The following is a 144,179-nucleotide window of genomic DNA, read 5'->3' as shown; positions in this document are numbered from 1 at the left end:
CCTGCGGTACCTCACGGATGGCAAACATCAAATAGGGTAACAAAACATCCCAGTCTTTTCCATCCTTGCTTACCACCAATTGTTATACCGTTCTACTAACCCATCTGTCTGGGGATGGTAAACAAATGTACGCAACTGTTTGATATTAAAAAGTTTACACAATTCCCTGGTGACTTTAGACATGAACGGGGTACCCTGATCTGTGAGGCTCTCTTTGGGTAGTCCCACTTGGCAAAACATGGCGAACAACTCTTTGGCTATCGATTTTGCTGACGTGTGCCGTAGAGGGATTGCTTCAGGATATTGGGTAGCATAGTACATGACTACCAGAATATGCTGATGCCCTCGAGCGGACTTAACTAAAAAACCTACCAAGTCCATGGCAATCCTTTCAAAGGGCACACCAATAATGGGCAGAGGTACCAGGAGGCTTCGAAAATGTGCCATGGGGGCATGCAACTGACACTCTGGACATGTTTCACAAAACACTTTAACCTCATGATATACCCCCGGCCAAAAAAAAAACACTGCAATATGCGGTCCAGCATTTTTGTGGCACCTAGGTGACCCCCCCCCCCCCAAGCACATGTTTATGTGCCAACTCCAGCACCATCTGGCGATAAGGCTTGGGGTACCAGTAATTGCTCTAAGGTCTCGTTGAATCCTCTGACCCTTGCTTTCCCTGCCACAGAGTCCAAAATAGGGGAAAGTCCCATCCCAGAATGAGGTCATGGGGCAATTTCTTAACCACCCCTACCTCATGTCTGCTCTCTCCATAGGAGGTCTGGATGGAGACAATCATGGTTGGGTAGTCCCTTATATCTCCATGTATGCACAGGACCCAGATTGTGCATCCAGTGACAGTACTGTGGTCAACACAGTTCCCATTAACAAGGGTCACCCGACTGTCAGAATCCAGTAGTGCCACCACTAAGCACCCAGCCAAGGTCACCTGGCACAGGTGGCGCTCATCAACAGTGTCTGGGGTGGCAGCAGTGTATACAGGTGCAGCATAGAGGGACACCCTCCGACCCAGGCTGCAGTCCATGGGTTCAGTGGCACGGGGACAATTAGCCACAACATGGCCCGGCTCGTGGCACTCCCAGCAGATGAGTCCTTCTCCCCTGGGTCACTACCTTAGCCTGGGATGCCCGAGATAAATTGGCCCTCTGGGCCATGGGAGTTTGTGGGATTTGGGGGAGCCCCTTCCCAAGGGACTGTGTAGAGCAATATTGCTCCACCAATCCCACCAATGCATTGGCATTTCTTGGGTCACCATGCCTCACCTACCTCTGGATCTTACCCAGTAAAGACCTCAGGTACTGGTCTACGACAACCCGCTCCACAATCTGCGCTGGGGTCAATGTCTCTGGCTGGAGCTACTTCCGGACAAGTTGTACAAGGTGGTGCATTTGTGACCTTGGTGGTAACGCCTCCTGGTATTCCTAATCATGGACTCTTTGAGTTCGGACATTCTAGTCCACACCCAGTCGGGCTAGGATCTCTGCCTTCAAGCACTGGTAATCGCGTGCATCCTGTTCACTCAGGTCAAAATAAGCTTGCTGGTGCTCAGCAACTAAGAAAGGAGCAAACACCTCTGCCCAGAGCTGCGGTGGAAGCCTCTCACGGGTGGCCACTCTCTCAAACCCAGTCAGATAGGCCTCTACGTCGTCCTCTGACGTCATCTTGGTCAGCGCTTTACGGACCTCTTTTCTGGCATCCTGCTCTGGCTTTGCTGGGTCGGCCTTTTGCTGAGCAGCCAGCAACATGGACATCTGCTTGGCCAAAAGACGGTTGGTCTCATGTTGCGCTGCATTAGCTTGCTGCTGCTGACAGGCCTCTGCATGTCTCTGGTGCAACAGCCTATTGGCCTCTTCATGTCTTTGCTGCAACAACCTGTTACTCTTGTTGCACTGCAGTAGCCTGCTGCTTATAGGCCTCTGCTCTAACAGCTTATTGGTCTCTTGCTGATTAGCCAGTATCAGCTGTTTCACAATATCCTCCATAGCTGTGGCTTTCTATTTCAGCTTGCGTATGTCTCACTGCACTTATGCCTGCATCCGAAGCACCATATGAGGGGAATCGCTCAGGTAGATGCTTGTAGCAGTGCAGGAAACAGGGACACAGACACTGGATTGCACACAAGTTCAGGCTTTATTCACATGTAATGCATACACTGCTTTTGCAAAGCCACAGGAAAAACAAAACCCTTCTCGGCTGAGAAAACTAACTTAAACATAAGGAAACTTTTCCCTGACTATACAGGAGACTGACTACCAGTCTCCCACCTTGGCAACAACGAGTGGCACAGTACCTGCTTTGGAGGTCCGGTCTGGACAGTTCAACTGTCAGTGTGGTGCCACCCTGCTAGTCTTCACACACAGACTATTAGGGCCTGATTAGTCAGCTGACCTCCCTGGTGTGAGTCTTTACCAAACGCCCTTTAGCTGCCTGGCTGGGATAATACCTGTCTTCCCAAACCACACCCTTCACTCTCTCACGGTATATATTTTATACAGTATATACTAAGACAGACCAAATTAGATGAATGTGCGCTCCCACTCTTCGGGCTAAGCAATTAGTATATGCTTGGGGTATTGGCAAAAAAATATCCAGGAGCAAGTCAGTTACTCCATCTGGTTTCTTTCCTTCCTGTGTTTCATCCTCACCTGGATTATTTCCTACTGTCAGACTGTATCCTGGGAGGGAAGTCCTCTAGGGGTCGCTGCTTTGGCACTTTACAGCAAGTAGTAAGATGATAAACAATGCTCATTACCTTGAAATCTTGAAGTTTTGCATCTGGTGTGGCCAAAAAGCACCAGACCAATCTGAGCTAGACTTGGAGGCAGATCTTTGACTTTTTAAGGCTGAGTTCATAATTTTTTATTTTTTAAATCTAGTTCAAGGCTTGATTCATTCCTTCCAACTTTAAAAGGACAGAAAGAGGAACAAAATGTGCAGCACGTTATGCACACCATGGCAAATTTAGCTTCACCCACTTCTACGTTGACTCCACCAATTCTTACCCATTTTTGTGTGCCTCCACACAGTATAATGCTCCTACAGTCACCCTAACGTTATATGCCCCCACATTATGTTCCCCTCCGTTTGTCCGACAGTATTAAGTCCCTCTCCTCGTGCCCCAGCTTAAACTGGCAGAAACTAGGGGGATGGGGAGACATTAAACAGTGGGGGGGTAGATGGAGGGGGAACGTTAAACTGGGGACAACTAGGGGCAGACATGTCCCCCTCCAGCTACCCCCCCCCCAAAAGAAAACTGTAAATCCTCCCCCAAGTTTGTCATCCTCCATCCTGCAATTTAATGTCCACTCATCTGTCCCCAGTTTAACCCCTTAATGACCAGCCCATAGTAAAATTGTCAGCACTGACAGGTCCTTCCTGACTGCCCTATAGTAAAATTACGACGGGCATTCAAGATAGGTTTTTACCTATAAGTTATGACATGAGCAGGGTGTTGGGGTGTATGACATCTAACTCCCTGCTCCGTAATCCCCCATTGGAGCTGAGCTCCACTGGAGGGGGTTCTAACCCCTTGGCTGCCACGATCAAACATGATCATGGCATTCAAGGGGTTCTGCATTCTTTTTGTCCCCCTGGCACCCACGGGGGGGGCGCGCACGCGTATCTGTAGTATGTAGACTGGGGTTTGGCCAGTGACCCCAGGCTGCTAAATGCCCCCTGATACCTGGTTGATCCTGCCAGGTCTTCTGGAAGTCAGTCTATGCGTCTGCATAGACTGACTTACTGTTATACACTGTCAGACACTGAATGCTGTGTCTCAGTGTATAATGCATGATCAGGGATGAAACCATCACTGATTGAAGTGTCCTATAGGGACATGTGAAAAAAAAGTTAAAAAAACAACAAAAAAAATTGTTATAAAGCCCCAAAAATTCCCTGTTTGTAAAGAAAATGGATTATATAAAAAAAACTAGAAATGAATGAAAACTGTGCATATTTGGTATTTTTGCATCCGTAAAAATCTGTACAATAAAACTGAACCAATATTTGAAGTACATGTGAATGTCGGGGGGGGGGGGGAAACCCCACTGGAAGGAGTGAGTTTTTGTTTTGTTTTTTTCACCATCTCACCTTACAAAATATGCTATAAAAAGTGATCAAAAAGTCTTATATATATATATACCCCACAACAGTACCAATAAAAGCACAGGTTGTCCCGCAAACAATAAGCCCTCAACCAACACGGTCAACCGAAAAATAAAAATGTTATACCTCTCGGAAGATGGCGATGCAAAACACATTGATTTGTCCCCATGTGTTTTTGTTTTGCAAAATTAGTATTGCATAAAATATAAATGAGGTATCGCCATAATCGTACCGACCCACAGAATAAAGGTCACGTTACTTATACTGTATGCTGCATGGCGAAAAATTTTAAAGGTAAAACGAAATGCCAGAATTTTTTTTTTTTTAATGCAGCAAAAAAGTTAAAATGTATTCAATAAGTTGTAGGCACCCAAAAATGGTGTAATTACAAAATGCATCTCATCCTGCAAACAACAAGCCCTTATATGGCCACGTCACCAGAAGAAAAAAAGAAAATCTAGCATCTAGCAATGTGAAGATAAAAAAAAAAAAAGTCGCCAAATCATTAGAACACCACTGGCTGCGGCAGGAAAAGACTGTATAAGCTGTGCGAAGGTATATCAGGGGACACACCAAATTTAGAGCTTATGAGGGAAAGGAGACCAGAAGTGACCCCCAGAGTGACTCCCCCAATCATAGGAGCTACTAGGACATAGTAGGGAATTTGGTGTCTGCAATGTCCTCCGCACTGCTTATATATTCCCTCTTCACCATCCGCTGTGCAGTCACGTCTGGGATACTAATGCTCACTACACCCCCTGATTAATTTTTTTGAGGGGTGAAGTTTTCTAAATGAGATCACTCCTTTGGGGAATCCACTTTTTTTTGTACCTCACAGGCTCTACAAACATGACATGGCGACCAGATACCAAACATCTGAATCTGTACTCCAAAAGCCACATAGCGCTCCTTCCCGTCTGCGCCCTGCTGTGTGCCCAAGCTGCAGTTTATGCCACATGTATGACACTGGTGTAACCGGGATAATGTACGTAATGTCATATGTGGTATATACTGATATTAGGGCACAGCCGGACACAGAAGGGGGGGAAAAAGGGTTATATGGTTTTTGGAGCACAGACTTAGGTGCTTTGTTTTTTTTATGCCATGACACTTTTCCAGAGCTGAAATGCCAGTAAAGTGAAATCCTCTGATATTTGACCTTGTTTTGGAAACTACACCCCTGAAGGATTCATCCAGGGGTACTGAGCATTTTAACCCCCAAGTGTTGCTATAACTTATCCATAAATGAATACGAAGCTGAACAGTTTTTGGAGTGTGCATCTCTGCTGACATAAGTTGGGCGTAACCTATTGGGCAATGAAATGGTGAATCTCTGGAAAAAGCTCACTTTTAACTTCTAATTATCAGCTGTAATTTCATTTCTAGAAACTAAATAAATGCAACACTCATTGGTTAAAAATGCTCACTACGCCACTTGATAAATTCAATCAGTGGGGTAGTGTCCAAAATGGGATGACGTCTGCGGATTCCACTTTATTGGCAATTCGGGGGCTTTGCAAAAGTGGCATGACATCCAAAAACCAAACTGTGCTCCAAAAACCAAAATAGCGCTCCTTCCCCTCTGTCTGGCTGTGCCCAAACAGAGGTCTCTACCCACATATGGCATTAGTGCGTTATCTGGAGTACACCAGTGTCATACATGTGGGCATATACTGCCATTTGGGTACACAGAAGGGCGCAGATGTGAATGGGGCAATATGTGTTTTTGGTGTTCATATTTAGATTGTTGATTTTTATACACCATGTCACATTTGCAGAGACCATAAAATTGCCCCTACAACATGGGGTCACTTCTTGGGGAATTCCAGTTTACTGGTACCTCCAGAGCTCTGCAAAAACATGGCGTCCAGATAAATCTGCTCCCCAAAAGCTAAAAAGCGCAGTGCACCTTCTCTTCTGAGCCCTGTTGTGTGCCCAAGTATCAGTTTACATACAGTCATGGCCAAAAGTTTTGAGAATGACACAAATATATTTTCACATGATCTGCTGCCCTCTGGTTTTTATGTGTGTTTGTCAGATGTTTTTATCACATACAGAAATATAATTGCAATCATATTATGAGTAACCAAAGCTTATATTGACAGTTAGAATGAGTTAATGCAGCAAGTCAATATTTGCAATGTTGACCCTTCTTCTTCAGGACCTCTGCAATTCTCCCTGGCATGCTCTCAATCAACTTCTGGACCAAATCCTGACTGATAGCAGTCCATTCTTGCACAATCAATGCTTGCATTTTGTCAGAATTTGTAGGTTTTTGTTTGTCCACCCGTCTCTTGATGATTGTCCACAAGTTCTCAATGGGATTAAGATCTGGGGAGTTTCCAGGCCATGGAGCCAAAATCTCTGTTTTGTTCCCTGAGCCATTTAGTTATCACCTTTGCTTTATGGCAAGGTGCTCCATCATGCTGGAAAAGGCATTGTTGATGGCCAAACTGCTCTTGGACGGTTGGGAGAAGTTGATCTTGGAGGACATTCTGGTACCATTCTTTTCATGGCTGTGTTTTTAGGCAAGACTGTGAGAGAGACGATTCCCTGACTGAGAAGCAACCCCACACATGAATGGTTTCAGGATGCTTTACAGTTGGCATGAGACAAGACTGGTGGTAGCGCTCACCTCATCTTCTCCGAATAAGCGGTTTTCCAGATGTACCAAACAATCGAAAAGGGGATTCATCAGAGAAAATGACTTTACCCCAGTCCTCAGCAGTCCATTCCCTGTACCTTTTGCAGAGTATCAGTCTGTCCCTGATGTTTTTTTCTGGAGAGAAGTGGCTTCTTTGCTGCCCTCCTTGAGACCAGGCCTTGCTCCAAGAGTCTCTGCCTCACAGTGCATGCAGATGCACTCACACCTGCCTGCTGCCATTCCTGAGCAAGCTCTGCACTGCTGGTAGTCCGATCCTGCAGCTGAAACACTTTTAAGAGACGGTCCTGGCGCTTGCTGGTCTTTCTTGGGCACCCTGGAGCCTTTTTGCCAACAATGGAACATCTCTCCTTGAAGTTCTTGATGATGCGATAGATTGTTGACTGAGGTGCAATCTTTCTAGCTGCGATACTCTTCCCTGTTAGGCCATTTTTGTGCAGTGCAATGATGACTGCACATGTTTCTTTAGAGATAACCATGGTTAACAGAAGAGAAACAATGATGCCAAACACCAGTCTCCTTTTAAAGTGTCCAGTGGTGTCATTCTTACTTAATCATGACAGATTGATCTCCAGCCCTGTCCTCATCAACACCCACACCTGTGTTAATGGAGCAATCACTGAAACGATGTTAGCTGGTCCTTTTAAGGCAGGGCTGCAATGATGTTGAAATGTGTTTTGGGGGATAAAGTTCATTTTCTAGGCAAATATTGACTTTGCAAGTAATTGCTGTTAAGCTGATCACTCTTTATAACATTATGGAGTATATGCAAATTGCCATTAGAAAAACTGAAGCAGTAGACTTTGTAAAAATTTAATATTTGTATCATTTTCAAAACTTTTGGCCATGACTGTGTGTGTGTGTGTGTGTGTGTATATATATATATATATATATATATATATATATATATATATATATATATATGTGTATATGTACCGTATATACTCGATTAAAATTAAAAAAATAAAAGTTCTAAATCACTCCTTTCCCTAGAATACATACAGAAGTAGAAAATGACTGTGAAACACATACACATTAGGTATCCCTGTGTCTGAAGGTGCCCGGTCTACTGAATATAGGGGATCTGCAGTGCTCCTGTTCCTTCGGAAAGGGGTTAATAGGAGCACTACAGATACCCTATATTTAGCCAGACTGAATTCCAAGTGGGGAAAAAAAACAGTCCCCAAGCTCAGGGAAGGGGCAGACAGACAACCAAAACACCCCCTCCCCTTTCCCAGCACCCAGCATCTACTGCACCCAAAAACCATTTTAATTTTCAAAATTTTCCAGTAGCTGCTGCATTTCCCCCCCTAGGCTTATACTCGAGTCAATAACTTTTCCAAGTTTTGTGTGGTAAAGTTAGGGGGGTCGGCTTATACTCGAGTATATACGGTATATAGAATATATATTATTGTGTGTGTATATATATGTATGTATGTGTGTGTGTGTGTGTGTGTATATATATATATATATATATATATATATATATATATATATATATATTAATTTGTGTGTATATTATATATTTGTCTCTCGGAATGGCCCACTTTATAGTTTTAGGAGTGCAGGTCTCTGACTATACAAAGTGGGTGCAAAGTATTGGGCACCAAAATGGCATATTTCTTTAAAAATTTCAATTTTCATTTTGTACATTAATTTTGGGCTCAAAATAATACCCCGTGATACATTTTTTTTTATTTTTTTTTAAATGTAGATTGTGAGTCCCACATAGAGCTCACAATGTACATTTTTTCCCTATCAGTATGTCCTTGGAATATGGGATGGAAATCCATGCAAACACGGGGAGAACATACAAACTCCTTGCAGATGGTTTTCTGCCCTTGGCGGGATTTGAACACCAGGACTCCAGCGCTGCAAGGCTGCAGTGCTAACCACTGAGCCACCGTGTGGCCCCCCGTGATACATTCTTTGATGGGTGTAGTTTTTAAAATGGGGTCACTTTTGAGAGGTTTCCATTGTATTGATACTTTAGGGGTTCTGCAAATGCGACATGGCACCTGAAAAACTATTCCAGCAAAATCTGCCCTCCAAAACCCAAATAGCGCTCTTTCCGTTCTGAGCCCCACCATGTCCCCATACAGCAGATTATGACCACATATGGTGTATTGCCGTATTCATGAGCAATTGTTTAACAAACTGTGGGGGTCTAGTTTATAAAATGGTGTCCTTTATGGGGGGGCTTCAATTATTTTGGTAACTTTATTGTTTCAATGCGCAGTGGGCCTGAAACATTATGAAGCAAAAATTCTCTTGAAATCTAGTTGATGCTCACTTCTTTTTGGGCCTTACCGTGCCTCCGTACATAGGATTAAGGCCACAAAATGTACATTTTTGAACACTGGAGAAATGGGGCCATATATTTTGGGGTGCAAAAAAAAATTGCCTTTTAAAATGACACTTGTGTAAAAAAATAAAAAATTTTAGTTTGACACAAATTTTTTCTAAACCTATGGGGTCAAAATACTCACTCTACCCCTCATTGAATACATTAAGGGGTCTAGTTTATAAAATGGGGTCGTTTCTGGGGTTTTCAATTGCTTTGCTAACTCAAATCTTGTGCAATGGGCCTAAAATATCTGCAAGCAAAATGTTTTGAAATCGAATTGGCCCTCCCTACCTCTTGGGCCGTACTGTGTGTGTGTACGTAGGACTAAGGCCACAAAGTGTACATTTTTTAACATAGGAAAAGTGGGATTATATATTTTGGGGTGTTTCTTCTTTTTGATGTGTGAAAAAACTGCCTTTAAAATGACACATTTGAAGACGTGTGTTTTTGTTTTTTGTTTTTTTTTTTGTTTGTTTTAAATTCTTGCATAACAATACTTGTTTGATCAAAATGCTCACTATACCCTTCTAAGAATACCTGAAAGGGTCTAGTTTTCCAAATTGGGTAATTTAATGGGAGGTTCTATCATTATGCCACCTATTCCTGTCTGCAAACATAGTTTGGTATAGGAAAAAATTACATACTCAAAATTTCCAAAATTTGCTTATAAACTTGTAAATTGGCTAAATTACTCAAATATGATAAAATGATTTCAAATATGCTTGAAACAAAAAATAATTTGGAAATGTATAACTACAAATTTTTTTTCCCTGTATCACAGCTTAAAATGGAAAAAAATGTAAACATTTTTAGTATTTGCAAGTTTTTTTTAATAAATTTATGCAAGTTGTCAGTCTAATTTTTATCTTTTCAGTAAAGTACATGTCACGAAAAAACATCAGAATCGCTTGGATTTGCTATACTGTTACAGAATTGTTCACTGACTTCCAAAATTTGGTTTGGTCATTAACCCCTTAACGACCGGCCTATAGTAAAATTACGTCGACACTTGCAGGTCCTTCCTGACTGCCCTATAGTACAATTACGTCGGGCAGTCAGGGAAGGATTCCCTGTCAGTGCCGATGTAATTGGAGTGGATCTTAGCTGTATCTGACAGCTAAGACCCTGCTCCATTACCCTCCATCGGAGGGGGCTCCGATCGGAGGGTTTTAACCCCTTCAGTTCCATGATCAAACATGATCACGGAACTAAAGCGGTTCCGTGACGGTGCCGGCCGAATCGGCACCCCCCGCGGCGAGATCGGGGGGTGCCAGTGTCTAACATGGAGCCTGGGGTCTGGCCAGTGACCCCAAGCTCCAAAAGACCCCCAATACCTGGTTGATCCTGCCGCTTTAAGAGGAAGTCAGACGCAGGCAGCCCCTGCGTCTGACTTCCTCCAGACGCTGCAAGACACTGACAGTTGTGTCCTGCAGCATCTAATAGAGAATTAGTGATGCTTTTATCAAAGCATCACTAATCCAAGTTTTCTAAAGTAAAAAGTGTAAAAGTAAAAAAAAAGTGAAAAATAAAGTGTCTGATAAAAATGAATAAACTTATAAAGCCCCAAAATTCCCTTTTTTTCTATAGAAAATGAATTATATAAAAAAAAGCTAAAAGTTAATAAAAACAATACATATTTGGTATCGTCGCGTCCGTAACAATCTGAACAATGAAACTGCAACAATATTTAATGTATACGGTGAACGTCGGAAAAAAAATCCCGGAAAAAACCCGCCGGAAAGTGATTTTTCGCCATATCGCCTTACAAAATATGCTATAAAAAGTGATCAAAAAGTCATATGCACCCCACAACAGTGCCAATAAAATGCACACATTGTCCCGCAAAAAATAAGCCCTCAACCAGCACTGTCAACTGAAAAATAAAAATGTTACGCCTCTCAGTAGATGGCGATGCAAAAAACATTGATTTATGTACCTAAATGTTTTTGTTCTGCAGAATTAGTATCGCATAAAAAAAATATAAATGAGGTATCACTGTAACCGTACCGACCTGCAGAATAAAGGGAACATGTTGCTTATATTGTACGCTACATGACAAAAAATTTAAAAGGTAGAATGCAATGCCAGGATTGATTTTTCTTTAAAAAATCCAGCAAAAAAGGGTTAATAAAATGTATTCAGTAAGTTGTAGGCACCCAATAATGGTGTCATTACAAAATGCATCTCATCCTGCAAACAACAAGCCCTTATATGGCCGCGTCACCAGAAAAATAAAGAAAATATAGCATCTAGTAATGTGAAGACAAACAACCCCAAAATCGCCAAATCATTAGAACACAACTGGCTGCAGCAGGAAAGGAATATATAAACTGTGTGAGCGAATATCAGGGGACACCCCAGATTTACAGTTTACGAGGGAAAAGACACCGGAAGTGACCCCCAGAGTAACTCCCCCAATCATGGGATTTTGGTAGGGAATTTGGTGTTCCCAATGTCCTCCGCACCGCTTACATATTCCCTCTTCGCCATCCCCTCTGCAGTCACATACGGATACTAATACTCACTACACCCCCTGATACATTCTTTGAGGGGTGCAGTTTTCAAAATGGGGTGACTCCTTTGGGGAATCCAGTTTTCTGGTACGTTATAGGCTCTACAAACATGACATGGCGTCCAGATACCAAACATCTGAATCTGTACTCTAAAAGTCGCATAGCGCTCCTTCCCTTCTGCTCCCTGCTGTTTGCCCCAACTGCAGTTTGTGCTACATTAGGGCACAGCCGGACACAGAATGGGAAGAAGGGTTATTGGGTTTTTGGAGCACAGACGGTTTGGTTTTTGGATGCCATGACACTTTTGTAGAGCTGAAACGCCAGTAAAGTGGAATCCCCTGATATGAGACGTTATTTTGGAAACTACACCCCTGAAGGATTTCTCCAGGGGTACAGAGAGCATTTTTAACCCCCAAGTGTTGCTATAACTTATTATCCATAAATGAATACGAGGCTGATTGTGAAAGGTGAAAATGACCATTTTTCCAGGAATACGTCATTTCAGTGCCTAATATGTTGTGCCCGCCTTGTATCAGAGATGAACGCTCTAAAAGCTGTTGTGCCCAGGATACCCGCTTACCAGTTTTTGCAGTGTATCTGCTGACATAAGTTAGACACAACATATCAGATACTGAAATGGCGAATCTCTGGAAAACTTCATTTTTAACTTCTCATTATCAGCCGCAATTTCATTTCTGGAAACCAAATAAATGCAACACTCAAGGGTTAAAAATGCTCGCTACGCCACTTGATAAATCCCATTAGTGCGGTAGTGTCCAAAATGGGGTGACATGTCTGCAGATTCCACTTTATTGGCAATTCAGGGGCTTTGCAAAAGTGGCATGGTGTCCTAAAACCAAACTGTGCTCCAAAAACCAAAATAGCGCTCCTTCCCTTCTGTGCCCAGCTGTGCCCAAACAGCCTTTCTACCCACATATAGCATTAAGTCCGTTATCCGGGGTACACTAGTGTCATACATGTGGGCATACACCGCCATTTGGGTACCCAGCAGGGCGCAGATGTGAAGGAGCAATATGTGCTTTTGGAGTGCAGATTTAGATTCTTCGTTTTTGGCCACCATGTCACATTTGCAGAGACCCTAAAATTGCCCCTGCAAAATGGGGTCACTTCTTGGCGAATTCCAGTTTACTGTCAACTCCAGGGCTCTGCAAAAACAACATGGCGCCCTGAAAGTCCCTCTAACTCTGTACCCCAATAGCTAAAAAGCGCAGTGCACCTTCCCTTCTGAGCCCTGCTGTGTGCCCAAGCAGCAGTTTACACCCACATATATAATTTTTTGCCCCTCGTGATGGCCCCTTATTAGTTTTAGGAGTGCAGGTCTCTGACAACACAAAGTGGGGGCAACGTATTGGGCACCGAAATGGCATATTTCTTTAAAAATTTCAATTTTCATTTTGTACATTAATTTTTGGGAAGCATTTTTAGGCTCAAAATGATAATACCCCTTGATACATTCCTTGATGGGTGTAGTTTTTAAAATGGGGTCACTTTTGAGGGGTTTCCATTGTATTGATACTTTAGGGGCTCAGCAGATGCGACATGGCACCTGAGAACTATTCCAGCAAAATCTGCCCTCCAAAACACAAATAGCGCTCTTTCCATTCTGAGCCCCACCATGTCCCCATACAGCAGATTATGGCTACATATGAGGTATTGCCGTGTTCAGGAGAAATTGTGTAACAAACTGTGGGGGGCTTTCTCTCCTTTAACCCCTTGTGAAAATGAAAACTTTGGGGATAAAGGGACATTTTAGTCATTTTTAACCTACACATCCCTAAGTTAGTAAAATCTGTGAAACTGCTATAGGGTCAAAATGTTCACTATACCCCTCAATGAATACCTTAAGGGGTCTAGTTTATAAAATGGGGTCATTTATGGGGGGTTTCAATTGTTTTGGTAACTCAAATCTTGTTTGAATGAGCAATGGGCCTAAAATATCTGCAAGCAAAATTTGTGTCTTGAAATCCAGTTGGTGCTCCCTTCTTTTTGGGCCCTGCCGTGCGTCCGTACATAGGATTAAGGCCACAAAGTATACATTTTTGAACACGGGAGAAATGGGGCCATCTATTTTGGGGTGTTTTTCTTCATTTTCATGTGTTATGTGCAAAAAAAACTGCCTTTAAAATTACTCTTTTGTGTAAAAAAAATATGAGAATTTTTTGTTTGACGCAAATTCTTTTAAAACCTATGGGGTCAAAATACTCACTATACCCCTCAATGAATACCTCAAGGGGTCTAGTTTATAAAATGGTGTCATTTATTGGGGTTTTCAATTATTTTGGTAACTCAAATCTTGTTTAAATGCACAATGGGCCTGAAACATTTAGAAGCAAAAATTGAAATCCAGTTGGTGCTCCCTTCTTTTTGGGCCCTACTGTGCGTCCGTACATGGGATTAAGGCCACAAAGTGTACATTTTTGACCCAGGGAGAAATGGAGTAATCTATTTTGTGGTGTTTTTTCTTCATTTTCATGTGTTATGTGCAAAAAAAAATGCCTATAAAATGACACTTGTGTAAAAAATATGAATTTTTTTTTTTTGATGCAAATTTTCTCAAAACTTATGGGGTCAAAGTACTCTCTATACCCCTCAATGAATACCCTAAGGGGTCTAGTTTATAAAATGTGGTCATTTATGGGGGCTTTCAATTGTTTTGGTAACTCAAATCTTGTTTGTGCAATGGGCCTAAAATATCTGCAAGCAAAATTTGTGTTTTGAAATCCATTTGGCCCTCCCGACCTCTTGGGCCCTACTGTATGTGTGTACATAGGACTAAGGCCACAAAATGGACATTTTTTAACACAGAAGAAGTGGGGTGATATATTTTGGGGTGTGTTTCTTCTTTTTGATGTGTTGTGTGCAAAAAAACTGGCTTTAAAATGACATATATTTGAAGAAAATGAAAATGTAATTTTTTTCGTCATTTGTAATAAACAATATTTGTTTGATCAAAATGCTCACTATACCCCTCAAAGAATACCTGAAGGGGTCTAGTTTTCCAAATTGGGTCATTTAAAGGGAGGTTCTGTCATTATGCCACCTACCGTATTTTACGGACTATAAGGCGCACTGGACTATAAGGCGCATTGCCCATGAGCGCCTTATAGTCCGTCTCGGTTCATATATAAGGTGCACCAGACTATAAGGCGCAGTCCGGTGCGCATTATATGTTATTGAAAGCGGCGGCACGCAGACTTTGCCAGCGGCCACTTAACCCCCCGCGTGCCAGACGCTTCTATTGGAAGCGCTCGGCAGGCGAGGAGTTAAAGGGGCTCTATCAGCAAAATCATGCTGATAGAGCCCAACCGTAAAAGTTATATTAAACTACCCCCCCGTTTTAAAATAAAACCCTGAAACAGAATGTGAAACTTACCAAACGGTGCAGGGTGGGCGGGCATTCAGGCCTCCTCTTCCTCCGATGTTCCGTCCTCCTCCTCCGGCGCTCACGAACTGATAATGGCCTGGGCGCATGCGCAGTAGCCGTAGTAGAAGCATTATGATATTGCGCATGCGCCCAGGCCATTATCAGTTCGCGAGCGCCGGAGGAAGTGGTCAGGACATCGGAGGAAGAGGAGGCCTGAATGCCCGCCCACCCTGCACCGTTCGGTAAGTTTCACATTCTGTTTCAGGGTTTTATTTTAAACGGGGGGGTAGTTTAATATAACTTTTAAGGGTGCATTCACACTACGGAACGCCAGCGTGTATCACAGCCGTACACGCCGGCGTTACAGCAGGGCTGCCGGACACTTCCCATTCATTTCTATGGGAGCCGGCATGCGAGCGCTCCCCATAGAAATGAATGGACTGCTTTTTTCCATTCATTTCTATGGGGAGCGCTCGCATGCCGGCTCCCATAGAAATGAATGGGAAGTGTCCGGCAGCCCTGCTGTAACGCCGGCGTGTACGGCTGTGATACACGCTGGCGTTCCGTAGTGTGAATGCACCCTTACGGTGCCTTTTATGTATGTATGGAAGCGGCACGCAGACTTTGCCGCCGCTTCTATCCATATATAAGGCACACCGGACTATAAGGCGCACTTACGATTTCTGAGGAAATCATAGGTTTTTATGTGCGCCTTATAGTCCGGAAAATACGGTATTCCTGTCTTCAAACATAGCTTGGTACAGGAAAAAAATCTCACACTCAAAATTTCCAAAATTTGCTTATAAACTTGATAAACTTGTAAATTGTCTAAGTTACTCAAATATGCTAAAATTATTTCAAATATGCTTGAAACACAAAAGGAACATTTGGAAATATATAACTACTAACTTTTTTGCCCTGTATTATTGTGTATATGTGAGAGCTCGCAGCTAAAAATGGAAAACATTGAAAAATTTTCAGCATTTGCGAGTTTTTTAAATAAATTTACGCAAGTTATATCAGTCTAATTTTACCTGCTCAGTAAAGTACAACATGTCACGAAAAAACAATATCAGAATCGCTTGGATGCCTAAAACTGTTACAGAATTATTCACTGATAAAGTCACACAGGGCAAATTTCCAAAATTTGGCTTGGTCATTAAGGTCCAAAACAGGCTGGTTACTAAGGGATTAATTCCCACTTCCATGTGTTCCCATTTTAATGTTCCCTTTTATCTGCCAACAATTTAATGTCCCCCTTCATCTGCCCCCAGTTTAATTGCCCGTCTACATCTACCACCAGTTTAATGTCCCATAGCACAGCTTGAGACATGGCAGCAATTGGGCAGACTTTGAGAGAGAAGACTGAAAAGCATTCCAGGAAACACAAGTGGTAATGCAACAAGATTATTTTTCTAAGCTTTGAGATATTAATTTCTCCATGTGCAACATGGTTGCGATATCCTCAAGCACTGAGATGTAGTAGGTCAGTAGACTGCCATCTTGTATTGCTATTTTTACCACCTACAGGAACTGATTTTAGAGCCTTTATATTATATATTTGGATAGGGTCATATTTAACATGTACAGCGAGGTTGCTTCTAGGTGTTCAGGACCAGACATGTAGGTCTCCCATCCTGTTGTGGATAATGCTGAGTACTGTGGACCAGACAGGGACATGTCATTAAGTATTCTGTATATATCTGTGATCCTAGAGCATATGCTACATGGAAAGCATGTGTTGGGTATGGATGGGTGCCAGAGGGGAAGTAGGGTTTGCACGCAGTATCTTTAAGATCTTGTAACTTTTGTTAGGTTTTGGTTGCAACCACTGACTAATGGGAAGTGGTGAAGCATTTTCCTCTTTGAGCGGCATAGTGACCTTGCTCAATCTCTACAGAACAGAGGGAAATAATGGGGGGCATAATTAAATAGAAGTAGATGGTTTACTGTCAACAAAGTATGAGGTAGAAGGTTAGATGTCTAGCACAGTTGTTCAAATTGTTTCTAGATAAGACCAAGGCCTATCCTACTTTTAAACACCCTGTTATAAAAGTAGATGTGAATATTCAAGATTGCTTGGAGTATGGTTCTGTGCTGGGAGGGTAGAGGTTTGACTACCGGCAAGGACATGTTCAAAGTGGAAGGAAATCATTGTTACCTCCCAACAAGGAAGGACCACTGGAGACTGTTGGAAAAGTTGAGCTTGTGAACTGTGAACTAGAACTCTGCTACATCTGAGATTTGGACCACAATGCAGACTGCTGTGGACTGATCTTAGACTCCGCCTCCTCTGGCAGAACCAGCGTTGATTGGTCAAATGCCATACAGTGTACAGCATTCAGCCAATCAATTCTGGTCAATGCATTCCTATGGGGAAAAAGTCAGCTCCTGCATTAGTAATGTAATACAGTGACTTGGGCGTGTTGGATGCACCCAGACATGCTTCCCCTGTTGTCCCAGTTGCATTCCAGAGGTGGTGTCATAGTGGACTTGGTGACCCTTCCTGAGTCGAATAGTGGTTTCCCCTGAAATGAAGCTTTTTTTCCCCCCCATAGTCTATAATGGAATTTGATATTTGTTCGACTAGTCAAATATTGAGGGGCTATTCGAAACAAAAATCTAATATTTCACTGTTTGCTCATCTCTAGTAATTATCTAAATCCCTGGGGTGGTCATGTGAAATGGAACGCTTCCAAAATATAATGTCACCTCTAACCTCTAACCTCTAACCTCTAACCTCTAACCTCTAACCTCTAACCTCTAACCTCTAACCTCTAACCTCTAACCTCTAACCTCTAACCTCTAACCTCTAACCTCTAACCTCTAACCTCTAACCTCTAACCTCTAACCTCTAACCTCTAACCTCTAACCTCTAACCTCTAACCTCTAACCTCTAACCTCTAACCTCTAACCTCTAACCTCTAACCTCTAACCTCTAACCTCTAACCTCTAACCTCTAACCTCTAACCTCTAACCTCTAACCTCTAACCTCTAACCTCTAACCTCTAACCTCTAACCTCTAACCTCTAACCTCTAACCTCTAACCTCTAACCTCTAACCTCTAACCTCTAACCTCTAACCTCTAACCTCTAACCTCTAACCTCTAACCTCTAACCTCTAACCTCTAACCTCTAACCTCTAACCTCTAACCTCTAACCTCTAACCTCTAACCTCTAACCTCTAACCTCTAACCTCTAACCTCTAACCTCTAACCTCTAACCTCTAACCTCTAACCTCTAACCTCTAACCTCTAACCTCTAACCTCTAACCTCTAACCTCTAACCTCTAACCTCTAACCTCTAACCTCTAACCTCTAACCTCTAACCTCTAACCTCTAACCTCTAACCTCTAACCTCTAACCTCTAACCTCTAACCTCTAACCTCTAACCTCTAACCTCTAACCTCTAACCTCTAACCTCTAACCTCTAACCTCTAACCTCTAACCTCTAACCTCTAACCTCTAACCTCTAACCTCTAACCTCTAACCTCTAACCTCTAACCTCTAACCTCTAACCTCTAACCTCTAACCTCTAACCTCTAACCTCTAACCTCTAACCTCTAACCTCTAACCTCTAACCTCTAACCTCTAACCTCTAACCTCTAACCTCTAACCTCTAACCTCTAACCTCTAACCTCTAACCTCTAACCTCTAACCTCTAACCTCTAACCTCTAACCTCTAACCTCTAACCTCTAACCTCTAACCTCTAACCTCTAACCTCTAACCTCTAACCTCTAACCTCTAACCTCTAACCTCTAACCTCTAACCTCTAACCTCTAACCTCTAACCTCTAACCTCTAACCTCTAACCTCTAACCTCTAACCTCTAACCTCTAACCTCTAACCTCTAACCTCTAACCTCTAACCTCTAACCTCTAACCTCTAACCTCTAACCTCTAACCTCTAACCTCTAACCTCTAACCTCTAACCTCTAACCTCTAACCTCTAACCTCTAACCTCTAACCTCTAACCTCTAACCTCTAACCTCTAACCTCTAACCTCTAACCTCTAACCTCTAACCTCTAACCTCTAACCTCTAACCTCTAACCTCTAACCTCTAACCTCTAACCTCTAACCTCTAACCTCTAACCTCTAACCTCTAACCTCTAACCTCTAACCTCTAACCTCTAACCTCTAACCTCTAACCTCTAACCTCTAACCTCTAACCTCTAACCTCTAACCTCTAACCTCTAACCTCTAACCTCTAACCTCTAACCTCTAACCTCTAACCTCTAACCTCTAACCTCTAACCTCTAACCTCTAACCTCTAACCTCTAACCTCTAACCTCTAACCTCTAACCTCTAACCTCTAACCTCTAACCTCTAACCTCTAACCTCTAACCTCTAACCTCTAACCTCTAACCTCTAACCTCTAACCTCTAACCTCTAACCTCTAACCTCTAACCTCTAACCTCTAACCTCTAACCTCTAACCTCTAACCTCTAACCTCTAACCTCTAACCTCTAACCTCTAACCTCTAACCTCTAACCTCTAACCTCTAACCTCTAACCTCTAACCTCTAACCTCTAACCTCTAACCTCTAACCTCTAACCTCTAACCTCTAACCTCTAACCTCTAACCTCTAACCTCTAACCTCTAACCTCTAACCTCTAACCTCTAACCTCTAACCTCTAACCTCTAACCTCTAACCTCTAACCTCTAACCTCTAACCTCTAACCTCTAACCTCTAACCTCTAACCTCTAACCTCTAACCTCTAACCTCTAACCTCTAACCTCTAACCTCTAACCTCTAACCTCTAACCTCTAACCTCTAACCTCTAACCTCTAACCTCTAACCTCTAACCTCTAACCTCTAACCTCTAACCTCTAACCTCTAACCTCTAACCTCTAACCTCTAACCTCTAACCTCTAACCTCTAACCTCTAACCTCTAACCTCTAACCTCTAACCTCTAACCTCTAACCTCTAACCTCTAACCTCTTCTGACCACAGTACCTTCTCCACCTTTGGCATTAACTCAACTTGCTGTATTAGGAAGAGAAATGCTGCTTATGACCCAAAGAACACCATCCCCACTGTCAAGCATGGAGGTGGAAACATTGATTTGTGGAAACATGACTGCTTCACCGCATCAATGGAAAAATGGATGCTGCCATGTACCATAAAATCCTGAGGTTCAGGACACCGAAGGCACACGCCCTACTCCCTGGCCATGCCAACTAAGGGTTGTCGGCCAAACCCACTGGCTGAGGGTGTCTGAGGGGGCATGTGCTGAAAAACTCTGCGTATACTCAAGTATATACAGTAATTGCAAAGGAAATAAATACAGGCCAGTAATTTTCTACTTTGAAGAGAACAGCAGATGTGCCCCTTATTTCTTTCCCCACTAATGAATACCTTTAAAAAATTTTAAAAAAAAACGTGAAAAGGCAGAGATTACTGGATAAGAATTGTGATGTTTTTTTTTACAGTACTGTACTGCAAAATGACCTAAAAATACTTGGAACAGAAAGGCAAATATGCCCCTTATCTGTTTCCCCACTAACACACAACTTTAAGCGTTAGAATAACCACTAACTGGAGAGGTTATTGGCTAAGAATTGTTTTTTTGCCGCAACTGTATATTGAGAAATGGCCTGTATACTTAAAACACAATGGCTAATATGTCCCTATTTTCTTTCCCCAAAAATCTCTATCAGGCCGTTCGAGGTATTCGTTTCCGATCGAATACCACGCGGCGTACGCCATAAAAATTCGTATCCCCTCCCACCTTCCCTGGCGTGTTCTTTGCCCCAATAACTGTGCAGGTGAGGTGGGACAGTAACTACGACAAATTGAAAAAACCCATTGGCTGCTGAAAACATGTGAACTCCCATTTATAAGAACAGCGGCCGCAATATTCGTCAGATTTGCGGTGAGAGATAGAGAAACATATCTGCTGAGGGCTAGATAGGCATTAGCTTCTAGTAGGCAGGGAAAAACTGAAGAAAAACAGCTGTTTTCAAAGCTATATACTTGCAGGGAGAGGAGTCAAGCTTTCCACGGGCTTCCCCCCCCCAAAACACCTAACTGGGATACCGATCAATTCAGCGCAGCTACATACGTTCAACACAGCTATGCAGCCTCTGTCCCCCCAAAACACGGAGATGGAACAATTCATTGCAGCTATATACGTTCAACCCAGCTCTCCAAGCCTGGTCCCCCCCCCCCCCCCAAAACACCTAACAGGGAGACAGAACAATTCAGTGCAGCTGTATACGTTCAACCCAGCTTTTCAAGCCGTGTTCCCCCAAACACCTAACAGAGTCAGAGCAATTTAGTCCAGCGATATACACTCAATCCAGCTTTTCAGGCTGTGTGAAACCCCAAAACAGAGAAATAGAAAAAAAAACAGTGCTTTTCAGGCTGTGTGAAACCCCAAAACAGGGAAACCGAAAAAATCGGTGCTTTTCAGGCTGTGTGAAAACCCAAAACAAGGAAACAGAAAAAGGCTGTGTGAAACCCCAAAACAGGGAAACAGAGCAATTAGGTCCGGCTATGTACACTCAATCCAGATATCCAGGTTGTGCACCCCCAAAACCTAGGTGGGAGACACCGAAATTCAGTCATGCTATGTACGCTCAATCCAGATATCCACGGTTTTTACCCCCCAAAACCTAGGTGGGAGACACATCAATTCAATCAGGCTATATCAGCTCAATCCAATTTTTAGGGGTCTACCCCACCAAAAGCTAAGTGTGACACACAGCAATTCAGTCAAGCTATATAAGCTCAATCCAGTTTTTTAATGCTGTAACCCCAAAACCTACAAGGGATACACAGCAATTCAGTCAAGCTACAGTATATCAGTGGAATGCAATTTTTAAGGGTCTACCCCCCCAAAGCTAAGTGGGAGACACATCAATTCAATCAGGCTATATCAGCTCAATCCAATTTTTAGGGGTCTACCCCACCAAAAGCTAAGTGTGACACACAGCAATTCAGTCACGCTATATAAGCTCAATCCAATTTTTTAATGCTGTACCCCCCAAAACCTACCAGGGATACACAGCAATTCAGTCAAGCTATATCAGCTCAATCCAATTTCTGGTCAATCCAGATCTGCTAGCAGGTTCCGGCCATTATCACATACGCAAACATGCCTGGGCCCAGGTGCAGCGGGGAAAACCATATTGCCATATCATCCAGGATGGCATTGCTCACCTCGGGTGCAGTTTGTGTTCTGTCGGGCAAGCTGATGAGCTTCAGCATGGCCTGCTGACGTCTCTCCACTCCAGTGCTGCAGCGTTTCCATATTTTGATGTTACGGTGGAGAAGGAGGGTTTGTGAGAGGGTCCCAGCCTTGACTACATTCACCCAGTGTGCCGGGAGTGAGATGTAGCATTCCTGTCCGCATGCACTTGTTCATGCGTCGGTGGTCAAGTGCACCTTAGAGCAAAGCGCGGAACTCGGAGCCCAACTGATGTTATGGGACATGTGCTGTTGCAAGTCGGGGACGGCACACCAAGAGAAGTAGTGACGGCTAGGGGCAGCATAGCGAGGTGCCGCAGCTGCCATCAGATCACGGAAGGCCTGAGTCTCCACTAGCATAAATGCCAACATCTCCAGGGCCAGCAGTTTTGAGATGAGGCCGATGAAGGCTTGGGCATGTGGATGGCTTGTGCTGTACTTCTGCCTGCAATGAAACGCCTGGGAGATGGGGAGTGGCTGGGAAGAGGCGCATAATGGTGCAGGCAAAAAGGGCGGATGAGGGTGAACTCCCCAAAGTGTCAGAGGCAGATGTGGAGGTGTCCATGCTGATGGTCTGGATTGCAACACCAGCACTCTAAACAGTGGAAGAGTCAGTGTCGGTAACGCCGGGCGAGGATTGACCTGCGTTTGCTCTCTCCCACTGAGCTAAATGACAGTGCACACAAAAGATGGTGAGGTTGCTCTTTTCAGAGCCCCTACTCAGTTTCAACTTGCAAAGTGTGCAAACCGCACTAAATTTGTCATGGAACTGGTGACACTAGGCACCTCAGTGGCGGTAGTTTGGCCAGGGGGTGACGCTAGCCTCCTGTGTGACAATGAGATCATCTGCCACTTCGTCATCCTCCTCTTCCCCCATTAATATACGCTGTGAAACGGATAGGAGTGTGCACTGACTATCCTGCTGGTAGGTTCTGCTCCTATGCCCGATTCCTCAGCGTACAATGCGTTATCCCTGATGGCGAGGAGGGATTCTTGCATCACACACAGGAGCGGGATTGTTACACTCGCGAGTGCATCGTCTTGGTGGACTCCTCAAAGACATGAGGAGATCTTGCATAAGTCTGGCAACATGAGCGAGTTTTGCATGAGTGGCTAGTACACGGGAAATCTTTGGCCTTGCTGCCTCTGGACATGCCTCTGCCTCTAGCCACCTTTTTAGCTTGCCTCCACATCTACACTGCTTTCACCCCTAGACAACACCCCAGTCCATGCCTCTGCCTCTAGCCACCTTTTTAGCTTGCCTCCACATCTACACTGCTTTCACCCCTAGACAACACCCCAGTCCATGCCTCTGCCTCTAGTCACCTTTTTTTTACTGCTTAGCTTGCCTCCACATCTACACTGCTTTCCCCGCTATACATCACCCATGTCAATTTAGGGTCGGTGGCCTCGTCGTCCACCAACTCCTCTTCCAATTGCTCACTCTCCTCTTACTGCAAACCGCACATGACAACAGCCTGCCCTGATGGCAACTGTGTCTCATCATCATCACTGAGGATGGAAAATCCAGGTTGCGGGTCCACAACCACTAAATCACCAGGTGATGGCAGATGCTCCAGTGTTTGGGCATCAGTACACACAAAGTCGTTTGGTAGCTCCTGTGATTCGGGAAGCGGTTCAACAGAAGGAGAGACAGTAAAAGGACTCAAAAAGAGATCCTGGGAGGGGGCAAGGGTAGGATGACTCTGTTGGGAAGATTGGCCATGTTGGGAGGAAGGAGGGTCAGACTGCTGGGTATGAACACGACTGCAGGTAGTGGCTGACTGGCTGGTGGAAAAGCAGCTGGAAGCATTACCCGCTAGCCATTTGTAACACCTGTTCCTGGTGCTCGGGCCTGGTCTGCATTGTACCCTGAACCCTTCTTAACGCAGCTGTCATATCAGGAATTGTGATGAGCGCATGCTAATGCTTCTTGTCCAGTGGAAAGGATGGGATAGGATTTCACATAAGTCTGCCACCCATGGAAACTCATGGTACAGAAACTGAGGGAGCTGACTTTGATGAACCCTTGGGTTTTGGAGATGGAACTCCATCAAAGGTCTCTGCTGCTCACACACCCTGCTCAACATATGGCATCTAGGGTTTCAGCGTGTGGTGGCCTCGCACAACAGCCGGTGCTTCGGACAGATGTAGGTATTGCTGGAGTGTATTGAGGCTAGCAGCAGCTACTGTAGACTTGCCAAAGTGGGTGCACAACCGCCACACTTTAACCAGTAGCTTGTGTACATTGGGGTACGTTGTTAGAAACCGTTGCACCAATAAGTTGAAAATGTGGGCCAGGTATGGACCGTGTTGGAGGCTGGCAAGCTCCATAGCCACTACCAGGTTCCGTCCATTATCACACAGGACAAAAATGCCTGGCCCCAGTTGCAGCGGGGAAAAAAACATTGCCATATCATCCAGGATGGTATCCCTGACCTCGGAGGCAGTGTGTGGTCTTTCCCCCAAGCTGATGAGCTTCAGCACAGCCTGCTGGCGTCTCCCCACGCCAGTGTTGCAGCGTTTCCAGCTTGTAGCTGGGGTCGATTTTACAGGGGGTGGAGGAGGAGGAGGGTGGTGTTTCAGCACTCCTGCCAGGAATATTGGGCGGGGAGACAAGGTAGGCCGCCACAATTTGCGACCCGTTCCCAGCCTCAACTACATTCAGCCAGTGTGCCGTGATTGAGATGTAGCGTCCCTGGCCGCATGCACTTGTCCACGCGTTGGTGGTCAAGTGGAACTTTGTACAAAGCGCAGAACTTAGGGCCCACCTGATGTTATGGGACACATGCTGGTGCAAAGCTCAACTCACCCAAAGGGCAAAAAACTCTGGTGATGCAAGGCTGAACTAACTTAAAGGGCCTAAAACTCTACTGGTAAAAGGCTGAAGTCACATCAAAGGCCTCAATATATGCTGGCAGCTTATGGGCCTCTAACTTAATTTGGAAGGGCTCACGTTAAGGGCTAGAAAAGTGAATTTTGGAAGGTCTTACCACATCACACACACACACACATCCACAATGACACAAGGGTGGATACTGTTGGATTTCCCATTGCCTATTCCATCTGTGGTTGTCATGGGCAATGTGATTTAAAGGGGTGCTTGTTAATGTTTCTTTAGCTTAAATTTGGGGTTCTGTCCATCCAATTGGGGAAGAAAGAAGGTTTCCAGGTATTTTGCCACTTTGATAGAGGTTTTTGTGAGTGTAGAAAGTGTCTGGGCTGTGATGGTGGGGTAAAACTGTGACTTGGGTTTGTTAGATGCCCCCAGGCATGCTTGTCCTGCTGTCCCAGTTGCATTGCAGAGGTGTTGGCATCATTTCCTGGGGTGTCATGGTGGACTTGGTGGCCCTGGTGAGTCGAATGGTGGGTTCCCCTGAAACGAAGCATTTTTCCCCTAGACTATAATAGGGTTCGATATTTGTTCGAATAGTCGAATATTGAGTGGCTATTCGAAACGAATAACAAGTATCGAATATTTTACTGTTCGCTCATCTCTAAATATATACAAATAGAGAAGCGATATGTAAACGTTTTCAGCCAGTGTGACCTTCTTCAGACTACTCTGGGGAAATGTAGAAGATGCAGTATACAGTAGGTAAACAGACCAGATAGGGTTAAACAAAAAAGGCAAAGTAATAGTGGAATGCCGCAGAAAATTGGAAACCACTCGGAATCCCGCTATTACTCTGCTGCTTTTGTTTAACCCTATCTGTTCTGTTGACCTATACTAAATCTTCTACATTTTTCCTGAGTCAGTCTGAACCACACCACCTACCAAGCAATGTGTATTAAGATTCTTTCTGTTAATGACACCGCAATCACTCCAAATTCTTCTTTGATTTCCTCCCTATACTTTCCCTGCACTTGTAATCCTCTTTCGCTGAACTTGTATCAGTTTTTGATCACAGTCCCTAGCTTCCGCTGTTGTCTGTCCCTGCAGTAAGAGCGATATGAAATGACTGTAGCTACAATGGCCGCTGGTTTTTATAGGGCTGTGACATCACAGGGGCGGCTGGCTGCTGATTAGCTGCAGGCTTGGCATTGTGGGTGATCCCGCGTTCCCACAATTCCCTGCACCTTCTCCTAACATGCAGCGGCCATTTTATTAAAAAATGCAATTCAATGCATCGAAGCTGGAAGAAATTCAGCTTCTTGGCAAATTGAAGATTTCCTGAAATTCAGATAGAGTTCCACTTCTGCAGAATCGATTCGCTCATCTCTAGTCACTGGTATTGCTTTGGAAGATAACCGTGCTCCACTACTCCTTTCTATCTTCCCACATAAGTTTCAGAAGTATCCATAAGCTATTGGGCTTCCTGTTGGTGGCGTCAAGATCAGTTTTCTCTAGACTGTGGAAATCCTTCCCCCCCCGCTCAGGGTTGAAACATAATGATAGGGCCCATCAGCAAATGTGGCTCCTGTGGAATCACGTCTGCCTTCCCTTCTGTCCTCCTGATTCTCCCTATCCCCCCTCCCTTCCCACACATATATATATATATATATATATATATATATATATATATATATATATATATATATATACACACACACACTTTTTTTTCTAAATCGACGATGTATATTTCTGTTCTTGTTCCTATATCATGTATTTGACTCTGCTACGACAAAGCTATTGTTTCCTTTCCTTCCCTATGTTCCTCCCTGTTACTAGCCTGTTGTTTCTTGTTCCCCTCCCACCCTTCCCTCCGTTCATTAGCATCTCGCTCATGTTCCCTTTATTGTCAATACCTTGTATGCAATTTGACATTAAGAATTTTAGACTTCTGACATCTCCCTTGTCCTGACACTGCCTGTCTTGACTTTTGTATTTTTATAATGCTTAAATAAAAGTAGGTTTTGACTGCACCTACATTATCGAGCTTACTTTACCTGAGGCCCTTTTTTAGACCTATATTTCGCACAAACACTGAAGCATGAAGAATTTGTTCAATACTTCAGCAGCAGCCTGCAATATTGGCAAATCCCCTCTTTATTTTTCTTCTTATTATTCTTAAAGAGGACCCTTTACCATCTGGGGCATATGTGGTGTAATACACCGCAAGAAAGCCGACAGTGCACTGAATTCGGCTCACTATCGGCTTTCCTGTTCTGTGATGACGCTGAGCGGTGAGGAACCCCCTCCCCCCTTCCCTACTAGTCTATATATGAGTACTATCAGGAGGACAGGGAGGCGTTCCTCACTGCTCTCACAGTTCAGCGCTATAGGTGCTACTGTGAGGAAGGGCGTTCCTGACTGTCAGAAATGCCCTTCTGACAGTGAAGAGCTACAGTACTGGCACCGATAGCTCTTCACTGGGGCACAGAACGCGAAAGCCGATAGTGCGCTGAATTCAGTGCACTGCCGGCTTCTAGCGCTGTATTAAACCACATGTGCCCCAGATGGTTAAAGGTCCTCTTTAAGGACACTATAATATCCTATCTGGATTGAGCTCCTGAATCTTTTGAATACGTTCAAATGTAATGGACGGATTTTTGGTTTTGGCCACTTACCTTTTGCATCCACTGGAATGACAATGGCATTGGGACTGTTGACTATAATAATGGTCACTATCTCTAATGCCACCAACCTCCCCCATTTCTCCTTCTCTCCCTCCTTCTTCCCCACACCCAAATTCTCATTGCCCTCTCCCTGTTATAATTGCTCGGGTTGTGTGGTGTGTTTTTTTTTTTCTTTTTTTCTCCCAAGGATGAAACGCTTTAAGCATTAAGTTTTTCTGGTGAACTTCTCTACCGCTTTGGGTCACTCACCTTCCTTCCCATTTTGAAAACTGATGTTGATTCCAACATGCCAGTTTTCAAAATGATTGTTTCCATAGCGTCACAGGTTTTCTCCCACACCTTATATCAAATTGGATCAGAGTCTGCCAACTATCATGCAAACAGGCATGCAAACGATCATCTAGTAGGCCTGACTCAGTCTCTATTTTAGTTCATTCCAAAGGTGGGGTTAAGGTCAAGTTTTGTGGGGCCATCCATGTTTTTCGACTCCAAACTCTCAAAACCGTTCTGTCATGGACCTTGCTTTGTCCACGGGGGGCATGCTGGAACACAAATGGGTCATTTTCAACCTGTTCCCACAAAATTTGAACCATTAAATTGTCCAAAATGTCTGAAGAATTAGAGTATCTGAGTTTTCATCAAAAGTTAAAATATCTGCAGGGTCTTACTGGACAATCTATTCTATAACTGTATAAGCCCTAGCATGTGGTGTTCTGAGTTTCTGCTGCTAATAGTCCCATTATGGCAGCAGCACATTTTTTCTTCTTGAGGCTGTGGGCGTGTATAATAGTTTGCCCTCTCCACTCTCCTTAGCTACTACTACAGGTTTTACATGCAATTCTGTTAGGGGTAGCTGTAAAATAATACACAAATAGCCAAGAAAAGGCCAAGAAAACCTAATCAAGGAAAGCCAGGGGCACTAGAGTCCGAATCCAGGTTATAATGCAGCTAAAAAGATCTCTGACAAAAAAAAGGTGTAATGTATTCCATGTAGCTACTTGGCCCGTGAAGCTCCTGATGTAGTTTGTGTTGACGCTAATGATAGACGAGGTTTGGAATTCTGCAGGGGTGTTGACTCTTATGTAGTATGCACCTCTACCCAGTAGTGGTATATCTGTGATTCCACCCTTCCACTTTTCAATAATAAAACGGTTCCTTCACCTTTTTTTCTATCATCTCTTTTCTGCCAGTCCCTTCAATGTGAACTATTGCTTATCTAAATCTTTTTTCTTCTTCTTCTTCTGTAAACCATGGTTAACCATCACTAGCTGATCTCATTAACATGATCTGCCTGTTATTCTAAGGCATAGGGCCAGATATTAATTCGAATTGGCAGGCAGTTCCCACATTCTCTGAATAGCATAGGCCACCCAGTAATGGAAATGAAATGCTGGCACATCACCTGCCACCTAACAGAATCCTCTGCCCCCTCCTGTTGCCCCTTGGCCAAAGACAAAATCTAGTGATGGCAAGCTTTAGGCTGGCAAAAGTGCCCAAAGCCACTCAGACCCCCCTTCACTTGCATAGATATCTAGGGCATTTCTATAAGTAATCTCCAATTCTCACAATACCTTCTCCTTTGGCCTTCTTTTGAATTGCCCTGGAACCTGCTATCCTGCAACATCAACTTTTTTTCCTTTACATTGAAATGCCACCTGAAAACCTTTAACCCCCTTCCCGCCTAGGGCATTTTTTGATTTTTGTTTTTGACTCCCAAACCCCATAACTTTATTTTTCTACTGAGTCATATCAGGTCTTAATGTTTGCGAGACAAATGTGCACTTTTTGCACTTTTTATGCAAATTTGTATGAGGCAAAACAGTGAAAAATGTCGGTTTGGCACTTTTGGCTCCATACCCTGCCCCTTCCCTCTTAATGCTACAGCATTTACCATACGGGAAAAATATTTTTAGAGATTTGTAGACTGGGCATTTTTGGATATAGATACCTAATGTTTGTGTTTCACAGTATTTAAGCACTTTTACACTCTAGGGAAAGGGGGGGGGGGAGGTATTTGAATTTTTTATTGTCACGGAGCAAAGGTATATGTCTTCCTCCGGATGGTCTTTTGAATCAACACGGACGCAAGAGGTCGGGAGACAACAGCAATTTATTGTAATCCACAAAGTTAGTAGCCGGCGGCGGTCACATCAACCGTAATAACAATAAGTCCACAGAAGTCACAATCCAATGATAGCTTTGGCTCCTTGGTCCTGTAACTAAATCCTGGCTCTCTGCAGAGCTGTGCACAGGCCGGCTAACACATACTAACTGCTAGCTACAACTATATACTAAGACTGTTACACCTATATCTGTGGGTGGGAAGGGCTGAGTCACAGATCCTTCCCCCCTCACCTATACCAAGGAGAGCAGACTCCCTGTCTACTATGGACAATGCACCATCCAACATCTTCTTGGAGACACTGATCAGATTATCTCCACCCATTGTCCTCACTGGTCCTCACTAGTTAGAGGTATTTGCATACAATGTGCTAACACACTAGACCCTAATCAGCCAACTACACATTGATGTATATAACAGGTTAGAGAATACATTCCACATGAAATATATATTACACATTGCCTATAGTATAGACTCTAACCATCCCGTGACATTTATATATATAATTTTTGCATTTATTAGACCCCTAGGGGTCTTGAACCCCAGGAGGTCTGATCACTAATGCAATGCATTATAATGCTAGTGCATTGCAAAAATACACCAGTTATATTGCAGGCTACATAGAGTAGCCTACAAAAGAACATATTGAATGACACGTTTGGGAGCCTTCACAAAGCTCCCAGCTGTCATTGCATTGGGAAGCTGGAGATTGCTCTGGGTGCCAGCGACCCCCGGAAAAATGGAGGTGCCAACGCGCTGCCGGCAAAATGGTGCCTGTCAGCTTTGATAGAGGAGTTAAAGGGGTTGTTCCGTCACAAGGATCCTATCTATACTGCTTGTTAATGTGAATGTAAGACTTTTCCTAAATACATTGCTTCAGCAAAACTGCTTTGTTTGTCCACTATCTTACTTTATTCATTTTTTTGTGGCCACAGCCCTGACCTAGCTGCTCATGAGTCAAGTGATGTATCAGCCTGCTCTCAGGGGGTGGGAGGAGGGGCTAAGTGCACGGGAGCGAGCCTGGAGGGGGTGGGGGTAGTTTACCCTTTGGGGGAAGGGGCCGCCAATGCAGGGTTAGACGCCGGCACAGGGTTAGACGCCGGCACAGGTGAAGCCAGCAACATCGCTATGCTTCTGCCCTGCATGAAGCCAGCAGCGGCAGAAGCGATGCTGTTATTCCGCTCCGCTCCAGGGTCACATATGCAAAGCCAAGCGGCGAGATGCCGCCGGCCCTGCGTGCACGCTCATACACCAATCTAGCCTTCACAATGCGAATACAGACCCGGCACCCTGTCGGGTCTGTATTTGCATTGTGAAGGCTAGACTGGTCTATGAGCGCACACACAGGGCCGGCGGCATCTCGCCGCTTGGCTTTGCATATGTGACCCCGCCCACCAATGACGAAACAAAACCGGAAGACAGAAGATTTCAAAGAAACGAAGACTGGTGATTATGCGACGTGGGACAACCCCTTTAATGTCCGAATGGTGTGGGCATTGGCGCTGGGTGTCTGATGTATAAAACAGCAGACACCTGGCGGCTATCCAGCTCCAGAGCGGGCGCCATGTTTAAACACCTGGTATCTGCTGTACTAGTGTAGTGAATGTAAGGGTTAAAAGAAATATTACACCCTGCAATAATTCTGTATCCACTACACAACTGTATATGTAGTTTCCACACTCACATTTTCTTTTTCCATCCTCTAAGACTCTGTTCAGACAAACATGTGAACTGGCAATCATGATGTTACACTAAAGTCACTAAATTAATATGGAATTGTTCATATGTCCTCTTTCCAGTTTTCATGGATCACTCTATTCTCAAATCTATAAGGGATGTGTGAAAATGGATGCAAATTGGCTTTGAAATATTGATGCGCTTAATGCTCTGTTTTCATGATGGTCTTTTGAGTAAAGCATTGGCTAGAACTGTGGTCAGTGCCTTGTCATTGTAGCAGGTAATTGTTCGTGTTACGTTTTATTGACCACCTTACATATGTACATTGCATTAGAATTAATGGCTGATGTCTACCACTGATATGGCTCGTATAGTGGGGAACACTTTTATCGTACACAAGTAACATCTAACAACAAAGCCCATCACTGAAAGAAATTATATGTTACAATACAGAACTCATATAGCAGCACTATACAATTGTATACAATCATGGCCAATATAGCTTTTCCTAGACCATCTAACAAGTTGTTCAGTGGATAGTCAGGTCACAGGACCAGAGGCATAGCTAGGTGTTCAGCACAGTATACTAACATTATCACTATATGGTGACCGTACAGTGATATACATCGGCTCTACACAGGACTCTGCAGACGACTTAGGTGAATACAGTGCAGTAAGAGCTTAGTGAGCACTTCCTTCAATCTCTGTAAAGTTTGCAGCACAGACATCTTTGGCTCCTTAATTTTCCAGGCACCTGACCCACATTGTCCTCACCTGTACACCCATCCTGCTGCTACCCCCAATTATAAAATATATAATATAACCTCCTATCATGTATAATACCCCCAAGTGCATCTCTAAATTAATAACTTCCCTGTGTACCCCTTGAAATAATGCCCCTTATTACTAATGCCCCAGGTGTTTCCTAATTAGGTAAAAAAAACTTAGTGAGGTTACAAAACCAGGGATCCCAAGGATCAGCTGTTTAAATGAACTATGGTATCTGTGTAAGAGCCGTGACCCCTTCTCTGTTTACATAGTTCTAAAAAATAGCACTGAGCCGTGCATAGCATAATACTGTCTCAATTAGACAACCATAAATTGAGGGAAACTTTTAGGGGTTGTGTGAAATACACAACCATACAAACATGTCACCATTGATTTAGGGTTAAAAGACCTGGAAGCAGCCATTACCAAAAACGGTGTCACTTTGGCGGCATCAGTAGCAATAGAGAGACCAAAAGCAGATCTGGATCGCTGAACCAATCTCTCGGATGGACAAGAAGATCTAGATTCAAGGCACAGTGCTCCCCATATAGCGGCCAAAAAACAATCCTTTATTGAATCGTTAAACAAAAAACACGCAACACCCAGAAAAGGAGTTTCAGGTTAACCCTCCCCCCCCCCCAGAATAAAAAAACACAAAAAAATACAACAACAGTATTTGAAATACAGCATTCAAAAACATGATTTAAAAAATAGGAAATTATTAAAAATCAGCAACTCCATTAGTACTAATGTTGATATAACAGCATAAGAAAGATGGACAGGAGAAAATACCAATAGTTCATAGGCGTACTGCATAGTCTTCTAGACAGCTCTTAACTTAAGTTTGTATAGCTGAAATAAACTTATAATGTGCCATAGAGAGTATAACACACCGCAAATGGTGTACTGGAACAAGGACGGACTTTGAACATCTCCTGTGGGCTTTAAATATATGTGCAAACAACCACAAAAAAACCCCTGCTATATGGGAGCGCTGTGCCTTGACTCTAGATCTTCTTGTCCATCCATGTGCTTGGTCAGTGATCTGGATCTGCTTTAGGTCTTTCTACTGTTTACGTAGTTATCAGAGAAAAATCTGAAAAAAAAGTGCCAAGCGCGAATAGCGTAATACTGTGTGACGAATGTAGAGTAAGATACTGTAAGCAGATGATGGATGCTCACCTTTCAGGGTTGTGACAATAGTTCACAACCACTATGTATGCATGTAGAAATAACTCCTGAGAAAGGGACCTGATCCTAAAACGCGTCATGTCAAAGGATTTTACATTGTGGTTTTGGAAATCGTAGTATGTCAACTACCGCAGGTGTACAAACTGCAGGTGTTTCCATGGGTATAATGCAGGGAGAAAGCTTTCTATAAACCCCCCCCCCCAAAAAAAAAAACAAAAAAAAAACAAAAAACACTGGGGATAAAACCACAATGCGTTACCGTTGCGGTTTTTCCTGCAGCGATTTTATGCTGCAGCCCGCTACATGGAGCCTTGGTCTTAATAAGGTCAAAGTCCCCCTTTAAGTAAATTCATTGCCTGCTCATGTTATGCTCCTGATTCCCCCTATCGTAAATTCTGCAAACCCTAATGACTCCTTATATAAATGACCACACCCTTATGTTTATAATGCTTCCCAATATAAATAATCCCCCTTATATAACCTCCCCCTTGTACTCATAATGTCTCCTAATAACCCTTATATAAATGACACTCCTTATATAAATGACTCTTATACTAGTAGCGAATCGATCTAGTTAGAAGTAAAGGATATATATTAATGGCAGCCCGGAGGTGGGCCCCACAGAGTCATTGAACCTGGGAAAGCCACACCCTTTGACCCCCACTCCCCCCTCCCCCATCCCGCTAGCTATGTCACTGTGCAGGATATTACTGTCTTGCCTTGTCTGTATTCAAACTGGACCTGTCTGCAATTAGAAAATGCTAAATGTCATACATCATTTGATTCTCGCTGAGGCCTTGCAAAATCTGGTGTTTTTCCTTTTTAACCCCTTCCCGACATCCGCCATAGCTGACGGGTGTCTGCTGTTTTACACAGTAGACACCCAGCGCTAATACTCCCAGTTGTGCCCGCACCGATTGGGGGCATTAACCCTTCTGGCGCCTCGGTCAAAGCTGAACGAGGCGCCATTTTTCCAGTGGTGCATGGGTGCCACCATTTTACCAGTAATCGCCGGCACCTGGAGCAAGCTCGTTAAGGCTCCCCGACCTGTCTGCAGTGCTTTTCTTTTGCAGGATGCTTTATGTAGCCTTTAAAAGAAATGGCGAATTTTTTTTTTACAATGTATTGCAATGCATTAGCATTGTAATGCATTGCATTAGTGATCAGACCCCCTGGGGTTCAAGACCCATAGAGGGTCTAATAAATGCAAAAAAAAAAAAAAAATTACAAAAAAGTAAAAATAAAAAATATCTATATATTTAAAAACCATTAAAAATTCAAATCACCCCCCTTTCCCTAGAACACATATAAAGTAGTTAAATACTGTGAAACACATACATGTTAGGTATCCCTGTGTCCAAAAACACCTGCTCTACAAATCTATAAAAATATTTTTCCTGTATGGTAAACTCCGTAGTGGGGTAAAAAGTCAAAATTGCCATTTTTTCACGGTTTTGCCTCCGGTAAAAATTTGAATAAAAATTGATCAAAGAAATAACAATTTCCCAAAATGGTAGAACTGAAAAGTACACCCGGCCCCGCAAAAAAAGATGCCCTATACAACCCCGTACACAGAAGTATAAAAACGTTACGGTGTCAGAATATGGCGACTTTTAGAAAAAAAAAAAAAGTTGGCACAGTTTTGGATTTTTGTTAAGGGAGTAAAATATAAATAAAACCATATAGATTTTGTATCTCCAGAATCGTTCCGAAACGTACAATACAGGTGACATGTAATTTTGGCTGCACAGTGAACTCCGTAAAAACAAATCCTGTAAGAAAATTGCACAAATGCGAGCGCGGGGGGAGTCGGGGTAAGGGGGTGGGGGTGTTGGGGAGTCAGAAACATAAATCAAAAAATGCTGTCAGCAGGGGGGGGGGTTTAAAATCCATTCACTCATTCAAAAGACATGGTCTCTAGTGGGTTACTTGTAAACTACTAGCTCTCATTCTTTATGTGGGAGGGAACCTTTAATAAAGTAAAAGTAAAACAGAAACTGAGCAAGTTTACATATATTTTTGCTATAAACTGCCATATTTTTTGGAAAGATTTTAAAAAGAAAAAGATTCAGGGGCACTCTGGTGTATGGGATCAGTGGCGTAACTAGGAATGGTGGGGCCCCGTGGCGAACTTTTGACATGCCCCCCCCCCCCCCCCCAGACACCGAAGACCTCGACCGCCCCCCTCCTCCGCATTCCTGCGCACTCTATTATGCGCTTTAGTGGCCCCTGCACACAGTATTATATCCCTTAGTGGCCCCTGCACACAGTATTATATCCCTTAGAGGCCCCTGCACACAGTATTATATCCCTTAGTGCATACCGATCTGAGTTGAACACATACGCGGCTGAAGCAAGGAGCTGACACAGGTCAGCTCCTCGCTGCGCGCCTCTCTCGCTGACACATGCGGCTGAAGGAAGGAGCTGACACAGGTCAGCTCCTCGCTTCGCCGCTGCGTGTCTCTCTCGCTGACACATATGCGGCTGAAGCGAGGAGCTGACCTGTGTCAGCTCCTCGCTTCGCCGCTGGCTCCTGGCTTGTAGACGCGATGTGACACATGTGATGTGTCATGTGACACATCGCGTCTACAAGCCAGGAGCCGGCGGCAGCGGCGAAGCAAGGAGCTGACACAGGTCAGCTCCTCGCTTCAGCCGCATATGTGTCAGCGAGAGAGACAGGCAGCGGCGAAGCGAGGAGCTGACCTGTGTCAGCTCCTTCCTTCAGCCGCATATGTGTCAGCGAGAGAGGCGCGCAGAGAGCGGCGAGGGAGCGGAGGAGAAGGTAAGTTTAATGTGGAGGTGGAACGTGAATCTGGGGGCAGATGAAGGAGAGGACGGCATGACACTGGGGGCAGAGATGGAGAGGACAGCATGAATCTGGGGGCAGAGATGGGGGACATGAATCTGGGGCAGAGATGGAGGGGACATGAATCTGGGGGCAGAGATGGAGGGGACATGAATCTGGGGGCAGAGATGGGGGACATGAATCTGGGGGCAGAGATGAGGGGACATGAATCTGGGGGCAGAGATGGAGGGGGGACATGAATCTGGGGACATGAATCTGGGGGGACATGAATCTGGGGGCAGAGATGGAGGGGACATGAAACTGGGGGCAGAGATCTGGGGACATGAATCTGGGGGCAGATATGGAAGGGGGACATGAAACTGGGGGAAGATGAAGGGTGTATATGAAACTGGGGGAGAGATGGAGGGGGGACATATAATTTACGGGTGACTGTAGGAGGATTATACTGTGTGCGGGCACATGAAAAATTAATGAGTGGGCGGAGTCAACACAAAAGTGGGCGGGGCTAAGCGCCGCACATTTTGTCCCTCTTTCAGTACTTCAAAAGTTGGGAGGTATGCTTAGTGGCCCCTGCACACAGTATTATATCCCTTAGAGGCCCCTGCACACAGTATTATATCCCTTAGAGGCCCCTGCACACAGTATTATATCCCTTAGAGGCCCCTGAACACATTATTATATCCCTTAGTGGCCCCTGCACACAGTATTATATCCCTTAGAGGCCCCTGCACACAGTATTATATCCCTTAGAGGCCCCTGCACACAGTATTATGTCCCTTAGTGGCCTTTGCACACAGTATTATATCCCTTAGTGGCCTTTGCACACAGTATTACAATAGTGTTTGTGGGGCCTGCGCCGTCACTTACCGATCCCGGCCCTGCCAGGATCGGTAAGTAAATAGGGCCCGATACTCCAGCAGGTAACAGCCTATAAAAAAAAAACAACAAAAAAACTCAGCGGTAGCGGCTGTCGCTGGGCTCCCTAATGTCCCAGGCTCTGTGGCAGCTGCCTCTTCTGCTACGGTGTTAGTTACGCCACTGTATGGTATGTAGAAGTTTGTAATTGGTGACTATAGATCATACTATACTTTGTCTATATATCATCTTAAAAAATGAAGTACTTCCACTTACTAAACCTGACCACTAGAGGGAGAGCTGCCTCTATACAATCTGTATTGCAATATTAATGTTCTTGTTCTATCACATTTTACGCTGTATCCAACTGGACTTTACCGCTAACATCTTTATATACTACTTTATTTATATACTTTTCATATAAATACTAAAGACTACGGCAAAGGCATACTTCCCAACTTTCAAAGAACAGAAAGGGCCAAAATTTGTGATGAGGTACACAAACCGTGGCAAATTTAGCTCAACCGTATTCTATGTTGAGACTGCCCATTTTTCCATGTGCCCCCACACAGTGTAATGTTCCTACAGTCACCCATACGTCATATGCCCCCACATTATAATGTTCCAGTCCAACTGCCCCACAGTATTAAGTCCCTTTCCTAGTGCCCCTGTTTAAACTGGGGGGACACTAAACTGTAGGGGTAGCTGAAGGGAGATATTAAAATGGGGACAACTAGAGGTGGACAGGTACCCCTCCAGCTATTCCCATGGTTTAATGTCCTTCTCCAGTGATCGCCCCCCCCCCATTGTTTACTAGCCCCCTCCAATTGTCCCCAGCTTAATGTCCCACTTCCATCTCTGCCCCAGTTTAATGTCCCCCCTATTCATCTCTGCCCCCAGTTTAGTGTCCTCTTCATCTGCCCCAATTTAATTTCTCCACTCAATCTCTACCCCCAGCTTCATGACACCCCCTTCATCTGCCCCCAGTTTAATGTTCCCCCTCAATCTTTTCCCCCAGTTTTAATGTCCCCCCTTCATCATGTGTGTCGCGGGGTGTTTAGAGTCTATACTATAGGCCATGTGTAATATATATTTCATGTGGAATGTATTCTCTAACCTGTTGTATACATCAATGTGTAGTTGGCTGATTAGGGTCTAGTGTGTTAGCACATTGTATGCAAATACCTCTAACTAGTGAGGACAATGGGTGGAGATAATCTGCTCGGTGTCCCCAAGAAGATGTTGGATGGTGCATTGTCCATAGTAGACAGGGAGTCTGCTCTCCTTGGTATAGGTGAGGGGGGAAGGATCTGTGACTCAGCCCTTCCCACCCACAGATATAGGATGTAACAGTCTTAGTATATAGTTGTAGCTAGCAGTTAGTATGGGTTAGCCGGCCTGTGCACAGCTCTGCAGAGAGCCAGGATTTAGTTACAGGACCAAGGAACCAAAGCTATCAATGAGTTGTGACTTCTGTGGACTTATTGTTATTATGGTTGATGTGACCGCCGCCGGCTACTAACTTTGTGGATTACAATAAATTGCTGTTGTTTCCCGACCTCTTGCGTCCCTGTTGATTCAAGATATCCTCCGGAGGAAGGACGTATACCTTCGCTCCGTGACATCTGGTTGGCAGCAGTGGGATCAACAGCGGACAGCGAGATGGACTACAACAGCCCAGTGATTAATGGAGCCACAACCTCAGAATACAGGAACTGGACTATGGCAAGTCTACAATTAAGGGCCCGGGAACTAAACCTGAGTTATCAGGGAAGAACGAAAGAGCAACTGATCGAGGCACTGGAGGAGATGACCCTGCAAAGCGACCATGAGGAGGGCTGCCCCCAGGAGACAGTAGAGATACGGGATGCGTGGCAGAGGGCTGAATCCCATAGACCCCTGGAGGTGGGACAGATGGGTCATTCATGGAGTCATCTGGAAATGGGGCCAAACTTTCTGTCCTAGGGGTGGTTCCCAGGTAGTGAATAGGCTGGGATGCCACTGTGGCCCGTGCCCCCATGTTAGCAGGGCAGCTAGCTTGCAAATGTCCAGGCCGCCCGCACCCAAAACATCTGTGCTCTAGAGTTCTTCCAGCAGGTCGTTGTCTAGGGATAGGGTTGTTCATAGCTGGAGGCCGATGGGCTGGGGCAGGGGTAGAGGGGGAATTGTAATCCTGAGACCGGACACGAAAGGTGGGTGGCTGGCTGAAGGGTGTCTGGGGGACGATGGTAGTTTTCCGCTCCTCTGCAAACAACCTCTTCCACTGCGGCTTGATGGTCAGGCCCTCATCTGCAAGAGAAGCAGCTTGCTCAACTGTGGCTGGGTTCCATTCCAGCACCCACTCACTATACTATAGGCCATGTGTAATATATATTTCATGTGGAATGTATTCTCTAACCTGTTGTATACATCAATGTGTAGTTGGCTGATTAGGGTCTAGTGTGTTAGCACATTGTATGCAAATACCTCTAACTAGTGAGGACAATGGGTGGAGATAATCTGCTCGGTGTCCCCAAGAAGATGTTGGATGGTGCATTGTCCACAGGAGACAGGGAGTCTGCTCTCCTTGGTATAGGTGAGGGGGGAAGGATCTGTGACTCAGCCCTTCCCACCCACAGATATAGGATGTAACAGTCTTAGTATATAGTATGTAGCTAGCAGTTAGTATGGGTTAGCCGGCCTGTGCACAGCTCTGCAGAGAGCCAGGATTTAGTTACAGGACCAAGGAACCAAAGCTATCATTGAGTTGTGACTTCTGTGGACTTATTGTTATTATGGTTGATGTGACCGCCGCCGGCTACTAACTTTGTGGATTACAATAAATTGCTGTTGTTTCCCGACCTCTTGCGTCCCTGTTGATTCAAGATATCCTCCGGAGGAAGGACGTATACCTTCGCTCCGTGACAATGTGCCCCCTAAATTTTGAGGGTATATTTAACATAAACAGAGATACTCCCCTTTCCTCACTTCCCTGCAGCTCTGTTTGCAGTCTGTCACGGAGTGTTCTGAGAGCTGTTGGCACAATGTGAGGGACGTCATCACATAACGACCATGGCTCTTGGGCTGGAGCACAGCATGGAGGCAGATGAGTTGAAACTGGTACATACCTCCCACTGACCGGGACGGCAGGACACAAACCAGAATCTGAGACGTATGGGAAAGGGACATATTGCAGCTTTGAGCTTAGTTGGGGATTGGATAAATGTCTCCAGAGTAGTTTAAAGGCAATTATAAAACGTGCACACGAACAATTCCCAACCACAACAAGCTAAGGCTTAGTTCACACCTGTCAGAATGTGAGCGCTCAAAACAGATCCCATTCATTTCAATGTGTCGGCTTATGAGCGCTACACATTGAAATCAATGGGAGGCTTTTAGCCTTTACACGGAGTAATGCTCCGCGCATTTTGTCACAAATTACACATGTAAAAATACACGTGTAAAATGTGGTAAGCGCTTCCTCCCTGACTGGTAAAATTGAGGAGGTCAAGATTGATCTTGGTCTTCTCCGACAGGACTTTCAAACTCTTCGGGGCAGGGTAAGCGAAGTGGAGGGTCGTGTTTCCCAGGTGGAGGATTCCGTTCAACTCCTCCCTGCCATGATACAGGAGCTGGAGCGAGCGGCAAGTCTCTGGGCGCAACGGACGGACGATTTGGAGAACAGACTGCGTCGCAACAATCTACGAATTCTGGGCCTCCCAGAGCGAACTGAGGGCGTTGATCCCCGCTCCTTTATTGAGAAGTGGCTGAGAGATACCCTCCCGGAGGCACATTTTTCACCAATATTTGCTGTTGAGGGGGCCCATCGAGTTCCGGCTAAACCGCCTCCCCAGGGGGCTCCTCCGCGCCCTCTGCTGGCTCGTCTGATCGGAACGCCACCCTGCAAGGTGCACGCCAGGCAGGCGACATTACGTTCAACTGAGCCACGGTGGCGCTCTTTCCTGACTTCTCAGCTGTTCTACAGAAGACCAGAGCGACCTTTGTAGTGGTCAAGAGATGATTGCGGGAAGAGGCTATACAATACTCCATGGTTTACCTGGCCAGGCTTCGTGTCATTCATGGCGATCGTTCTTTGTTTTTCAACTCTCCTAAGGATGTGGAAGACTGGCTGTCTCTCTTACCCGGCTGATTGCATATTCCGGTGGTGGGCAGTTCCCCTGGACTGTGCATAAGGACCTACGATTTTGCAGTAATTTTGCTTTTATCCTCCTGATGTGTTTGCTACGTATCCTTTTGCTATTACTGTCTAGGTGGAAATTATTACTGTTTTTCTTGCCCAGGGACTTCAGATGTTTATATTATGTTTTTGTGTTTTCGGCTCCACCGTATAATCGTATTTAGCTCTACTGCGCTGTTTTTGAGAGAGTGCCCGGACTTCCATCAGTATTGGGTGCACTTTCTCCCCCATTGTGGTAGCCACGGTACAGTTAAGGCTAATGTTTTGGAACTGTTTGCACTATTGTTTGCACCTTTCGTGGGTGCAATGTTATGTTTGTTTGTTTTTGCTTGGTTCTCGATCTGCCGTGCGCTCTCTTGCCTGTGTGTCCTGCAGTATCAGCCTGTACTGATAAAGTAATGGGTTGTCATGGCGTCACTTAGTGTTCTCTCCTGGCACGTGAGGGGGTTGGGTAGCCCGCGTAAACACTCCTCTGTTTTTTCCCAGATCAGGCAGACTAATCCCCATATTGTGGGTCTCCAGGAGACCCACTTGGTATCCGAGACTTCCAGGTGGTTACAGAAGCCATGGGTACAGTGAGCCGCTCATTCTATGCACACTACTTTCTCCAGAGGGGTGTCTATTTTGGTACATCGCAATCTCAGATGGGAGTTGGGGGTGGTTGATCGAGTTCCAGAGGGGTGGTATGTGTATATCCAGGCCTGGATGGCCTTATATGTGATATTGGGTGTGTATCTGCCCCCTGCATCTGACCTGTCTGTACTCCAGTCAGCAGCCCAATTTGTAGCCAAATTCCCTGGGGCAATAGTCCTATGCCTAGGTGACTGTAACAGAGTGATGAATATTGCTCTGGACTGGTTTCATACTGGTTCGGATCCTCCGCCCTCCTCTTGTCCCACTCCCTTGGCCAGATTGGTCCAGGAGTTGGGATGGCAGGATTTGTGGAGGATTCTGTCTCCTGACTCTAGAGCTTTCTCCTGCCATTCTGCCCATAGACATGCCCTGTCACGCATTGATTATGTTTTTGGGAATGTGAAGACGTGTTCCCTTCTACACTCAGCGTCTTATTTACCTACGGTGGTTTCAGACCACTCTCCCCTCTTAGTCATGCTGAATCATGGAGATATTGTTAGATCACATCGAACTTACCGCATACACCCCTTCTGGTTCAAGCTGTTTTTACCTACTGACCGGATTCCTGATCAGTTGAAGATTTTTCTGGAGATCAACTCCCCTGGTACCCTTCTCTTTTGTGGGAAACTACTAAAGCATACCTCAGAGGCTGTATTAAATCCTCCATCTCCTACGTCAAGCGGGAGTCCTCATTGTTGGAGACTAGTTTAGCGGCTTAATGTACCTCCTTAGAGTCGGCTTATGTCGCCAACCCAACTGATGACACTAGGTTCTAATGGCTACATGCTGGTAGACAATACTTACATGCCTTGCACGACAAAGCTCGTAGTTCCCTTTTTTTTTAATAAGCAGAGATTTTTTTTAACTGGGTAATCAGTCGAGCAGTTTACTAGCCCACCTGGTGCATCAGAATACGGCTTCCCCTGCTATTCTTCGTGTGTGCTCGGCCACGAGTGACACTATTTCTAATAGCCGGGACATTCGTGATAGATTCCACCAATACTATAGTGATTTGTATCGCTCCCAATGTAGGACTAGTGACCAGGAATTGTATGCTTACCTTGACTCCATCACTTTTCCCACTTTGTCTGCCAAACAGCGTGCTTTTTTGGACTCTTCTTTTACTTTGGAAGAATTAACGGAGGCGCTGTCGGGTATGGCAACGGGGAAATTTCCAGGCCCGGATGGCATTCCTATGCAAGTTTACGCCCAGTATAAGGATGTGCTTCTCCCTGTACTGCTAGAGTGTTACAATTCTGCTTTCAAGGGCTGCAGTCTCCCAGCGTCCTTTTATGATGCTACTATTATCCTGCTACTTAAACCAGATAAGGACCTGCTGGACTGTAGCTCTTACAGACCTATAAGGGTGCATTCACACTACAGATATGCTGACTGATTCTGAACGTTAAAACACGTTCAGAATCAGCGCGTATAAAGCAGATCCCATTCATTTCAATGGGAGGCGGCATACGAGCGCTCCCCATTGAAATGAATGGGCTGCTTTTTTCTCTACAAGCGCTCTCGTGTGTACGGCTTGGAATGAGCCGAGCGAGCCGTACACGCGAGCGCTTGCCATTCACTTCAATGGGAGCGCTCGTAGAGAAAAAAGCAGCCCATTCATTTCAATGGGGAGTGCTCGTATGCCGCCTCCCATTGAAATGAATGGGATCTGCTTTATACGCGCTGATTCTGAACGTGTTTTAACGTTCAGAATCAGTCAGCATATCTGTAGTGTGAATGCACCCTAAGTCTGCTGAATATTGATTACAAACTCTTGGCCAAAATTTTGGCTAATAGGCTTAACTTGATGGTCCTTGATCTGGTCCATCCGGACCAGACTGGTTTTATGCCGGGCAAATCCACGTCTGACAATCTTAGACGCGTCTAGTTGGTGACCCAGATTGGCTCAGCCTGTTCAGAGGATTGGGCAATAGCCTCTTTGGATTGCAACCAAGGCCTTCGACTTGGTCGAGTGGCCTTTTCTTCTGCAATCCCTATACAGATATGGATTTGGCGATGGCTTCATAACATGGGTGTCTCTTCTGTACCGTTCCCCTAGGGCGGCGTTGTCCATTAACGGCTCACTGTCCCCGTATTTTTCATTAGGTAGAGGCATGCAGCAGGGCTGTCCACTTTCACCGCTGCTATTTGCCCTAGCTGTAGAACCCCTGGCCATACTTCTTAGGTGAGACCCTGTCTACCAGGGTATTCTCATTGGCTCCTGGGAGGAGAGAGTCGCGCTTTATGCCGACGATCTCCTCCTCTTTCTGACTAATCCTTATGTATCATTGCCTCGGGCCATGGAGCTTATAGACGAGTTTGGCAATTACTCAGGCCTCCGCACTAACTGGTCTAAATCCTCCTATATGCATATTGGCCGAGCTTTAGCAGCGTTGGGGGGGGGGGGGTGACATGATGTGTGGGCTCCCGGTTGTTCAGGCCTGTAAATACCTTGGTATAGTACTCCCTAGGGACCATAAGAGGTTCCTAGACCTGAATGTGTTCCCACTCATTTCACATTTTAGGATTAAATTCCGGACCTGGGCTGCATTGCCCCTGTCCGTTGTGGGTCATATTAACCTGATTAAAATGTTAGTCTTGCCCAAGTGTTTATATTTTGAGTCACTCAGCTGTGCCCGTGCCTCTCCGGTTCTTCCGACAGATGGACTCTCTGACAATCTCCTTTGTGTGGGGCCATTCCAGATCCAAATTAAGCTTGTCTACCCTCCGGAGGTCGAAACAGCTCGGTGGTGCATCTCTCCCTGACCTGTTCTTCTATTATTTAGCTGGCCAGCTTCGTTTTCTCAAACCCTGGCTCTCCTCGAGACTGCTTTCAGGCCCTGAGGCGCATCTGGCTTACCATCTGGATTTGCGTATCTTGTGGCCGGTGTTGGAACATCCCCAACTATTTGGGGGCAGACTTTTGCCCCTTCACTCTCTGGCGGCGCAGGTCTGGAAGCAAGCCCGGAAAGTGTCTTCCTTCTCTGATGTCCCTGCGGAGACCCCACTATGGGACAATCCTGGTTTGCCTGACCTCCATGGATTGCCTGGTGCCGAGTCCTGATCCCGTTATGGTGTCTCCTCCCTATCACATTTATACGAGCAAGGTGTCTTTGTTACATTTGATTCCTTAGTCTCCTCACGCAAGATTCCCCACCATCAATTCTTTCGCTTTCTCCAAATACGGCATGCCCTCTCCTCCATATTCCCCGCTCAGCCATGTGCTATCTCTGAATACCCGCTTATTGGTGTGCTCCATTCCCAGGGCCCGAGGGACCTGATATATACTCTTTATGAGCATTTTAATCTACGCAAAGGTGTCCTTGACTGAGGCCCCAGCCCTGGCACGTTGGCGCATCAATATTTCGGAGCTGACGGATGAGACGTTTCAGGATGCTCTGGAATCTTCTTTGTACGTTTCACCCTCGGCTAATAATAAACTGATTCAAATATTTATTTTACATCAGTGCTATCTGACCCCGGCCCATCTTTTTAAGATGGGTCATCTACCTGGCCCGAACTGCCTCAGGTGTCCGTGTCCCCATGCGGACTTCTGGCACATGGTGTGGAGTTGCCCAACTGTGCAGACCTTCTGGAGAGGGGTGGTGGCTGTAGTTTTGGGCCGTCCTGTTCCGCTCTTTCCCAAGGTCTGTTTGTTTGGCGTGCTTGAAGAGGAGTTGTGGCAACATCACGTCTGGATTTTCCTTCGGGAGGGTTTGTTTTATGCCAGGAAGGCCATTGCCCTCCGGTGGATGGCCCCGCAGTCTCCGTCGGTATCTCAATGGCGTAGACTGGTCAATTCAATCCGCCCATTTAATCAAATAATATATAAGGGCAGGGGCTGCCCCCAGAAAATTTATTAAGGTCTGGGGAGCTTGGTGTACTTCTCCTGCTACTCAGTACTCTGCCCCCTCCATGCGCTCAGCGCTGGGCGCCTTTACACCTTGAGTAGGAGCATCTGTTGGTTGCTCCGCGGTTTTGGGGTCTATATGCCATGTGATTGCTGGTGTCGAGTTGCTTTGCTCATTGTTGTATTTCCCTGTGTATGTACTGGAGGTGGTCTGCGGTGGGACAGCGTCATGGCAGATCTTTGTTTGTTTGTTTGAAATTTTCTTTGTATTTTATTTTTGAACCTATTTGCCTGTATTTTCCTGATTGCATCGTTTGTTATGTTACTTCTCCTTCAATAAAACGAGTTTAAAAAAGTGTCACTGGAGACAAAGACAGACAGACATGCTGATCTTTTTTGTCGTGCCTAGACAGAGTGGACAGGGCTCTGTAAAGCTCCACCCAGAGACCGTTTATTTTATAGGCTTGAATACACAGAGTACATTGATCAAAGTATGACAAGTCATTGGCATCTAATCAAGTTGCTCAAATAACAATTCGGAGAAATTAGGTAAAAATACATGTCAAAATAACCCTTGTTGGTCAACATGACCCTTTTTCTATGGTTATATTGTATGAAAATGATAATATCTGGCTTCCTAAATAGGACAAGGTTCAAGATGACAAACTGGACAAGATGTCTGATGTATCAGTATCTTCAGTAGCCATATTATACTAAAATGGAGACTGAAACCTTGGTTCATACTTTTCTCATCTAAGAATATAAGTACATATATATGGGACTGAGAATTACTCTAAACTCCCCCCTTTTTATCATTTTTATACAAGTCACATGGACAACTCCTAACTCCCTTTACTCATTCTTTCCCCAGGATAGTGGAATAGAGCCACCCTACTTACTCAAAGTGTGCGAATACTAATTCCACAGATTGAGGGATGCTGGCATCCATCCAGATGGCTCCACTACTTCTATCCTTCTATCTAAAATGCCAATTGTCCATAGTACCCATACAAAAACGATTAAAACTAATGGAAGGAGAAGTTAATCTTATCTTGACAACATAGGTAAGTCTTCCTTCTTTCTTCTGTTCCTAAGCTGCTACGGATTCCTAGTATATCTACTCTTCTCAGCATATATGTGTCTACTTCTGTAATATATCACTGTGTATTATCCTGTATCTGTATTACTATGCTGCTGTAACATGCTGACATTTCCCCACTGTGGGACTATTAAAGGATTATCTTATCTTATGTACTCTATCTATTGGTTCATGTTCCCTGATAATGTTTCCCATACACATACCAGGTAAAAAAACACATAGTATTGAATAAGAAATCAAATACTTTCCTAGGCTCATGGCTTAAGAAATCCATTACAGCAGACCCGGGTAATGTGCGGCCCGCGGGCCACATCCGGCCCTCTGACTGCTTCTTTCCGGACCGCATAGCTAGTGGAAGGTTTTTCAAGGATCTGTGATTATGTAATCACAGCCTATTACCAGGATAGGCTATGACTCGTTAGTGGGCGGAGCCACATGGGACTGTGTGCTTCCTGCAAGCTGCCAGCAATGGAGGCTGCTGGATGATAAAGAGAGAAGAGACAGCATGTGTGAGCAAGAGGGGGAACTAGGGGCAGTTAAACTTAATACACATGTAGGGGGGACATTAAACTAGGGGGCAAATGGAGGGTGACATTAAACTGGGGCAGCTGGAGGAGGATATTAAACCATGGGGGGTAGCTGGACCTCCAGTTGCCCCAGTTTAATGTCCCCTCTAGTTTCTGCTGGTTTATACTGGGGCACCAGGAGAGGGACTTAATACTGTGGGACATTTGGAGGGAAACATTATAATGTGGGTGGGTATAATGTTAGGGTGACTGCAGGAGGATTTTACTTTGTGGGGCACATGGAAAAATTATTGAGAATGGGCGGAGTCAGCGGAGAAGTGGGTGGAGCTAAATTTGCTGCAACGCTCTGGCCCTCTAGAACCATTACAATTTCTCATGTGGCCCCATGGTCAAATTAATTGCCCACCCCTACATTACAGTGTGAGATGTGAATCCAGGTAGACTTTCCATCCAGTTGACTGAGGTGAGTGTAGTTAGTTGAACCTGGAATCGACCATCAAATTGTGGATTCACATGCTTTCCTCACATGTCGGTTTACAGTAACCCAATCTCCAGGCTGTAGAGAATGAGTCCCTTTCTAATGAGTCAGGATCTGGAATAAAACTAAAAACGCGATTATGAATCTATTGGAGATACTTTTGCAAAAACCTCACGTATTCTATCATGTCAGAATGTATGATTTGAAGCTGTTGTGGGAAATACAAACCAATCTTTGGTACAGTACCAAAAAGTATCTCATAAGGGCTTAGCTTTGTTTTTCTATGAGGTGTCACTTGGCCTGTATGTAGTCTATAGGTAAACATTCAGTTCATGGTTTACCGGTCTCTGTCATGGCCTTTTGGATTTTCAGCTTAAGCCTTCCATTCAGTCTCTCTACCATACCACTGCTTTGTAGATGGCAAGGGTTATGGAAAGTATGTTCAATACCTAAGGCTTGAAAAATTTCCTGAAGAACCTTCAAGGTGAAATGAGTTCCTCTATCACTTTCAATTACTTCTGGAACTCAAATCTGCAGACTACTTCTGCTAGCAACTTCCTTGCTACGGTTTTAGCATGTGTTATGGCCAAGCTTCTGGTCTAACCTTAAAAGAGGTCAACACATACCAGGACATACTTATATGTACCAACCCTTGGCAACTGAATAAAATCAATTTGTAGTCGCCGAAACGGATACAATGACTTAGGAGTGCACTTCTTAGGCACTTTGACTGTTCTCCTGGTGTTATGGCAAGCACAGACAAAGCATCCTTGAACAAATTTAGCTGCAGTGTGATTGAATACTAGGGCAATCCATGCTTGGTCTATCAAACTTACCACAGCTTCCTTGGATTGATGCGTTGGGCCATGTGATATGGCACACATCATTGGATGTAGTACCCTAGAAATATATACCTTTGAATTCATATAAACCTTCCTCATTCTTCTCGGCCATTTTCTTCTTTCACATTTCCTTTTCTTGGAGTGTGGTTTGTTCTTGAAGTTTTTTAAGCAGACTTAAGTCGATCTCCCTATCTCCCAGCACTTTTGTGTCCACATTATATGCTACTTCAGGGAGACGAAGCAGAGCAGCAGCTTTCACAGCTATGTCTTCCCTACAATTTCCTTCTGCTTCTTTTGTCCGCTCTTTTGTGTGAGCCTGGACTTTTATGATTGCTACCTGCTTGGGCAGCATTAATACTCTGAACAATTGAGCCACTAATTCAACGTTTTTAATGGGCTTGCCCGAGGACCCAGTAAAGTCTCTACTGCTTCAAATAGGACCATAATCATGTGCTATGTCAGATACATACCGGGAATCTGTATAGATATTTACCGTTTGACCCTATGCCATCATAGATGTTTCTAGCTCCACCTCCTGGGCAGAACACCTAGGTGGTAGAGGTTACTGCCTTACCACTTCTTCAAGGGTGGTTACTGCATATCCTGAGTATTCACCAAGGAACCAAGGATAATTCCAGCACCGACCAGGCAACAATATATTAAAAAGTAACTTTTATTCTTTGTCTTTAAAAAGGCGTCATGTCCACAGAGATTTCACAACAAATGCAGTTATAGCATACATTCTGCAGGCATAAGTCCACCTGGCTCTGTGCACCACACCAAGACGGTCATTTCTTAAGGGTGAGCTGGAATAACAGTGTTTGTATATCCTGAGTATGGTTTCCCATCAATGTAATATTTGGATCCATCTACAAAAAAATTCTAAATCAGCATTAGGTATCGGTGTATCAATAATAAGTCCTAGTTCTTTAGTTTAAATTTTTATTAATTTAAAGCAATCATGATTAGAGAAGAGCGAACAGTGAAATATTCGATATTCGTTTCGAATAGCCGCTCAAAATTCGACTATTCGAATGAATATCGAACCCCATTATAGTCTATGGGGAAAAAACGTTTGTTTTAGGGGAACCCACAATTTGACTCAGGAGGGTCACCAAGTCCACCATGACACCTCAGGAAATGATGCCAACACCTCTGCAGCAGGGGAAGCATGCCTGGGGGCATCTAACAAGACCAAGTCACAGTTTTATCCCACCATCACAGCCTATCAACTACACACTTTCCACACTCAAAAAAAAACACTATGAAAGTGGGAAAATACCTGGAAACCTTTTTTCCTCACCAATTGGATGGACAGAAACCCAAATTTTAAGCTAAAGAAACATTACCAAGCACCCCTTTAAATCACGTTGCCCATGGCAACCACACATGGAATAGGCAATGGGAAATCCAACAGTACCCACCCTTAACTGTCATTGTGTATGTGTGTGTATGTGTGATGTGGTAAGACCTTCCAAAATTCACTTTTCTGGCCCTTAACGCGAGCCCTTCCAAATTAAGTTAGAGGCCCTTAAGCTGAGCTACCAGGAGAGATTAAGGCCCTTTAGGTGACTTCAGCCTCTTACCAGCAGAGTTTTAGGCCCTTTAACTTAGTTGAGCCTTGCACCAGCAGTGTTTTTGGCCTTTGAGGTTAGTTGAGCCCTGCACCAGCAGTGTTTTTGGCCCTTGGAGTGAGTTGAGCCTCTAACCAGCAGAGTTTGGGGGAATCCGGGTGGATTGAGACTCTAACCAGCAGAGTTTGGGGGAATCAGGGTTGATTGAGCCTAGTAGGAGCAGAATTGTGCAACGCTGATGGTGGAGGAGTATGAGGAGGAGGAGGAATTGTAGAGGGTGAGCACACACGTGAAACTTCATGTTGAGCTGCTTGACACTGGTGGGCATGAAAATGATTGATCTATCCAGTGGCTGTTGATTTTGATCAGCGCCAGCCAGTCAGCACTGTCAGCTGACAGCCGACTGCGCTTATCCGTAATTATGCCACCAGCTGCGCTGAAAACCCTTTCCGAAAGCACGCTGGCGGCAGGGCAGGACCTCCAATGCGTACAGCACAAGTTCCAGCCACAAATCCAACTTGGAGACCCAATAAGTATAGGGCGCAGAGGGATTGGCGAGGACAGGGCTGGGGTTGGCCAGGTAGTCCCGCAACATGCGCCTATACTTGTCCCTCCTGGTGACACTAGGCCCCTCAGTGGTAATAGTTTGGCGAGGGGTGCCATTAACGTGCCCTAGACCTTGGAGAGTGTGCCCCTGGTGGGTGTGGACTGGACGGCAGTTGTTAGACTGTTGGAGGAACTCTCCTCTCTGCCGCCAACGAGAGTTGATGGAAACATCTCCATCATATTCTGCACCAGTTGCTTGTGGCAATCACTAATGCGACTGGCCCTCCCCTCTACCAGAATAAAAGTAGAAATATTATTTTTATACCAGGGGTCGAGGATTGCAAAAATCCAGTAGTGGTTGTTCTCCAGGATTTTGACAATGTGTTTGTCAGTTGAAAAGCACCCCAACATGAATTCAGCCATGTGTGCCAGAGTGTTACTTGGCATGACTTTACTGCCTCCACCGGAATGGTCACTCTCCATTTCCTCCTCCTCCATTTCGCCCCATCTGTGCTGCAGCAATGGGACGCAATGAACTTCCCTACTAGCCTCCTGTGTGACAATGAGATCATCTGCCACTTCGTCATCCTCCTCCTCCTCTTCCTCCCTCAATATATGCTGTGAAGCGGACAGGAGTGTGCCCTGACTATCTTGCTGGGATGGTTCTGCTCCTATGCCTGACTCCTCAGTGTACAATGCGTTATTCCTGATGGTGATGAGGGATTCTCGTATGACACACAGGAGCGGGATTGTTACACTCACGAGTGCGTCGTCACAGCTCACCCTCTTGGTGGACTCCTCAAAGATACGCAAGATCTCGCATAAGTCTGCCATCCATGGCCACTCATGGTGCAGAAACTGCAGGAGCTGACTCTGAGGAACCCTTGGGTTTTGGAAATGGTACTCCATCAAGGGTCTCTGCTGCTCACACACTCTTCTCAACATGCGGTATGTCGTGTTCCAGTGTGTGAGGACGTCGCACAACAGCTGGTGTTCTGGCAGATGGAGGCATTGCTGGAGGATTCGGAGGCTAGCAGCGGCTACTGTAGACTTGCGAAAGTGGGAGCACAAGTGCCACACTTTCACCAGTAGATCGGGTAAATTGGGGCACGTTTTTAAAAACCATTGCACCACTAAATTGAAAACGTGGGCCAGGCATGGAACGTGTTGGGAGGTTGGCAAGCTCCAGAGCCGCTACCAGGTTCCGGCCGTTATCACACACGACCATGCCTGGGCCCAGGTGCAGCGGCGAAAACCATGTTGACGTCTCATCGAGGAGGGCATCCCTCACCTCGGAGGCAGTGTGCTGTCTGTCCCCCAAGTTGATGAGCTTCAGCACGGCCTGCTGACGTCTCCCCATGCCAGTGCTGCAGCGTTTCCAGCAGGTAGCTGGGGTCGATGTGATGGCGGAGGAGGAGGAGGATGGTGGTTCAGAGCCACTGCCAGGAATGTTGGGGAGGGAAATGAGGTAGACCACGCCATTTTGTGATCGGGTCCCAGCCTCAACTACATTCACCCAGTGTGCCGTCAGTGAAATGTAGCGTCCCTGTCCGTATGCACTTGTCCACACGTCGGTAGCCGTAGCCAAGTGGACCTTTGTGCAAAGCGTGGAACTTAGGGCCCACCTGATGTTGCGTGACACGTGCTGGTGCAAGGAGGAGACGACACTCCGGGAGAAGTAGTGACAGCTAGGGACGGCATAGCAAGGTGCCACACTTGCCATCAGGTCACGGAAGGCCTGAGTTTCCACAAGCCGGAATGGCAACATCTCCTGGGCCAGGAGTTTGGAAATGTGCGCTTTTAACGCTTGTGCATGGGGATGAGTAGTGCTGTAATTTTTGCCTGCGCTCAAACGTCTGGGAGATGGTGGGTTGCTGGGAAGAAGAGCATGATGGTGCAGGAGAAGGAGCTGAGGCAGGAAAAGGGGAGGATGAGGGAGAAGTCTCCAAGGTGGCGGAGGCAGATGTGGAGGTGTCCTGGCTGCTGGTCTGGACTGCAGCACCAGCACTGGCAACAGTAGGACAGGCAGTGGCGGCAATGCCGGACGATGATTGTCCTGCATTTGCTCTCTCCCACTGAGCCCAGTGCTTGCATTCAAAATGATGGCGCATGGCAGTGGTCGTAAGGTTGCTCTTTTCAGAGCCCCTACTCAGTTTCGAGTTGCAAAGTGTGCAAACCGCACTATATTTGTCCTCTGCACATACATTAAAAAAAAAATTTCACGCCACCGAAGACCGTGGCATCGATGTGGGAGTTTTTCTAGGCTGGCTAGAATAGGGAATGCAGTGTCCCAGAACAAGATGTTAATGTTCTGTTTAAATCATCATTATATCAACATATTATCTCTTATATTGTCAGCAGGGGTGAACTTGCCCCTTTCGCTGCCCGAGGCGAACTACAGAAAGACGCCCCCCCCCGGGAGGAGGGCGCGTGGCGGAGCGCGAGGGGGCAGGGCAAATCAAAGGGAGCGTGGCTTAGCGGCATTCGCAGGCAGAGAGCAGGCACGGAGAAGACCTGCTCTCTGCCTGAGCGTGAGGGGAGGCTGCTGGAGCAGCACTGCTTCAGTGGCCTGCCCAATCCAGCGCTCAGTGCTAAGCCAGTCCAGAACAGCTTGTCCTGGACTGGCTTATGTAATCAAAAATGCCGCCCTTCCTTTGCCCTGACATAGCGCCGCCTGAAGCAGTCACTTCAGGTCGCCTCATGGGAGGTGCGGCGCTGATTGTCAGGTGGTAATGTCTAACGTCAGCCATTCTTTTTGTGTGCTGTATATTCTACTGCATTTCTTAGCATACACTTATCATTGTCTGCAGCAGTGTAGAGGTTAACTAGCTTTGCACCTTGTTTTAGCTTTGCAAACCCACATGTTTTGCAAACCCACATGTTTTGCAAACCCACATGTTTTAGCATCTTGCAACTTCAGTCACATGTTTTGCTCTCAGCCTATAGGAGCACAAGCTGCTTCTAGGGCGAGCTGAGAATTGTCCCAGTCCAGCCCCTGCGTGCACAGAAAGAGGTGTTTGCAGAATGGAGTCTAAGCCTGGCTTCCAGCCAGTCTACATGTCTGCCAGCATTGCTCCAGGCCGGTCAGAACCTCACATGGGCTATATCCAGCTACCAGTCCATCCCGACTGAATTCCTGCCAGTCCACGCCTAGGAGATCATCCTAAAGTCTAATCCTGTCCTACTGGCCTTAGTCAGAGGAATAACCTGTTGGATAAAGAAGTCCTCTGCCTGGATCCACGCTTCTCATGGGTTCCCCAGCTGGATCTAACCTAAGTGGCTTCCACGTCGTTGGTTTACGGCTTTAGCACCCTGCAATAGGGAATTGCTCTAGCACCTTCTCTGTAAGTACTGTCTTGCATCACATTGCACAGTATAGCCAAGCTGTGTTGAATCTCCCAAGGTAGGGATAAAACGGCACTGGTCTGTATATCAGTTAACTATTACCTACCCAGAATCTGTATACCTGCTATTGCAGGGGATATGGGACTGTGACTGAAGTGCTGCAATTACTTGTGATAAGTGTAAAAGCTATACTGTTATTTTCTACTAAAGAGACTGATATCTGTAGTCGCATGCACAAGAGATTTTTTAAGTAAAGTTCTTAAAAACCGTTGTTACTGGACTGTTTGTCACAGAAGTCATTCCAGTCTGTACACTGTAGAAAAGTAACAGCTAAAGTGAAAGGAAAGGTACATGTACGTGACAGGGGAACAGGGTTGTATACTACTCAGGCCTGTGACACAACCGTGACTACTACCCCCATCAGCCCTGGACTACCACCGCCATCGTGCACCCCCTTGCTCACTACACCACTGTATGCCCGCGTCCTCCTCCAATTATCAGGGTATGGAGTTGCTAGGTGGGGTGGCATAGACACAAAAGTCCAGATTCTTTAGTCCAAAACAAAGGTAGAGTTTATTTTCACTCAGCAACAAAAGGAAACAATACAAAAATAAATACCTGCCCGGCTAGACTCTCACCTAGCATCACAGAAATCAAAAGCCAGTATACACTGTTTCTAGTGGGCAGCCTGGGTTCGAATTTGTATGTTTTCTTTGTGTATGCGTGGGTTTCATCCGGGGACTTCAGTTTCCTCCCATACTCCAAAGACATACTGATATGGTATTTAGATTGTGAGCCCTATATGGAACAGTGTAAATGCTGCAGAATATGATGGCGCTATATAAGTACACAAAATAAATGTTGCTCTTGGTTGCCCTTTATTTCCCCCTCCCTGGCTTCTGCCTTGACGCTGCTGTAGAGGGCGGTTCTAGTGTGGCATTTCTTTCTTCTCTTCTTTGGGCTTCCCGGCCATGGTGTGGTCCGCCTGGTGTCTGTGAAGGGTCTTGAGCATCTCACTGGTCGTTTGGTTTGTGATTTTAGTTCTGACTCTCTTGTTGTTCTTAATTACCGCTTACCTCCTTGGTTTTGGATTTTGCTGCTTAGGCAGTAGGTAGTGTTCTACTGTTCTCTACCTCTCCCCTAATTAGCTAGGTTTGGCAGCTCTCTGGGCGCATACTACGGTGTGCGTCCGAGACCTGCGTTAGTGGTTTTTTTCCCACTGTTGTTTGTCGTGCGCTCCGGACTAGCCTAGAGCGGTCTTGCTTATTTGTCCTCATTGTCTCCTTTCCCCCTGCTTCTGCACTTTGTCTTTCGTTTTTTCTCCCTCTCCCCCTTCTCTTTCTCCCCACGGAACCCCGGCCTCCGGCCCTCTCAGATATCTTGATGGATGACATAGTTGCTATTCTGAGCCCAAACCCAGGGAGGTTATTCTTTTCATTATTATTTCCTCTCCTCTCTGCCTAACTCCACGGGTTTGTTAGTTTGCTCATGTTACTTGAGGAGGTTAACTCTGGTTCTGACCCCAGTCTGGCTGGTCGCCCCCCTTCCTGGCTTAACAGAGCTCGGAGTTGTCCCTCTGCCCCCCGCCCCCCCATTTTTTTTTCTTTTTCTCCTCTTCCTCTCTCCTCTTCCTCTCTCTTTTCTCTCTCTTCCTCTTCCCCTTTTCGTCTTCCCCCTTTCCACTCTTCCGACTCCTTTTTCCCTTTGTCCTGTTCTGCTGTGTCCATGTGTGTGGTTTGGTTTGCAGGTCTGATAGCTCTGGTCCTGCTTTGTTCTGTCCTGTGTATTGCTTATTTGTAAACTGTTTATAAATAAAGAATTTATAAAAAATAAAAAAAAGTTGCTCCCGAGGCTTCCTGCACTACAATTTGTGAATCACTTATTGCCCAAGAAGCAGTTAATTACCAGTGGGGACCCTTTCAGAAGAAGAAGAAGGAGTCCCCACGCTCTGGTGCATTGAGATTCCTTGGATAATGAACTGTAGTGACCCCATCACATGATGTAAACCAGCCAATTGGCGACTTTCTCAATGAGAGGAAGCAACCACAGTCCAGTATAGGTAAACATGATAATTCTATTGCTTATGTTTTACTAATGTGTATTTTGTTTTTCTTTCTTTCTTTTTTTTTCTTTCAGATAATTTAAGTACAAAAAATTTGGGGGACTATATTGTAGACTGGCAGTGTAGATTTTTCATTTTTTTTTAACTTAAAAGTGTTGTCCAGTTTTAGCAAATAATTTAGCAAACGTTATTATTTACTGAAAAGCTATACAATTTTCCAATATACTTTCTGAATCGATTCCAATGTAACTATAGTCTCATCCCATAGAAGAGAATAGGACAAGGTTGTAATTACATTGTATGGCCACTACAAATTAGATGGCATGCAATATAAATAATGAAGGCGTCACAGCATTCGCTAGAGTGCTGTGGCTGCTTCACACAAATGATCAGTGGGGATTTCGGGTGTCGGGCCCCCATTGATTTTTTTAATGATCACCTATCCTGAGGATGGTCATTAAATCTAAGGTCTCAATGGGATTTGCTGCAAACCCGGACGCATTAGGGCCATGTGTTGGTAGCCTAAAAAGGCCATGAGCAATAAATAAACACCAAGTCCTTAATTCTACAAGACTGAATTTTTCTTCTGATGGGTGACGATTCCACCCAGGGTGTCACCCAACCTAAGGGTGTCCCTTTGTTGAATTATTTTTGACTAAGCAGTGTTCTTGCTAAAAGGAGAATAGTGTGTTTCCTTGGCCTACCCCTTCACTAAACAACAAAATAGAAGGGGTGTTACATGTATGTAAAAGGTTTGGTCTGTTTATCATGTGTTACTATCATTTTGGGGCAAACAATTATACTTATAGATGGTGTTCAATGTATTCATGTTGTACTAGTGAACCTAAAAGAGATTGCCCCATCCAAGCCCCCGGCACCAGAATCCCTGAACAGTAAATCAAATATTTTAAATGTCCTATAAATTACAGGTATATAGGAATATTATTGCTATTTCATCAGTTTTGTAATATTCTCACGACATCCTTGGTGCTTGGATCTTCCATTTCTATTGCAGATGACTAGATCTACACGGTCTTTTCCATGGCTGATGATTAGGGTGTCCTCCATGGTCATCTCTGGGCTTGTTGTCTTTGTTGCTGATACATGGAGCTCATACTGTAGAATAAGAATGTGAATAAAGAGAGAAAGGACTGATATAAAAACTGAAGGAACTTCTATTAAATGCTGCATCTTGTAGAAAAAGTTGTTTATGTTGAAGATTCTAGATATTATTTAACATGTTAAAGAACTGCTCTGCTCACATCTACATCAAGATTTCTTGTTACTTTTAGAATTGTCATAAAGTGGGTGGTGCTTTGTAGGAAGCCAAAAAGTTTTCAGCAAATTGCTACATTTTAAACCAGAAGGTGAAAACAGCTTTGCAATTCTACACCTGCTCATAGTTTACAGATATCCCACAATGGCAGCAACACGGTAGCTCAGTAGTTAGCACTGCAGCCTTGCAGCACTGGAGTCCTGAGTTCGAATCCTGCCATTTTTGGGAGGCCGCTCTTGCTCTTGTAGTTCAATACAGGAGCGTACTGCACAGGCGTCGGAAGTTGGACCAACAGAAGATGACAGAAGAGGCGTGGTTACAGCTGAAGATGGAGGTGGCGCTGGAGTGAGCTCTTGGGCAGCAGTGGGAACGCTCCCATCACCGTTTGAGCGCTGGGGCCCGCCCTTATTGCTGCGGAGAACTCATTTGAATACCGGTTAAAACCGGTATTTCTAAGGAACGGCCCCGCGGAGACCGCGTCCAAAGGTAAGAGACGAATAGCCTTTCTTAAGGCTATTCTGACGTCGTAATTCGAAAAAATGTTGCTTTAGTGGTAGAATCCCTTTAAAGAGGACCTTTCATGGGTTTGGGCAAAGGCAGTTCTATATACCACTGGAAAGCTGACAGTGCGCTGAATTACTCTTTAACATCAGATCCCGGAGAGGTGAGTAACAGTGTTTATTATGTTCTCTCATCTCCCCTGGGGCTCCAATTTTTATACCCAGGGGTCCGAAAAGACCCCTGAGTATAATAATAGAGCTTGAAGGGTCCACTGTGGCCCCTGTAACTTCTATTATGTCCCACAGCGGCCCCCCTGCAACCTCTATTATGCCCCACAGTCTATTGTGTTTCACTGTGGGGCATAATATAGGCTGGAGGGGACACTGTGGGGTGTGTATGTATATATATATATATATATATATATACAGTCCTATGAAAAAGTTTGGGCACCCCTATTAATCTTAATCATTTTTAGTTCTAAATATTTTGGTATTTGCAACAGCCATTTCAGTTTGATATATCTAATAACTGATGGACACAGTAATATTTCAGGATTGAAATGAGGTTTATTGTACTAACAGAAAATGCGCAATATGCATTAAACCAAAATTTGACCGGTGCAAAAGTATGGGCACCTCAACAGAAAAGTGACATTAATATTTAGTACATCCTCCTTTTGCAAAGATAACAGCCTCTAGTCGCTTCCTGTAGCTTTTAATCAGTTCCTGGATCCTGGATAAAGGTATTTTGGACAAACAATTCAAGTTCAGTTAAGTTAGATGGTCGCCGAGCATGGACAGCCTGCTTCAAATCATCCCACAGATGTTCAATGATATTCAGGTCTGGGGACTGGGATGGCCATTCCAGAACATTGTAATTGTTCCTCTGCATGAATGCCTGAGGATTTGGAGCGGTGTTTTGGATCATTGTCTTGCTGAAATATCCATCCCCGGCGTAACTTCAACTTCGTCACTGATTCTTGAACATTATTCTCAAGAATCTGCTGATACTGAGTGGAATCCATGCGACCCTCAACTTTAACAAGATTCCCGATGCCGGCATTGGCCACACAGCCCCAAAGCATGATGGAACCTCCACCAAATTTTACAGTGGGTAGCATGTGTTTTTCTTGGAATGCTGTTTCTTTTTGGACGTCATGCATAACGCCTTTTTTTATAACCAAACAACTCAATTTTTGTTTCCAAAATGAAGCTGCCTTGTCCAAATGTGCTTTTTCATACCTCAGGCAACTCTATTTGTGGCGTACGTGCAGAAACGGCTTCTTTCTCATCACTCTCCCATACAGCTTCTATTTGTGCAAAGTGCGCTGTATAGTTGACCGATGCACAGTGACACCATCTGCAGCAAGATGATGCTGCAGCTCTTTGGAGGTGGTCTGTGGATTGTCCTTGACTGTTCTCACCATTCTTCTTCTCTGCCTTTCTGATATTTTTCTTTGCCTGCCACTTCTGGGCTTAACAAGAACTGTCCCTGTGGTCTTCCATTTCCTTACTATGTTCCTCACAGTGGAAACTGACAGGTTAAATCTCTGAGACAGCTTTTTGTATCCTTCCGCTGAACAACTATGTTGAACAATCTTTGTTTTCAGATCATTTGAGAGTTGTTTTGAGTAGCCCATGATGCCACTCTTCAGAGGAGATTCAAATAGTAGAACAACTTGCAATTGGCCACCTTAAATACCTTTTCTCATGATTGGATACACCTGGCTATGAAGTTCAAAGCTCACTGAGGTTACAAAACCAATTTTGTGCTTCAGTAAGTCAGTAAAAAGTAGTTAGGAGTATTCAAATCAATAAAATGATAAGGGTGCCCATACTTTTGCACCGGTCAAATTTTGGTTTAATGCATATTGCGCATTTTCTGTTAGTACAATAAACCTCATTTCAATCCTGAAATATTACTGTGTCCATCAGTTATTAGATATATCAAACTGAAATGGCTGTTGCAAACACCAAAATATTTAGAACTAAAAATGATTAAGATTAATAGGGGTGCCCAAACTTTTTCATAGGACTGTATGTATATATATATATATATATATATGGGTTGGGTGCATGGAGAAGTGAGGAGTCAAAGATGTCTGTGTTTCAAACTTTACAGAGTCAAGTCACAGCTGAAAGAAGTGGTCATGGCGGAAGGGAAGGGACAGGAAAAGTGGGGAGACGTCTCCTGTGAGTATTACTGCACTGTATTTATTGTAATGTCAGAATGTAATGGCAGAAAATATGAATCACATTTGAAAAACGCAGTTTTAGGACTAATTTTTTCAAAAATCCGGGGAGAGGACCCCCAGACCCCCCGTTCCCCTGGGGGTTATTTCATATCCCCCAGACCCCCCGGTAAGTAGGGCCCCGCCAAAGTCAATTGCCCAGGGCCCCGCAAAGCCTGGATCCGCCACTGGTAGCTGTCATACATCTATGGCAGTATTTTAGCCACAATAATATATTTTGTGGGTTGTTTAGGTCAAAACAAGATTAAAACGAAAAAAAAAAAGCTGCACATATTTTATAGAATGGCAGAAGCCACTTTTGCTGTATTTGTACGGAGGATTTTATTTGATAGACCTTCTCTATTATATTTACAATCTTTTTGCTATACGACATACAAGGAGATTTGACTGTAGAGTTTCCCACTTGTCTGGTTCTAAGGTTGTATGAATTTTGCTTCTCGTACCTTTCTCATCTCCTTAGAGTGTTCTCCACTAATCATCTTATTTGTATTCTACAGTACAATGATAATACACAGCTCCTGTTCAGGAGAGATGACATGTAAGTGTGTGTGATTGGTCAGAGGAGGTGGACATGCTGACTATATAGGAGTGAACAGCTTTCCCACTGTATCATATGTGAGAGTGCAGCTACTGGAGATCCAGGGGATTTACACTGGAAACTGTAAGTAACATTCTCCTCCAGCAGCTTTGTGACTACCTAATCCCAAGAGGATAAATAACTGGATTACTGTAGCTCTGAGCCTTCTTGTTCTATTACACTGCTACTATACCTAATATATGACAGTATAGGGTGAACTCTGTGTTTATTACATCTGATTTCCATGTCAAGTACCATATTGAGATGTATCCTAAATGCATTTCTTTTTACATGCAATTCCTCTATCTATCTATCTATCTATCTATCTATCTATCTATCTATCTATCTGTCAGTATATTTGCCTTAAAAATATTAATACTTGCTAAGCTTATTTTAATTAAAAAACAAACCTTTATTCACTGTCTTGATAAATGTACATGTGTCCATAGAACTAGTTCTCCCAAAGCTTGTCTGTTATACATTATTTTATAAGCAACTGATTTAGTGGAGTTAGTATTTAGGTTTTCTGAATATTTATATGTGCCACGAGTCATTGATTTATGAATTTATACAACTGTCATGGGTTCAGTATTTGCTTATATCTTCATTTAAGGTTTCGGCAGATGCAAATTCCCCCCCAAAAGTTAGATTTTTCTCTAAATGTATGTCTTCTGTTTAGAACTGTATTACAGCTGTTTGGATGCAGTTTAATTCCACATTGTTATGTTGATATCACATAATGATCAGTTGATCTGTTTGTATCAGGGGTTTTTTTGTTAAAAAAAAAAAAAAAAAAACTTAATTGAATGGTTTCAGCAAACCCCCTCCAAAAAACTGGTTCCTTATCTGAAATAAAAATGGTGTTGTGAAAGCAGCCTTAAAAAACATATCCCTGTCATTAAATGTCCATTATAAAAAAGAAAAAAGAAATGTGGGCAGGAAAAAAGAACCAACAAAAATATTTTAAATTTATTAGAAAATACATATATTCATGTGCAACATTGATATATATTCCATAACATTAAAGCACAATTAATGAAAAAACATTGGCCAGTGTGAGGAAATTGCTATAAATGATCAATACAAGATATATCTATATATAGAGACGTAGCAGAGTTAACCTGAACTTCTGCAATGAATTAAGATGCTGCAGCGTGATATCAGATTGTGTCCAAACAAACTAAACCAATCACAAATGAATAAAGTACAGCCCATTGTATATAGCCGACCTCTACGCTATTCATTTTTCCAAGGGATCGGTTTGTTTTGGAACTATTAATTTCACAATCAATCTATAATATATATATATTTATGGCGATCTCACTCTGGCCAGTGTTTAAGTAATTGTGCTTCGTGCTCTTGAGCTAATATAGATGTTACAGATGAATTCAACAATTTTAATGTATTTTCTAATAAATTTTGAATGTTTTAATGATATGTTCACTCCTTTTTCCTTCCCAAGTTTCCTTTAATTTTACATGTTTAATTTTTATTACTTTTGGAACATAGTGTTTTACAGTCAAAGGAAACAAAGCATTAAATCTCATGGTGATCAATTTCTATGAATAGTGAGTTTAAATGTACAATTTTGGGGGGTTTTCATTGTAACGTTGGTTTTGTCTCAGATTTTTTTTTTTTTAAAGAACCATCATATCACTTTTGGGGACTCCTTCAGCTGAATAAGTTTTATGTTAAAAGTGTCCACATGTTATAGGGCAACACGATGGCTCAGTAGTTAGCATTGCAGCATTGGAGTCCTGGGTACGAATCCCGCCATGAACAACATCTGCAAGGATTTTGTATGTTCTCCCTGTGTTTGCGTGAATTTCCTCCCATTCTACAATACATACTGATAGGGGAAAAAATGTAGATTGTGAACCCTATATGGGGCTTACAATTTACAATAAAAAAAAAAAAGTGTTCACATTAGAGATGAGCGAATACTGTTCGGAATGGCCGTTTCGAATAGCACGCTCTCTTAGGAATGAATGGACGCAGCCAGCATGCAGGGGGTTAAGCAGACGGATGCCGGCGCCGGCTGCATCCATTCATTCCTATGGCAGCGTGCTATACGAAACGGCTGTTTCGAATAGTATTCGCTCATCTCTAACTTCACATGTTGTAAAATAAATGTAAATATATAACTGGATCACATGATTATGCTGCAAATTTATGAGTATGTTTACAATACAATTACTACAATTCCATCACTTTCAAGTTAAATGATATTGTAATTAACATCACATGCTTGTTGAAGCCCCATTTAATTGCCTACATTTTTTGTGTGTGGGCAAAGTAACTGTGCAAAGCAAAGCAAAGTATGTGAAATAGTGGGAAAAGCTCCATAGTCACACTCATTTACTATGCACAATTTATGAATATTTATGATCTGACATTATTATTACTCTACTCTAGATTCAGTAACAGGATTTGCACTTTGATCATGAACCTGGCACATGCTGCCATTGAAAATATATTACCCAATTGTTTTTAGTAAAGACATTGAATAGATAAGTTGTACCGGGGCCACACGGTGGCTCAGTGGTTAGCACTGCAGCCTTGCAGCGCTGGAGTCCTGGTGTTCAAATCCCACCAAGAGCAGAAAAACCATCTGCAAGGAGTTTGTATGTTCTCCCCGTGTTTGCATGGATTTCCATCCCATATTCCAAAAAGACATACTGACAGGGAAAAATGTACATTGTGAGCCCTATGTGGGGCTCACAATCTACATGAAAAAAAAAAAAAAAAAAAAGTTGTACCATGTTTCTGCAAAAATAAGTCCTCCCTGAAAATAAGCCCTAGCTAGCTTTTGCAGGTTTGAAAAATAAGCCCGGGCTACAGTTGGTTTAACCCCTTTCTGACATCTGCCGTGCGATTATGGAGGATGCTGGGTCCTTACAGATAGATACTGTACCAGGACTCCACTGTACAGTGGAGACTTAGAGCTAATCTGCGATCAGAGTCCACTTGGATCACAGGCATTGCTAAATGTGACAAAGTATGACAACTGTTCCTGATGAGGACCAGCATTGTACTTTCTTCTTTGCTGGTGGCCTCCGTAGTTATTGTATCAAGTGCTAATGCCTGCAATCAGAGTCTACTCTGATCGCGGGCATTATTGAGTGTGTGTCCCCCCGAAAGTATAACAAGTGCACCCGTACGTTTGTCAATGCAAGCTGGCTCCCGCACGGCGACATCGTGGTAGCCAACTTTTTCCCTTGACAGTTTAGAACCCATGTATATCTATCTTATATGTGATGGTACATAAGACTGCTCCACTATTATTCCTCTAAGCCTATTCACCTGCATTGGCAGTTTGATTGAATTGACATCCCATCAGGAGTAATAACATGGTCCTATGTTTGTAGGTGGTAGATGAAATATGTTATAACATCATATGTTATACACATAAAAAAATGTCAACAGAGTGGATGTCTAGGATGATATAATGAGTGATCTACGACTAAATAGTATTTTCCACCTAGAACCATCAACTTTATGTACTCTTATGTAGTACTGACAATGCCATTACTTTTGTGACATAATGACAATATCAATTGTATTTTATACTTGGGAACATGGTGTATACTGGCACCTTTATTCTTGATATCATGAAAGAGAACCATAAAAAGGCATGATAGGGTTGAATGTCCTATCTAATATGTTGAAAGTGACCATATTAATTTCTAATTGTATGGGAATTTATGGTGCATAAAGGATTTAGGATGCATAAATCATAAAAATTCATGGAATGTCAATTGGTCATTCAGACTAAAAAGCTTGACTCGCCTCTCTTTGGAGGACTTTCCTCTCAAAATTTTCCCCTCTGAGAGACGGATGCAGTACTACAAGTGCTTGGAATATGATACAAGTGTTATCACCTCCATGGTTTTCAATAATGTGATGAACAACAGGAGTGTTTTCTTCCCTGTTGGTGTCCGCAATTTGTTCTAAAATTCGTCTGCTGAACTTTCTGATGTTTTTTCACAGGATGAAAGGTGACAACCCCCTTGTTTTACAATTATATTGTATTGGGTATCTACCTTCTGTTTTATTATTCGGATATGTCTTGCTGGCATCTGTGTAATTACATGCTCAATATGAGCCACATCTGTCAGGCACTGACAGATGTGTGCTACCCAACCTACAGATGAGTGAACAGTCAAATATTCGATATTCGTTTCAAATAGCCCCTCAATATTCGACTATTCGAACGAATATCGAATCCCATTATAGTCTTTTTTTTTTTTTTTTAATGTACCGTATATACTCGAGTATAAGCCGAGTTTTTCAGCTCAGTTTTTGGGCTGAAAAAGTCTGCCTCAGCTTATATTCGGGTCATTACGGTAATACCGTAGTTACAGACCCGGCATACAGACATGGGGGTTGGTGCCGGGCCGCAGAAACGCCACGTTCATAGCAGAAGTCCCGGTGCCTTCTAGCAGAAGTACCGTAAGTACTTCTGTAGTTTTCAATGTACAGCATCACCATGGCGATGCTGCGGGCCCGGCACCCGCCCCGGTGTCTGGATGCCGGGTCTGTGCTGCGTGGTCTGTAGCTATAATGGCGACCGCTCTGCTCCAGAGCGGTCACCATTAGAATCGGCACCTCCACTGTAACTCTTACAGTGGTAATGCCGGAGTTACAGTGGAGATGCCCTCCGCTGCGGGGAAGCTGCCATGCCCCTGGAGAGAGGAGAGAGTGGACGCAACCGCTCTCTCAAATGCGGCCCTGAAGCGCTGGGTTATCCCTGGCTGCCAGCAGGAGCGCGTACCTCAAAGAAGACCTCGGCCGCCGGAGCTGAAGGAGAGATCCCCGGCAGGAGCACGTACCTGAAGACCTCAGCATGCAAAAGAAAAGCTGGCCATCGGCAAAAGCGCTGAGAGGAAATCCAGGCAGCCGAGTCTGCTGAGGATTCCCCTCAGCGCTTTTGCCGGTGGCCGGCCACAGTTCCCCTTCAGGGAAAACAAAGTTATCTAACTGCCCCTTCTTTGAGACTGTTTTTTTTTCCCCCCACTTGGAATTCAGCCTGGCTGAATATAGGGGATCTGCAGTGCTCCTATTCCATCATGAAGGGGTACTGCAGATACGCCTATACAGTCAGGCTGAATTCCAAGTGGGAAAAAAAAAACAGTCCTCAAGCTCAGGGAAGGGGCAGACAGACAACCAAAACACCCCCTCCCCTTCCCCAGCACCCAGCATCTACTGCACCCAAAAACTCCGACCATTTTAATTTTTGAAATTTTCCAGTAGCTGCTGCATTTCCCCCCCTCGGCTTATACTCGAGTCAATAAGTTTTCCCAGTTTTTTGTGGTAAAATTAGGGGGGGTCGGCTTATATTCGGGTCGGCTTATACTCGAGTATATACGGTAGATTGTGAGCCCCACATAGAGCTCACAGTGTACATTTTTCCCTATCAGTATGTCTTTGGAATATGGGATGGAAATCCATGCAAACACGGGGAGAACATACAAACTCCTCGCAGATGGTTTTACGCCCTTGAGGGATTTGAACACCAGGACTCCTACATTGCAAGGCTGCAGTGCTAACCACTGAGCCACCGTGTAGCACCCTAATCCCATTATAGTCTATGGGGAAAAAAAGCTTTGTTTCAGGGGAAACCACTATTCGACTCAGGAGAGTCACCAAGTCCACAATGACACCTCAGCAAATGATGACAACACCTCTGGAATGCAACTGGGACAGCAGGGGAAGCATGTCTGGGGGCATCTAACATGCATAAGTCCCTGTATTACACCACTAATAATGTGGGAGCTGACTTTTTCCCCATAGGAATGCATTGACCCGCGTTGATTGGCCGAATGCCATACAGTGTACAGCATTCGGCCAATCAACGCTGGTTCTGCCGGAGGCTCGTCTGTGAGGAGGCGGAGTCTAAGATCAGTCCACAGTAGTCTCCATTGTAGTCCAATCTCAGGTATAGCAGAGCTGGCACATATAATGGGCTGCCTTGAGCCCCAAAGAGCTGTTTGAGTAACATTCCCACCTAAGTAAAGCTAATTCCTAGTTAACCCTGCCTGTACATCTATCGCTGTCTCACAGTCACATAGTTCACAGTCTCATATGAACCGAATCTGAAATCCACCATTCGTATAAAATGGAGGTCACCTGATTTAGCCAGCCAATTACTTTTTCCGATTTTATTTTTCGATGCCTCCGTTGTCGTAGTTCCTGTTCCACCTTCCCTGCACAGTGCAAAAAAAGCGCCAGGGAAGGTGGGAGGGGATACAAATTTTTAGTGCGTTTGTCGCGTGGTATTCGGAATCGAATATCTCAAACAGCCTGATATTCGATCGAATACCAATTCGATCGAACGCCGTTCGCACATCTCTATCCCAACCTCATAGTTAAACTTCTTACCAGTGCAATGTGACTATGTACCAACTGATCTTGTAGGCTGAGTCCCCTTCTGAAGGCTATGTATGGAACTTGTCCCTTAAAATGTCCAATGTCTGGGTCTACTCTGAAGACAACTCAGAAAGTCTGGAGAACTGGTCTCACTTGTCTGTGTGCTGAGTCATAAGTACCAATGCCACCATACTGCTCTAAGCCATTTCTGTAATGCCCTTGGAAGCTAATGGACGCTAAGGAGACAGTGTAGCTGTTTAGGTATGCTGTAGTTCTATTGAAACAGGGTAGCAAAGCTGTGATACACTCTTTCTATAGCTCCCATTCACCACTGTAGAAACAGCATACAGCAGTGCTGCTCATTTGTTTCCAGAAGTATTGCCTTGATGGTTGTTACCTGGGGACAGCTCTTCCCAAAATGGAAAAAAAATCAGCTACTCAAAACACATAGATCCATTTGGGGTAAATACAAAAAAAATAAACAGGAAGGACTAGTCCAGCAGCCCAGAAGATAGAAGTGATCGATAGTTTCACAAATTGAACTCCAAGGAAATAGGAGAGGGCACAAACTTTAACTACATATGTACTCATGTCATGGACCTTTCCATCTTGGCAATGATTTGCAGAGATCAGAATTACTATTCAAGAATAGCACTTGAATCTTAAATGGGATAGTTAAAAATAACAGATGCATAAGGCTATAACCTGCTGTTCACCTGGGGATTCTGCTCCCCATTCACTTTTCGGGCAGAAAGTGGGCAGAAACTCAATATAGTCTATGGGGTCCGCAGGTAACCGCTTTTTAAAAGCAAATTAGTTTTTCGTTTGGGGGTTCCACAAGTAGACCCCAGAATGGAAACCCGAACGCAGGTGTGAACCCAGTGTAATATATAATATTCTTAACCACCCTATTTTTTTTTAACATATTAATAAAATGAAGTTTAGCTAATATTTTATCAGACTAAAGTCAAAAGCTTCACCAAGCTGCTGTGGGATATGGCTAGTAAGCATTGTTTACAACAGTCATATCTAGAGTAACAACCGTAGAAGATGTAATTGCAAACAGAATATTAAGGGTATGTTCACATAGTGGAATCTGTCGTTCATTTTGAGGCGCATTCCACCCCAATATCAGTGACAGACTCTGCCTTGATCGGGGCAGGATGCTAAAAAAAAATCAGTGTTCTGCTTGATCCGCGGCTCATGACAGCCCTATTCAGTGGTGTAAAGTTGTTGTGCATTGTCGATACTCTGCTTCAGCCAGAGGGAGCATAGAGAAGTGGGCAGAACTGAAGAGGAAACTGAGGTAGATGTCCACTTCAAATTTCTTTTCATTATGTGAAGGAAGCCTAATAAAGAATAATTATTTACATTCAAGTGTCCAAGAAAAATAGCAATTTTTGCTTTTATTGTTACACTGTAGCAAATGGTTACATTTTGAGATGGCGGATACACATTTATTTGTACTGGGCATATTTATTATCATTTCTTCCCTTCTAAGTCAGATAATGTTGCAATTGTAATTAATATCACATGTCTGTTGAATCTATGCCCCATTTTATTGCCTTAATGATTTTTACCATATGTGCAAAGTAAATGTGTTTTTGGATGTTTGGATGTTCGGATGTTTGTTCCTCAATCACCGAAAAACCGCTACACCGATTTGGCTCAAATTTTCCACAAACATAGCTAATACACTGTATTGCGCAATAGGCTACTTTTCGTCACAATAACGCACATACGTTTTTCCCACGACCCACACAAACATCCAACTCACATCACCATCTCTGCAAAATCACACACTTTGGCCCATAGCAAGCCCCTAAACTTCACATTCCTCTCTACAACCTAGCCCCTAACCACACACAATCACATTCACATACAGTCCTATGAAAAAGTTTGGGCACCCCTATTAATCTTAATCATTTTTTGTTCTAAATATTTTGGTGTTTGCAACAGCCATTTCAGTTTGATATATCTAATAACTGATGGACACAGTAATATTTCAGGATTGAAATGAGGTTTATTGTACTAACAGAAAATGTGCAATATGCATTAAACCAAAATTTGACCGGTGCAAAAGTATGGGCACCCTTATCATTTTATTGATTTGAATTCCCCTAACTACTTTTTACTGACTTACTGAAGCACAAAATTGGTTTTGTAACCTCACTGAGCTTTGAACTTCATAGCCAGATGTATCCAATCATAAGAAAAGGTATTTAAGGTGGCCAATTGCAAGTTGATCTCCTATTTGAATCTCCTCTGAAGAGTGGCATCATGGGCTACTCAAAACAACTCTCAAATGATCTGAAAACAAAGATTGTTCAACATAGTTGTTCAGGGGAAGGATACAAAAAGTTGTCTCAGAGATTTAACCTGTCAGTTTCCACTGTGAGGAACATAGTAAGGAAATGGAAGAGCACAGGGACAGTTCTTGTTAAGCCCAGAAGTGGCAGGCCAAGAAAAATATCAGAAAGGCAGAGAAGAAGAATGGTGAGAACAGTCAAGGACAATCCACAGACCACCTCCAAAGAGCTGCAGCATCATCTTGCTGCAGATGGTGTCACTGTGCATCGGTCAACTATACAGCGCACTTTGCACAAATAGAAGCTGTATGGGAGAGTGATGAGAAAGAAGCCGTTTCTGCACGTACGCCACAAATAGAGTTGCCTGAGGTATGAAAAAGCACATTTGGACAAGGCAGCTTCATTTTGGAAACAAAAATTGAGTTGTTTGGTTATAAAAAAAGGCGCTATGCATGGCGTCCAAAAAGAAACAGCATTCCAAGAAAAACACATGCTACCCACTGTAAAATTTGGTGGAGGTTCCATCATGCTTTGGGGCTGTGTGGCCAATGCCGGCATCGGGAATCTTGTTAAAGTTGAGAGTCGCATGGATTCCACTCAGTATCAGCAGATTCTTGAGAATAATGTTCAAGAATCAGTGACGAAGTTGAAGTTACGCCGGGGATGGATATTTCAGCAAGACAATGATCCAAAACACCGCTCCAAATCCTCAGGCATTCATGCAGAGGAACAATTACAATGTTCTGGAATGGCCATCCCAGTCCCCAGACCTGAATATCATTGAACATCTGTGGGATGATTTGAAGCGGGCTGTCCATGCTCGGCGACCATCTAACTTAACTGAATTTGAATTGTTTGTCCAAAATACCTTTATCCAGGATCCAGGAACTGATTAAAAGCTACAGGAAGCGACTAGAGGCTGTTATCTTTGCAAAAGGAGGATCTACTAAATATTAATGTCACTTTTCTGTTGAGGTGCCCATACTTTTGCACCGGTCAAATTTTGGTTTAATGCATATTGCACATTTTCTGTTAGTACAATAAACCTCATTTCAATCCTGAAATATTACTGTGTCCATCAGTTATTAGATATATCAAACTGAAATGGCTGTTATAAACACCAAAATATTTAGAACTAAAAATGATTAAGATTAATAGGGGTGCCCAAACTTTTTCATAGGACTGTATACTTCAGCACTTTCACACTCACCTTCACCATCCTGCAGGAGCCGACCTGTTTCACTCTCCAGCTCAGCCATCTTTACCGAGCCCCACCACTGGGAGGATCCGCGGCTCCGCCCACCAGACTACTCCACTCTCTTCACACACTGTCACGAACATGGCGGCTGGCTGCATGGTTCCATACGCCGCTCATATGCCGGCCGCCACACATTGCCTCAGGCCGGCATACCATACAGCAGCGGAACCCAGCCGAACACGGCCAGCCGCACGTAACCCCTGTACTCTGCGGCTGGGAAAACAGACGCCTCGAGTAACACCACGCATGACTGCTGAAGCTGCATCTGCGACACACACAGCTCCCCGGCATCATCATGGTAAGTGCTGTGGGGACACTGATCGGCAGGTTGCTTAGCGGAGGCGGGGGGTTACAACAGGTGGTGTGTAATGGGGGGGAGGTGGTAGTGGTTAGGGAGGGGTTCTGCTGGGGGGGAAATGGTACCACAGGGCCGAGGGTGCGTAGAGGGGGGGGGCCAGATTGCACATGTGGAAGGGAGGGGGGGGTTACGGTCACGGGTGGCTGGTGCTGGGGGGGAAGGGGGAGATGTAGGAGGTCACTGTAATCTCTATATGAGGGCCGGGGGAGCGGGTGGTGGGTAAGGGCAGGGCCGGGGACGCAGGTAGCGGGAAAGAGAGGGGGCCGAGGCGCAGCAGCAAGGCCACTGCCTCCCGACCCACCATCCTGTAAGAGGGGCTCGCCACAGCCGCAAAGAAAAGGACGTGGGGGGGCCGCGCTGCAGGTGGTTCGCGCCAGGGTCAGGGGGGCTGCGGAGGAAGTCGTGGGTAGGAGGGGACAACAAACTGAGGGCAGAGATGGGGGAACAAGAAATATAAGCAGTTCACCGCCACCGCCAACCCGTAGATGAAGTCGCGGGTAACTGCTAGTATGTACTATATGTAAGAGTGTGTAACAATAACGTACGAAATCAGACCTTAGATCTCCTAATACAAAGCAGCTCATCTGTTTAAGGGTGCATTCACACTGAGTAAACGCGCGTGTATTTTTGCAAAATACACGTGTAAAAATACATGTGTAAAAATAAGACTCCCATTGACTTCAATGACATTTTACAGGCGTATTTTTACAAGTGTATTTTTACAGGCGTATTTTTACATGTGTAAAAAAAATATAATTGAAGTCAATGGGAGTCTTATTTTTACACGTGTATTATTTTGCAAAAATACATGCGCGTTTACTCCGTGTGAAGGCTCCATTACGCCTTTATAACTTCACTTTGATGCAGCAGAAAGATTACAGAAGGACACTAATGGTTGGGGCAACATGGTGGCTCATTGGTTAGCATTGCAGTGCTGGAGTCCTGGGTTCGAATCCCATCAGGAACAATATCTGCAAGGAGTCTGTATGTTCTCCCCGTGTTTGCGTGGATTTTCTCCCATATGATGGGGCCAATTTATGGTGCACAAACAACCTGATACGTTCCTTTTACAGTGAATGGAGCAACAGGTGAAAACTGTTGTAACTGATGACAATTGTAGTCAACACGCCGACCAGTTTTTGTCCTCATACACAATATAGCATGTTCCCTTCTATATTCTATATGCAGGTTAATTAAGATTTTCTAGCTCATTCATCATATCTTTGATCCTTTGTTTTTCTCGTGTTTGCTTTTCCCCTCCTTACAGACACTGTGTAAAATGCATCCTTGTTGATTACCCGAATAGTTGCTGTGGTTACAGTTTAACACTTTCACTGCTAGAATTTTTTGTTTTATTTGTTGCTGTGTTAAGTTTAGGGATCATTTGTGAAACCTATTTCCCAAACACACCTTATATGAATATATAGAACTGATGAATTCTTAATTATATAATGATTTAGAAGAGTATGTATATGCAAAATTTCCATGTAAAGGATGACCGCTTTAACAAAAACTGACTAAAATACTTGCCCCTTTATTTTTCTGCCTCTGCAGGGTTAAACAAATTTCACAGGGAATTCTTTCATTTGTACCTCTTTAAATTGAATTGATGATCATGTCATACATCATACTGCAGGCAAATCCTTTATTCCTGAAATTAGGTAGAAATTATTGTCAGTTTTACCTCCCCCCCTCGTCACTAATAGTATTATTGCAGTGTCTGTAGCTTAAGGTAGACTGTCTTTTCTGATATTAATCTGATTTCCTCCATAACACTGTTAGTATATGCGGTGGACAAAGAAGCTGTGCCTGCACCATCAGCACCGGTTGTCAGCTGTGTATTACAGCTGGCTACTGTGGCCAGAATCAGAGATTACTCTGAGGCTTTAAAAAAAAATCTTTATTTCTTATCCCTTTTTTCATAAAACAAAGATTTTAACAATAATTTCTTCTATTATTATCCTATTAATATTATAAAGGTGAAAGTTTGTGTGTTTGGATGTTTGATCCTCAATCACGCAAAACCCGCTCCACCGATTTGGCTGAAATCGAGTCACTACACTCGATTGCGCAATAGGCTACTTTTCTTCACAGAAAACAAGCATAGCACAGGAGAGTTCTGATTAAGTCAGGTACACATAATTAACTCTCATAAATCAGCCCAATTGTAGAAAGCACATTTCAACCGAAAAAACTAGAAGTATAGACGAAAGAGGGACATACAGTCCCAAAAGGTTGAAATATTCAACATATACAACAATAATTATGAAAAATGTTTTTTTATTCATGAAAAATTCATATTAAAAAAACATATATACACAAAATATGAAGAACAAGACACAGAACACCAAAATTCAAAAGAACCGGACAACCCACAGAAACGGGCATGCAACTGTCAAATCACCATAAACAGAATAAATATAGGTCTTGGCATTGAGGTTGTTGCTGATTGCCTATACAGATATAACTAAACTTGTATATGTTCAGTCATATGCCCTCCCCCATCTTACAGTAAATAAACGTAATCAGAAGTAGGGGAAAGGGCATTTCAATATTGAAAAAATATGCTATCAACACTATATAACATTCTATCACAGAGTGAAATAAGTCATATCACTCATGTAAGGCAAGTATAGGGTATGTATCCAGCATAGACCTATAACATTCGTCTCAGTAGTATACCGACGCAAGAAAAATGTACCTCTTACCCATTATAGAGTGATTCACAGGAGCCCGTGTCTGTGGGGAATCCCAACCCGACGCGCGTTTCAGCCGCGTGACCAGCCTTCTTCCGGGGGTGGAGTTGGGACGTGTACCCCAAACTCACATCACTATCTCTGCAATCTCACACACTTTGGACCATAGCAAGCCACAAAATTCATATTACCCTCTACAGCAGAGGTCAGCAACCCCTGGCACACATGCCAAGAGTGGCAATCCTGCCATATTTCACTGGCACGCCAGCAGCACAAGACCTGCAAGAGTTAAATGAAGTCCAAGCCTCCCTTCAGTGCTCTGCTAGAGCTGAGGCATAAGGACACTCCCCTTTGAGAGGGGTGCAGGAAACCCAGGGGGTGGAGCTTAATCGCTCAGGTCTGTGCCTGCTATAGTGATTGCTCCTGCCGTCTGAACCCTGCAAAGATTCCCCGAGGAGGACAGGAAGCTGCTAGCAAAGTGAAACTGAAAAACACACAGGTACATAGGATTACCGTATTTTCCGGACTATAAGCCGCACATAAAAACCTACGATTTCCTCAGAAATCGTAAGTGCGGCTTATAGTCCGGTGCGGCTTATATATGGATGGAAGCGGCGGCAAAGACTGCGTGCCGCTTCCATACATACATAAAAGGCACCGTAAGGGTGCATTCACACTATCGAACGCCGGCGTGTATCACAGCCGTACACGGCGGCGTTACAGCAGGGCTGCCGGACACTTCCTATTCATTTCTATGGGAGCAGGCATGCGAGCGCTCCCCATAGAAATGAATGGACAGACACTTCCCATTCATTTCTATGGGAGCCGGCATGCGAGCGCTCCCTATAGAAATGAATGGAAAAAAGCAGTCCATTCATTTCTATGGGGAGCGCTCGCATGCCTGCTCCCATAGAAATGAATAGGAAGTGTCCGGCAGCCCTGCTGTCACGCTGAAACAGAACGTGAAACTTACCCAGCGGTGCAGGGCGGGCGGGCATTCAGGCCTCCTCTGCCTCCGATGTTCCATCCTTCTCCTCCGGCGCTCGCTGATAATGGCCTGGGCGCATGCGCAATATCATAATGCTTCTACTGCGCATGTGCCCTGGCCATTATCAGCTTGCGAGCGCCGGAGGAGGACGGAACATCGGAGGAAGAGGAGGCCTGAATGCCCGCCCACCCTGCACCGCTCGGTAAGTTTCACATTCTGTTTCAGGCTTTTATTTTAAAACGGGGGGGGGGGGGGGTAGTTTAATCTAACGTTTACGGTTGGGCTCTATCAGCATGATTTTGCTGATAGAGCCCCTCCTCGCCTGCCGAGCGCTTCCAATAGAAGCGGCTGGCACGCGGGGGGTTAAGCGGCCGCTGGCAAAGTCTGCCTGCCGCCGCTTTCAATAAGATATAATGCGCACCGGACTGCGGCTTATAGTCCGGTGCGCCTTATATATGAACCGAGACGGACTATAAGGCGCTCATGGGCAATGCGGCTTATAGTCCAGTGCGCCTTATAGTCCGTAAAATACGGTACTATTCTCATTAATGTCAGGCATTTGGGGTTATTAGTTTAGTCTTAGTAACTCCATGTGCCTCACATTAATAGGAATAAACCCCATCATGTCCCTCATTAACCCCTGTGTGCCTCATGTAAAGGTTACTAATATGTGAGACATGGAGGTACTAATAAAAGACCTCAATAATGAAAATACTTAATTATTACCTCCAAGTCTTTCACATATCAGTAACTCTTACACAAGGGTTAATGTGAGGGACATGATGGGGTTAATTGCTATTAATAAGAGGCACATGGAGTTACTAAACTGTCATGCACAGGGCCAGACTTTATGTTGCTTGCTCAAGAGTATCCTGTGCCCAAAACTTACATGTACTGGTGGAAAATAACAAATCATACAATGTCGTATATTGACGTATATTAACCTGAAATACCTCTGTCCCAAAGACACTATGTACAGTTTCTCAGAACACCGTATAGCAGCTGAACTACAAATTACATTCAACACAAAAGTCTCACGTATTCTCAGAATTACAGAAACAACAAGATACAAAGTTACATTTCATATCCCATACCTTATACACAGTACGAAAACCTTACCTACGCGTGTATTTACCCACTTCTACAATCACCGCAGACGAAGTCGCGCTTACCAGCTAGTTATTATATAATTGTTGTTATCACAACTATAACAACCCGTAGTATAAAATAAAAATGTTTTATTGCGCAAAATGATAAGGTTAACTGCATAGGGAACGCTATGAAAGCAGATCCCTTTTATTCAGCTTATCCCCCTAGGCAGTGAGAGGGTTAACAGACACTGAGAAGATCAAACCACACTGTCCAGGGGTAGGAGCTGAGTGCAGTATGGGCATGTTTAGTTATGATACAGCAGTGCTCAGTAATCGAAGAAAATGCCCCCCCCACACACACACACACACACACACACACTCCAAGATTCTGATTTATTTAAATAAGGAATAAAACTGCATTTTCTATACATCCCTGGGACTCTGAAACATAAGAAAGGTATGGTTTATATTCTCATAACAGCGTCTACAGCTCTATGGCAGTGGTTTAACGTAGCTGGGGGCAATGATAGACCCCCTTTATTCTGTTTCTTACAAATGATGTAGTATCAGAGCATCTTGTTATAGTACCAATACATAAAAATTTAAATACAGTATATATCATAAATGTGCACAGTTTGAGCAGTGTGTATTATTTTCCAAGAGTCTGATTCCTGTTTTTGAAGTACGTAATAAAACATAAGTAGTTCTGCAAACTAAGTAAAATAAATGCCTTCTGGAATATTTATCCAGGAAAATGCGAGGTGTGCTAGTTATAGAGTGAGCAAACTCCATCTGAGGAAACAAAGTTCATTTACAGATAACACTTGTTGCAAAGAAAAGACGTCCGGTTAAATTCAGTACATTTGGGTTTAAAAGGCTGTTCCTTCTTGTTAAAAACCCCCCAAGGTATGTAATCTCTTATAACATAAGAAAACTGTGTAGAATATTTAAGTAAGCCTTCTGTATGCCAAATGAATTGGTAGTGGCACAGATTGTAACATGTAGTGTAAGCTGCAACATCTGGATCCTATAACAGTAATGTACTTCTCGACAATAACAAACAATAATTTAATGATTAGGCGCTAAAAGTTATTGTTTGTTATTGTGAAGAAGTACATCACTGTAATAGGATCCAGATGTTGCAGCTTACACTACATGTTACAATTTCTGACAACAAATACCTTGTACATGTCCAGGTTTGGTTTGCCGTAGTGGTCTGTAACATATAGTGGTGTGGACCCACTGTATAATCTAAGCACATGACTTTGGGTTACTCCTTAAGGTGCGCTCTAAATGATCCCCCAGCCTTCACCCTTTAATTTATATACAGTTATCTGATCTTCACTCCTAGAAACCAGCAGGTCGCTATCTCTAGAAATAGCCTGATGCAAATGACAAATAACCAAGGCGGGTCTAGAAATAGTAATGTGTAGCACTGAGAGATCAGGCAGAACTACTTCTGTTTTATTACATACTTCAAAAACAGAAATCAGACTCTTGGAAAATAATATACGCTGCTCAAACTGTGCACATTTATGATATAACTTTTTAGAGTGGGGTTAGATCATTACAGGTGTGTTTTTAAACCTGGGATAGTCTGTTAGTTTTCATGCCATGAGGGCTAGCAATGCCCTGAAACCGGTAGCCTTTGGAATGTAACCAGTCTACTCCATTAGTTACTTTGTAAATTTTTATGATGAAGCAAATAAAAGCTATATTTTATATTTACTCCTGAATCATTATGGATCCTTCCTGATAGACTCTGGATTTTATCTCCTTTTACGTTCATGATATACTGTATTTCTAATCATATGTATTGGTACTATTACAAGATGCTTTGATACTATAACATTTGTTTCCTGTAGGGCCAAATGTATATTCTATTTGAACCTTAACTGCCTTAACTTTTTCATAAAATATATAACTTTTTTCTAGGCATGTAAAATATGTCAATTTTTTGCATTCTTTTGCTTAATGTTGCACCATATGGTTGCACTTGTCGAAATCATCTAGATATTGTGTTGCAGTCCAGGCAGGCAGCTTGGATTATCATATCGATTCTCTGCTATCTGCATCAGCCACTGCTGATTTACCATGACAAATGTATACTGCTAGCCCTGATCTTGGACTGTACCTCAACTACTCCTTTGCCTGATCTCTCGATGCTACACATTACTATTTCTAGACCCGCCTTGGTTATTTGTCATTTGCATCGGGCTATTTCTAGAGATAGCAATCTGGTGGTTCCTTGTAGTGAAAATAGATAAGAAAAAAGATAACTGTATAATCAAATCAAATAGGCTTTATTGGCACGTCCGAATGGATATTTGGCATTGCCAAAGCTAGTAAAGTGGTGGTGGTGGTGGTGGGGGAGTTGGAGTCGAGGGAGAGAGTATAGGGGTGGTGGGGCGGGTGGTTTGGGGTATAACAGTCCGTGGAGTCTCATCTTCCTCTTGTTTGGTGACAGCTGGACACGTATTAGGCAGCGATCTCCACAGTGGCCTCTTCTTCTCCCAGTAGGATGTAGAGTTTCCTCTTCTCATCTGCAGATATGAAGTCTGGGATGTGGGCAGAGAGTCTTTGGTAGTAGATGGCCCTCACAGCTGAGTATTTGGTGCAGTGTAGTAGGAAATGGGCCCAGTCTTCTAGGGACCCCTGGTCACAGTGCTGGCACCGTCTGTTCTCCCGTGGCTTGTACGTCTGCCTGTGTCGCCCCGTCTCCATCTCCAGGTTGTGGGCGCTTAGTCTGTACTGGCTCAGGGTCTGTCTGTGTTTGGGGTGGCGTATTCTCTCCAGGTAGGTGGCCATGGTGTAGTCCCTTTGCAGTGACTGGTGCACAGTGAGTTTCTTGGAGTTATTTATTGCGCTTCTCCATTCCTCGATGTACCGCTCTTTGTCTCTCTCAATGACTCCTTTTATTTGAGCCTTGTTCAGGGCATGTTGGGGGTTTTGGCTTGGCAGATGGCTGATGCTTGGTTGGGGGTATCAGTTTTTCTCGGGGCTCTGTGGCTCAGCCAGGCTTGATGGTGGTAAGAGCCAGGACTGCTGCCCTGTATGTGTGTCCAGAATGATAGTGCCCTCTTCTGCATGGTGAGCCATAGGGGGAGTCTGCCTAGCTCTGCCCTGCAGGCCATGTTGGAGGTGCTGTGATGGACATGGAGCAGGTACTTGCAGAACTCCAGGTGGAAGGTCTCTGTTGGGCTGGAATCCCACTTTGACTGGTCTGGGTAGGTGGCTGGGCCCCAAACCTCACTGCCATAGAGAAGGATCGGGGAGATGACAGAGTCAAATATCTTCAGCCAGACCCTCACCGGTGGTTTGAGGTGGTACAGTTGTCTTCTGATGGCGTATAAGGTTCTGCAGGCTTTTCCTTTCAGGGTTTCTATTGCTGCTTTGAAGCTTCCTGATTGGCTGAGCTCCAGCCCCAGGTAGGTGTAGCTGTTGGTTTTCTCCAGTGTGGAGCAGTTCAGTGTGAATTTTGGGGTGGGGGATTTGTTATGGCCCTTCTTCTGAAATATTATGACTTTGGTCTTCTTCTGGTTGATGGGTAGGGCCCATGTGGTGCTGAATTTTTCCAGCACTGACAGGCTTTCTTGGAGGTCTTTCTCGGTGGGGGACAGGAGTAGGATGGTCGTCGGCGTATAGCAGGAACTTCACATCCTGATTGTTCAGGGTGAGGCCTGGGGTTGGTGAGGCCTCTAGGGATGTAGCCAGTTCATTGATGTATATAAATTAAAGGGTGAAAGCTGAAAGATAATTTAAAGCGCACCTTTAGGAGTAACCCAAGGTCATGTGCTTAGATTATACAGTGGGTCCACACCCACTACACGTTACAGACCACCCCAGTAAACCAAACCTGGACATATACAAGGTACTTGTTTGACAGAAATGGCAGAAGGACCAGCTGCTTCTGTATATGAACACCAGCTCTGTGCATCTACTGTAGATGCCCATTCTCTGCACCAGTTCAGTCTCAAGCTGCAGGCAGTCCATTACCTTCTCGGCCAGCACCACTACTACTATTTCTGTTCACTCTGTTATTTCTGGACCTTCCCTGCCACTGGGTCTGTATTATTACTTGGACCCCAAGGTCTGTCATGTATTGTTGATCAGTGTCTCGTATACTTCAATCAGCATAGAATACCTTACTGATCTTTCCAAGGTGGTGTTCATCTTTGCACTACTATTTGATGAAGCCTTGGGAGAAACACAGCCCTGAGAACATTGACAATCAGGCTGAACATCCTTAGTGGCTGCTCCATCTTCACCAGGAATCTTTGAGAGTAGGGTAGCATGCCATTTCTGTTGCATTTAGTTGGCCTGGAAGAATGACGCTCTATTGGTAGCCTTCTAGAGGGGATTGGCTGGCCACAGAAAAGATAAACTTGCTATTAGAGACATTCTTACTATTCTAGATATGCTTATTACCTATGCCACATGTATTGGCTTGAGCTTTTAGAGAGCCTGCCATAGAATATGCCCATAAAATGAGAACACCTAAATTGGCTCCCTTGTAGAAACATCTGTCACCTCCTACTCCTTCTGTATTTATAAGTCATGAACAAGAAACATCCTCATAAACATAAGGGCGTCTTGTGCCTGTTTTGAGAAGGTGAGGTACATTATGCTCTTATTGTCCCCCAAAGTTGTAGAAAACATCAAAGACTTTGTGTTGGTGCAAGAGACAAAGAGACAACCCTAGGCGGAGAACATTGCTTTTCAAAACTTTATATACTCATAATTCTCACTTGAAGTAAAAAAAAATGAATCACTATGTCTGCCTAAATAGTCTCTGATCAAAGGTTGCAGAGGTATCAAATGAAACTCACTGCAGTTCTCAACAGACCCTTGCCAAAAGGGCATGTGTGATACAGATATTCCATGTCTTCAGCCAATTCAGACAGTTAATCTTTACCAACATCTCTTTGCTGACTGCTGCTATTTCTGCATTGACTAACAAATGGATAAATGCCAAAAACTGGACTGGCAGAGAATGCATTCAAAGAACTGAAAAAGTCCTGTGCACCTGCCGTGCTTCTGCACTACCCAGATGCAACTAAGCAATTCTTTCTGGATGTGATGAATCTTGTATAAGTGCTAGAGCAATTCTATGTCAGAAAAACTTTAAAGAAAAGAGTATCACATGTGGCTTCTTCTCTAAACTCTTCTCCCCAGCTTAGAGAAACTGCTTGATTAGTGTTTGAGGGCTGTTGGCTATCAAACGTGCCTTGGAAGTGTGGAGACACCTCCTAGAGGGAGAAGTACACCCTATAATCATCTGACCTCTAGAACTTAACAGCCTTGTAGTCCACTCAGTGGCTCAATCAATGAAGAGATGGTCTAATACTTGCAGTTTGATTTCCTCCAACATTTCTGTTATGTGGATGAAAATTAAAATGCCATTGTCATATTTTGATCATTTGATACTTTGGACCAGATTAAACATCTTCAGCAAATCTTCAAACCCGCATGTATACATTTTGTCACACAGCTAAAGGACATTCCTTGAGTGAACACTGTTGTTCCTGGATCATGGTGTATAGTCTACTACAGGATTCTGGAGGGCTCTCTGTGGCTTAATAGATGTCAAACTTGACCTTTCCTCTGCTTATCATTTGCAGACCAGTGATTAGGGAGACTTCATTAACCAGGTTCTACAACGCTCCATTTTTTTTTGTTTCCTCTCAGCATGGAGTTTGGGTTCTCCTACAACAATTATTCAGGATAATATACAAGCTCATCTCCATTCTTCATGTTAGCACCCTTGGATACAACTTCCTATTCCTGTTACCTCATAAGTACCTGCTTCCAATACTATGTACAGACATTTTTTTCAAATCTGGTGAGACTAAGGCCACAATTGTCTAGGCTGCATCTAACATGAAAACCATGCAGACATAAGATGAAGAATTCTTACTTACTGCTAGAGACAAAATCTGGTTGTCCTCCAAGTACCTCTGCAAATTTTAGAAATTTGTCATAAGATGAAGAATTCTTACTTACTGCTAGAGACAAAATCTGGTTGTCCTCCAAGTACCTCCGCAAATTTTAGAAATTTGTCAGTTCCTAGGACCATTCAAGGTCTTCAAGTCGGGGCCCCACGGGACGTAAACGCCGCAATTTCCCCATAGCGGAGATGCTGCGGGAAAAATCGCTGCGTTTTACAGTGCAGGCAAAGTGGATGGAATTCATGCGAATCCCATGCCCACTTTGCGGAAGAAATCACAGTGCGGACACACTGCGATTTGCAAAGCCATTGCGGCTTTGCAAATCGCAGCATGTCAATTATTTCTATGGAAACGCTGGCGGCTTTCCCATAGATATAATTGTAACAGAAAGTACGCAGAGGAAAACTCCATGAACTTTCTGTTGAAAGCACTGCGGAAATAGCGCTGCGGTTACGGCCCTTGGGGCCTTAACCTAAAACAGTTTTATCCGGTTTCCAACAACCTTCATCTACCTCCCACTCCATGAATACCAAATTCCTTCCATGTGTCCTTTCTGAAACCTCTGGTCCTCAATTCCTTCTTCAAGACTTCTTTTCCAACTCCTGCACCTGTTATTTCTGTGGAGAAGTATGAAATTAAGGACATTTAGGGTGCCAATGAGAGTGAGATGTAAGACATACTGTTTGGTAGACTGGAAAGGTTTTGGTCCAGAAAAAAGTTCTTGGGAGCCTTCTAACAATACCTGATCTTCTTAAGAAGTTTCTTCGATGCTCTGAAGCTGTGAATGGAGGTGTAAGAGGAGTGGGGGTAACATTGCACTATATGGCTGTGTAAGTATTATCAGTCTTTCTGCTGCAAAAGTTTTTATTGGTCCAGGGGGTTGTTTCAGTCCTTAAAATTGTAGGGTATAATGGCCCTTCAAGAAACCCTAAACTTTGCTCTCTGGCTCCAGCCAATTTCAGACTATTGTGGTCTATATAAGGAAGCTCATTCCACAGCGATCTGCTTACTGCAAAGTCTCATAGAGTGCAGCAAAGATGTTTATCTATACTTTACCTGCTACCTGTTTCTTTCACCTGATTTTGTGCCGCCTACCATGATCTCTGCTTGAATTACCATATTGACTCTGGATTATAGTAACAAATGTATTTTGCCAGCCCTGATCTTGGACCATATCTTGACTACTTTCTTGTCTGAATCTTCAGTGCTATGCACTGCTGCCTCTGGACCCGTCTGGGTAAGCTGTCAACTACACCAGGGCCTTTCCAAGATAGTGACTTGGTAGTTCCCTGCAGAAAAGTCCAGGTCCATTAATAAGGCTTAATGCTGTGGTGTAACTTGATACTTCTGGGGCCCAATGCAAAATATATAACTGAGATGCTACTTACCATGTCAAACCTATAATACTGATGTCTTTTACAGGATGTGGCTTTATTCAACAGTATGTGATCCTCGCATAGTAAATACATGATTTGCAATATCCTAAAATTATTAAAGATCAAATACAGATCACACAGGTGATCAGACATTACCAATAATATCACTGTATAAGAGCCAAATGGTCACATATTACCACCACAAATATCAATATGACTACCGTATAGTGACTGTATAGTGGTAAGTTCCTGTTTTACACAGGCACTTTTTAGATCAGGGGCAGGCAACCTTTTTTGTACGGAGTGCAGATTTAAATTAAAACGATCAAAGATAAGGTACTTGGAGTGCCGAACAATAATTGTAAGGCTGACAGCATATACTACGACCTGTACTAAACTCATATACCATAACCCATAACAAAGAAGTGCCACAAGATGCTTATGGACGCTTTCATTTACTGCTATTTTTGTGGGGCGCACCTGAACTTTTCCATTACAATCAATGAAAGTGCATTTACAATTATTAAAATTAAAATGTAAGCTTATAATGAGTGGTAAATGTATATTTCCAGGAGCACCGTGTGGCATCACCCTTATAGCTGAATCCAGTCCTAGGCCATTGTACTTTAACTTCGATGTAAATCTGCATTTACATGGTGCGTTTTTGCACAAAATGCATGCATTTTTATTAGATAATTGTTTGTGGTTTTGTGCCCTTCCACACAGTATAATAATCCACAGTGGCCCCTCCAAATGGTATAATTTCCCATAGTGTCCCCACCACAATGTATAATGTTCCATAGTGGACCCTCTACATGGGATAATGTCCCATAGCTTCCCCTCCACATGGTTTAAAGTCTCATAGTGGCTCCTCCACACAGTATAATGTCCCATATTGGAATTCACACAGTATAATGATCCATAGCTGCCCCTTCACATAGTATGATGTCCCATAGTGGCTCCTCCACATGATATAATGTCTCATAGCAGCCCCTCCACACACTATAATGTCCCACATTAAATTTGTGGCCATAGGAACATTTTATTGGGAGAAAAGTAATTTTTGATTTTCACATTTTAATGTTAATAAAATATGTGAAATACCCATAGGATCAAATTGCTCACGAAAGCCCTTGATAAATTTCCAAAATTACATAATTTTTTTAGGGGTTTAGAGACATAGTTGGTCAAAGTCAAATAGCTGCTCTTTGCCTTCCAAGCCAGCAGTTTACAACTACATAAGGAAAATAGTTTAAAATTGTAGGTTTTTTTTGCGAAAAAGGCAGCCCAAAACATTTGACTCAACTTAAATAGCTTAAAAGCAATGCTAATAAATACTAACCATATGCATGTAAACTTTTGAGTCACTGGGAATGTGATGAAAGAAATAAATACTGAAATAGATCATTGTCTCTAGCATTGTTTTGACATTTTTCATTCCTGAAATATAGTAGTGACTAGAGATGAGCGAACAGTGTTCTATCGAACACATGTTCGATCGGATATCAGGGTGTTCGCCATGTTCGAATCGAATCGAACACCACGTGGTAAAGTGCGCCAAAATTCGATTCCCCTCCCACCTTCCCTGGCGCCTTTTTTGCACCAATAACAGCGCAGGGGAGGTGGGACAGGAACTACGACACTGGGGGCATTGAAAAAAATTGGAAAAAGTCATTGGCTGCCGAAATCAGGTGACCTCCATTTTAGACGAATAGTGGATTTCAAATCCGGGTCATATGAGAATGTGAACTTTGTGACTATGAGACAGGGATAGCTGTACAGGCAGGGATAGCTAGGGATAACCTTTATTTAGGGGGGAATGTTATTAAAAATAACTTTTTGGGGCTCTATCGGGTGTGTAATTGTGATTTTTGTGAGATAAACTTTTTCCCATAGGGATGCATTGGCCAGCGCTGATTGGCCGAATTCCGTACTCTGGCCAATCAGTGCTGGCCAATGCATTCTATTAGCTTGATGAAGCAGAGTGTGCACAAGGGTTCAAGCGCACCCTCGGCTCTGATGTAGCAGAGCCGAGGCTGCACAAGGGTTCAAGCGCACCCTCGGCTCTGATGTAGGAGAGCCGAGGGTGCACTTGAACCCTTGTGCACCCTCAGCTCTGCTACATCAGAGCCGAGGGTGCGCTTGAACCCTTGTGCACACTCTGCTTCATCAAGCTAATAGAATGCATTGGCCAGCGCTGATTGGCCAATGTATTCTATTAGCCTGATGAAGTAGAGCTGAATGTGTGTGCTAAGCACACACATTCAGCTCTACTTCATCGGGCTAATAGAATGCATTGGCCAGCGCTGATTGGCCAGAGTACGGAACTCGACCAATCAGCGCTGGCTCTGCTGGAGGAGGCGGAGTCTAAGATCGCTCCACACCAGTCTCCATTCAGGTCCGACCTTAGACTCCGCCTCCTCCGGCAGAGCCAGCGCTGATTGGCCGAAGGCTGGCCAATGCATTCCTATGCGAATGCAGAGACTTAGCAGTGCTGAGTCAGTTTTGCTCAACTACACATCTGATGCACACTCGGCACTGCTACATCAGATGTAGCAATCTGATGTAGCAGAGCCGAGGGTGCACTAGAACCCCTGTGCAAACTCAGTTCACGCTAATAGAATGCATTGGCCAGCGCTGATTGGCCAATGCATTCTATTAGCCCGATGAAGTAGAGCTGAATGTGTGTGCTAAGCACACACATTCAGCACTGCTTCATCAAGCCAATACAATGCATTAGCCAGTGCTGATTGGCCAGAGTACGGAATTCGGCCAATCAGCGCTGGCTCTGCTGGAGGAGGCGGAGTCTAAGGTCGCTCCACACCAGTCTCCATTCAGGTCCGACCTTAGACTCCGCCTCCTCCGGCAGAGCCAGCGCTGATTGGCCGAAGGCTGGCCAATGCATTCCTATGCGAATGCATACTTAGCAGTGCTGAGTCAGTTTTGCTCAACTACACATCTGATGCACACTCGGCACTGCTACATCAGATGTAGCAATCTGATGTAGCAGAGCCGAGGGTGCACTAGAACCCCTGTGCAAACTCAGTTCACGCTAATAGAATGCATTGGCCAGCGCTGATTGGCCAATGCATTCTATTAGCCCGATGAAGTAGAGCTGAATGTGTGTGCTAAGCACACACATTCAGCACTGCTTCATCAAGCCAATACAATGCATTAGCCAGTGCTGATTGGCCAGAGTACGGAATTCGGCCAATCAGCGCTGGCTCTGCTGGAGGAGGCGGAGTCTAAGGTCGGACCTGAATGGAGACTGGTGTGGAGCGATCTTAGACTCCGCCTCCTCCAGCAGAGCCAGCGCTGATTGGTCGAGTTCCGTACTCTGGCCAATCAGCGCTGGCCAATGCATTCTATTAGCCCGATGAAGTAGAGCTGAATGTGTGTGCTTAGCACACACATTCAGCTCTACTTCATCGGGCTAATAGAATGCATTGGCCAGCGCTGATTGGCCGAATTCCGTACTCTGGCCAATCAGCACTGGCTAATGCATTGTATTGGCTTGATGAAGCAGTGCTGAATGTGTGTGCTTAGCACACACATTCAGCTCTACTTCATCGGGCTAATAGAATGCATTGGCCAATCAGCGCTGGCCAATGCATTCTATTAGCGTGAACTGAGTTTGCACAGGGGTTCTAGTGCACCCTCGGCTCTGCTACATCAGATTGCTACATCTGATGTAGCAGTGCCGAGTGTGCATCAGATGTGTAGTTGAGCAAAACTGACTCAGCACTGCTAAGTCTGCATTCGCATAGGAATGCATTGGCCAGCCTTCGGCCAATCAGCGCTGGCTCTGCCGGAGGAGGCGGAGTCTAAGGTCGGACCTGAATGGAGACTGGTGTGGAGCGACCTTAGACTCCGCCTCCTCCAGCAGAGCCAGCGCTGATTGGCCGAATTCCGTACTCTGGCCAATCAGCACTGGCTAATGCATTGTATTGGCTTGATGAAGCAGTGCTGAATGTGTGTGCTTAGCACACACATTCAGCTCTACTTCATCGGGCTAATAGAATGCATTGGCCAGCGCTGATTGGCCGAATTCCGTACTCTGGCCAATCAGCACTGGCTAATGCATTGTATTGGCTTGATGAAGCAGTGCTGAATGTGTGTGCTTAGCACACACATTCAGCTCTACTTCATCGGGCTAATAGAATGCATTGGCCAATCAGCGCTGGCCAATGCATTCTATTAGCGTGAACTGAGTTTGCACAGGGGTTCTAGTGCACCCTCGGCTCTGCTACATCAGATTGCTACATCTGATGTAGCAGTGCCGAGTGTGCATCAGATGTGTAGTTGAGCAAAACTGACTCAGCACTGCTAAGTCTGCATTCGCATAGGAATGCATTGGCCAGCCTTCGGCCAATCAGCGCTGGCTCTGCCGGAGGAGGCGGAGTCTAAGGTCGGACCTGAATGGAGACTGGTGTGGAGCGACCTTAGACTCCGCCTCCTCCAGCAGAGCCAGCGCTGATTGGCCGAATTCCGTACTCTGGCCAATCAGCACTGGCTAATGCATTGTATTGGCTTGATGAAGCAGTGCTGAATGTGTGTGCTTAGCACACACATTCAGCTCTACTTCATCGGGCTAATAGAATGCATTGGCCAGCGCTGATTGGCCGAATTCCGTACTCTGGCCAATCAGCACTGGCTAATGCATTGTATTGGCTTGATGAAGCAGTGCTGAATGTGTGTGCTTAGCACACACATTCAGCTCTACTTCATCGGGCTAATAGAATGCATTGGCCAATCAGCGCTGGCCAATGCATTCTATTAGCGTGAACTGAGTTTGCACAGGGGTTCTAGTGCACCCTCGGCTCTGCTACATCAGATTGCTACATCTGATGTAGCAGTGCCGAGTGTGCATCAGATGTGTAGTTGAGCAAAACTGACTCAGCACTGCTAAGTCTGCATTCGCATAGGAATGCATTGGCCAGCCTTCGGCCAATCAGCGCTGGCTCTGCCGGAGGAGGCGGAGTCTAAGGTCGGACCTGAATGGAGACTGGTGTGGAGCGACCTTAGACTCCGCCTCCTCCAGCAGAGCCAGCGCTGATTGGCCGAATTCCGTACTCTGGCCAATCAGCACTGGCTAATGCATTGTATTGGCTTGATGAAGCAGTGCTGAATGTGTGTGCTTAGCACACACATTCAGCTCTACTTCATCGGGCTAATAGAATGCATTGGCCAGCGCTGATTGGCCGAATTCCGTACTCTGGCCAATCAGCACTGGCTAATGCATTGTATTGGCTTGATGAAGCAGTGCTGAATGTGTGTGCTTAGCACACACATTCAGCTCTACTTCATCGGGCTAATAGAATGCATTGGCCAATCAGCGCTGGCCAATGCATTCTATTAGCGTGAACTGAGTTTGCACAGGGGTTCTAGTGCACCCTCGGCTCTGCTACATCAGATTGCTACATCTGATGTAGCAGTGCCGAGTGTGCATCAGATGTGTAGTTGAGCAAAACTGACTCAGCACTGCTAAGTCTGCATTCGCATAGGAATGCATTGGCCAGCCTTCGGCCAATCAGCGCTGGCTCTGCCGGAGGAGGCGGAGTCTAAGGTCGGACCTGAATGGAGACTGGTGTGGAGCGACCTTAGACTCCGCCTCCTCCAGCAGAGCCAGCGCTGATTGGCCGAATTCCGTACTCTGGCCAATCAGCACTGGCTAATGCATTGTATTGGCTTGATGAAGCAGTGCTGAATGTGTGTGCTTAGCACACACATTCAGCTCTACTTCATCGGGCTAATAGAATGCATTGGCCAGCGCTGATTGGCCGAATTCCGTACTCTGGCCAATCAGCACTGGCTAATGCATTGTATTGGCTTGATGAAGCAGTGCTGAATGTGTGTGCTTAGCACACACATTCAGCTCTACTTCATCGGGCTAATAGAATGCATTGGCCAATCAGCGCTGGCCAATGCATTCTATTAGCGTGAACTGAGTTTGCACAGGGGTTCTAGTGCACCCTCGGCTCTGCTACATCAGATTGCTACATCTGATGTAGCAGTGCCGAGTGTGCATCAGATGTGTAGTTGAGCAAAACTGACTCAGCACTGCTAAGTCTGCATTCGCATAGGAATGCATTGGCCAGCCTTCGGCCAATCAGCGCTGGCTCTGCCGGAGGAGGCGGAGTCTAAGGTCGGACCTGAATGGAGACTGGTGTGGAGCTATCTTAGACTCCGCCTCCTCCAGCAGAGCCAGCGCTGATTGGTCGAGTTCCGTACTCTGGCCAATCAGCACTGGCCAATGCATTTCTATGGGGAAAAGTTAGCTTGCGAAAATCGCAAACTGACAGGGATTTCCATGAAATAAAGTGACTTTTATGCCCCCAGACATGCTTCCCCTGCTGTCCCAGTGTCATTCCAGGGTGTTGGTATCATTTCCTGGGGTGTCATAGTGGACTTGGTGACCCTCCAGACACGAATTTGGGTTTCCCCCTTAACGAGTTTATGTTCCCCATAGACTATAATGGGGTTCGAAACCCATTCGAACACTCGAACAGTGAGCGGCTGTTCGAATCGAATTTCGAACCTCGAACATTTTAGTGTTCGCTCATCTCTAGTAGTGACCCTTAACTGACCAAAGCCAGTACTAAGATCAAATGTCTGGAATTATAAAACACTGAGTTAGGGGTCAGGGTCCCATGTTGCAAAAATGCAGTGGTGTTTGCTGCAACATTTTACAGTACCTGCAAAGTGAATGGCATTCTAGTAAATCCCATCCACACATTGCAGAAAAGTATCAACAATGGAAATGCTGCACTGTTGTATTTTTGTAAGTCGCAGCCTGACAATTATACCTATGGTATAAGATTTCAAGGCAGCACAGCTAACAAACTTGGTGGGTGCAAATCCTAAGGAAAGTGGCTCCTTCTTCTCAATGTATAAATATATCAAAATGGCAGCACTCCAACACTTCAAAGGATCAGTGAATTTATTTCAAGGCTTGTATGGTATGTAAGGCACATGGTATAAGATAGACATTAGTATAATAGGGACAGAAAGTCTGCAGAGGAAAACTGCAGACTTTCAGTGAAAAGCGCTGTGGAAAACAACACGATGCATTTCCGCCGCTTTTTTTCCCGCAGCACTTTTTGCGCACGATTTGCTATATGGGTCCTTAGCCTTAATGACTATAGCAATGATATACTATATGTAAACATAGCACTTCAACTATATCTAGTTTTTTTATGGAAAAATCTGCTGATTCCTGCTAATATGGTTATGTAATGAGTTTGTCATAAAAAAAATAAAACATTTAATTTCATGGTTTTTTATAGCATAATTTGTAATTTATGTAGAAGGCATTTCTAAAATGCAGCAACTATAACTACAGCTAATATACCATGTTATTACATTATCAGGCTCTATATTTACCTACAAAAAGAATATACTAAAATGAACTCTGAAGAATTCAGGAAGAGAGGGAAGGATATGGTAGACTACATTGCAAATTACCTGGACCAAATTGAATCAAGGCAAGTTTTTCCTGATGTGGAGCCTGGATACTTAAAAGCCATGATCCCAGATTCTGCACCTGAAGAAGGAGAGACATATGAAGATATAATGAAAGATGTTGAAAGAGTTATTATGCCTGGGGTAAGTACCTGTATGAAGACCACTAATATCAGTTACTACGCCTACAAAATTATTGCATTTCAGTATATTATGGTCATTTATTGTCAATCAGCTGCTTGAAGGGGCCGTGGTATTATGTGAGCTCTGCAACCTCTCCATTGTTTATATTGAGTGACCGCACTGTCAGATCTCAGTATGCTACACTTTTAGCACCAGCTGTTATGAGCATTGTAGTGTTGTCCTATCCACTTAAACAGGACAAGGCTACAATACCTTGAACACCTGCACATAGACAGGTCAATTCCTAAACAACTCCTTTAAGTAGGATAACCCCTCTAAAAGCTTTTTTTTCCTTTTATTTTTTATACATTGTGCCATATATAAGGTCATAATAGACCTTTAGAAGGTTCTTTAACGTAACTTTTTTTTTCTTTACTGACTTCCTCTGTAACTGCATCATGGTGGCTCCTATAGCTGCGCACACAGCGGTTATTGAGTTTGGGAAGGTAGGGGAAAATAATAGACCATCATTGCCTTCTCTATGGGAGATCCGGCTGTAGTAACAGCTGGCAACCCTATCTTCCACCTGCGCTATTTCATTAAGTTGCTTAACTTTGCAAAGATGTAATATATACATCCTTGCATGGTTAATTGTGTACTGCCAGGATGTATATAGTTAACAATCAGTCCTTAACTAGTTAAAGAGGCTCCATCATTGGTAAAAGTCATTTTTAGCTAAGCACATACTTGCATAGCCTTTAGAAAGGCTATTTCACACCTATCTTTTGTATATAAATTGCCTCAGTAGTGTTTGAATAAGTCTGTTCTTATTCACATGCTAATTAGCCTTCTCCATGCACTCCGGAAGTGTCTGTGTCTCCTTTATATGTTTGTGAGAGCAGAGAGAGGAGTCAGCAGCACAGCAGCCTCTCTGCTTTCACATACATACAGAATAGCAGATAGGGTGCACAGAGACACTTCCGGAGTGCACGGGGAAGGGTAACTAGCATATGAATAAAAATGACTTATTCAAAAACTACTGAGGCAATTTACATACAAAAGGTACGTGTGGAATAATATGTGCTTAGCTAAAAATGACTTTTTACAATGATAGAGCCCCTTTAAAGGGAGTCTATCACTTCCTTCAAATATATTCACCTATTATCACTACATTGCAGAGTACATTACAGTGATAAAATACATACCTTTGTTATGTATGACACTTTTGAAAATTTGGAAAAAAACTGCTTTGAATTGTTATACCTATGAGACGGTGAGTGCGTTGTACCTTCAGCCCTGCAGCAAGAAGTTGTTCTCCAAATCTACAAACGTGACCTACATAACAAAGGTATGTCACTTATCATTGTAATGTGCTGTGTGGTGGCAGCTGAATATGCTGTAGGGTGACTTTACAGGGAGCCTGTCATCAGGTTTGGAGCCAATAACTAACATATGCTTATGTAGCTGGGTTTAGGGTATTAAACGTGACAACATTATTCTTATCTGTCCCTCCTTTTTAAAGCTTAGTGACATTTAATGAGATATTTCAGTTCTCTTTTTAAGGCTAAAGCCCCACATTGCGGAAATGCAGCTGTTTTTGTTTCAGATTTTGTTGCAGTTTTTTGAGCCAAAGTGAGGAGTGGACTGAGCAGAAAGGGAGAGACGTATAATAACTTCCTATATATTTCCCATTCCTTCTGTAGCCATTCTTGGCTTTTGCTTATAAAACCACAACAAAATCTGCAACAAAAAATGCTGCGTTTCTGCAACGTGGGGCCTTAGCTTAAGGCATAGGGAGGCTTAAAAAGTAAAACTTCTCAGCTCCTGATTGGCTGAAGCACAGGGACCTGAACTGAAGCTCTCATCTTAAGTCTCACTATGCTCTAAAACAGAGGTTGCCAAACTTTTTGAAGGTAGGACACTCTTTTAGATGAGAATTTTCCAGGGTACTCCCCTCAACCATACTTATTTATTTGAAAAATAATTGTACCTTTTACCATTGTATTCTGCCTTTTATTATTTTCTGCCATCAGGAATTACACACATGGACAATTGTTGGTACCCCTCGTTTAATGAAAGAAAATCCCACAATGGTCACAGAAATAACTTGAATCTGACAAAAGTAATAATTTATACAAATTCTATGAAAATGAACAAATGAAAGTCAGACATTGCTTTTTGCTTCAACAGAATTTTTTGAAAAATAAAACTCATGAAACAGGCCTGGACAGAAATGATGGATCCCTTAACTTAATATTTTGTTACACAACCTTATCAGGCAATCACTGCAATCAAACGATTCCTGTAACTGTCAATGAGACTTCTGTACCCCTCAACAGGTATTTTGGCTCACTCCTCATGAGCAAACTGCTCCAGTTGTCTCGGGTTTGAAGGGTTCTTTTTCCAGACGTTGTGTTTCAGTTCCTTCCAAAGATGCTCAATAGGATTTAGGTCAGGGCTCATAGAAGGTCACTTCAGAATATTCCAATGTTTTCTTCTTAGCCATTCTTGGGTGTTTTTAGCTGTATGTTTTGTATCATTATCCTGTTGCAAACCTGTGACTAAGACCAAACTTTCTGACACTGGGAAGCACATTTCTCTCTAGAATCCCTTGATAGTCTTGAGATTTCATTGTCCCCTGCACAGATTGAAGACACCCTGTGCCAGATACAGCAAAGCAGCCCCAGAACATAATAGATCCTCGTTCATCTTTCACAGTAGGGACAGTGTCCTTTTAAAGATATGCTTCATTTTTCCATCTGCGAACATAGAGCTGATGTACCTTGCCAAAAAGTTTGATTTTTGTCTCATCTGTCCATAGGATATTCTCCCAGAAGCTTTGTGACTTGTCAACATGTAGTTTGGCAAATTCCAGTTTGTCAGATTGAAGTTATTTCTGTGACCATTGTGGATGTTTCATTCATTAAACGAGGGATACCAACAATTTTGTCCACGTGTGTGTATGTCTACATTTGGTACCAGTCTAGCGACTCACGGCTATTTTTGTTACACAGCAAAAAAAAGGCTCCTGAAACTGAAGCCAATGTTATATATAATGCAAAAAACAAGCCAGTCATGAAAAAGTACCACAATGTAAGAATGCTTTAAACAATAGTTGTGTTAACTTTTGCCAAATAACTAAATTAAGTGACTCTCGGTTCACAGTTGCGCTCGAAAAGCGGAAACCCAATCCACTCACTAAGTGGTTACCCGCAGAAATGCACGGATTTCATAGACTATAATGTGGTCCATCGGGTTTCTGCCCGATTTCCACCTGCAAAAAAAAACTGAGACAAAAGTCCTGTGACTTATTTAATGGTTCATTGTTTCTTTTTCAAAATTCTCTTTCAGGTTACCCACTGGCACAGTCCATATTTTTTTGCTTATTTTCCCACTGGGAGTTCATACCCAGCAATGCTTGCTGATATGCTGTGCGGGGCTATAGGATGCATCGGCTTTTCTTGGGTAAGTATTGTGTGTTCGTACTTTAGCTATTATACGGGAAATGTCAGAAGATATGTTTATATCATATAGCATGAGCTACGTAGACATTTGGAGGAATGGAGGTTCATGAAAAATCATGAAAAAATTCATTTTTTTCTCATATAATATGTATGTAAAATTCTTGTAATACTTGAACAGGGATATTTTTAAGATTATTTATATGATTTCCATGTTTATTTTCCTGTACATCTGTTATCTAATTTTTTCAAGGCTTCAAGTCCAGCATGCACAGAACTAGAGACAGTGATGTTAGACTGGCTGGGGAAGATTGTTGGCCTGCCTGAACAGTTTTTAGCTGGTAATAAAGGTGAAGGTGGAGGAGTAATTCAGGTAAGAAATCACCTTTTTAGCATTTGGAATCTTGAGGTCAGAGCCCCACATTGTGAAAACTCATCGTTTTGGCCACATTTTACACATTTTTAAAGTGGGTGGGATTCTGGCTTATCCCATACTCACATTGCAAAAAATATCCACAGTGGACATGCTGCGATTTCAAAAAACATTGCAGTGGATGGGATTCTGGCTAACCCCATCCACACATTGTAAAAAAAATAGGTTTTGGCGCTTTCTTGCAGGAAAAAAAAAGTGGCAGAAATACACTGCGTTTTTCATTGTGATTTCGCAGGCATAATTGACATGCTGCGATTTTCAAAAATGTCTACAGATTTTGCTGTGTTTTTTGTGCCAAAGTCTGAAATGTATTTAAAGAGGACCTTTCACCTCCTGAGGCACATGCAGTTTTATATACTGCTAGAAAGCTGACAGTGCACTGAATTCAGCGCACTTTTGGCTTTCACGTTCTGTGTCCCCAGTGAAGAGCTATCGGTGCCGGTACCATAGCTCTTCACTGTCAGAAGGGTGTTTCTAACAGTCAGTCAGGAACGCCCTTTCTCACAGTAGCGTCTATAGCGCGGTACTTTGAGAGCGGTGAGGAATGCCCCCTCCCCTCCTGTTAGTACTCGTCCGTAGATGAGTACTGGGGGGGCGTTCCTCACCGCTTAGTGTCATCACTGGGCAGTGAGCAATGCCCCCCTCTCAGCTTTCTAGAAGTGTATTACACTGCATGTGCCCCAGGAGGTGAAAGGAAATGTCTAAGAGCTTCCATTATACTTTCCATTACCCTTCAAGACACTCCTGGCTCACAAAATGCAGCAAAATATGCAACTAACAATTTTACACTTCCACAATGTGGGGCCTTAGCTTAAAAAAATCAAAATAGTCTGTTGTTTTCCCCGTGTGTGTGTGTGGGGGGGGGGGGGGGGGGCGGGGGGAGGCTGGAATATGATTTCTCCTGATTGGTCTTTTGCATATGCTGTGCATGCCAGTTTTTCTATTGGAACCAATCCCTTTGTGAACTTTTTTTTTTTTTTTTGTATTGTTCTGTTCTATACCTTGTTGAACTGTTCTATACCTTGTTGAATAAATAAAGAATTGAAGAAAACAACAGAGCACTTTGCCCTAAAGAAGCGCTCTTCAACCAGTGACTTACTAGCTACTTGTGGTTCTTTGCCCCACTGCATATGGTTCCCCAGCGCACAGGTGCTATAAGAGATAAGATAGCATTGGTACTATGCTATGTTAGGATTTTACTTGTTTTGTGTATTGTACGTAAACCCTCAAATGTACAGCACCATGGAATTAATGGTGCTCTATAGAAATAATAATAATAATATATAGGAAGTGCTTCCTTAATTTTGCTTGCAAAAAAAGCTGATTATCTGCAAAAGTACTTAAAGCTTTTTAACACTTGAAAGTATCTGGTTCTTGAGGTAGATATATAGATGACATGGTCAGAAAATATAAGTCTTTTATGTTATATGTTCCCATCTTAGTGTTTAATAAGTTATTGTGATTCCAATCATTCATCGTTCTACAGGGAGATTGATTTATCAGTAAATGTCAGGGACACTAAAATAATTGACATTTAGGAAAACAAGTAGGTCTTCACCGTGATGTTATTTGGTGTAAAACATTTTATATTATTGATTTTCTATCTTCTCTGAACTTACAAGAGGGCAAAATCCTAAATGCTGTGTGACTGGAAAAGGCTAAAAGCGTATTACTGAGCCAGGCGTAATTGCACTGTTGGTAAACTATTGCCTGTGAAAATTGCCATGTAATTGCATTTGAAAACCTGCATCTTTGTGAGGCATCATTATCAGCCGCTCTGTGAAATAAGAGATGAAAGAAGCTCTTCATGGCAGTGAGCAGGTTACAGCTGCTTTACCATAGCAACCGCAATTAACACTTTCACGTCTTTAAAACACATTCATTTGTAAAGCTAAATTTTGACTTAACTGGAGGCTAATAAGAAGCTATAGATATTCTACATTATATTTTACTTGTCTAATTTCATAAATATGGAGTTATTGGCATCATTTTGTGCACTAGTTATTTTGTGTGCCCACTAGGCATTGCAATGTGACTACGTGCACCAAAATTAGTGAAGGCATTGCAGGGCAACCCAATGATCCTAGATCTCAGAACCAAAGTCCTAGCCCAAAATGAGTAGAGAGACCTAGACCCTGAAGAAAGTATTAGGGTTCCGTATTCTAACTCATTTAAAAAGTACCAATTTGCTGTAAATAATAGTGGGGAATAGATAAAAAGGCCACTCACTTTTTCAAGGTTCTCCACAGCTGCGTGTTTCTTTCTATTGACAGCCCTTCCTGATGTCAGCACATGACTGTCTTTTTGTGTCAAGAGACCACTCTAGTTACTGGCCATAGTGGTGACCGCCACAATATCATTAACGCCAGGGATTGTCTGCAGTGGTCTCCTGACATAAATGGAATAGTCAGCATCAGGACATACTGTGCATCATGCCGTGGAGGCCAGCCTGGACAAGAGTGTGGATGGGTAAGTAAAATATTGGTTGCTCCCTGATCACTACATATTGGAATAATGCAAAAGGTAGTGACCAATTTAAAAAAAAAAAGCCAACCTAAAGTTTCTGCAAGGAGGCGTTGCCTGAGGCGATAGTCTCAAGTCATCTCATAGCAGGTGTACCATTTTGTAGTTTTTAGGCCCCACACCATTTTGTCTGTTATCAGTGGCGTAACTAAGAATGGCGGGCTTCCCGTGGCAAACTTTTGACATGGCCCCCTTTCCCCCAATCGACCCTGCTGAAGACCCAGACTGATTGTTTCCCCCTCCCACATTCCTGCACACATTTTTATCCCCCATATTGGCCCCTGGACACAACATTATGCCCCATAGTGTCCCCTGCACACAGTATTATTTCCCCTAGTGGCCCTTGCACACAGTATTATGCCCCATTGTGGAAACCCATGAACAATTATTAAACTCTGGGGGGTTTTCAGACCCCAGAGTATAATAATCGGAGACCCAGAGGAGGATACAAACAAAAAAAAAACACTGTTACTTACCTCTCCCTGGCTCAGTGCGGTTCCTGCTGATGTCGGCCATCTTTAATGACATATGGGACATCACTTGAGTCAGGCTTGTATCACGACACATAATGATGCAAACCCAGCCCAGGGACATACACAAGTAGGCCTGTAGCCTGCCTGGAGCCAGAAGACGTAAGTAACACTGTTTTTTTGTGTTCCCTCACATCCTCTGGGCCTCCAATCATTATACTTGGGGGCCTGAAAAGACCTCCAAGTATAACAATAGTGTTTGTGGGGCCCACAGCCTCAGTTACCAATTCCGGCTCCTGCTCACAGCCTCTGCAGAAGGAGAAGCACAAGTGGCCGTGGGCAGGAACCAGGATCGGTATGTAAAAAGGGCCTGTTACTTGCTGGAGTTATTTAAAAAAAAGACGCAGTGGTAGCAGCTGTTGCGGGGCCCCCCGGGCCCTGTGGCAGCGGTTACCGCTGCTACCCTGATAGGTAATCCCCTGTTTGCTATAACGTTTTGGAATTTGATTAGTAATGGCAAATGTTCTTTGACGAATGTATTGAGGATAATGTATGAAATTGTCTTTTGCTGCCCTTTCCAGCACAGTTTCATTTTTTATAGTGCTTTTGTGAGTGCTTTATAGATGAAGTGTAGTGGATGTCATTTTAATAAATCCCAACCTCACTCTGTATAAAAACCTGCTGTATAAAGTGACTTGTGCCGCAGATTTTAATTCTGTAGCAAGTCAATTATGGCTGAGGGTTTAAGGTCCCATACACTGGACCGTGTACAGTCTACAGGTAAGTGAAAATGTAACGCATGACACATGGATTGGTATCCGTGTGCCCTCCCATAATTTTCATTAACCCATACACTTGAAAAAATGGACAGAGTTGCAATAACAAACAGGCATAGGACCTGCTCCATATTCTGCAGCTCTTTTTCAAGACCTGGAAACACATCACTTCCGTTTCTATCTAAACTTGTTCATCCCGAAACAAATCAGGGATTTGAGCCTTTCGAACCAGAAATGGAACAAATCTTGGGAGATTCGTCCATCTCTAATAACAACTTTGTAGAATGCACTAGAATGTTTTTCTATACAAAGACAAATAGACACAAAAGACACAATATATAAATACCTAAGCTAAACTAAAGTCGTTTTCCATCAAAGGGCTCAAACAGAACCTTATCTGTCCACACACATATTTACCAATCAGTTTTTTATGTCACTAGTTACCCATTTTATCTGACAGCGCTTATTTCCTCCTTATTAAATAATTTGGGTTATCTCTCAAAGCAGTGTATACAAAGTAAACAAACAATAAAAATGCACAAACTAGCTTTGGATTTTTTCAGACATATTAATGGATTGTTTGCAGGATTATATTGATTCACAGCTTTTTTTTGTCCACAAAGATCTTTGTGAGGAGTCATGGCAATAGTCTTTCATTAAATATCTCAAATCCTCTCATGCTGTCGTCAGTAGACATTAGATTATCATGGAGTTGATGTCAGTGCTTGATAAACCAGAAACTAATATCCGCAGAGACAACGCTTGTCATTGTCTATTCCCAATTGAGCATAGGATATGGTATTAAAAAGGTAACCATAATAAAACCTGATTTGTTTCAGTTTTTAGCGTATTGTTATCATGCTAACGATATAATATACAGTGGGGAAAATAAATATTTGATGGCGACAATGACGATTTAGCAAGTTTTCCCACCTACAAAGAATGGAGAGGTCTGTAATTTTTATTGTAGGTACACTTTAACTGTGGGAGACAGAATTAAAAAAAAATCCAGAAAATCACATTGTGTGATTTTTAAATAATTATTTTGCATTTTATTGTATGTAATAAGTATCTGATCACCTACCAACCAGCAAAAATTCTAGCTCTCACAGACCTGTTAGTATTTCCTACTCTGCACTCATTACCTGTTTTAATTGTACCTGCTTTAATTTGTTGAGTGTATAATAGATACAGTACCTGTCCACACAATCACACTCCAACTTCCCCACCATGGCCAAGAACAAGGAGCTATCTAAGGGAGCCTTCACACGGAGTTGATGCTCGCTCATTCTGAACGTAAAAATCGTTCAGAGTGAGTGGCGTATAAACAGATCCCATTGACTTCAATGGATGGCGGCATACGCACTACCCATTGAAATCAATGGGAGGCTTTTTTTTTTACCTATTGCTTTCAATGTGATACGCGCGTATATCAGCACCCATTGAAATCAATGGGATCTGTTTTTTACGCCGCTCACTCTGAACGAGTTTACGTTCAGAATGAGCGAGCGTAAACTCCATGTGAAGGCTCCCTAAGGACACCAAGGACAAGACTTGGCTGGGCTGCAGGACAATAGGCAAGCAACTTGGTGAGAGGACAACATCTGTCGACACAGTTATTAGAAAGTGGAAGAAACTCAAGGTGACTTTCAATCTTCCTCGGTCTGGGGCTATTTAAAAATCTTACAATGTGATTTTCTGGATATTTCTTTAGATTCTGTCTCTCACAGTTGAAGTTTACCTATGATAAAAATTACAGATCTTTCAATTCTTTGTAGGTGGGAAAACCTGCTAAATCGCCATTGTATCAAATACCATATATACTCGAGTATAAGCAGACTTTTTCAGCACAGTTTTTATGCTGAAAAAGCCCACCTCAGCTTATACTTGAGTCAGGGTCCAACTTGGGGTCAGACTGGCAAGGACCTGCATAAATTAAATGAAAAGGGAGGTCCTTTAGTGCTACAATAATGATATAGGACACTCCCCCTTCTTGAGCAAGAGAGATGAAAGCCCGGGAGGCCCCTGCTGCTGCCTTGCATCAAGGAGAGGAAGATAGAGGAAAGTGAAAGTAAAACACACAGGTACATGCTGGGGTTACTATTCCTTTTTATTGTTAAGCATTACAATATTACAATAATGAAAAAACATGGAAAAATAAATACAACTGAAAAATAAAGTCCTGTTTATCACCCAAAAAAGACTAAAAATTATTTAAATAACCCAAAGTAAAAAAAAATAAATGTTATAGCTCTCAAACCACATGTACGAAAAAAAACAAAAATGTGTCCATAATGAGAATTATACTATGTGGGAGCATCTTGTGGGGTGGGCCATTATACTATGTGGGTACGTAAAGAGCCATGATACTGTGTTTGGGCATAGGGGAGAATTATATTGTGGGTGGACAGTGGAGGACATTATGGTGTGTGTGGGATCATTATACTGGGGCACTATACTGTTATTAAAGTCAAATTGACTATATCTTAGATCAATCAGTCAGTCCAAATTAAAGAAGCTTATTGTTGCGCGATTTTGCTAAATAATGACACAGAATTCAAGTCTGTTTCATCAGCTAGCTGAATTGCTTCAGTGCCCAGGTCAACACACAGCAAGCTACTGACTCTTTATTACAAGTACACACACTTTTACAAAAAGGGTAGGTGGGATTAATGCATAGTTCAACAAAGCTTTGTCCAAAATCCTGAGTTGTCCAGCTTCTATTGGTTTCAATCCTTTGATGTCCAGCCTTCCTTCGTCCACTCAGACGACCCCCCTTGACTGTAATTTGAAGACCTCACCACGAGGCTCACAGACAAGACAAAGCCTCCATCTTAGATTCCAAACTCCTTTGTTCAATACTTTAGGCACTTAGTAGCAAGGAAAACAATTAGTATTTCTAAATAGACAAACATGCAACACAGAGTATATAAGTATAAGAGTATAAGAGTATATAAGTATTAATTCATAACCTGAGACTTGACACTGTGTGTTGTGCATATGGGGCATTATAGTGTGTGGTCAGAATAATGAGACATTATACTGTATGGAGGCCACAAAAAGACATTATATTATGTGTTGGGGCACTAAACTGTACTGTGGAGGGCACTAATGGAGCACCATTCACAGGGCACTAATGGAGCACCATTCACAGTAGCACTCTGAACATGCAACTATTAGAGAAATGCAATGCTGTTGCATCAGTTGTACTGAAAGGAACCTACTCAAGGGCCCAAAGGAACTATGAGCACAGGTCAACAATACAGTATGCCAAAAAAAGGGAACAAGTCTAGAAAACTGACCATAAATAATTTTGTTTAGAATTACTTAATCTGAGTCAAAGTAGTAGATAAAAATCTTATCATTTAAAGATAGCAATGATAAAACCAACATGTGAATGCAGCCTGGCTGGTTGCAATCTCATCCCATTTTGTAATTGAGTTATTTACTTAAATCCTAAGCAGTTAAATCCAATGCATTCAGGTTGATTAACATCAATATGAGGACACAGTGCCCCAGATTTACTAGTAGTTAGACACCGTAAATTTAGGCAATCTGAAAATACACCAGATTTATCACAGTGCATGATACTGGCTGATAAATATAGCATAGCTTTAGACCAGGGGTGCCCAATACGTCGATCGCGATCTACTGGTAGATCGCAAAGGACGTATGGGTCGATCGCGGGATGCTGGGATCCCCGGTGTCTGTTTGTTCACAGTGCAGGCTGAGAGTCATCTCCGGATACTGGCAGGACTGGACTGGATTCTTTTGCCCCCTGCAGTATATGACCTCTATCTTATGGCACTCCCACAGTATAAATTAGGCCGCTACCTATTTCATTATTGCGATTGTTAGCGGCCAATAATTTACTCACCTGTCCACACAAAATCTATATGATGTGAGACAATTACCGTATTTTTCGGACTATAAGACGCACTTTTTTCCCCCAAAATTTGGGGGGAAAAGAAGGGTGCGTCTTATAGTCCGAATGTGGTGCGTGGCACCCGCTGTAATAGAGAGGCGGATGCCGGCAAGGGATAGATGCAGGTGCCGGGGCCTGAGACATCGCTGCGCTCCTCTGCCCTGCATGAAGCCAGCAGCAGCAGGGGCGATGCTATTCCGCTCCTCCGTCCCCCCACCGCTGGCTTCAGGCAGGGCAGAGGAGTGCAGCGATGTCTCAGGCCCCGGCACCTGTGATGGCGTCTATCCCTCGCCGGCATCCGCCTCTCTACTACAGCGGATGCCGGGTCTGTAGTCTGTATCAGCGGCCCCTTCTCCCCCGGGGCCGGTCCCCACCGGCCCCGTTCCTGTGAAGTTGCAGGCCGGCTCCTGCGCGGCGATATCGCAAGAGCCGACCTGTTCGGGTGACAGCCGGGAGCCTAATGAGGCTCCCAGGCCTGTCACTGCTATATTAGTATTGCGGCTGGGTCTGTGACCAGCCGTAATACTAATATACAGAATGTCCCATAGACGGCAACAGTTGTATTGCCGTCTATGGGACTTGCAATCAAGTGACCGCAGGTTCAAGCCCTCGGGGTGGGGGGGGGAATAGAATAGTTAAAAAAAAAATAAAAAAAAAAAGGCTTTAAAAATATATAATAAAAATATGAAATAAAAGTTCTAAATCACTCCTTTCCCTAGAATATATATAACAGTAGAAAATCATATATCATAAACCGCTGTTTTTTTTTTTTTCAATACAAGGTGATCTAAGCAATAGATATTCCCCAAAATGGTATAACTAAAAAGTACATCTGGCCCCGCCAAAAAAAAAACACTCTATGCGTCCCCGTACAGCTGCAGGGTCACCTGTCAATGTGGCCTTGCAGCTGTTGCAAAACTACAACTCCCATATATTAAATATTTTACCATTTTTTGCTTCAAAATTTTTTTCCCCTATTTTCCTCCTCTAAAACCTAGGTGCGTCTTATAGTCCGAAAAATACGGTAACTAAAATTGTACATTCAAATCCAGAGTATGCCATATCTGCATTCAATTGCTAAAATACTGAAAAATTCTGCAACCTACTAAGTTGCAAAAATTCTTATTCTTGTTGTTATATATCACAAAGATGCCAAATGTCTTGTTCAAGAAAAAAGATAAAGTGGGAGGTACTTTGCTCAAGATGCCCTTTGAACAGTCATAAAGGACAGCCATTAAGTATGGTGGTTTGGTTGTACCATCAATGCCCTATATGAACACCCATTAATGATCTTCACGTGAATGGTTATCCCACATCCCACAAATAAGAAAAGCTGATCTTCTCATAGATGTGACTGCTGGCCATTAAAAAGGGGATTACCACCATGAGGTCTTTTTGTTAATTATAATATATATATATATATATATATATATATATATATATATATATAATTTTTATATTTATTTGTTTTCATTATGGTATGACTACAACCTACATCAAAAAATGGACAATTTGCAACGGAATGATAAATTTCTTTTTTTAATATTTTGCAGGGAACTGCGAGTGAAGCAACATTAATGGCTCTACTAGCAGCAAGGACCAAGGTTACAAGACGACTCCAGGCTGAAAACCCTGATTTAAGTGAAGGAGAAATTGTCATTCGTATGATAGCTTATTGTTCAGACCAGGTTTGTTATAAGATTATTAGTAAGTTTTATAAGACCATAGTAACAGAACAATACTACTGGTTTGGGGGTAGCGCTATGTAATTACGGCAGCCCAAGGTCTAACCAATAACTAGAAGCTAGAAGCCCCCACACCTGGTTGATCCTGCATAACGGAAAGGAGATCAGCTATCCGTCTGTACGAGCTGATTTCCTGTATACACTAAAATACACATACATGGCTCTCAGAAGATGATGATGAAAAAACTATTGGTTTATGTCCCCAAATGGGTTTTTGTTATGTAAAATTAGTAAATCATAAAAAAATATTAATTAGATACTGCTGCAACTGTACTGACTTAAAGACTAAAAGATAGTGTGCCACTTATGCTGTATGCTACACGGCAAAAAATTTAAAAGGAGAAAAGAAGGGTTGAGTGATCGGCATCGGAAAAGATCGGTTTCAATTGGTGATCGAGTAAATTTCACGATCACGGTCAGAATTCCGATCCCGATCTTTTCTAGTGGGATCGAGGTCGTTGGTTATCTCAAGATCGGCTCAACCCTATTCATTTATATATCATGAATAGGGTTGAGCGATCGGGATCGGGAAAGATTGGATCCCGATCGGCGATCGAGCAAATTTCACGATCGGGATTGGCTGGAAAATGATTGAAAATAGTATTTTAAAAACAATCCTGAAATTTCAAGATCGGTTCAACCCTAGTAAAAAGCAATGCCAGCATTGATTTTTTAAATTCTTTTATACTCCTTGATAAATTCTTTGAGGTTCAGATTTCAAAACAGTGTCACTCCCTAGGGGGATTCCACTTTACTGGTACCATTGTTAAGTACATTACCCTGGGTACAACAGTGTCATACATGTGGGCATAAACAGTCTTTTGGACACAGCACGGTGTAGAAGTGAAGGAGCGCTATGTGCCTTTGGAGTGCAGATTTAGACTGTTGGTTTTTGCAGCGACTCTAAAATTACCATTACAAAATGGGGTCACTTCTTCGGGAATTTCAATTTACTGGCACCTCCAGGGTTCTGTAAAAATAATATGGCGTACAGAAAGTTCCTTTAAATCTATACTCCAAAAGTTAAAAAATGCAGCCCTTCTTCCCTTCTGAGCTCTGCTCTGTGACCAACAGCAATTTATACCCACTGTGGGGAGTTGCTCAGGTAGATGCTTGTAGCAGTGCAGGAAACAGGGACACAGACACTGGGTTGCACACAAGTTCAGGCTTTATTCACTGGTAGTGCTTTAACTGCCTTTGCAAAGGCACAAATAACCAAAACAAAAAAACCTTCTCGGCTGAGAACTAACTCAAACATAAGGAAACTTTCCCTGACTATACAGGAGACTGGCTACCAGACTCCCACCTTGGCAACAACAACGGGTGGCACAGTACCTGCTCTGGAGGTTTGGTATGGAGAGGTTGGCTCTGTCTGTGTGGTGCCACACACCTAGTGTTAGGAGTATTTAGGTTCATTACTTTCTATTTTTCTTACCTGGGGAGTTTTTGGCTGCGCAGTGTCTGGGGTGGCATCCTGGCGCTGCGGGGTTGTCCTGTCGTGGGTATTGGTGCACACCTTCTGACTTGCACGCGTGGACTGCTGGTAGGCAGCTTTATCTCCTGGTTGATTAGTCTGTCCTCCCATTTGCACCTGGGAGGAGTGGTCTCTACTCTGTATTTAAACCCATGCCTCCCATGGTTCTGTGCTGAGTGTTGCTTTTACAGAGCTAGGCCTTAGCAGGAGGAGTAGGTGGTTATCTTGGATAGAGGAAGTTCCGTGGTTGGTTTTTGGGAGGTTTGGGTGAACGAGTTGGTTTGTGTGTTTTCCCTTCTGTGTTCACCAATCCTCCCTCTGTGTATAATTGACTGTGTGAGTGAATTGCCTTATCCTTTGATTTCTACTCAGTTTCCCTGTGTTTGTTTCCTAGTGTAAGGTTCCTTCCCATATTGGTTTGGGGAAATCCTTTCCCACATGTTTCCTGTGTGCTGCTTGTGTTGTTAGTCAGCGCACACCCTTGTCAGTCCCTGTCAGTAGCAGCTTCACTTGTTCGTTAGGGGTGACCCCCTTTAGTCTCCAGTCCCTAGAGATCTTATAGGGCATTCCTTCTCCCACTTCCCTCTAGGCCTACGGTATCAGTGAGAGAGGAGCTGTCGGGGTCAGGCTTAGCCTGAGTACAGCCGACCCACACCCGTGAGGCAGGGACCGGGATAGCTAGTGGGAGTAGTGCAGGGCGAGATTCCCTACTGCTATTCCTTAGCCCCGTTGCAGCTACCTGGACTGACATAACACCTAGTCTTCACACACAGACTATTATCAGGTCTTGATTACCCAGCTGACCTCCCTGGTGTGGGCCTTTACCAAACACCCTTTAGCTACCTGGCTGGGACATAACTGTCTTCCCAAATCACACCCTTCACTCTCTCACGCCACATATATAACTTTTTTTTTTTTTTTTACCTGGAATAACCCTCTTAAAAGTGTTAGGAGTGCATGTTTCTGATGACACAAGGTAGGCACAACATATTGGACACTGAAATGATATATTTCTTTAAAAATTTTAATTTTCACTTCCTCAGGGGTGTAGTTTCTAAAATAGGGTCACTTTTTTGGGGGGGGTTCCACTGTATTGATACTTTAGGGGTTCTGTAAATGCGACATCACACTTAAAAACTATTCCAGAAAAATCAGCCATACTAAAGCCAAATAGCACTATGTCTATTCCAAGTCATGTTCCCATAAAACAATTTACGACCACATATTGGGTATGTCCATGCTCAGGAAAATTTGTGTAATAAACTGTAGAGTGATAAATCAGTAAATCCTGCATTTCTCTTAGAAGATAACTGACTTTGTGTTAGCTGTCTTGATCCAGGCATCTTGCTTGAGGCATCTATTAGAGGCCACTTTTAGCATATCAGTATTAATTATCACACAATACGCTATAAATGCAATCATTGTAAATTACATTAACTTGATGGATTATTATGTGACCAGAAATCCATTTTCTGTGACTTAACTATGTCTACCGGCATATTGCTATATTCATCAGGAACAGATGTAGCATCTAGAACTATTACTAGATTTCTAAGGGTGCTATCTAGGGTTGAGCAATTGGGAAAGATCGGATCCCGATCGGCGATCGAGCAAATTTCACGATCGCAATTGAGATCGCCTGAAAAATGATCGAAAATCAGAGTTTAAAAACGATCCTGAAATCTCAAGATCGGTTCAACCCTACTCCATAAACATAGAGTAACTATGGTTGAGCAATCGGGAAAGATCGGATCCCAATCGGCGATGAAGCAAATTTCATGCTCTCAATCAGGATCGGCTGGAAAATGATCAAAAATCGGATTTTAAAAACCATCCTGAAATCTCAAGATCGACTTAACCCTAGTGCTATCACACAGTTGCGGTTGAGGCATGTTAAAACCGCATCAGATAAAACACATGCCTTTTTACGCTGGTGTTTGATGAGGTGCTTTTTGCACTGGGTAAATATGTATAATTGTGTCATGTCCTCTATTAGTCTTTTTTTTTTTTACTTTGGTCACAATCAGTGACTGTGGTGGTTACATCATCACTGGAGAAGAGGCATAACTTGCAGTCGCATTGGGGCCCAGGAGCTTTAGGGGGCCCATAAGCACTGGCGTAACTAAAGTCTTGTGGACCCCAGTGCAATCTTTTGTCTGAGGACCCCTTCCTCATCCCTACAGTAAATTCTTGATAGTGATGGTTACGGGTGCTAAGGAGTTTAATCTTTCCTAGAACATATATAAAAGTACTTAAACACTGTAAAACACATACACATTAGGTATCCCTGTGTCCGAAATTGCCTGCTCTACAAATCTATAAAAATATTTTTCCCGTACAGTAAATGCCCTAGCGGGAGAAAAAGTCAAAAGTGCCAAACCGCCATTTTTTCACTGCTTTGTCTCTGATAAAAATTTGAAGCAAAAGCAATTCCCCAAAATGGTAGAACTAAAATGTACACCTGACCCCGCAAAAAAAGACGCCCTATGCATCCCCGTACACGGAAGTATAAAAAAAAAAGCTACGGGTGTGAATTTTAGAAAAACATTTTTTTAACACAGTTTTGGATTTTTGTTAAGGGGTTAAAATGTAAATAAAACCATATAAATTAGATATCCTCAGAATCATACTGAAACATAGAATATACGTGATATGTAATTTTAGCTGCACAGTGAACGCTAATAAAAACAAAGTCCATAAGAAAGTCGCACAAATGCACATTTTCTTCAAATCCTCTGTACACTGTACAGAATAATTAATGGTAGCATCTTGAAGAAAAATTTGTCCCGCAAACATTAAGACCTCATATGGGTCTGAGAGTGGAAAAATTTAAAAGTTACGGGATTTGGAAAGTGGGGAATCAAAAATGAAAATTGAAAATCAAAAAATGCCATCGGCGGGAAGGGGTTAATAGAACACATTCATAAAAGTGATATACAAGGAATGTGCAATTCTCCACAGTATAGATTATGTTTTTTGAAGTACGCAGTTACTTTTCATGTAAATCTCCGTTTGTCCTTTACTTTTCTGTTATGATTATTTCAATAACAATACATGTGTTTCTAAAATGTCACCATCTTATTAAAGCTGATTCCATTGACACTGGTCAAACATAAAAGCTATGTAGTGAGGATGAAGTAGAGTACATTAGGTCTTGCAGACTTCCTGTGTGGGATTAAGCTGGGTATATTTACACTGCTTTAGGCCATAAAAGGCATGGGAGATTGCTTTGGTTTTATTTCCTGAAAGGGCAGCTGGCCCGTACATTCTCTGTCTAGCTGCAGGGCACTTGTTGAGGGAATTGGTCTTTGTACAGATACTCTGATAAGAGATGGGATATGACAGCGCAAACTGCAGACTGTCAGGGGAGACTGACTAACACTATACTGACAATAGAAATTGTTTAACTCTTTACAGGTTGAAAACTATTATTCTATTCCCGGATAAAATTGTCACAATTAAAAAATAAAATTAGGTGTTTTCAGTTAGTACAACCCCCCCCCCCAATTATTAGCAATACTTTGTGAATAATTGTATGCTCATACTTGTGAATAGTAATTGTTAATGATCCATAAAAATAATGTACTATACATGGTGTGCCAACCAAAGCCGCAGTCATAAAGCGCTTCATGATTACCAGCTTTCCCTCTATACTGGGCACCAGTGTTTAAGAGAAAGCACCATCCTACCTAGCATTAACTGGTGCTGTGGTGCAGTCTGTAAACTCTATGGTATCCTAATACCAGGGGTGACCTAGTCTTTGTGCCGCATGAGGTGGACGTCAGAAAGCCGAGTGGAGGGGGGCGGAGCGGAGCAGGTGGCGTTAGCAGGCTAAGCGTGAGGCGCAGCCGCTGGAGCAGTGCTGCGTCCACAGGGCCGCCCCAATCCACCGCTCGGTGACGGTGACGCTAAGGACAGCAAAAATACCACCCCCCCGGAGCCCCGGCATAGCGCCGCCTGAAGCGGTCGCTCAGGTCGCCTCATGAGAGGTGCGGCACTGCCTAATACCATGGCAAAAATCGCAGCATTTTACAGTCCCTGCAAAGTAAATAGGACTCTAGCGAATCCCATTCACACGTTGCAGAAAAACACTTGCAGCAAAAATGCTGTGATTTCAAAAACCATTGCTTTTTTGGAAATCGCAGCATGTCAGTTTTAAACGTTGAAGGTTTCCGTATAGGTATAATTGAAGCAGAAAGTCTACAGAGGAAAACTCTGTAGACTTTATTTGAAAAGCGCTGCAGGAGAAACTGTGATGGGTTTCTGCTGCAGTTTGTCCCGCAGCACCTTTTGGCTGTGGCTCACTAGAAGGGGCCCCATACATGGCAATGAAAAACAAACATGTAATTGACATTATATTTAAGTCCGTTATATGTCTGTTTTTAGAACAATAGGAGTCAATGGGAGCATACATGTCAGGTGAAAAACAGAAAACTGACTCAGGCTAAAGCCCTATGTTGCAGAAACGTAGCATTTTTGGTTACAGATTTTGCTGCAGTTTTTTAAGAAAAAGTCAGGAGTGAATTCAGCTGAAGTTTAAGTACTTCCTATATATTTCCCAATTCATTTTCTAGCCATTGGCTTTGACTCCAAAAAACGCACAATGCTCTTTATTATACTTATCCACTACTTAAGACAGAAATGCAAAATGTGTTTCAGTCATAATCTTATTATTAGCAGCATAAAAACCGATAGGACATCATGTATGGAGGCTTATACAATCGTAGAACAGTTTCCCCAGCAAGACCCTGCACAGATTTCCACTTTTCATGAAAACTCAGGTACCCCTTAAATGAGATGTTCCCACTTGCTGATTTTGGGGGGCTGTAGTAGAAGGAACTGCAATAATGTAATAACATGGAAACTTCTTTTCTTTATCACAACACTTATAGCACAACATGAATAGCACAGGTGAAAATAAGAAGCTTTGTAATATATTTTATTAAAGAAAAATGTTTTCTTCTCCCCTTTTCAGATAGTTATAAAAGACACTCAAATAATTCCTGCTGTTACACTCTTTAATTTAACACTAGGCTGTAAATAAGAGGCTACTAGCACACAGAATAAGGCAAGAAATCAAGTAACCAGTCGGCAGCAGAATCCCTCACCATAGAGTTGTAGGGGGCAATGTTCAACATATATCATTTTGGGATGTATTTCTATTCCAAAGTTAGCCAACTCGTAATTGGTTTACACTTAGACTAGACATTCTAAGGTTAGTTCACACACAAATCTACATGTGCATATTCCGTCACAGCAGCCACAACGGGATTCCGATGCAGTGCACGGCATCCCGTCGCGGCTTTCCGCTCCGGATTAGGCCCAAATGAATGGTGATAATGAATAAGGGTGCTGCTGAATCCGCCTGAAGAAAGGGCAGCAGAAAAAAGAGCACTAGCGGTCTCCATAGACCACCATTGTGAGGGGGCGGATTATGACGTGGATTCTGTGCCATAATCTGCCCCCTCTGTGCCCATGTGAATTAGCCCTAAAGCTGCACCAGATTTCTCATTATTTTAAGATGTTTTTGACTGTTTGCACTTAGACTAGACAAGATTAATAAATCTGCTCCATTACGTTTACCTGTAGGCTCATTCATCTGTGGAAAGGGCTGGACTTATCAGTGGGGTGAGAATGAGGAAGATTCAGTCTGATGAAAACTTTGTACTTCGTGGACAGGCTCTCAAGAAAGCTTTTGAAGAAGACAAGGCAAAAGGTCTTATTCCAGTGTTTGTAAGTATATTACACATTCTTAATTCTATCTCTCCAAGCACTCATTCATTAACCCATTCAATTTACTTTGCCAAGTGGGTGCAGTTATTTCAATCACACTCATGCAACCGAACAGGCTGCAGTCGCAGACAAAGGAATGCTGGGGACAGATGAGTATGTTTTTTTTTTTAAACATTACACTTGCACCAGGTTTGTCCAACCCCTTTAAGCCTTTAAGCTGAGTGTTGAAATATGGCTTCTTTCAATCACTGTGCATGCTTCAGGAACTCATATGAACTCATATGTCAGGCAGCTTCAGTGCTGAGTATGTTCACAAAGCATTCTTTCGGTCAGGGCCCTACATGGCTTAAAACACTTATACACTTCTTAATATCTCGTACGTCTTTAAACTCTTCTAACCATGCTGCATTAAATCTATACAATATAAGCCCTAGAACATATTCCATTCTTAAATAAAAAGTAATTGCACTATGGACAGAGACACACATTGGTACCTCCACAGAATTACATAGAAGATGGTTTATCCCTGAAATAGAGGAGAGTGTTTTAGATTGGGACCACAGTTTGACTGTGGAGGAAACGCAACAGCAAAAACTCCCAGCGTTTTACAATCACTGCAAAGTGGATTGTGGGGATAACGTCTATCCTTAGGGAGAGACCACCTTCTCAGGTGTGTGGAGACTTATACAGCCATAGTTGCTCCACTGCAAGGGAACATGGGAAAAATATGCAAATCTGTCTCCCAAGATGTAAACAGGGAGACAGTGCCTCTGTTATGCTGCCCTCTATAGCAAGCACCCTGAACAACATGCCCGACTTCCCAGAAGCCTTCACTGCATGATGCGAGGTTATAACCAAATCAATTTCTCAGCTACGGACGGCACCGTTTCTGTCTCTTTGGACTTCACCAGCACAGCCTAGAGAGAATTGATTTGGTTTAAGTGAGAGGCTGAGAGACCAGATTGTGGGGATCCCCACAATCTGGTCTCTCAGCCTCTCACTTGCAGTGAAGGCTTCTGGGAAGTCGGGCATGTTGTTCACGGTGCTTGCTATAGAGGGCAGCATAACAGAGGCACTGTCTCCCTGTTTACATCTTGGGAGACAGATTTGCATATTTTTCCCATGTTCCCTTGCAGTGGAGCAACTATGGCTGTATAAGTCTCCACACACCTGAGAAGGTGGTCTCTCCCTAAGGATAGACGTTATCCCCACAATCTGGTCTCTCAGCCTCTCTCTTAAACCAAATCAATTCTCTCTAGGCTGCTCTGATGAAGTCCAAATAGACAGAAACGGTGCCGTCCGTAGCTGAGAAATTGATTTGGTTATAACCTCGCATCATGCAGTGAAGGCTTCTGGGAAGTCGGGCATGTTGTTCAGGGTGCTTGCTATAGAGGGCAGCATAACAGAGGCACTGTCTCCCTGTTTACATCTTGGGAGACAGATTTGCATATTTTTCCCATGCAAAGTGGATGGGATTTTAGCAAATCCCATCCACACATTGCAGAAAAATATGTGAAGAAGACACGCTGCAATTTCCAAAATCTTAGTAGTGTTGGACATCATAGCATGTCAATTATACTTATGGAAATGCTGGCGGTTTACATATAGGTATAATGGAAGCAGAAAGCCTGCAGAGGAAAACTCTATGGACTTTCTGTGAAAAGTGCTCTGGGAAAAACTGCAATGTATTGCTGCTGCGTTTTTTCCTGCAACACTTTTTTGCTTCGGCTCGCTACATGGGGCCTTCGCCTTCAGTGTTTTTTTGCTTCAGCTTGCTACATGGGGCCTTCGTCTTCAGTGGTTTTTGCTTCGGCTCGCTACATGGGGCCTTCCCCTTCAGTAATTTTTGCTTCGGCTCGCTACATAGGGCCTTCGCCTTCAGTGGTTTTTGCTTTGACTTGCTACATGGGGCCTTCGTCTTCAGTGGTTTTTGCTTTGGCTCGCTACATGGGGCCTTTACCTTCAGTGGTTTTTGCTTTGGCTCCCTACATGGGGCTTTGCCTTCAGTGGTTTTTGCTTCGGTTCGCTACATGGGGCCTTCGTCTTCAGTGGTTTTTGCTTTGGCTCGCTACATGGGGCCTTCCCCTTCAGTAATTTTTGCTTCGGCTCGCTACATTGGGCCTTCACCTTCAGTGGTTTTTGCTTTGGCTTGCTACATGGGGCCTTTGCCTTCAGTTGTTTTTGCTTTGGTTCGCTACATGGGGCCTTCGTCTTCAGTGGTTTTTGCTTCGGCTCACTACATGGGGCCTTCCCCTTCAGTGGTTTTTCAGGCATTTTTTTCCTAGAATTAAATAAATAGAAAAAAAGTCTAAAGCAAACTCCAAACCCTAAAACACCTGCAACTGTGTTTTCAAAAACACCAAAGTAGTAAATGTAGATTATAGAATTATAGAATGCTATGAAATGAAAAAAAAAAAATGGCAAGGAAAGGAAAAACACTATGGGGCAGATTTATCTGCAGTGTGTGGATTGGATTAGCCAGAATCCCATACACTTTGCAGATACTGTATTCAAAAGGTGGGGCCCCAGCCTTATAGACAGAAATTATCAATAACACATAGGCCAGTATCCTCTTATACGTCACCTTTCCATAAAGTTAGTTTGTCATGTCTGTCCACTACTAGAGATGCTCAAAAAGCTACATTCAGTTATGCTGCAGCTACAAGCTGATTTTGGCTATAACTCCATTTGCATGTCCAAAGATCATAGTGTTACACATGAAGTAATGTAAATGAATATTTGCATTGAGATCCCAAAACAGCCATGACTGTGACTTCACAAAACTGGGCACAAAACACAACATTATTGCGAAGTGTGAACACAGCCAAATGGATCTCACAATTCACAAAGGACCATTAACAACAAAGTCATATATGTTCAGGATACCCATTACACACAAACTTAGTCAAATTACAATTGTATAGACTTGTATTGTATAGGCTAGTAAAATTGTTACTGAAACAAGGACACATATGGAAATGCTCTGCCACTTTAGATGCTTTCTGACAACTTATGGAATTTCACTTTATTTTACATTTCATTTGGTATTTTTGCAGGTTTGTGCTACCTTGGGGACAACATCATCATGTTCGTTTGACAACTTAATGGAGCTGGGGCCTGTTTGTAAGTATCAATACAATTACTGCATTTTTTGTTTTAGCAATGATTAAATTACATTTGTATTAATGATATATAAGATATATGACAATCTGAATAATATGTTACTATACAAAGAGTCACTAAGTTCTATTGAATCCTATTTTGTAGAGGATCTTGTGCAATATTCTAAGATTAAAATTTTACTGGACAAACATTAGAGCATTGCTTTGATAATTCAGAAAATCTAGTATAGGATCAGTCAGGGCATTCTGCAAAAAAAATTATCTAACTATGTCAATTGAATATAACTGGTTTCTGTTCTAAGGGCTCGCACCCTTAGACAAGAGTTATATTTACTAGATTGATCCAATCTGATGCGTCAACAATTTTTCACTTACAGGCAATAAAGAAAATATATGGCTGCATGTTGATGCTGCGTATGCGGGAAGTGCCTTTATTTGTCCAGAATTTAGATACCTTATGAAAGGTATAGAGGTAAGTACAGCTAAAATGATATCTCATTCTATACAAATAAAGGGGTATTTAGGGTTCACACTTTTCCAACATAATTTCTGTATTAGATCATTTTAATTTCGTAAGATATCTGCTTACTTCTATTTATTAGCAACATTTATGGTTTACTGCCAATAAATACAAATTTGGGATGGACACACGTGTACCGTGCATTACAGTAGTCATGATGTGCACCGATATGTTCATCATGTGATCAAGTTTCTATTATATGACACTTAACGATTCTGAAGTGCTTGAGAAATTGATACAGAAAGTTTATTAGAAAGTAAATACCGTATTTTTCGGACTATAAGACGCACTTTTTTTCCTCCCAATATGGGAGGAAAATGTGTGTGCGTCTTATAGTCCGAATGCAGCGTGTGCAGCGTCTGTGTCCTGTCTATGAGGAGCAGCACGGAGAGCAGCACGGTGCCTGCCTGCTCTGCCCCTCCTTCCCTGTCTGTGTCGCGTGTTTGCAGGAGCGAGATATGAGAGGCAGGGAAGTAGGGGCGAGCCAGACAGGTGAAGGAAGCGTGGTTTCAAGCTTGCCGAGAAAACCACGCCTCCTTCTCCCGTCTGGCCCGCCCCTCCTTCACTGCCTCTCAGATCTGGCTCCGGCAATGAAACCACACAGACAGGGAAGGAGGGGCGGACCAAACGGGAGGAGGAGGCGTGGTTTTCTCGGCAAGCTTGAAACCACGCCTCCTTCACCCGTCTGGCCCGCCCCTACTCCCCTGCCTGTGTGGCTTCATTGCAAGAGCAAGATCTGAGAGGCCGTGAAGGAGGGACGAGCCAGACAGGTGAAAGAGGCGTGTTTTCAAGTTTGCTTAGAAAACCACACCTCCTTCACCCGTCTGGCCCGCCCCTTTTTCTCTTCTTACATAGCTTCACTGCAGGGTGTCTCTTTCCATCCATGGATGAGATTAGATAGAATAGATAGACAGACAGATAGACAGACAGATAGACAGACAGATAGACAGATAGATAGATAGATAGGATAGATTAGATAGATAGATAGATAGATAGATAGATAGATAGATAGATAGATAGATATGTTCAAATCACCACATATCCCTACAATACATATAAAACAAAAACATTACTGTGAAACACATACACATTTGGTATCCCTGTGTCCGAAAGCCCCCGGTTCTATTTACATTGGTGAAATATTATATTATTAGGTTATTAAATATTTTACCAATTTTTTTTCCTTAATTTTTTTTTCCCTATTTTCCTCCTCTAAAACCTTAGTGCGTCTTATGGTTATTTTATTACTAAAAATACGGTAGTATAACTTGTTATGTGTATACCAAAAATAACAATTTACAAGCAGCTAACTACTCTGACTACTCCTGCTCATACTTAAGGGCCCCACGTGGGGTAAACATGAAAAAAAGCAGCATTTTACAGTCACAGGAAAGTGGATATGGGATTCTCGCGAATCCCATCCCCACTCTGCCGAAAAATAAGCGCAGTGGACATGCTGCAATTTCCAAAACCGTTCTCAATTCTACCTATCAAAACGCCAACGGGTTCCCTATAGGTTTATTTAAAGCAGAAAGTCCGCAGAGTAAGCCTCTAGGGACTTTTTTTGAAAAGCCCAGCGGGCAAAACTGTGATGCGTTGTTGCTGTGGTTTTTCTTCATCGCTTTTTTGCTGCGGGATGCTATGTGGGGTTTTAGCCTAAATGTTGAATAAGCAAGAAAAAAAAGCTGCTTTGTTGCCATATTGATGCAAAGATAAAACAAAATAATTGAAATAATTAATTTTTGTATACCCATTAGGCTACATTTACACAAGTGATTAGTGGCTGTGTGATGTCTGTTTTTTTTAATGGACATCACGTGGTAGCATTAACTTTAATGTCAGTTGCTATTCACATGATCCTTATTTTGACAGTCCATTGTATCGGACTGTCTAAATATAGAACATGTTCTATTTTTGCCTGTTTTCACAGATCCCTCCATACACTTAAATGTATGGGAAATCTGTGAAAATTATGTGCCCCTCAGGTGCAAAATGCCCATGAAAAATAGACATTTTTCATGGACGTTCGCATGAATGTCCGCAACGTCCTCAAATTTCCTCTTTTTATTATACACTCCACAGCAGGCCCCCACGGTATTATATGCTCTACAGTACGCCCCACCACACACAGTATTATATGCTCCTCAGTATGCACCCACACACACACACACACACACACCCAGTATTGTATGCTACTCACTACGCCCCCCCACAGTATTATATGCTCTTCAGTATGCCCCTCCCCCCCACAGTATTATATGCTCCTCAGTACACCCCCCCCCACAGTATTATATGCTCCCTAGTTCACCCCCCCCCACACACACACAGTATTATACTTACCCTTCTTCTGACTGCAGGAGCTGATGACTTACGTCATGGCGCCTGCGTCGGGGCAGAGGTCACACTCTGTAGTCAGTGTAGGCCACGGTTGAGCGGACTGCGGTCTACACTGACAGCTTTCAGCTGTACGTGGATTTGCACACACAGCTGAAAGTAGCGATTCCCTGTTAGTGAGCGATCCGGCGATGGTGCGAGGGCCACATGCAGCAGGCCGGAAAAATGTCCCGCGGGCCATAGTTTGAAGACCCATGACTTAACACTTCAAAGTTATGTATGTCCAAATCTACAAGAATGACACAAGAAATGTAAGTTATGTAGTCTTTAATTTGGCGGTAGCAGTTGAATATACTTGGGGGCAGATGGTAGACTCCCTATAAGCGTCATTTATTAAAACACTAACAAGCTTATCAGAGTGCCCACATCACCATCCGTCTTAACAGTGATAGTTATGTCCATGCTGCAGTAGGCTGGGCTGATATCTCAAACTTTCGTAGCAATCAATAAGAAACCCATTAAGTCTATGTTGCGGGTCCACAGTATATGTGTTTCAGAAAATAGAACTTTAATATCCTGGCAAAGCTTTTTATCTGACAAGCAGAGATCTTTTGTCATGGTATAATGAAATCCAGCAATGATAGGACCTCAGGCGCTCAAACAGAGATAAACCATGTCGTGACAACATATAAAAAGAGCAATGTCATTTCATGAAATACAGGGCCCCCACGTACTGCAGCCAGCTTTAATTTCCTGATTATGCTTACCTTTAATTAGATGTATTGGTTACTAAAGGAAATGAATGTACCTACAAGCTGTATCTAGAGCATCTGTCAAAAGCATAAAAATTCAACAGTGTGACAGTCATCTCCAACCTTTATGTCGGGGCTCCACGTGGCGTAAACTGCAGCATTTTACAGTCCATGCAAAGTAGAAGGGAATTTGGCTAACCCCATCCACACTTTTGCGTTTTTTTAAATCGCAGCACGTCAATTATGCCTATGAAAACACCGTCGGTTTCCTTATACTGTAGGTGTTACTGAAGCAGAGTTTGCTTCCGTTGATTTTCTGTGAAAGCGCTGTGGAAAAAAAAGTGACACTTTTCCACCGCATTTTTTTTCCCCGCAGTGCTTTTTCGCATCAGCCTGCTACATTAGACCTTAGCCTTAAAGTACTTTTTTTAGTCTCCTGCTTTTTCCATGATCATTTGACACTCTACCCAGTGAAGTTAGAAGTTTATTATTATATTGCTTCTGCTATAAATGTCACATAATCTTACAGAGTTGTGCAGTTCTCTTATATGTAGTTACGAAATGTTCTTGTTTTTTGTCAATTCAGTTTGCAGACTCCTTTAACTTTAATCCTCATAAGTGGCTTCTGGTCAACTTTGACTGTTCTACATTTTGGTAAGTTACATTAGAGTATGTAATATCTGTCATAGAAAGGTAATTAAAAGAGGAGTCAAAGAAAGTTAGTTCACTTACCTTAAAAAATATATATCTTAGAAGATCACATAGAAAGTGAGTGACACATATTAATTAACCCCTTACCAACGGGGCCTATAGACTATATATGTCTATCTAGGCAATCATGCAACTGCAGAAGTGAGGAGACGGCTGTCAGTGACAGAGGGACTGCCCATAGACAACACAAGGACAGTTTATTATTACCGTCTTTTCCTTTCTCATCACACTGCTCAATGCAATATATCCTTATACATTCGCCATGCCCTCCTTGTGACATCATGATTGTGTCATATGACACTGTAAACACTGGTGTAAGAAACTCTCTTTTTGTGTAAGCAAATAAAATATTTTTTTATATCAGTTTTCTTTCTGTGGGGAAAACAAAGCAGCCTGTATAACCCACGTAAGTAGTCCGTGATTCATCTAACAGTCTCTTTCACTATTGCTAACTATCTGACTATCTGCATAGATTTATAAAGAATAGAGATGAGCGAGTACTGTTCGGATCAGCCGATCCGAACAGCACGCTCGCATAGAAATGAATGGACGTAGCCGGCACGCGGGGGGTTAAGCGGCCGGCCGCCGTCAAAGCGGAAGCACCAGGTGCATCCATTCATTTCTATGGAGCGTGCTGTTCGGATCGGCTGATCCGAACAGTACTTGCTCATCTCCAATAAAGAACTAATTTTTAAAGGGGTTCTATCAGCAAAATGATGCTGTATGAGCCTCACATATGCGTGAATAGGCTGTTCAGGCACCGCTAATGTTATTTTAACCCCCCCCCCCCCCGTTTTAAAATAAAACCATAAAAACATATATGTAAATTATACTTATCGTGCACGCTGGGCAGTCCTGCACAGTACGACGTCATCTTACTGTCCCGCCTTCCACTTCTTTCTTCTTCCAGCGACGCCCTCCTGTCCTGGCTCTTCCACACCTTCATCTTTCTTTCTTCCAGAATGAAGAAGTTCGCAAGCGTACTGTGCATGCGCAATACGCTTGCATAGTTCTAAGGGGTACTTAGAACTACAACAAAAATGGCGCCGGCGCGTGTGCAGTAGCGCTCCGGAGGGAAGTGATACTGCGCATGCGCAGGATTTGAACACAACCTGCCGGAAGAACAGAAGATCAAGGCGGGGAAGAGCCAGGACAGGAAGGCGTCGCTGGAACAAGAAAGAAGAGGAAGGCGTAACAGCAAGATGTTGTCGGACCGTACAGGACCACCCAGTGTGCACGATAAACATAATTTACATATGTTTTTATGGTTTTATTTTAAAACGGGGGTGGGGGGTTGTTTAAAATAACAGTGGTGCCTGAATAGCCTTTTTAAGCTGTTCACGCATATGTGCTGGAGGAACTGTAAAGTCTGTTTATTCATATCACTAAGAGCAAACAAACCCTTATTGTAAGATAAGCTTATGGATCCACTACAACAATAATAGAATGGACACACAGACTGCACAGACAGCAGACTTCCAATTCTATGATCACAAAGACTCTAATCTTACAAATATCTATTACACATATGGTACCATACTGTTAGGTCCCTAAGTGTGATTCATGCAGTAAACTATACAAATGTATACTATAATGTTTCTATAAAGTAATCATATGAAATACTGTCCTTATGGCACATTGACAGATCTTGTGAAGTTACTGGAAGAGGTTAATGAAACTGTCTAAGGAAAGGCAGCACTTTTTTTGTTGCAGATTTTGTTTCTAATGTTGAGTCCTCACAAGAGATATAATGATGTGAACTAGAAAAACTAAGCTCTGACTGCTATAAAGATAAACTGAAAAAAAATAAGAAGCACAAAACTGTAAACCTATTTAGAGCAAAATAAACAAAATGGGCATTCAGTGGTGTACTCACCTTAAAGTCTTTTGGACAATAAACTGTTATTTCATTGTATGTTTGCTGCAATGTATAGAAAATCAAAGACTCAGATTTACAGACAGACAGTAGAAATGTAGACAGGCAGTGTACTAGACTGTGCCAAATTTATCACAGTAGCTTATCTGACTATATACCACCTTTTACCTGTCTGACTTTGAGACATTTTATGACACAATTATGGCCCATTTTGACTCGTATAAGCTAAGTTCCATTTTCCTGAATAGCCACGCCCACATGTCTAGTAAATCACACAAATTTTTAGCTTAAATTAGACCATGTGGCACCATAGATGAGCCAAGTTGTGTCATGTTCATGCCAGTGTTTAGTGATAACCAAAATGCTAAGTGTGGGTCAGTGTCATTTTCTGATAACTAATTTCCTTGTGTAAAACAGGGTGAAAAAAAGATCAGACTTAATTGGTGCCTTCAAAATTGATCCTGTTTACCTTCAACATGATCAACAAGAATCGGGTGAGTTAAATGGTCTCAGTTATACATCTTTTAGGGTATGCTCACACATCAGTATGCCATCTGTCCGTTTGAATTCAGTTTGACACTTCAAAATGGACTGATGCACATACTGATTGTATACTGACACCTTTTTATGCTGATAGCAAACATTCTCCATCCCCTAGAGGACAGATAAGGGGATTAAAAGTAGCAATTGTAAACAGAGTAGAGATAAGGAGGACATAAGGACATTTATTATATCTCCTTATAGAGATATCGTTTTGAACGCTTTTTTTCACATTACCTGCAAAGTGGATGGGATTCTTACTAATCCCACCCACACATTTCAGAAAAAAATCTGCAGTGGAAATGCTGTGATTTCAAAAACGCTTACGTTTTTCTAAATCGGAGCATGTAAAGTATACCTACAGAAACACTGGCATTTTCCATATTGATATAATAGAGGCAGAAAGTCTGGAGAGGAAATCTTTGTGGATTTTTTGTGAAACTCACTGCATAAAAAAAGGTAACTTGTTTCTGATGTGGTCTTTTCTGCAACGTTTTTTGGCTGTGGCTCTCTAGGTTGGGCCTTAGCCTCAAAGTGGTTCCCCAAGTCAAACTAAGCAATGCAGACACATCATTATTAATCCTGAATTTCACATGTGAATCATGATATAATACCTTGATCAATGTTAAATAATGAGGACCAAATACAAACGGTTTAAGCACTACCCAAATATATTGCCACTAGATGTTATCAAAAGCCTTTGCCGTGTGTAGTGATGTAATGGCTCCTTCATTTCTAGAGAAAAACTGCATATTAGCAAATAAACACCTCAAATGATCCAAAATAGATCTCATAGTTCAGAAATCTTACTGATAATCTATGTACAATCTCTCCCATTAATATACTCATCCTATTTGCCAAGACCGATGCCAACATTTTAACATCGCTCTAACAAAAAAATTGGACGATAGGCATCCATAGTCGGCTGATCCTTACCTGGTTTCAATATATTTATAATAATTCTTCTCCCATGGATCTGGGAAGTTCACTCTGCTTAAATCATATTCCATAACAGCATATGATTGTGTTACATTAATGTCTCTGAACTTGACACACATTATCACTGGCACGCCATCTGTCCTGGGGGCTTTCCCCAAAGATATGTCATGCAATGTTTGTTATAGTGTTCTTATTGAAAAAGGCCAAGATGAATACGATCTTTGATGGAAACTTTGATAAAAAAAAAAAAAAAACAAAAAAAAAAAAACACCATTTCACAAAATGTAATGATTGCAATGAAAATGATTTCTTGTCTTTTTCCATTTCTACATTTGTAACAGCAAAATATTGATTCAGCGAGTGCTAATCTGAAAAATTGCTGTTCGTTAAGGGTTTTTATTTTGACTACCCAATATATACTGTATACAAACTATAGTTCTAGTCTATTGCGCAATGAGTAGGTCATTCTTTTAGTGCTTTAAGTGATTTACTATATTTTGTGAAATAATTTTTTATGTGAAAAAAGCAAAAAAAAAAACAAAAAAAAAACCAGAGACATATACACAGTGTCAGAATTGTTGCACTTGCTATTCTAATTAAGTAGTGTGCAGTAAAATGACTGAAAAAAACAGAAGAGGTAACAGACTAAAGGAAGGGGAGGAGGAAACACTTGTGCAAGTACTAACAAAAAGAATGTGGTTGGCAACAACACTACTTCTAGTTTTGGTGGCACCACCAGTTGTACATCCTGAGAATGCATATGATGCGACCTTAATTTACCATAGGGTCTTTCTGGACTGTCAAACATGTTTACTTCATCTTATTCACTGATATTATATTATATTGATATTATACTGTTCCCTAGTAGCGATATGCCACCATATGAGAAAGCTAATTCTCCTAGTCAGAGTAGTCTTCCTTCTCTTTTTGTTGCGTTGAATAAGAATACTTATAATACTTAGTAATTTTTGCAAGTAGAGAAGGCAGAGGTGGAAGTGGAAGATATGACTGCTAGTGGTGGAGGTATTAGTGTCAGAGGGTGTGCCTAGATGGCCTCTGCCCACTCCCAGTCCAACTCACTCAGTCAGCGCTCCACTTCCTCTGCCAATGCCACATGTACAAGTAGCAGCACCGACAGCCATTACAGTATGAACATGATGAACCAGAAATTTTCACCTGCATTGCCAACCAGAGCCACAACAGGCAAATGGTTAAAAGTGAAAAGGCAAAAAGGGGGTGTTCAGTGCTGTCAATGGTGTTGTAACATGTAGAAGGACCAAACTGTCTACCACTAGCTTGGAAAAATTTACTTTTGTCAAAATGAATAAGACATAAATCCTGAGGATGTTCACAAACCTCTGGCTGATTAGAGCTGGTACAGTGTCTTTATCATGTTCCATTTACTATATTGCTGATGCAGCCTGATACACCTAAAAAGACAGACATCATCTCTTGACAGCTTTTTGTATTGAAAAGCCACTTCTTCATTACTTCTGAACTAGGCACACATCCACAAACATTTCTCCAAAATAACAAGCCTGTAGCATTTGCAAATCATCATCATATAGCAACCATAACTGTCAATTTTTTTTTGTATCTTAAGCACTACCTGTATTGTTGTTTTCAACAAAATACTAATCTCCCTCTTGAGTGTGATTTATAAAAGGAATGGCTGATACAACCTACCATGGCTTACACACACAGTCCACAGCAAGCACTGTCAAGTGTGTGTCTTTCAAACAAACCATTGAAGCACCATATGTTTTTTTTTTTTTTTTATTAATATTTGATCAAACTCCATTACTCTTCAATGTGTCCCCAGAATTATTTTCCTGGGCCGTAGTCATGCCAGTCTGATGTTATTTAGTTAAAGGTGTGACCGGCACCTACAGTAGTCTATAGGAGAGGGTCCCACCCCAGTATGACAAATGAATTAAAGGATACTGATGACCTCTCTTGTGGATTTGGGGCTGAAAACCCCCTTTAAAACATGAGATGAACTATATAAATATGGAAATGCTGTGATTGTACTGCCCCCCCCCCAAAATGGTCATTTTCACTACACAATGAACTCCGCAAAATCATAAGAAAATGGCGCAAATGCTGTTTTTTTCTAACTCAACCCCATTCTGATTCTTTTAGTTCCCAGTACATTGTATGGAATATTACAATTTGCCCCGCACAAAATAAACCCTCATACAGCTCTTTCAACAGAAAAATAAAAAAAAGTTATGGCTTTCAAAAAAAGGGCAGCAAAAAAACAAATATCAAGGAACGAAACATGGTGGGAAGGGGATAGGGCAGGTTAACACAATAGATCTGACACAATTTTTCATGTCTTTTTTGATTATCTATAACCTGGACTTAAGAATAACATAACTATTTTTCTTTCCTGTATATTTTTCTGTCTTTTTGTATAATGCCTGAAGCAGCCATATATTCCTTTGATGAATTCAAATGTCAATTTACATTTAACAATCAGTCAGTATATTCAGGATCAATAATGATGGTCCTATTGTACATACTCATTGTTTTTTCCTCTAAGGCAGCAAAGTAAAGAAACCGTGGTAGAAACAGGCATGTTACATCAAGTAGTCGGATGACTCAGGAGAACAAATATACAATTATTTGCTTCATGGGGCATGGGACAAAAAGAGGCCTAAAGCTGGAAACGTAAAATGTAAAAATAAATTAACCTAACACTATTGTACACAATGATTCCCAGTCTCCTGCTCCATAAGCTACTGTATATTTAATGTTTAGTGCTTATTGGATTGGTGAAATAAGTAAGCTAAGTAAATACATATAAACGTCTACTCCAATAAATAGCTATCATAACAATATGCAGTATGCTATTTAACAATTCTGAGTTGACCGCATCAAACAACAGTAATCACATTATTTTATCTGCAACCACCAGAAATCCAATAGAATAGAACTACTATATTTTGCCTGACCATTTACTTTCCTCAAACCCATTTAACCGAAGCCTAAATACAATAATGGCAACATCCTTAAAAGAATAAGATTGGATTTTATAGCGCCAAGTACAGAAAACCGTTTACTTGCTAGAAAATTATGTAAAATTTTCATTGGACAGAAGCAGCTGCAGACACCAAGGTTATAATCAATGGCGCACAAACACTCACCAAGCCTACATTATACCGCAGTGGCAGAAAGAGGGCTAGAACAAAAGAGTCATTAGCTGCGGCCTAGTCACTGCAGTATTCCATTAAAGCTCCCATAGTCACACTAATCTAGACTTACCCTATGATTAAGATAATTGTAGGCCAATGGGTGAACTTTAATGTTCTTGCCAATAAAGCTTGGTTATTTACGATGTAGATAAACATGGAATGTTTCCATGTCTAGTAAAGCCCTGTTCAGGTACTACTTTAATTTTTAAGTTGAGGAGTAAAAAAAAACAAAACAAAAAAAAAAGAACAAAACATTATAACTGCCTCCCCAGTCTATATTACCCAAAAATTTACAAAAATCTTTTTTTTTCCTCACGTTTTATGCAATCAAATGTTTCTTTTAAAGTAAAATGTACTTCATCCAAAGCGTTTTTTGGGGAAAATTGTATTCTGTTTGAGCATTTTTATAATTTTCCGTTTTTTTTTTTTCTTCAGAAAACCCAGCATGTTGTTGTATGTATGGTGTTTTTTTTCTGGAATTTTTATTTCCTTTACAGGGGTTTTCTGGGCAAAAAATGTTTTGGTTTTTTTAAGGGTTAATAAATGCATTTTCTGGATGTCTCTAGGAGCTTCTGGCATCTTCTGCATTTGTTGTATATGGTGCAGCTTCCTGCTATGTAACTACCATACTAGCTACCTCTCACCTCACTCTCCCCTTCCTCTTTCCCTCCATCCCATACACCCGCTCCCTGTCTCTCTAGCTATCCTGCCCACTACTAGCCCTTCCCAACTAACTCAGCCAATTCCCCGACCCATTATTCTTGCCTCTCTTCCTTCCAGATTTCCTCCTGTGGGATGGTGCCTCCCTTTTTTCTTACTGCCGGCGTGTGCAATAGTCCCAGCCAATGTTCCCTCTAAGCCCTGAAAGATGCTTAGCAAAATAGCTAGTGAGCTGGGCAAGGCTCCGTCAATGATGGGCGACCTGATGGCCAAACAGTACCACCAGTAGTAAAGAAGAAAACGCTAATCTAGTGTATAGATAGTATAATGATCCTTCCTTAGTCACCCCCTCCCCCACAGACAGATTGGTGCTGAGGAAAGTGACGGGCCGACCCGACACTCAGGGCTCAGGAGGACAGACAGCAATATGGCGGGTGTCATATTAAACAACTGTTGGATGCTGCCTGTCCTCCTGAGTGCATACCTCCCAACTTTTGAAAAGTCGAAAGAGGGACAAAATGTGCAGCATGCGCAGCAAATTTAGCTCCGCCTACTTTTCTGTTGACTCCGCCCATTCTCATTTATTTTTCACATGCTCCCACACAGTATAATCCTCCTACAGTCATCCGTAAATTATATGTCCCCCCCTCTATCTCTCCCCCAGTTTCATATACACCCTTCATCTGCCCCCAGTTTCATGTCCCCCCAACATCTCTGCCCCCCAGATTCATGTCCTCCCATCTCTGCCCCCAGATTCATGTCCCCCATCTCTGCCCCCAGATTCATGTCCCCCATCTCTGCCCCCAGATTCATAACCCCCCCATCTCTGCCCCCAGATTCATGTCCCCTCCATCTCTGCCCCAGATTCATGTCCTCTCCATCTCTGCCCCCAGATTCATGTCCTCTCCATCTCTGCCCCCAGATTCATGTCCTCTTCATCTCTGCCCCCAGATTTATGTCCCTCCATCTCTGCCCCCAGATTTATGTCCCTCCATCTCTGCCCCCAGTGTCATGCCGTCCCCTCCTTCATCTGCCCCCAGTTTCACGTTCCACCTCAGTGTACACATGAAACTTACATTCTACTCGCTCCCCCGCTGCTCTCTCCGTGCCTCTCTCTCTCTCTTGCACACAGTTGTAGGCGCGATGTGACGTCATCACATCGCGTCTACACAGCGACTAGCCGGAATGCAGCGGCAAAGCAAGGAGCTGAGCTGTGACAGCTCCTTGCTTTAGTCGCGTCTGTATTCCTTATTGTGTTGATTCCAATAGTACTGTAGATTTGAATACTTGCTCCCATAGGAGTGCGTGTTAGTGGCCGGAACTTAACCCCTTGGTGTTCGGTCGTTTACATGCATTCCTATGGGTGCGGAGGTATTCGACAAATAGTTTCGAATACTATTCGCTCATCTCTAATTCCTTATTATAGCTCCATATGCTATTTTACCCAGCTTTTCCAGAAGCCTCAAAGGAGCTCTAGATCAAGAAGATTTATTTTATATTATATGACTTCAGTTATTAAGTATGCTATCCTGCTTTCACAGAGCCAAGAAAAACAAATCTGGGGTGGTATGTCATACTATTTAGTACATACAGTATACTATAGTATCAGGACAATAGTGAGGTATAGTATTCTCTAGTATTATCTATCTATTGGTTGTCACTCACCTTTTCAAAGCTCCTGAAAGGTAACCATACATAAGAATACAAGTGTATATAGGAAAGAGGGGAATTATCACATCATAACTGCCCATATGTGCCATTCAGTAGTTAAGGAAAGTTGTGTGATTCATACTGGGTAGCTGTACTGGGTTGTTATCCTGTCAACCTAAGTTAGTGAGGTCCAGCTGGCAGGTGTCACTGTATGTATGGTGCTGCTTGCACTATTAATTCTGATACTAGTGTAGCAGCAATAGCAAATATTTGTGTGTCTTTTCCAGCAGCCTCCTCCTCCACCTCCCCTCTTCATAGACATATGTAGAAAGTAACTCAGTCTCTACAATTCATTTATGCAAAGTCATTTATAACTGGAGCTTTAAATAAATCTCATCTACATATTGTGACTAAAACTTAGTGCATAGAGATGTGTACTGTGCGTTTTCTATAAGTACAGTACACCATGTCAATTATTGCTGTTTATTCCACTGACAGCTTTCAACGTTTGCAATGTAATTTCAGGTGTTTCCTAGAGCTGCTTCCAGGAAAACACAATGCTATATTTCAATATTGTGTTAACATTGACATTGTGTGACTCCAGCTTCGGAGTGAATTAATATGCAGCAGAAATGGAAATGGTCATCTAGTCGTGGGTGGGTGATGGGATTGTCCTCAAGACTAGAGGCGTGGCAGATTATTGTGTACTTTTGATGTGGGTCTTTGTGCTGCAGGTCAGGGGATGTATTCACTTCAATGCTTTCTAACTGGTAATGAGCCATACTATTACAGAGTGAGTCCTACTATTTAGTTTTAGTGTGGCTGGACACATCTAATAATGCTCTGATAAGCATGCAATAACGTTACAGTAATATTTTGTGCAGTAATACTTACAGGAGGACGTCTTCCCACATTTCCCGCCTCTTCCCTTTGGACCGCCATGAGCACTTCTTCCAGACTTGACTCTGTAAATTTTACAGACATCTTTGACTCCTCACTTCTCCACAGCAGCCCCTGCAGCCTAAATTATGCCCCACAGTGGCACAAACAGACTGTGGGGCATAATAGAGGTTGCAGGGGGCTCGCTGTGTGGCATAATAGAGGTTACAGGGGCCACAGTTGACCCTGCAACCTCTATTATGCTCCACAGTTACCCACCCAACTATTATGCCCCACAGTGGCCCACCCATGAACTATTATTATACTCAGGAGTCTTTTCAGACCCCTGAGTATAATAATCAGAGACCCAGGGGAGGTGAGGGAACATAATAAACAGTTTTATTCACCTCTCTGGAAGCCAATGTTAATCCTAGCAGGCTTCAGGCCTGCGCTAACAGTACCATACAGGCCCAAAGCCTGTGCTAGTAGTAACAGCCTGTTACCATACAGGCCCAAAGCCTCTGCTAGCAGTAACAGGCTGTTACTACTAGCATAGGCTTCAGGCCTGTATGGTACTGCTAGCGCAGGCTTTGTGATGTCTGGGACATTACCATACAGGCCCGAAGCCTGCTGGGATTAACATTGGATCCCAGAGAGGCGAGTAAAACTGTTTATTATGTTCCCTCACCTCCCCTGGGTCTCCGATTATTATACTCAGAGGTCTGAAAAGACCCCCTGAGTATAATAATAGAGGTAATGGGTTTGCAACCTGGGCCCAGGCCTGCTCACAGCTACCCTCCGCATCCTATAGTAGAAGGGGAAGCGGGGGGCGGCTATGAGCAGGCTTGGAGACGTAGGTAAATAGGCTGCTACCTGCTGGGGATACTCCAGCAGGTAGCGGCCTATTATAAAACAAAACAAAAGTATTTTAACTTACCGACCTCACCACTGCTCCCGCTACTGCCGCCTCTTCACTTCCCTGGCAATAAGATGTCTGCGTCTTAGCGCAGGAGGCGTAATGACGCCACCTGCACTGAGACACAGAGGTCTAAACCAGTGCAGGAGATGGCCGTTTGGGTTGTTTTCATACCAGCCTTCTCCTGCGCTAGTTTAGAAAAAAAAATCTGATTGCCGCGGCTGCTGCCCCCTCCAGAGTGCTGCCTGAGGCCGCCGCCTCACCTCATTAGAGGTGCGGCCCTGCCTCCAACCCTGACGGTGAATTATCCCCTCCCTTTCACAATCTCTTCAAGGGCTTTCAAATCCTCTTTTGCAGCAAAAAAAATATAATGCAAATTGTGTTCACATACTGTTGCATCTTATTGCGGAAGAAACCTTCTTTAACATAGTTTACATTATACAAATATGTCAATTTCTTATTTTTACTAATCCTATTTTGCTGTGTCTTTTCAGGACTGGTGACAGACTACAGGGTAAGCAGTTTAAAGCTCTATTCTTTATCAAGTGGCTGGAAAATGATTAACAAGTATTATTTATAAATACACATACAGATGTAGCAGAGCTAACCCGAACTTAGTTAAACTATTGCAGCATGATATCTTATCAGGAAAGACAACAAAAAGTAATAACATTTTATTAGAATAAACATGTTTACACAATAAATAAATACACTACTGAACCTTGTTATGACATATATTCATTTATTATTTATTTTTGTACATGTTTTACATAGAACAGTCCTTACCATTATCATTAAAGGTTTTGTTCAAGCTTTTTATATTGAGGACCTATATTTAGGATAGATCATCAAACTCCAAACCCCATCAATCAGCTTTTCCCAGCAGTTTCTAGGGCCAAGACTACACAGTGGATGAAGCTGGAAGCAGACGGCTCTTTTCACTGAATGGTAGCTTTGTCGGAGTACTGCAGCTCATCTACAATCCAGGATTTTTTGTATGATCACAAGTGACATAGTAGCGTTACAGTTGCAACAGGGCCTCTAAGCCAGGGGACTAACATAGGTTCCCCCTTACCGCACACTAAATGCTAAAGCAGTCCCACAATATCCTGTAGCTGAAACAATAAGTTGACTCTTACAGAACCCCACACACTGATTCAAGCAGCCTGGTATTGTGATATGTTTGTGGCAGAAAGTAGGGTCTCAAGTGTTAGGAAACAAATATCTTAAATAATACTGCTCCAGTATTGCAGGTCCTGTGCTTCGCTGCGGATGGGCATAATAGTTCTCTAATCCAACTCAGCTCATATGTGGTATTATACATAAATCAGCTGCCACATTCTGTCCATCTCCAGGGAAAACTCACATGGATGTGGGCAAAGGGTCAGAATTTATAGGGAATACATAAGCGTTATCAGCTGCTAGATGCCACAGCCCTTATCATGGAAAAACTCTTTGTTTAGGTTTAGACCAAATGTTGCAGCTCAGCACATGGCCATGTGTACCTACAAAATCATGTAGCATTAACAGTGTACAATCATTAAGCAATCAATTTTTATTGATCCAATTAAAATTAGTGACAGTTGTTGTGGCAATATGGTTTTTAGCCACAAACTGTCCATGTCTAGCATTGCCCTAAAAAAAGTGTAATCAGCTGGCAGATTAGTTTTACAGGTGGTGTAGGTAGCATACTGTACCTTCTTACTGAAAGAGGGACAAAATCGTTGAATTTATATTCCAAAAGTCTTGCCTCCAACCTACCCAGTTTGGTTCTGCATATTTCCAACCATAACTCTTTCTCTCCAACACAACTTACCATCTGTTCAGTGGCCCCAACACAGTATAATGTCCCCTTGTAACCCCTTCAGTATAGAGTCTCCTCTCATTGTGGCCCAGTAAAATAGTAGCCACTAATTGTTGTCAACACAATATAATGTCCCTGATTGTGAGCCCCATAGTATAATGTCACCCTGAATGTGATCCCCACATTATAATATCACCCTTAATATGGCCCCCATAGTATAATGTCCCCAATAATGTGGCTCCCACAGAATTATGTCCCTTTAATATGGCCAGTACAGCCTAATGCCCCCCTTAATGTGGACCCCACACATCACTACATCACTCCTATATTCTTCCAGAGACCTGAGCCGAATGGTGAAACAAGGGGGTTGACTGTTCTCGCTTCACCACTGTATTCAACTCATGTATATCATCAAAAGCCAGGACTGTCCCACTGAATCTTTGACAGTAGGGAGGTATGAAATAGCAATGCCAAATTATCTGCTCTGTTATGGTCCAACTTTATTCAAAGCAAGCTGCATCCTACAAAACAAGGTGTATGGGCAACAGGGTGAAGTTTGGGTGCAGTAAGAAAAGGGAGGGGGGCCCAAGCCAAATTCTTGCATCAGGGATCATGGGCCTTTAGCTATGCCCATGAGCAATGTGCCCTATTATTCTAATGTCGTGAGGGAGGCAGATGAAAACACACAACATGCCTCTAAGACGTCAAATTATTCGCAAAACTGGAAAAGATAACATCTAGGTGCTGAAATATGATAATGTATTTAAATATTATTATGTAACGCTAAACAGAACCAGTAATGTTTGCATCATAATTGCGAAGTTATGAATACGTGTTGTATAACTTGGTTACAAAGTCTTTTTTTTTTTGTGTGAAAAGCATTGGCAGATTCCCCTGGGAAGAAGGTTTCGTTCTCTAAAATTATGGTTTGTTTTAAGAATGTATGGTGTTAAAGGTCTCCAGGATCACATACGAAAGGTAAAAACATTCAGACCGCACATAATTTTTCTTGCCAATCAATAGCCATCATCTATAACATTAAAGGGATGATGCAACACATTTTTGTATTATTATATACTGCTGCTAGTGGGCCTGTAAACATAACAAATAAGTACTCACCTAAGCCCGAGCCTACATTTTCCAGCAGTGGGCACTCTGTTCATTTGTATATAGGTCCCCCGTTTGTGCCGTTGAGCCTTATTGGCAGCAGTGCTCCCCTTGTACAACAGGATGTCATAGCCAGGGGGCTAGTATTCAAAAGAATGGAACTCCTGTCTTTGGAAGTAGAGAATCGGGAATAGGTGAGCATTTATTTGTTATGTTAGGACAACTAGCAGTAGTTATAAACAATAAATAAAGTTACTCTAAGCCATAGGGAATTTATATTATAGCGTACTAGAAAACGTACCCAACACAGACTAGGTATAAAGTATTCTGTCTGTTCATTGGATTTATGTTAAAGGGATTCTACCATTAAAAATCTTTTTTCTGTGGCTAACACATCGGAATAGCCTTTAGAAAGGCTATTCGTCTCCTACCTTTAGATGGGATCTCCGCCGCACCGTTCCTTAGTAATACCGTTTTTTACCGGTATGTAAATTAGTTCTCTGGCAGCGATGGGGGCGGGCCCCAGCGCTGAAGATGCGATGAGGGCGTCCCCACCGCTGCCCGAGAACAGGATCCTGCGCCGCCTCTATCTTCTGCTGGATCCTCCCCTTCTTTCTTCGTCTTTCTTCGGCGGCTTCACCTCTGTCGGCTCTGACACTAGTAGAGCCGAATGCGCATGCGCGGCCATAGTTCCGAGGCCGCAATTGCGTCCATACGCATTCGGCTCTACTAGTGTCAGAGCCGACAGAGGTGAAGCCGCCAAAGAAAGAAGGGGAGGATCCAGCAGAAGATAGAAGCGGCGCAGGATCCTGTTCTCAGGCAGCGGTGGGGACGCCCTCATCGCATCTTCAGTGCTGGGGCCCGCCCCCATCGCTGCCAAAGAACTAATTTACATATCGGTAAAATCCGGTATTACTAAGGAATGGCGCGGCGGAGATCCCATCTAAAGGTAGGAGACGAATAGCCTTTCTAAAGGCTATTCCGACGTGTTAGCCACAGAAAATAGATTTTTAAAGGAGTTGTCTCACGAAGTAAACTCTGCAGGACCTTTATCCTGCTCAACATTTCAGTCTGAGCACACCGAGTCTAAACGTGGGCAGGACTGGTAGCGGTTGGTGGTCACATCCACTTGGATAAGACATATGCACTGCGTCTGTGCGGCTGCACTGATATCTATGCTCATAATAACTAATGTAAATTTCAGGTATCATTTACACCAGCAATCTGGCATAAATGATCATAAATATAATAGGGTCTGTCGCTCATCACTCTCCACACCCATTCCAGGAAAGTGGCGAGGGCTATGTCAAAAGAAATAGGATGCACATTTTTTGTGACATTCAGGTTTTTTTAAACTGGCCCATACGGCATTGTAACATCGGCTAAAAATCACACCTTGTTATTGCTACTACTGTGATTTATTACAAAAATATTCCCACTCCTGACACTTGTGCTGGGGGGTTGCAGACCCCCTGATATATTACTGTGTATCGCTTCATTGCGGGTTGCTCCTTTTCTATGTAGTTTTTGGTGCCTGTTCTCCCCCAGCTGCTCGACATTAGGTACTACACTATTGGCGTATTAGCCAATTACACTGAGGGACTGTTGTAGTTTTCTGTATTATTTTACTCTGTTATTTGTCCAATAATTTTTTTAACTATATAAATTCTGCCTTGAACTAAAGATTCCCTAGTAAATTATTTACTAGGAATGTGCTTTCTGACAACCACATGTGCTGTTTGTATAACAATGTAAAGTTCTGTGGAATATTTATAAATAAAATTATATTATTTATTTTATATTATTTTATTGAGATTATATGTATTATTATTATTACTGCCGTTGCCATACACTTTGAGTGACTATACTGTTTCTCCCATAATTTCTCATATGTATGTACACTTCACCAGAGCCACATTAACCAACAGGGCCAACGTTGCACTTGCACCAGGCCCTATGGTAGCAGGGTCCCCTTGGGACAGTGGGACCATCCTGCATTTCCTGTCCTGCTATTCCAGGCAGTGGGTCCAGGATGCCCCAACTTCAACTCATCAATATTCTCAGCCATCCACCTCATGCTTCACCATTCGTCCCATCTCTGCAGGCGCAATGTGATGACGTCACTTACAATGTACCTGCAGTGTTTTTTTTTATGTTTGTTTGGTAGGAGAGGGACATAATATTCTAGGGGCAACTGCAGGGAGACTTTAAACTGTGTGGGCAGCTGGAGGGGGAAATTAAACTGAGGGCAACTGGAGGGGGAAATTATACTGTGGGGGCAGCTGGAGGGGGACATTAGGACATTAAGCTGCGGGGGTAGCTGGCGAGGGACATTAAGCTGTGGGTGAGTTATTTCTAAGTGGTGGTGATGGGGGGCACTTACGAACCTTTGCATTGTGCCCAGGGGTGAACCTTCCCCTTTCGCCACCCGAGGCGAACTACAGAAAGCCGAGTGGAGGGGGCGGGCCTTAGCGCGGTTCGCAGGCAGAGAGCAGGAGGCTGCTGGAGCAGCGCTGCTCCAGTGGCCTCCCCAATCCACCGCTCGGTGCTAAGCCAGTCCAGGACAGCTTGTCCTGGACTGGATTAGGGAAGCAAAAATGCCGCCCTCCCTGGGTCCCTGACATAGCGCCGCCTGAAGCGCTCGCTTCAGGTCGCCTCATGGGAGGTGCGGCGCTGATTGTGCCCACCAATGTGTTAAAGTGGCCCTGCACTTGACTAGGCCAAGTGGATGTTCATTTCAATGGGGATAAAGTAAAAAGCTGCTGTCAGACCCTTCTCGCAGCAGCTTATCTCCTATGTGAATTGTGCAAAGCATCAGTGCCCTTTGCAATCTGGGTGTCCTCAGGGTTGTGATTTTTCTTCGGTAGACCTGCTAGAATGGCTGTAGGTCTTTCTTAACTTTCAACCTTAGCATTGCAATGATTAGAAACCATGAGCAAGCTCTGCAGATATAATTGGCATGCTCCCAGACATAAAATGGTCATCATATGTCCCCAAACAGTATAATGGTATTATATATATATTATACTATTCAGCCTTGATACTGTATATTGCCCCTCCTTATTCCCCACACAGTATAACAGACTCTGGCCCTGCGTTCCCCTTATAGTTACTTGCTGCTGTGCGACAGTGCACTGCATGCAGAACCCCTGGACGTGTACTTTACTGTTCATTCTAACTAGGTTGAGAACATGAGTGAGTACTCTTTTCAGCCACAAGTGGGGGAGGGAGCCTGTAAGCTGCTGCCGACGGAAGATTTTTTTAATAATTGTAGAATGTGTGTGTTGCCAACTCACTATGGTCTACCATCAGTCACGTATCTGTTTTGCACAGGGTAAGGCCCCTTGCAGATGACCGTGGGCGAGATCTGTGTACTATCCTTATTTTTCGTGGATAGTACACTGACTCATTAATTTCTATGGGTGCATGCACACAGCCATGTTTTTCACTGATCAGTGTGTGAGCTATGATTCTGCACCACATCATATAGAACATGCCCTATTCTGTTCAGTTGTTGTGGAGAACCCTTGCGCATATGGGAGACTAAAAACCTAGGACGGCTCACTAATGTGCTCAATGTCTCATCAGTGTGCCACCCTTTTCACAGACAAGCTAGGGATATAATTAGATGTCACCTGTATTTTATATGGTGGATCCACAAACTAGGATCACACACTGATGGCATACTGAAGACACTGTCAGTTTTTGCGGACATTCTTCACTGATCCTGAAGAAACACTGAACATACACTGAAGACACTGTCCACAAAAACTGAAGACTAATTACTAGTTTGCTGACTGCAAAATACACACAGTCATCTGCAACTAGCCTAAGGCCCGGTTCACATCAGCGTTTGGGTTTCCGTTCGTGGAGTCTGTTTGAAACCCCCCCAAATGGAAACCTATATGCATTAAAACTTTAAACTCCATTTTTTGCTGAGTCAGATTTTTTTTTTTTTTTTTTTTTTTTTAACTGAACTGAATTTAACTGAGCTAATATTTCTAGTTACATGGAAACATATTCTAATTTATCAATGTATATGTTTTTATTTTTTCTAGCATATACGATTAGCACAGGAATTTCTGGAGTTTGTACAAAATGATGACCGGTTTGAAATATGTGCCCCGGCTATTTTGGGTCTTGTATGCTTCCGTTTAAAGGTAGGATTTTTTTTTTTTATATTTGCTATGACTTGTCTATGAATGTATTTTATACTACCTATACATAGCAATAAGAATATGGTGCATGTATATTTCTAGTAATGACTGGGGACATCACACAATTGTGCATTCACACGGAGTAAAATGGAGTGGCATTTATGGAGCCTTACATTTTTTGGAGCGTTTACGGAAGCGTGTTTTTCTACACACGTAAACGCTCCAAAAAACGCTCCGTAAACTCCACGTGTAAAAAACGCTCCAAAATACGCGTGTAAATTTTTTTACACGTGTAAAATTACACTCCAAAATACAGTCCATTTTACTGTCCATAGTGAAATAAACAAACAACAAGGTAAGTATGACATCTGGTATCCAAATGTTGTAGCATCAATACACATGATATAATGTTAAAATTCCACAATTTTATTAAACAACGATATACAAAATACAAAAACAATATGGACAATATCAGGATGAAGAAATACAGGTACAAAAAGCTGGGTATTGCGAAGTGCCAGCTAGGAAGCTGGTCCCTGGAAGTACTACTTAGTTGTTAAAAAATAATACAGGATATGTGTAGCCAGTATATAGTCTCACCTGAGACACACTGATTGTACAAACACGATTCACATGTGTGGCGTTATCTTGAAACCATATTGATGCAAGTGCATACATTAATAAAGAATGCCAATACTCTATTATATACAATCCCATAAATGGATGTCCATTATGGTTGAAAAAACGTTATAAATGCAATATAGCCTAGTACACATACATGTCCTATTATGAAGTTTTTTGGCAAATTAGCACTTACCCATAATAGGGTCACTAAAGTAGACTAGCAGGGGCTAGCACCGCAATGCCCGAACCCCGACGCGCGTTTCGGCGCAATGCCTTCGTCAGGAGGTGGAGTCAGGGGATAAAGCAGATCGCTATATATATATGCCGGCATATAAACGATTGTCCAATAGGATCGTAATGCGTATCTGCAAGAGATCGCTGTGAGTGAGTCTATGCCGTAATGAAATGGCGGCGCATGCGCACGGATGCCTCTAAGGGCAGTCACATGACCCGTCAGCTGACGAACAAAATCTCGCGCAGGTATGCGCGGTTGTTCAATGTCTCAGCCCGGACATGTGACTACACAGGCGCATCCGCGCACGCGCACTTCACTCGGCATTCAGTGACAAAAACGCAGGGTAACGATCCTCAATGGACAACATAACCTATTTAAGAACGGAGGGTTCAACAAGAAGAAAGGTGTAGAATATATCAAACACCCATAAAAGAGGTATAATTATAACTACCTTTACCTCATATAAGGTGATAAATAGTGATATGATATGATGAATATAAAGTGATGACGTGCAAATATTAAAAACATAATACATCACCAAATAGAATAATGCTAACAGGACCAAACATGTATATAGGATCATAAATAAAACATAATCACCTACAAAAAACAATACAATATTGGTGCAATCATCTACTAGTGTAGTGTGAAGATATTAATAATACCATGTGATAAATATATAAAAATTATGAATGTGAAAATATTAATAATACCATGTAATAAATATATAAAAATAAATTATGAATAATAATTTAACAATTCTTGATTGGAGAAACCCGAAAGGACAAAACGATTCATGATGACATAGCGATCCTAAAACTACAAAAAAGAGGAAAAAAAAACAAAAAAAAAAACAAACCAAATTATTAACAATAAAATACACAATAAACAAAAAATAGAAAAAATAATAAAAAATAAAAATATATACATATATATATCCCAAACACCAACAATAAATTATAAATAAATTTAAAATATACCAAAGCAAAGCCCATGTATTATAAAAAAGATGAAAAGCCAAGGGTCTCATTTAGACCATTTGGAGCGAGAGATACTGCAACAAATACTGAAATGATGTGGGCTGAAAATGTGTAGTGCAGGTCAGAATCTGCTGCAAGATTTTAAGTACAGGACATGGATGAGATTTTAGTAACATAATACACTTTTAAAAAGTCATATGTCCATCAATTTCAACTAGAGAATGGGAAAGAGCATGACGGAAGGAGATAAATATCACTATGTAACACAAATTTTGTTCCCAGCTTTTGAATGTTATATTCCAATTGCTTATGTATAAAACAAATTAAAAATTGCTTACATTCATCATAAACTTCGCTTTTGTGACCACGGCAATGAAAATTATGCATTTTTACTATAGAAACAAACAATTTTGCATCTTCTCATTTATACAGTCAGACTAAGAACACTATATGCATTGCAAATTTACACAGATTTCCAAAAACTGTTCATAAGTGTGTGGTTTTCCGATATTTACGACTATACTGCAAATCAGTTTCACGAATCAATCCCCAAATATAGTCGCCCATCATGTTTTTGTTATATTGTCCTTGGTAACGGCGTTCAAAGTTCATAATGTCCTGGTGAAAGTGCTCGCCTTGCTCCTCTGAATAAGCTCCCATGTTCTCTTTGAACTTATCAAGATGAGCATCACGGATATGGATTTTGAGTGACATCCTGCAGCCCATTGCAACATAGTTCTTTATCAGAGTCTGAACCAGTTGTACATAGTTTTCATCTTTATGATTGCCTATGAAGCCACGAACCACTGCGACAAAACTGTTCCAAGCTGCTCTCTCCTTCCTATTCAGCTTCTTGGGAAATTCACTGCACTCTATGATCTTCTTGATTTCTGGTCCGACGAAGACACCAGCTTTGATCTTTGCTTTAGACAACTTAGGGAAAAGATCATGGAGGTAATTGAAAGCTCTCGACTATCCACTTACCTTCAAGAGTTTTCTTGCAGTGCTCACATGTGAAATGAGGAGCCCATGGTTTGTCTTGGTCACCAACAGGCATGCCGAAGTATGCTTTGTAGGCCTCACACATCTTAGCAGATGCTTCCACAGGGTACTTTTTCGCTCTTGTCTTTATAAACTGGCCACATACGTAGCAAAATGCGTCTCCTGGATGTATGCAACCTCTTGATGCCATCTAAATTGACTAAGTTGCTGTGTACTGTAAGGAAAAAGGATGTCTCTCCAAAAGCGCTGGAGTCAGTAGTAAGGGGAAGTGGCACCACAGAAAATGCTGTAACGCTATTGAAAAAGGGCCACGTTCCCTTACTACTGACTCCAGCGCTTTTATTATCTATAGCGGACCCTGTTGGCAAACAAGCGGAGAATCCGCTGTTATTCTCCTTTTTCTTGAACATATGGTGATATTCCCTTCGTGCTACTATCAGCTTACATTAAGAGTCTGATGAAGGTATTTTTATATACCGAAAAACGTTTAACTCTGTCTCTACTGACATCACAAGTGTTTAATAAAAAAACAAGCATTTTGGCACAACTTAAGTGAGTCTGAGTTGCAGTCACTGATCGATGCTCTCCGGGTATGATCCTTTAACCAGTTTTCTACCCAATTACAAACTATATTTTCCCGAGCCAATGGACCTGATTTTACCCATTAAACACCTATGGGGGACAGTGACAAATGCCTTTGCAAAGTCCAGGAACACAATATTCACAGCCCCTCTGTCCAGACTTCTACTGACCTCTTCATTAAAACATATCACAGTAATCTGACAACTTCTATCCTTAGTAAAACCATGATGTCTGTCACCTACATATAGTCACTAGAGATGAGCGAACACTGTTCGGATCAGCCGATCCGAACAGCACGCTCCCATAGAAATGAATGGAAGCACCTTTGACGCCGGCCACCGGCAAAGTCAGCTTCACAGGTGCTTCCATTCATTTCTATGGGAGCATGCAGTTTGGATCGGCTGATCCGAACAGTGTTCGCTCATCTCTAATAGTCACATACTCCTAAATATATAGTCAATGAAGAGACCCTAAAATAGTTTCCCTACAATGGATAATATACTCACTGATCTGGGGAACTTGTAAAGCTCTTTGTGAGAATAGGTACCACGTTTCCCTCGCACCATTCCCTTGGCATTATAAGAGTTTCTAGAGAATCCCTAAAAATTAAGAATAAGAATACAGCAATGACTAGACTAGAATTTATTTATACTATTTTGGTGCATTTTTGTCGCATTGTGGTGCTTCCTTTTTCTGAGAATGTACACCTACATGGCTAGGAAAAGTTTAGCCCAAACTAGATGCACCACATTATGCCAAAGATGTGCATGATTTACACCAGTGTCTAATCAGAATCACAATAGTAAATCTGGCCATTGTTTAGTTATAAAAACATCTATACAAAACCAAGAGATAATTTATTTAGAAGTGAGGTTCCAGCAAAAAGAGTATTAGCTGCTACCACGGTAGTTACGCCACTGCTGTCATAGGAGAATTAGCATAATTATACATGTGACTTATAGTTAACCATAAAGAAATAAAGAACATTCTGTGGCCTAAACATTGGGCCTGTCTCCCTTCAAAACAGTACTTAGCAAATTATTTTGTAATATTTATCAAAAACAGTGTTTGTGAACTCGCCAGGTTTCAAGTAACTAGATCATAGGCAAATGTCAGCAATAAAGGAATTAGCAGTATGCATATATACCGTGTGATTACAATATAGTCACAATTGATTAGTAAAGGCTAGAATTATTATTTTTCTTTATCCGTTTTTAATATAAAAGCTAGATTGCAGTTCAACTTTCTATTAAACTTTTTTTTTTTTTTTTTTTTTACTATGGAATGCTCCATGTTATAGAGAACACTTCTGTATAGCAGCATATGAAATCTAGGTGGCTACCAAGGAAACTGTACAGGTTGCCTGTCACTTGCATTGCAACTTGTATGAAATCACATGGAGTGGCTTTTGAACTATGAAGACTATTTTGAAAAGATTCTCCAAAGATACAATGCCAATACATTTAGGGGACTGGATTTCTGTAATACTGTGTAAGTCTCCTGAATAGGGTTGAGGGATCGGCATCGGAAATGATCGGATCGCGATCGAGTAAATTTCACAATCGCGATCGGGTACGGATCCCGCATAAAGAAAAGATCGGGAACGGAATTCCGATGCCGATCGCTCAACCTTACCTGCATAGAACCGCTGCCGCTTCCCGGAGCTCCCAGTCGTCGCTCTCCGTCTTCTACTCTGTCATTCACACGCCGGCAGAGCGCTGTACTCGCCCCCTGCCTCCCTAGGTTAGTGTTACAGATGCTGGGAGAAGGTGGGGACTGTTGTAGCTTAGAAGAGTGTGAACGAGTACTGGGAGGGGAATCGTGAGTGATGCACTGCCCCCAGTGCACCCACTGCATCATTTACAAAATACATCAAAATGTATTATCTGTAAATCTATCTTTATCACTGTAATGTGCTCTGTAACACTCTAGTGACAATAGATTATGCTCAGGGGAGGTGGTAGATGTCCTTTAATCATATTATCTTGATTAGATACAGGGAAAATATCACACATAAAACATGATTTTTTTTTGTAATCTTTTAGGGATCCAACGAATTGAACAAATCACTTCTCCAAAAAATAAATAACTTAAAGAAAATACATTTAGTACCATGCTGCTTACAAGATAAGTTTATTCTACGGTTTGCTGTGTGTGCTCGAACTGTTGAATCCAAACACATTGTATGTGCCTGGAAACACATTGAAGAACTGGCCACTGAACTCCTAATGACAGAAGATGAAAAAAAATAGTAAGACTCTTTATGGTAAGAATCTGGTATTTCTTAATTTTCGTTAATCATTTCTGTACTGTCAGTCTATTATAATTAAATTAGGCCAAATGTGAACAGTCACTCAAGACACCTAAATTAGTTTGTTGTAGAACGGTTAAACTATAATAAATAAATAAATATATATATGTGTGTGTGTGTTTTTGTTGTTTTTTTTTTTTTTCATTTTTTAAAAGCATTTATAAGGTCAGGCAATGATGGTAGACAGGAAGGTCTGGCTTGCATTGGTTTTTCGAAATTATTCCCACGGAGTAACGCGCCGCTCATTCTGACACCTAAACACGTGTCAGAGTGAGGCGCTTCAAAACAGATCCCATTGACTTCAATGGGTGCCGGCTTACGCGCGTTACACATTGAAATCAATGGGTTACTCCATGAGCACAGGGCCTAAAGGTGCTTAGTGGGCTCGAGGCTAGGGCTCTGTGCAGGGCACTGAAGTTTATCCACACATAACTTCTCAAACCATGTCTTTACAGACCCTAATGTGTACAGGGTTACAGTCATGCTGGACCAAGAAAAGGTCTTCCTTTATGCTGTTACAGTTTAGTAACAGGGACAATACACATTTATTGTAATGAATTGTAGATGTGATCAAGTCCCCTAGTGGTAAAGTACCCCAATATTTGGTATCAGCATGTCTATAGCAACCTAACATATACTGTAATTCCCCCATGGTGAGACTATTAGAGGATTATTTTAAAGGATTATCTTATTATATTATACACTAATTCACCCACATGATAAATGGCATAAAAAATAAAAACAATGCCAAAAATCTATTTTTGTTTATTCTCCGCCACTCAAAAAAACAGAATAATGATCAAAAAGTCACAATGAAAATTACATTATCCTGCAAAAACTCCATTGATGGAGAAATAATAAAAAAAAATGGGTTATGGGTTTCAGAATATGGCGATCAAAAACAAATGCTTTAATTAAAAAAATTGTTTGTTTTTTTTCTTTTCTGGCACACTAATTTCAAAGGTGCTAATCTGCGTATGGTAACCTGATGCAGTTCCGCATGGAATTTGTGTTAGTAAGTGATACATTTGTGTATAGTTTACATTCAGCTACATAAATACTCTACATTCGTATAGAATCATTAAACTTAAGTAGTTTTCAAATAAATTTGATTAGTAATTGGTTTCAAGGGTTCTAATGCACCATTCCACTTAGGGTCCATTCACACGGAGGAAAATGGTGAGGAAGTTGGTGTGGAATTTCAGTGCTGAAAAAAAAGCCTCCCATTGACTTCAATGGGTTCCTTTTTCTGTTAGCAGGAAAAAAAAAAAAACATTGAAGTTAATGGGAGGCTTTTTTTTCAGCGCTGAAATTTCACACCAGATTTCTCACTATTTTCCATCCATGTGAATGGACCCTTATACAAGATGGAAAATTTTGTAACCAACACTAAGGAACTGATTCCTAATAAAACTTCTAAACACACGAGCAAGAGGCTCACATGCAGCTGCTATGGATTTTAGTTTTAGTATGTGCAAATAACTAATTGATTTTTCTGTTTTTCAGGCCAAGATACTATATACCATGGAACAAGAAAAACACGTTTAGTAGCACAACTGTAGTTTCATAAAAGTATTCTTATTTTCTTGTGAAATAAATGTGAAGATGTGGCATACACCAACGCTTTATTATTACTACGCCATAAATCAGAACCAAAGCAGAGAAAATAGCAGTATATATACAATACAGACATTTTATTTGTTTGTGCCGCAACCCAGATGGAGGAGACCGGAGGATGGGAATTGTAGTGGTGAATGATGTGTCACCTGCTAGGCAGAGTCACCGCTGAGGGGGTCCTGCAGCACTACCTGATAGTGGTAGTAGTTCCCCCTGGGTGCTTCCAGTTGGAGAGAGGACCTCT

General features: G+C 42.9%; 1 protein-coding gene across 2 annotated transcripts; it reads left to right on the top strand.

Moving 5' to 3' along the window:
• The first annotated feature begins 60,957 nt into the window (after positions 1-60,957).
• On the top strand, positions 60,958-143,963 carry DDC (dopa decarboxylase). 2 transcript variants are annotated; one of them, XM_075271142.1, is made up of 15 exons: positions 60,958-60,987; positions 90,667-90,901; positions 94,232-94,345; positions 94,595-94,714; positions 104,022-104,156; positions 111,277-111,420; positions 114,477-114,543; positions 114,920-115,014; positions 118,735-118,802; positions 121,153-121,229; positions 130,011-130,030; positions 132,200-132,298; positions 136,486-136,587; positions 142,053-142,273; positions 143,825-143,962. In XM_075271142.1, exons 2-14 carry the CDS (start codon positions 90,701-90,703, stop codon positions 142,257-142,259), a joined length of 1,449 nt encoding a protein of 482 aa, XP_075127243.1. In that variant the 5' UTR covers positions 60,958-60,987; positions 90,667-90,700; the 3' UTR covers positions 142,260-142,273; positions 143,825-143,962. The 2 variants fall into 2 exon arrangements, with proteins under 2 accessions (XP_075127243.1, XP_075127244.1); XM_075271143.1 differs by lacking the exon at positions 60,958-60,987 and adding an exon at positions 76,813-76,878 and having other exon boundaries at positions 143,825-143,963.
• Positions 143,964-144,179: the final 216 nt, after the last annotated feature.

This window comes from Leptodactylus fuscus, chromosome 4 (assembly GCF_031893055.1).
Source record: "Leptodactylus fuscus isolate aLepFus1 chromosome 4, aLepFus1.hap2, whole genome shotgun sequence".
NCBI classification, from domain to species: Eukaryota; Metazoa; Chordata; class Amphibia; order Anura; family Leptodactylidae; genus Leptodactylus; species Leptodactylus fuscus.
Note: the sequence above shows the minus strand (reverse complement) of the source record. Positions and strands in the feature narration are given on the sequence as shown.

What these genes read in the sequence shown, in the direction of transcription:
- DDC (XM_075271143.1), top strand. Translation starts at nt 90,701, where the DNA reads ATGAACTCTGAAGAATTCAGGAAGAGAGGGAAGGATATGGTAGACTAC. An exon ending in AATGGAGCTGGGGCCTGTTT is followed by an intron (nt 114,544 to 114,919) that starts GTAAGTATCAAT and finishes TTTCACTTACAG; the next exon opens with GCAATAAAGAAAATATATGG. An exon ending in ACATGATCAACAAGAATCGG is followed by an intron (nt 121,230 to 130,010) that starts GTGAGTTAAATG and finishes GTGTCTTTTCAG; the next exon opens with GACTGGTGACAGACTACAGG.